Source organism: Sprattus sprattus (assembly GCF_963457725.1).
Source record: "Sprattus sprattus genome assembly, chromosome: 2".
Lineage (NCBI taxonomy): Eukaryota > Metazoa > Chordata > Actinopteri > Clupeiformes > Clupeidae > Sprattus > Sprattus sprattus.
The window spans coordinates 63,180,872-63,288,681 of record NC_137921.1 but is presented as its reverse complement, the minus strand read 5'-3'; the positions used below and the strand labels follow the sequence as shown (position 1 = coordinate 63,288,681).

Below are 107,810 nucleotides of genomic sequence, written 5' to 3'. Positions count from 1 at the left end.
AAGTGGTCTTCATGGAAGAGTTGCAGCCAAAAAGCTCCAGCCCAACAAGGCCAACTGACTGAACTAAGCACGAAAACATAGGAACTGGGGTGCAGAAACATGGCAGAAGGTGCTCTGGACTGATGAGTCAATATTAGAATTATTTGGCTGTAGAAGAAGGCAGTTTGTTCGCCGAAGGGCTGGAGAGAGGTACAATAATGAGTCTGCAGGCAACAGTGAAGCATGGTAGAGGTTCCTTTCCAGTTTGGGGCTGCATTTCTGCATGTGGAGTTGGAGATTTGGTCAGGATGAATAGTGTCCTAAATGCTGTGAAATACAGGCAGATACTAATCCATCATGCAATACCATCAGGGAGGCGTATGATTGGCACCAAATGTATTCTGCAGCAGGAACATAACCCCAAACATACAGCCAATGTCATTAACAACTATCTTCAGCTTAAAGAAGAACAGTGAGTCCTGCAAGTGATGGTATGACCCCCACAGAGCCCTGACCTCTACATCATCGAGTCTGTCTGGGTTTACATGAAGAGACAGGAGAATTTTAGGAAGCCTACATCCACAGAAGATTTGTGGTTAGTTCTCCAAGATGTTTGGAACAATTTACCAGCCGAGTTCCTTCAAAAACTGTGCGCAAGTGTATCTGGAAGAATTGATGCTATTTTGAAGGCAAAGGGTGTTCACACCAAATATTGATTTAATTTAGAATTTTCTTCTGTTCCTTCACTGCATTTTGTTAATTTATGAAGAATTGATGAAAATAAACTGTTAACACTTCCATTTTTGAAAGCATTCTTAGTTTACACCATTTTTTCACACCTGCCTAAAACTTTTGCACAGTACTGTATATAACACATGCTTTCTGGAGAAATGGAACCTTCATTCACAAAAAGTGGGAGAAGTGACCTGATGTCTCGCACAGGCTTCTGTACTGAAGTTTTCTCATGAGTCTTAAGAGGCCGAGACATGCTTTGTAGACTCTGCTTTCTCTTGCTTTGAATACAATCTCTTCTATTCTTGTTGCCCCCTAAGCCAATTATGTAACTTAGTTTTCCAGTTTCAAAGGCTTTCTCTTGTTTAGTGTTTGTTTCTTGAGTGCATTATGTAAAATGCGTCACTTCCTCTTAAATGCAGCCAGTCATGGAATTCATCCCTTTAGCAGAAAATCAAGAGTTGGTGGGAAGGCTGTATGGTGGGCGGTCTGTTGGGGAGCAGAAGCAGTCACACGCGCACACAGTTGATCATATGCTTGCAGTTATCTAATAATAGTCTTCGTTGGATTGTCTTATCTACATTAAGTTATCTTTTCCCCCTTTAAAGGTCATGCTGCAGTTAGAATCCACTTCAAATAATCACTGTATTATATGTGTGGGTAATAGTAAAAAAAAGTGTGTTCTCTGCTTTGTGCTTAGCAACATTTTGTTGATCTCACCCCCCCCCCCCCCCCCACCCCCCAATCCAATTAGCTTCACAAGAGGACAGTTCACACCTTGTACGTTGTCCAACCAAAAAAGAAAGATGTCCTGAAGCTGTTGCTGAAAGCCTTTGTACCAGGCAATTCAAAACGATACATTTCTGCACCTTTCAAGGTACAGTGAGAAGGCAATGTTTTGTACACCGTTTACACATTTTCTAAAGAGATTTGAAAAGTGGACATTTATTCATTTATGTTTCTCTGTCCAACAGCGTGTTTTCCTCAAAGAAGTCTTTGAACTTCATAACTTCATTGACAGAAGCCAGTTAACTCCATCTCTAGGAGGATATCTTATCTACAGTCATGGGAGCTGGTCGACCTTTATTAAGGTAATTCTTTATAAGTGCTCATTGAGTTACGTTCCATCACGATTAATGTTACCCCCACTCCCATAAATAAAATGACATTTGATAATTCCTCCCGAACAAAAAGGGATGGGTGGGAGGGAAACCAACCCTCTGAAGTGTTGTGCATGTATGTCTGAGGGTAATGCTTGGCCACAACAGCAACAGCTCTTCCAGAGCGCATGCACTGCCCAGATGGGGGAGATCATGAGTGGTGGTCCCATGATCCATCATAACCTTGTTAATAGGCTTAACACATGGCCGCATTGTCTGTTTCTATTTAATAATAGTGTTTGGATGGCCTGCTGGAACCCCCAGTAGTGTATGGTGAAATGATTTGCCTGTGTGTGAGATAATCAGTTCCATCTGATGGAAATGACGCGCCTGAAGTGATTTTTGTATTTCTTCAAATGAGTCATCTGACGAGCCTTTTGGTCCTTCCTCCTACCAGTAATGAACGGCTATGATCTAGTCAAAGGCTATTGTTGGTTACCTTGGAGAATCTCGCGCAATTGCAAAACCTAGTCACCTGACTTCATTAGCAAATTAATACATCCCCCCTCCCCACCCACGCAAGCGCGCACACAAGCGCACACACACACAAGCGCGCACACACACACAAGCGCGCACACACACACACACACACACACTCACACACGCGCGCACAAGCGCGCACACACACACAAGCGCGCACACAAGCACGCACACAAGCAAGCAAGCAAGCACGCACGCACAAGCAAGCACGCACACACAAGCACACACACACAAGCACGTACACACACACAGCATTCAGGTATCTTCAACTGAGCTTTAAAAACGGCAGTAGTAGTGTTGTTGATTGGAGGGGTGTTTGTATTTTGGGGGGTTGGGTTAGGTTAGTAGAGGAGGAGACAACGATATTGCTTTTTGTGAACTACATGCAGGTCCTAGTGGTTAGTCGTGTAGTATTCTACTGTAACTGTTGTTTTGTTGGCTGGTGTTTTTGTTTTGTTAAGTGTTGAATGCAATTTAATTTTATTTCATTTTAGTTCCTTCGATTATAGATGCTGTTAAACGTGCCCTTTAGCAGTAGTTTTACCTCATAACAGTGATTTCTGTTGGGGTTTTAAATGATATATTTTTAATTACATTGTATATCTTGCGATATACAGTATATTGTTGAACATCCTATGCCACATGTTCATCGCTAGATGAATGCAGTATATATTGTATATATTGTATTCCCTTTTGATTATCCACATAGTTATAACCATTAGGTTATACATTGGCCTCTCGCATTGAGTTTTTTTTTTTTTTTTTTTTTTTTTTCTTGTCTGTGTTCTCACAAAGAGGCTTTTCTTTGTCCCCCTTTCTGAAGTAGATGGTTTGGAGCACATATTTCTATTTGTTTTTAAATCACAAGTCTGTCTGGCTTTAACCCCAACTTTACTTTTGCCAGCCTTATAATCAGTTGCCTTGAGTGCCCTCAAGATGAGGGGTATACAAGAGCAGTTACAAAAAAAAGAATATGTATATTTTTTCTGTCACACAGGAGATTGACTGCTTTGTCAAGGAGTTCTTGTCAGTGGTTCAGAAATTGCCTTCATGCATAGCAACCTTACAGACCATCTCCCATCAGCCGGTGCCCTCAGGATTTGATGAACTGAAAGAGTTTTGTTCAGTAAACGAAGGCAGATTTCAGCAGCTGCGCTGGTAATTATTCAGGTTTTTTTAATTGTTTTTCTCTCTTTAGGGATAAACAAACTAAAGGGAAGGGTGAGACACGCTATACGCTATAGTATGCTATGCCACTGTGATGCTCATTTTATGATGCCATTAGTTTAAGATGTGCAAGGCATTTCATTTAAAGGATAAGTTAGAATATGAGAATTTGTGTTACATCCCTTAGGGTCAGTTATGGTTCCTCTGGGGAAGGGCTATTTGTTTTACTCTGACTTCTCCTGTCTCTTGCAACTGCCAGTGACCTTGGCTTAGATGAGCTGCTGAGGCATTGCGAATGTGTGGTGGAGAAACTGCGCTACCCTGAGAGTGATCCATGCTACCAGGCCATGGCTGGGACCTCCATCTTTACCCACACGGCATATGACATGTTGCTAAACTACAGCAGGTAGGCAGGCCATTGCTTGTGGTGTGGTGACTTGCTTTCCATGCCTTCTCACCTTGTCTTGCGTACGGATGGAATTCGACCAGCCCTCCTGAATGATATGACTTGTTTTTATAAGCCTTTTGTTGTCCCCCCCCCCCCCCCCCCCCCCCTCACACGCTGCTTTTCTGTGCGAGACAGGATTGAAAACCCCATAAGCATACTTAAGCGGAGTCAATACTCAAACATGTTCTTGCATCATTAAACCCTGCATTTATAAAAGACTTCACCTTTGGCAATTCATATGTAGGTGGAGCAGTAGTGAGGTTTACCATTCACTCTGCTTTCCCCCTCTGATAGAATAACCGCAGCTGTGGAGAAGGTGGAGTTGCTGTGGCAACAGGCCTTTTCCAAGGCCCACCTCCAGCTGAGGGTGCTCCAGCTTCAGAGGGAAGCACAACAGGTAAAGATAATGGACTGGAGGATGCTGCCCTGTCCCCATGGTTATTTTTAGATTCTACTGTGGTCTGCCTTTTTAATTCTAAGAATATCCTGTGCATTTATTTGAATGTTGTAATGTTGGCAGAATATATCTCTGTGGTATCTTGAGCTGCTGTTAAAACAATAATAAATTAATAAAACATTTGAGAGATTTCTCAGAGCTGGAACATCTGCACGCTTCCTGGTGGATCCCTCTGGCAGTTTGACTGCCTGGTGTTGATTTATGCCTCTTTGTACTCTAAGATAACGGAACAGATGGGGGCCTTGCGGAAACAGAAACTTCAGCCATACCGAATTGAAATCGCCAAAGATGGCAGCACGGCAAACTCCCTAAAGTTGGATTTTGAAACATGTATATACACACCTGCCATGGTAAACTCACACAGAGGTCCAGGATTATGTCATCTGTGTTTTGTAACGTGCAGTAGAGTTAATCTTTTGAAATTGTCCTGCTCTGGTCAGTCATTCAGTAATTCGCATCTGCTTGATCGTTTCTTTTTCAGGCTTTAGTTCGCCGTGCTGAAGACGTGATTCACACGTTGCTGGAGATGTTGCCCCATGGGGAGGTGCAGCCTCGGGAGCAGTGGGCGGAGGAGCTGGACCACCTAAAGGAGCGATTTTACTCCACTGTGCAGCTCCCCTACCAAACCCTCAGAGTGGTCTCAGACTTCTACCACTACTATGAAAAGGTATAGGTCGTCTTCACCATTAGTGTATATGGGTCAATTTAATATTTAATAGAAGATGTAACTTATTAGGAAGCACTTGTTTGTGGTGTTATTCACATATTGAAAAGCATCTTATTACAAGACTTGAGTTTTTATTTTGTGTTCCTTAACAGGTTAAGTCCTGGTACAATCTTGTCCTCTGTGAGAACTTCCTCCAGGATCTTCTGTGGGGTGGGAACTGTAAGAGTTTCTCGTCACCGCACCATGCTCAAGAGCCCATTTGTGGGGTACCGATATGGAGACGGGCGGTGTACGAGTTTCTCAGAAAGAACCCCTCCCCAGAAATGTCAGAGGTGGTTCAGTTGGCACACCTGGCTAATGTCATTCCAGAAACAACATTACAACAGTCAGGCAAGCAGCTGTCACATCGGTAAGTTTTGCACGTTAGGCTCTTGGGAGAGGTTCCAGTGTTGTCTCTCAAGCTGCACATATATCAGAGTTGTTTATTGAGCAGGTGGTTGTGTCCAGAGATTTGCAGCATATTGATTGTGTACATATTTGTGTGTTATGGTAATTGGGAATAATAATCTTGATGTTGATTGGCTGTTCGCTACAGGCAGAACACGATTGTGACGAGTCATGGCTTCATGTGAACTTTTCACAAAGATGAAATAAAAGCAGTAGCACTAGATTAATGCATGCAATGATATTACATTGAGGGGGGGAAAAGCCCAGCAAAAACAACTTTCCTGGAACCATTGATGTTTTACAAAACGCATTAAAATAACTTGCTTTCTCCACATCCCCAATGCAGTTGCATGACCTTGAGGAAACTGCTGACCTCCCCTGGAGCAGTGCCACTGAATGACCTTCAGCTAGCCTTACAGTGGCAGTATGAATTTCTTCGAGGCAGCAACAAAGGGTCCGACTGCATTTTAAAAGGTGGAGCATGCAGCCTCTCCTCCGAACCAGCTTTCACGTCTTGCGTGGACTTGGAGCCTACTGCGCCTACTGTTGGAAATGAAGACAATCTGAGACCGTGGGAGTCTGGGAAGGAAGTGGTCCACCACCAGTCTTCCCTGCTCCCACCCAACACCACAGGTGCTTCTTGCGCTCCGGTGTCTGGCAAGCCTCCCTCTCTGAGTTCCTTTGACTCTGGCTTTGATGGGGCTGGAGGCAGCCACCTGGAGAATGGGAATGGGAGGGAAGCACTGGATGGTTTGCTGAGATTGCCTGGTGCCCCAGACCCATCAAGACCGAAGCCCCCACAACCCCAGATCCATGAAGAGAGCATCTCCAGTATTTCTGATTCTGAGGATCACCAGAAACTTGAATTTGGCACATCAGACAGCCCATCACCTGCAAGCATTCAGATCATTCCCAAGATCACACTGGATTCACTGAATTTTGAGATTAAAGTGAAGCGATCGGCCACCCTTCCCAAAAACCCGTGGCTTAGTCTGCCAGTTGAGGATCTTGAGAACTCTTACACGGTCACGATCACGCCAAACAAGCACTCTCGTCTCGGAACCAGTGCCTCAGAACCGTCCCCACGTAGTGACATGTCCAGCGGGTCACGAGATCAGCCCACCCAGACAGAAGTTCCGACCAGCAGGCGGTCCCTTGATGTGAAGTTCAGAGAGATCTCTGCCCTGGACAGTTTTGACTCGGCTGAACTGAGCCCAGTCCGTGGCGTTCTCTCCAGCACCATCACAGAACCCAGTGATCAGCATACCTACATGACTGAGGGTGTCCCCACGCTGCTCTGGGACTCGTACGACTTCCACAACCTCAGACAGGAGACCTGTGATGGGTAATGTTCAAGTTCAAGTGTTTTTATTTGTCACATACAATAAATTGAAGTGAAATGTAAACTGGTATATGCTCCACACTATGCAAAAAATAAATCAAATATATATAAAAAAAAAAAATTTATGAAGATAAAATTTAAGAATGTAAATAAAATCAAATTTAAAAATAACTCAAATAAAAATAAGGTGTTGAATTAAAAATTTGAATTTTAGTGTCTCACTGCCTGTGGATAAAAATGTCTCTTAAGTCTCTCAGTCCTTGAGTGTAGGCTTCGTAATGTGAACAATAAACCCATTTTGCATATACTTCGTTCTAAATTTATAATTTACTCCAAACTTTATTTGTGACCTAGACTGCACCAAAACTACATTTGTCCTATTTTGCAAATCTGACTTATGTATCGTGACTGTGTTTTTTGAAATATATAATCTCATACTGCCTGAAGGTTATCAAACTCGTCTGACGTGTCTCTGAGCGACTGGGCCTTGAGGGAGCAAGAAGGATTAAAAGAAGTGGAAGAGATCCTTGGTCGTGCTGAAGGAATACTAAAGGTTGTGTGCTCTTTCTTTCAGTATTTCTCAGGTTTAGACATAAGAGGCTGTAAATATCATTCAGTATTCCTTAACACCCTTGTGTGTGGCTATTTTACCAAATGTCAGAAGCTGTCTAGCTGTCCTAGTTGTCCAACTGTAAACCAGTTGTATTAGTCTTGACGGTATGAATGAAGACTGTCATTTCACTGTGTTCGGAGCAGGAGGAAGAGAATGTTTTGGCACAGGAGGAGATGTTGGATGGTCTAGTAGAGGCAGAGAGTCCAAACAAGCAGTGGCCATTGTGGGAGAGTGAAGAGCAGTTCAGTGCGGTAGGTCATGCGTGAAGAGGTGGCTTAAATCTGTAACATCACTCATTAAGGATCGTAAACACAGACAAATGGGCCTCTGTTCCCACCATGTGCGTTTGTTTACGGCTTTACCCCAGTTTGAATTTGTAGGGCACTGCTTGCCCTCACAGTAAGGACTGCCAATGATCGTGTTTTTTTTTTTTTTTTTTTTAGCTGGGAATCAAAATGACTGAATCGCTTGTAAAAACTGCACTTCATGGTTTAATTTTTCATGGTTTTCTGTTCCTCTCCAATATTCAGTTCCCTTCATAATTTTAATGAATATGCTGTAATCTTTCCCCAGATGTCATCTTGTGAATTGGTAGAATCTGGAGTCATTGGTTTGGAAAATGACCTTGCCTCTTTGCATGCTGAACAAGATACTTATCAGTCATCCGATGGATCAGAAAGTGAAATGAGAGCGTTCCCCTTCTCAGATGACGGGCAGAGGCTGGTTGGTTCTGATCCGGAAGGTGCTCAGAGTAGCCGACGTGGTCTCCTTCAAGAACTTCAGGGTCTCCATGACCTTGAGGAGCGTATTTTAGAGGAGAATGTGAAGATCCACGAGCTAAGGAAGCATGAAGTTGAAGAGCTCCTGGTGGAAAAGAACCAAGATGGTGATCAGTCGTCGAGATCCAGCACAGATAGAGAAAGGTTCCTGAAAGAGCTGGAGAAGGAGAAAAGGGAAGTTGAGCGAATGGAGCGGAGTCTTCACAAAGAGATGGAAAAGGACCAACACAAGGTGAAGAAATGTTTAAGTAGGGCCCGGAGAGTGGTGACTTGCTCAATCATGGAGCGAACCTGCAAACTGGAAAACTTGGATGACTCTTTGTGTGAAAAAACTAAATCTAACTCCCAGGGCCAAGGCCACAATTGGGAGAAATTGACAGAACCTGGCACTGTGGTGGAGGATTCCAATACAGATGGGTCCCTGCTTTCTATCCAGAGCTCTCCTCAGAACAATGTTCCAAGTGACCCTCAGGATACATGTGAGAATAAAGTGGATCCAGAGGATGAGACTCATCTCTCTAAAGGAAATGGTGTCGACTCTTCCAACTGTTTTGAGCATGCTGATCAAAATGCACCAGAATCTCCTAAAGCTGTACTTGGAAGAGAACCACATCTTGATGGGGACAGTAGTAAAGAGTCTGACAAAGGAGAGGAGTCTGAACTTGTGGATTTCATAGCAATGGAAAATGAAAGCAACGTTCTAGATGAGCTAAAGGGAGGCGAGTCGGAGGTTCCTGATTCAGCGCCTGATATTGATGCATTTGACCCTGGTGGTTCAGCAGAGAGCGCTCCTCTACCAAAGCAAAGAAAAACCTTGTCTGTCGATTACAGTTCAGCGCTCAATAAATCTGAAGAGCAAGTCGATGCAAACGCCTGTGAAGAAGGTCCGAGCTCCCTTCCCTTAGAGCCAACACCAATCAGCACCCCTCCACAGCCAAAAGCGAGAACTTGCCAGCTGTCTCCAAACCATCTAATACATCCAGATGTGATGAAACACAGCAGCAATAACAATAACAACAACCCCACCAGTGAGCATCAAATGGCAGTTTCATGTAATGACACTGAGCCATCCTGTAGAGAGGCCGATGTGCAAGCCAATCCTTTAAATGCCCTTGTCCTGGACCTTGAAAACCATTCCACTGAACAGTCCGAGGATGTGTCTGAACCCAGTTCTCGGGTGGAACACACCGAGGATATAAGAGTGTCATGTGGTCTGGTAGAAGAGGTGACAAGTGAAGATGGAGGTTCTAAAGGCTTCCAGAGCTGTAGTCTTTCCTTTTATCCCATCAGCTCAACTCCTGCCACTCAACTGGTTGACCTTCACACAAGAGAGGTAAGTGTGTGTGTGTGTGTGTGTGTGTCTTTATGCGGTTATTCACGCTTGATTTCACATGAGGCTTTCTCACATACACACAAATGCTCACACAACTGAACCTCAGACATGCCATTACCCCTTTACACATACCACCTCGTCCAAAACCTGCCTTTTTGTTTTGAAAGTCTGATGTTTGGTTATCTGTCTTGCAGATGTCCCATTTTAAAACTCCAATAGTCCTGGACACTGGATCGGGTCTGATGAAGGCTGGATTTTCTGACCAAGATCTGCCTACCACCATTTTTCCAACAGTTATTGGAGTCCCCAAATATGAGGTGATCAAATGAAATGATCAAATGAGTGTTCTACTGACCTTAACAGTGTGAAGCATTAAACAAGCAATGCCCAGTATGTGGGTGAATATTTGATTCTTTGAGTTTTAGGCCATGAAAATGCAAAATATTTTAGTATGTATATGAGGTGTTTTGATCTACAAGACTGTGCTTTTTGTCCACAGGAGGTCATGAATGGTAGGTTTGAGAGGGAAACCTACATCGGCCATGACGCCCAACACATGAGGGGAGTCTTGGCCCTGAAATATCCCATGACGAATGGCATTATTCGCAACTGGGATGATATGGAAATGGTGGGTATGATTTCCCTGGGCTGCTTTGATCTTTTGTATTTCATTTGTAACCTGAATAAATGGGGGGAGAAAGTGACCGGCCTGTTAACACAGATGTGCTAGGCAGATACTTTTGTTTCAAAGAAATGCTCAGGAAATGCATATATTACATTTTCTGTTTTTTTGTGATCCCAGGAAGACCTTGATCTTTTTACTGCTGATGCTATTATGTGATATCTGAGCTGCACAGTGTGCCTTGTAGGGAACTTGTGTCCAGTGTTGGTCAGGAATAAAGCAGAATATCAAGTAGATCAAAGTGATTTTCCAACTTGTTTCGAGTTGGTCCTCTTTTGGTTGCTAGGCCGTTTCCATCAGACAGTTGTTGACAAAAATTGTCTGCTTGACAGTCTTTTGAATGACTACTTGACAGTTTTTTTTTTAATCCTTGCCCTCTGTCTGACCCATGGTGTGTCTAACGTTCTGGAGACTTCAGAGGTCTCCACTGCCTCTACACTTCCTGTGCATCTGTTGCTAGGGGTCTCCCCACCCCCGACACTGTTCCTATGTGCATCTTATACTGGCTTTACTCTTTTAATATTTTCTATGCAGACTAAAAAACTGACTACTCCTTAATATTCTTACAGCCTTTAGTGTTGCGTTTGTCTGAATCGCTGTTCGACTTTAATCAGTTCAATCCACATCACAGCATAGATTGCAGTAAATAGTCCTTGATTAGGCCCAATTTACACACAGGTTTTCGCGATGTCGGCGACATCTTCGCGACAACTGCACGTAGATGTCGGGGCGCATTTACACACACCGCAGGAAGTTTCTCAGTTTGCCTCTGTTGATAGCGATGTTGCCTAGCAACACTGTCTGTAATATGCCTTACAGATGTCGGGTCGCGTTTACACGCACTTTGAAGATGTCGGGGACTCCCGATGGGCTGTCGGGCGAATGGTACGGGGCTGTCGGCTGAAATTCGGCCGACATCGGCACACCGACAGTTAAATTTGCGTTTAGACGCTGAAAAAAGCTGTCGGTGTACAGATGTCGGCTGTGCCGACATCGTGAAAACCTGTGTGTTGCTTTAGTCTGAATCGCTGTTCGACTTTAATCAGTTCAATCCACATCACAGCATAGATTGCAGTAATAGTCCTTGATTAGTTTGTCACATGAGGCACTGAGGTGTTTGTCCCTCACACAGATCTGGAGCCACACATTTCAGCAGCTGAACGTGGACCCTGAGGACCACCCTGTGATGCTGACTGAAGCGGCGCTGAACCCCAAGGAGAACAGGCAGCGCATGGTGGAGCTCATGTTTGAGGCCTTCAGCGTTCCCCTGACCTACGTGGCCATGCAGGCAGTGTTGGCACTGTACGCGGCAGGACGCACCACAGGTGAGCAGAACCAGAACCAGACCCAGACCCGCCAGCAGAGGCCGGGTGCAGAATGGCAGTCCAGTATACTGAGGCTCACATCTGGGTTTCCTTTGCATGTTTGAGCTCAGTGTTTTTTTTTTTTTTTTTTTTATTACTGTGCAGGTGTGGTGTTTGACTCTGGAGATGGGGTGAGCCACAGCGTGCCGGTTTTTGAGGGATATTGCCTTCCCCATGCTGTGCAGCGCTTCACTCTGGCTGGCATAGATGTCACACTGCACCTTAAGAAGGTAGAGGGACCTGGGATGAGGAGAATACTTAGGATGCTGTTTGCAGAATTCCACTATAATCTTCCTTCCAGTCTTAATTGAAGCACATTTGTACAGTATTTTGGAGTCCCCATACAGATGAATAGAAAGTTGCTCCCATAAAATATATATATATATATATATATATTAGTGACCATTATCAACATAAATCACTATGCGTACTTGATATGTAGTACTACTTTAGACTGGTAAGAATACTGTGTGTGTGTGTGTGTGTGTGTGTGTGTCAGTTGCTGCAGGAGCAAGGTGTGTCCATGAGCACGTCTGCAGAGCAAGAGATTGTGAGGGAAATGAAGGAGAGGCACTGCTGCGTTGCTCTGGACTACGAGGTGGAACTGGCACGAGAAGGAGCCTCTAGTTCTCCAGTGTGTTACACCCTGCCAGACGGACAGATTGTGTGTCTGACCAAAGAGAGGTTCAGGTAGTGTTCTCCACACCACAACACCACCATGTCCATTCCTAGCCCCTAACTGTTGTATCGTCTGACTACTGTATTGTGCAATGCACATGGGCAATAACTAATTAGTGCTAATTAATGTCTCATTAACTAATTAAGGTTAATACAAATTGTAAAGCTACATGCTGATGTATTTCAGGTTATTACATGCCCCTTGAAATGACTCATGCAGTCATTCTTAAAGATACCAATGATTGGTGTTGGCTGGAACTGAATTATGATGGGTGGTGGGAAAAAGGTTCAGGAATGTAGGTAGATGCCAAGGGAATGGAGCCATTTTGGCAGTCATGACTGGGGAATAAATGTCTTTCCTGAAACGATTAATAAGGTCTTTGCGTTAAACAAAAGCAAATGTTCTCTAGGTTTTTCTTTTTCCTTTCAAAAGTGGGCTTAGCGGGGTTTAGTAGTGATTAAGCACTGATTTGTAAGTCAGTCTGTGTAAATAGCATTAAAGATTTCTTTTGTTGCAGAGCTCCCGAGATCCTTTTCAAGCCTGAGCTAATTGGACGTGACCACTATGGGATTCATGAAAGTATTTTCAAGTCAATCCTCCATTCTGATATTGACCTACGAAAGAGCTTTGTGGGAAACATTGTTCTGTCAGGTACTTGTATTACATTTTGTTTTCCCTTTTGAAGTCCAATTTCTTTGCACAACCACTTGGTTTGTTTTTTTTTGACTGAAGGTTTTTGCTCGATTATTAACAATTTAGTGCGGCCATTTTTAACACGAGTCAAACTGCAACTTTAATCTCTCCCTGCTTTCCTTTCTGTTGGTAAAGGTGGCAATACCCTGCTGGCAGGCCTACCTGAACGGCTTCAGAGCGAGCTCAAAAAGATGGTCCCCCCTGATCTGGCTGAATGTGTCCGGGTGATGAGCCCAAAGGACCGTGACTTCTCCGTGTGGAGTGGAGGGGCAGTGCTTTCCAACCTGCCCGCCTTCAGCTCTGCCTGGATCAGCCAGGATGAGTATGAGGAGTATGGCCCACAGATCGTCTTCAGGAAATGCTTTTGAAATACCCTCCTATCCCATACTCTTTCAGGTGGGGCTGGTGTGAGCCAGGCCTCCAGAAAGTGCACACACTGTCCTCAGGAACCAGTGCAATATATGAATATATAAAAAAGACGTGCAGGTGCCAAATTCCGATCAGTTGCTGGTTTGTGCGTGCGTGTGCGCATGCTTCGTGTTGTCTGTCTTTTTACGTAATCATTCGTGACCCTGTGGATTGTGCGGATGAACTCCCTGAAATGATACTCCAGAGTTTTATTTCAGGAGGTCCTACAGAATGGACAGTGAAATCCAACAATGATCTAAAGGAACTACAGGGTAAAGAGAACTGGGTTTTTAATTGTTTTTATTTATAACGAGCCATTTGATTTGACACCTGCACTTGAATAGTACATGTTCAAAAGGAACATTAAAACCTTTTCGAGGAGACTCTTTCCTTGAGTCTCAAAATTGTGAGTTTGGTTGTGTCAATCAGGTACTTTTTATCCATGTTTTAATTAAATATTTCTTCGTTATACTGAATATATATATAATATGTAATATGGAAGGATTTAAATATATATTTATATATATATATAGTAACATAATAAGCTATACTTGTTACCTTTTCAGTGTTAACTTGGTTAAAGGTGTTGGTCTTTTTTTTTATGTGTTTTTCCTCTTAATTTTGTTGGCCTTGTATTGAAGTTTAATATTTCATAAGTTGGATATTTGCAAAATCTTCACCGTCCTTACTACAAACGTGACCTGAGGGATATAAGACATGTGGTGATTATTGTGCATTAATGGCTTAGGGCCATGGTTGGTTTGTGTGTGTAATCCTTGATTTTTCTCTTAATGCTGAATACTTAATGAACTTTTTTTCACACATAAGTATGGTTTGCCCTTTTCACATGATTGAGTGCTTTATTTTTGTAAAGCTTTTGACATTTTTCCAGATTTGTTTGAATTTGTTAAATGTAAGTATGTGTCTTCAGTTTAAGCCCAAGCCATTTGCACAATCATGACTGCATACGTTTAAAAATCCCTCAGACTGGCCATCCTTTATCATTAGTTTGCTTAATGAGCATTTACTCCAGCCCAATCTCAAACTTTACCAGCCCTTTTATCCAGCCCTTTTATTTCTACTAAAACTATATTGCGATTAGCACTTAACTTACTCAGTCACTATTTCCTGCATGTTTACCAGTAGGGGTAAGGGCTGCCTTGTCTATGAGCAAAAGGGTTTAAATGTGATGTAACTCGGGTAATGGTGTGCAATCCATTAAGCAATACTTACATTCCTGTGTACAAGGGCCAATTGTTTATGTACCTATTGCAATCAACTGGTTGGTTTGATGCAATGTGAATTTAATCTTTTTTTAATTCAATTTTTTTTATAAGTTTTTTTTTTTTTTTTTTTGTGTGTGTACAACTGACTACTTTCCAAGCAGAACTGTTGCTTCTCCACCTTTTACTGGACACCAAGTTATGTTTGTCATATTGGACATTTTTGCAATAAATAATCATAACTGAAAATGTGCTTGTGTCATTCTTTATATTCTGAACACAATGTCGTTTAATTACTATTTGTACACAAAATCACTTCAAATGAATTTGCATATGAGGTCATACAAACCACATATTTGTTAAATTGTTACTGGAGAGTATAGTTTTAGCTGTCAATGGCCTCTTAACACCAGGTGGTCATGGTTACAAAATATATGAATAATTACAAGGTATCTTGTGAAAGTATTTTTGGTGTATATTTTCAGTTTGTAAGCCAGGTAACTTTTCACTTAAATCATGCATAAAACATAAATCAAAATTGATGGGAGGGTGAAGTAGTGGTCCAACTCCTGCTTATACAGACACAGTTTTAGTGATGTTACAGTAGTCTGCACATTTGTCCTTACATTTACAGGCGCAACAATAGGCTGCCATTCTTGATATTTGCTTTCCCCAGTACAGTCTGAAGCTGCCCTCTACTGGCAACCTATGCTACACCTTGTTCAGCGTTAGAAAGACAAGAAAGGTACGACAGAAGTCGCGGATATGCCATTGCTTTTTAAATATCAGGTTCATTATATGCAAATCTTTTTTTTTTTTTTTTCCACTTTTATGCAACGCTTCAGCCGAGACTTCAAGATGGCCAAGTCTGCTACAGCTACTTTTTTCACAACTTAAGGAAAGGATTAACGATGCACTAGCAGACATTTTTAGTGTCGATACCTTCGAAGCATCCTCTGCGTTTGGATCGACATAAAAATGAGTTTGCAGCACAGCGTAGGCTATGGTTTAGAGACCAGCCTTCCCCTATGTTAATCAGACGTCGCAGTCAGACGTTGCAGTGACGTCAGATAACGAAACAAGCATGGCGGTCCTGCTTGAAACTACTCTTGGGGATATTGTTGTTGATTTATACACAGACGAAAGACCGAAAAGTAATTATAAACATTTCACTATGGGGTTCTATAATAACGACCATATGCGTTACAACACTCAAAACTATACATTTATCGGAGCGACGATGCTCCTTGAATGTTACTGTTGGAAGACCAACTTGGCTGAAAGCTGTAAGCTAACCAGCTAGCTAGTGCACATTTGGTAACGCTATCGTTTAATAACGTTTTAGCTATTTAAATTTGGTAATACAGACTACACTACAAAAAAACAGTGTCTTGCACTGGCAGACCAAAGCATTAAGAGCTTCAACATATTGCTAGCTACTTTCAGCATTGGGTAGCTACATTAAGTTTGCTTCATTCCATGTCGAGTTGCTGATTAATAACGTTAGATTTATTCGGAACATCAATGTTACGCATTTGTAATATTTACTTCATATTTTCAGCGTGTCTGAATTTCTTGAAGTTATGCAAGATCAAGTTCTACAACTTCTGTTTATTCCATAATGTGCAGGTACGAATAAACCTTTAAAAATAATATTTACTGTAATATTTCTGTTTAGTTTGGTTGGACATTATAAGATAAACCATCTGTTTGTTCACCTAACTAGAGAGACTTCATCTCGCAAACTGGAGACCCCACGGGAACGGGTCGTGGAGGAGAGTCCGTTTTCTGGTAACCCCTCTTTCCAGACCAGACATTCATGTAAACTGTGGTGGTCATGGCAATATCAAAATGTACTTTCGTTGATAATGACACACAACATGCGTTCACATATCTCGGTGACCCAAAACTAAAAACGGGTGCAAAATGTTCTGCCACAAGTTGTCCGATCTATTATGTGAAGGAAGATGGAATAGATCTAATTTTGCCATATGTCTGTAATAAGAACCGAGTGCTGAACAATATAGTCAATCAAAGTAATTGTGTAGTCCTAAACTTTCACCTGTTAGCAAGAGTATTGGTGTGACTTGTGAGTTAATGTCCACATCATATTTTCCAGTAAACTCTATGGGGAGCAGGCCCGCTTCTTCGATGCAGAGAAAGTCCCCAGGATTAAACACAAAAAGAAGGGCACCCTATCCATGGTGAACAACGGCAGTGATCAACATGGCTCTCAGGTTCTCTTAAGTCTTAACATCTCAACATAGGGCAAAGAGAAGGGACTTGACACACTGCTGTAATCTTTAAAAAATACTTTTTAAAGCTGAAAGTAGCGAGGATTGTTTTTTTTTTTTTTTGTCATCTTTACTATTTGGATATTTGCTGTCACTTCAAATTCACATTCTTTGAAAGCCATGCTCAAATTCAGTGTTGTGTTTAGGATATTAAATGTCTTTACCCTCTTTTATTTAGTTTCTCATCACCACAGGGGAGACTTTGGATTACCTGGATGGGGTTCACACCGTTTTTGGGGAGGTGACAGAGGGCATGGATGTGCTACAGAAGATCAATGAGACTTTTGTCGACAAAGACTTTGTCCCTTTTCAGGACATCAGGTTAGTCGACATCAAGTTTAACTTATATCTTATCTTATCTTTGCTCACATGGGAAGTAATCGGTTGATTCTTGTTTTAAAATGATAGAAGACGTATGTGAAGGAAAAGCGCAAATGTCATGAAGAAGCATTCATGGTGAATACAGATGACATGCACTGCAGACATGCGTTTCTGCATGATTTGGAATAGTATACAATTTGAGCAACGGCACTGAACCCTCTTTCACTTTTAGGATCAACCACACTGTGATCCTAGAGGATCCTTTTGATGACCCACTCAACCTGCCTGTTCCAGATCGTTCTCCTGAGCCCACTAAAGAACAGTTAGATGTAAGTGTGTTGGTCTTAGTTTCGGTTGTCAATCTTTACTGTCCTCTCAGAGTTATATGCTCTGCTGAGTATTTGTAAAGGACTGATCTGGAGCGCTGCTGGAAAGCAGTTTTGGGAAGCGAAAGCCCTGGTATTGCTGCAGATTGCAGTAGATGTTGTTTTCGTTGTATTTTCCTTTCCCCCCCCCCACATCATGCTTACTTGTATGGAAGATTAACAGTCTCCGTCTCTGACACTAATGGCTTCTCCCTTTGACAGAGTGGTCGTATTGGAGCGGATGAGTCGATAGTCGACAACGAGGGGAGGACCACTGAAGAGATTGATGGAATCCTTCAGGAGAAGGAAGCCAAGACCCAGGCCATACTGCTTGAGATGGTGAGAAGGAGAGACCAGTTTTCGTCTTTGTAGTCTGTGAGATAATAATAATAATAATGCATTTTATTTAATGCGCCTTTCATGACACCCAAGGTCGCTTCACAAACAATCATCTCATTACAATTACAATCATCTCATAGAAATACATAAAAATAAGAAAAATAAGAGAGATGTATGAAGAGAGAATATCTAGTGGACACCAAGTGGACACTAAGTGCAGTAAAACAAAGCTAGTGTGTGGTCATTTGATGCAGTTGTGATTATGTATTAGTTGAGTATGAAAAAAGATGCAGACGTTGATGCTAGTGCTGTACTAATATCAGTGTCAAGGTATCTCACTACATTTAGTCTAAAAAGTGGTTTGGAAATGTTCACTCTGGACCTCTGTGTAATGTTTTATAGGTGGGTGATTTGCCAGATGCAGATGTTAAACCTCCAGAGAATGTGTTGTTTGTCTGCAAACTCAACCCTGTCACCACTGATGAAGATCTGGAGATCATCTTCTCCCGCTTTGGTTCCATAGCAAGGTCTCTGTACAAAACAAATCATTCTGTTATGTGTGGAGTATAGATTGTGTTGCATGTCGAATTTTATGAAACGCCGCGCTGCTTAGCTTAATTTGTGAAGTAGCCGACTGGTTTAAAGACATTCAGTAAAGGATTTGGCAGTGGCAGTGCCCTATTGTGTAAAATGGTTCCTCACAGTAAACATGTTCAGTATATGCAAGCTAGACAGCAGAATGTGGGCAGATCTGTAAGAACATCAGGAAACATTGGCCCATAATGAGACTCAGGCTTCACTGGATTTTGAGGTATTAAAGGTATTAATCATATCAAAAATGACAAACAATTGTGTCACATTGGTGAGCTTGGGAAGTAAGGTTCACAGACAGCAAGGCTACTTTATTTCTAAGCACATGGCTTGGTCTATTTCAATAGGGACTGGCACACATATCTAAGGCTCAAGGATGCTCACTGCTCACAAAAAAAGGGTTTATATCCATCATCCTTACATGGACTTGCCTACCTTTTTAATTTTGTCTTTTTTACATAACAGCTGTGAGATCATCAGAGATTGGAAGACAGGGGAGTCTCTGTGCTATTCTTTCATAGAGTTTGAAAAGGTAAATTCATTACTATGTGCAGTGTCAATATCAATGTAGTAACTCCTCTTGCTTTGTCACCATTTTTGGATTACGCTGGTTTAGGGTTGATTGCATCTTCAGGTTGCAAACTGGACTAAATCGTCAGTTTTTAAAACAAGAATAATTGTTTTCTTTATGTGATGTTTAATGTATCTTTAATTGTGTGTACTCTAGGAGGAGGATTGTGAAAAGGCATACTTTAAAATGGATAATGTGCTTATTGATGACCGGCGGATACATGTGGACTTCAGCCAGTCAGTGGCCAAGATCAAATTTAAAGGCAAAGGTAAAAGCAGATTTCCCTTATACAGACCACTGCACTATGATACCACTGCACTGGTGTTTAATAGGCAAATTTGTGTTGCAGACTCTAGGAGTGACCCCCAAAACGTGTTTTGTGCTTAACTTTGACTTAAAACGTGAATTTAGTTTTGGTTTTGCGTTAGATGTTTTGCTTTGTTGAGAATATTTTTTTTAGGTATCATTTTTACCTCAGGATGTCCGTGTCATCATATATTATTATAGTGTGCATTATTCATTTCAAGGTGGGAAGTACACCAAGGATGACTTCAAAGCCTATGAGAAAGATCAGGACAGCAGGAACAAGCTGGCCCTAAAAGAGAAAGCAAAGCCAAAGCAAGAGTATCCTTCTGACTTGATAAGCTATGTCCTGCATCTGTCATTCAGGTCTGGTGTCACACTCTACACAGACTCGACACAGGCTGGGGTGCCATGTTTTAATGTTGCCATTCCTAAATACTGTTATTTGAAAAACATGTTGTGTGGAGAAGACTTAAGGGAGTGTGTTGTGTTCCATATGGTCAGCTTCCTTTTCCTTCATGCACGTACCTCAGTTCCAGGTATGATCTGCTGCTTGATGAAGATGAAGAAAAGGAAGGTGGAAGCCATCAGGCATTTGACAGGAAACTGAAAGAGAAGAAGCATCACTCCCATCACTCTGATGATGAAGAGGCCAGAAAGCCTAAGAAATCTAAGGTCAGAAAGGAAACGGTCCCTTCTTGTTTGCTGCGTGTTTGCTTGCACCCTGCTTAGGGTTCGAATACGCATAAGCGTTTTTTAAAAAAAACGGGACGATAGAAAATGCATTGATTCCTATGGTACGGCACGCTTTCACGCAAAGCGCGTTGTACCATAGGAATCAACGCATTTTCTAGCGTCCCGTTTAAAAAAAAAACGCTTATGTGTATTCGAACCCTATGTCTGTATTTATGACACTGCAAATAGGAGCTCCCTTTTTAAATCGTATGTTTGCCCAGATCCACGACTTCCTGCCATTACTGATGTACACATTCCCCTCTTTGTGTGCTGCCCCTGGATCTCTCTTGAAATTGGCAAAACATGTTGAACCGCTGCCCAACATCAGATCCTTGGTGGTGTCAATGTTTAATTGGCGATGGTGTTGAAAGTGCAGTACTTTCTTTGGCTGATGATCATTTCTGATTGACTCAGGCAGTGTTCTTCTTCTTCTGCTGATGATAATTTCTGATTGACTCAGGCAGTGTTCTTCTTCTTCTGCTGATGATAATTTCTGATTGACTCAGGCAGTGTTCTTCTTCTTCTTCTTCTGCTGATGATAATTTCTGATTGACTCAGGCAGTGTTCTTCTTCTTCTTCTTCTTCTTCTTCTGCTGATGATAATTTCTGATTGACTCAGGCAGTGTTCTTCTTCTTCTTCTTCTTCTTCTTCTTCTTCTTCTTCTTCTTCTTCTTCTTCTTCTTCTTCTTCCTCTGCTGATGATAATTTCTGATTGACTCAGGCAGTCTTCTTCTTTGTCTTCTTCCTCTGCTAATGATCATTTCTGATTGACTCAGGCAGTGTTCTTCTTCCTCTCCCTTTCAGGAGACTGACGAGAGCAGACGGGAGAAGAAACCAAGTCGTCAGCAGTCACGCTCACGCTCTAGGGACCGGGACAGGGATGGCCACCACAAACACCGGGACAAACACTCCGACAGGCACCGGGATAAGCACCGGCACGAGAGCAGCGACAAGAGCCACACCCGCCGCAACCGCAGCCGTAGTCGAAGCCCCAGGAGGCCCAAGGACAAGGAACGCAGGTGAGGGGGGCGGCCAGTACCTCTCTCCTCTGTTCGAAAATGTGTCTGAGTCCTTGTTGTTTGGCTTTCTATTCCTTCGCTAATCCAAATGTCTGCTTGCCTTTCTCTCAGTCGGTTTGGGTGCCTGACTTTGACAGACCATCAGCTTTAGTCACAACCCTCAGTAGTTTCATTCCAGCTTTGGTAGGTGCTGTCTGAGAAGGCATGAGGACTTCATACAGTGCATACACACAACTGCGTGTTTCACCTGCAAATATAAGTTTTAGCGCTTTAGATCCATCATGTATCAGTCATTCTGAGGAGCTGGCTTCAGTGTAAAAGGGATCATGGTCTCTTGTGTGAGGGTGTTTCCTTGTGGTTGGGGAAGAGTTGTGTTAGTTATATGAGATCAGTTCTCTGTATTGTGGAAAAATTCACACCTTCGAATAGCATACCAACTGAGCTGTGTATCCAAGCATATAATGCATTAAAGTACAGAGATACTGTTTTTTTGCTTGTGTAAGTAAAGCCACCTAGCATTAAAACACACAGTGATTTGTGAAATTCTTCTGAGTACCTGTTATTCAATAAAGCCAACTTCTATTGACATACCACTGATGGTTAACCTAATCGGGTCATATAAGAAGTTTCCATCCTGCTTTTAACCAAGTGACTCCTTACAAAGGTGATATTTCATATATAACATGCCAGTAGTCACAATTTGACCATGGCATTCATTATTAAATTAATTATGGTAACATGTTTTGAAGTAGCTGTGTGTTGTTTCTGTGGCCAGTGGGTGTCACTGAAGGGCCATTTTTCAGCTTGCCTTTGCTCAATCCACCACCGAACATAGTGACATTAGACAACAGGTGCCACCCCACTGCACTAGCATATAAATAGAGCCTATGTGAACTAATGCAAACATTGCATTAAAGCCCAATTTAGCTAAATACAGATATGGAAAAAAGTTAACATAAGTTTGTCATGTACAATTACTAGTATATTTTCATTGTAAATAATTACTGGAGTAAACTTTTTTGTTTAGCAAGTTAAGAACTGAATCTGTAATAAGAAGCACCGTTTGTGTTGGTGCCAAAATACAGTGATGACCATCCTGTCTACTACACTCCATTTTCCTTAGTGGCACATTGCACTAACCTTCACAATGCTATGTCTGAAACTCCACTCACTGCATCATTTTGAAAAATGCTAATAGTTTATGAATAGCATGATGAAGAGACGTATCAAACTGTTGACTCTACACCAGCATCGGCCTTGTAAGGTTCAGGATGATTTAAACAGTAGATGGCGTGTTGAGCCACTTTCAGCCCATAAAATGCAGATTGTTTTATGCAAATGTTGTCAATATTTACACCAGCGTTGTTGTCTCATCACAGTTCAGTCATATAATTTAGTTTATAGCTCAAAAACCGTCTTTTAGGGTGAACTTACACTTTAAAGCAATGATATGCAAAAAAATTGTTCATTTGTGAGATGCTTTTATCAGGCAACTAGTTTCGGTATCGTCTTCAAAATTAATTTTGATGTTATATGTTCATGTGAAGGGACAGATAAGCACGTCATTCCCACCAGCCACACTCTGGCATCATCACTGCCAACGGGGCTGTTGGTAATGCTTGCAAGGTAACTTGATGGCTTTAGACCAAAACGAATTACTGTAGCTTTAACACATTATATGATAAATGACACTCTCACACTATGTCCAGGTTTACTTTCCAGTACTTATACACTGGGGACAAAACTCCTTTAGTTTTCTTGCCCATCAATGGTAATGTCAGACATGTTTGAGTTTCAGTGCAGCGTTCATCTGATGCCCTTATGGTGACAAAAGGCCTGTCATTTCCACTTAACACATGTATTACAATTGAAAATATATGTATGAATAATGCAGTCTACCTGGTTGGTCACCTTCAAGCTTATCATCAAATTTTTGTTTGGGAGAAAAAAAGATCAGTCATGACACCAATGCATTTTTATTTTATTTTTTATTAAAGCATCAAGCTCAGTACAGATATATTTAGCACATCTTGACCAAGCCGAGAGTAGCAAGAGAGTTAGAACAGCAAAGTTTTCCCTTCGACACATCCTGATACCAAATCCTGCCATGGCACCCTTCCTCGCAGGAGAGGAGGCTAGTGTTATCTGCCTTTCCCAGGGATTGCAACAATACCAGGGGAAGGCAGAGAAATAGGAAGAAATAAAAGAAAAACATGATTTGATTATCTAGCCGCTTAACTTCAGAACAAATTCAAAGTTTGGAACACTTGACATCCAAAATAAAAAATACAGACAAAAAAAATCTATGTAATTGGTCCGCAGCAGAAATGCATCCCTTACAAAAATGTATTGTAAAAAAATAGCTTGACTGCAAAAAATATCATTAGTCATCTTGTATATTTAGAAAGTAAACAAAACAAAACACCCCATTATGCTCCAAACCATGTCAACTTGAACTACCCACTTCTCAAACTTGCGCTCCAAAATATGACTTCATCCAGAAAATAAAGGTTTTTCTTGTGTTTGACAGTGCTTATGCTAAATGTCCTCTCTAGTACAATATACGCTCCTATAGAACTATGGCTGCTTCTAAACTATGGCGAATCTGAAGCGTAGCACGATCTGAAGGCAAAGACCTGGCTGGTTGGTCCTCTGGCAAAAAGTTAAATTGAACAAAACCACTCCTCAATCCACAACAGGCCTTACTGGAGGAGACTGTGCCAATTGTCAACATTGCGCAGGTCCTTGCCTAGAGAGGTGTCGCTCCATTGAAGTGGTCCACTTGTAATATCACATTCTTCTTCAGAAACTAAGTCTGTGTCGGTTTCAACAGTGTGCAACTCGCATCCTTTCAGAGTCTTATAGGAGCTTATCCGTGTTCTGTCTCTCTACTTAAAACTCGTTCCTATCCTTATGAAAGAAAAATAAAAAAATATCCCCACAGTGCTGAAAGCAGTTCAGGGCTTTAGTCTCCAACCCAACCTCAACTAAAAACCGGTCTCTTCTCCTGCTCTCAAGTCAGCAAATTTCACCACTCAGTCTGCAATCTCTGGCGGGAGAAGCTTCATGAAGACTACTGACTGGCCAATGGAAAAGAACAGTCCCCTCTTTAAAATGCCTTTCAGCAAAACTGCAATCGAATGACAAAAGCCCACACGGGTTTTTTTCAACACCAACTGAATAGTCACAGATCTGCTTTCAGCACTTTAGGTGGGAATCATCATAAAAAAAAAAAGAAACAAATATTAGGAAGGAGACACCACCTGTTCTCATAAAAAACATTATCAGGATGCCCCAATCCTATCAGCTACAGTTTTTTTCTCCTTTTATGCATTTTTATGTAACTAAACAAGAGGAAGTGAGGGGGGAAAAAGTACTTAGATTTCATTTTTTTCCTTTTCTTTCTCTCTCTCTCTCTTTAACTTTTTTTTGTTTTACTTATACATGAGGAACGAGAAATGCAGCACATACAACTGTCAAGCAATACAGCACTAGTAGTCACATGCACCATTGGAACACAGGATCTTTCCGTGGACGTAAACAAAAGGGCATTGATTGCGAACTCCAAAAAAAGTGCAGAGGAGTCACATTTGGGGGACCAGTTCATGACAGTGGGGCAGGGAGAGAAAAAAAAAACGTCTGTGCACAATAAAATTAATAAAACGGCAGTTTATGCAACAGTTAGGTGTGGAATGATCCGGGATGACCCTGGCATGCTCAGATTGGTTGGAGCCCCATTGTGTGGGTCACCGATTCATGTACGGGAGGGGAAAGAGAGACAGAGAGAGAAAAGAAAAAGTTATAGTAACAGAGAGGGTGAGGGGACAGGACTGGACATACATTGTTTCCGCAAAAGAGAAAGTGCTTTTGCTGGGCTAGCACTGTTCGAAGCAAAAGAGTCTCAATTCATTCGACCCACTCAGTTATGATGGAGAAGGGAGCTGGTCAAGCGTCATTCGACCCACTCAGTTACGATGTAATGGGGAGCTGGTCAAGCGTCATTCGACCCACTCAGTTACGATGGAGAAGGGAGCTGGTCAAGCGTCATTCGACCCACTCACAGTTATGCTGTAGCGGGGAGCTGCACAGCACTGGTCAAGCATCATTTCGTTGTGGTGGGAGCAAGGAGACCACGCACCCCACACTCACACCCCACCTCCTATCAAACAATGACCTCAGTGCTGTTGGCGAGCCCAGGTGTAGACCCCACACCTAAGGTGTCCTCAGTAAATAAACATTCTACAGGAAAGGCCAACTACAACCTTCAACGATCCTTATTTCTCCCAGATCCAGCTTTCAAATGGAACTACATTCAAACTCCAAAAATGTGTTTTTTTGTTTTGTTTTTAAAATTGTAGTGTCCTTGGTTTACATCTACATTCAATTGGGATCAGAAGACACACCCAAACTGAAACCTTACAATATCCTGGATCACTTCAGATTATTGAAGTGGACACCAACACCAGTGAATTAACAGCAAATCGCATAACCAGAGTTGAGGTGAAAACTTAGCCTTGGAAACGGCCATAGGCTTAGTCCAAGTGAAAAATTAAAACGACCATCCAGTCGACCCAATAGTGAGCCATCTGCTGCTACTACTTGCGTAAAGAAGCCTGTGTGCAAGAACAACCAAACCACACACACAAGGGGAGGGTAAATCTATAAAAAAAAAAATATAAAAAAGAAGAAGCCGTCTAAGCTACCCAAACTGTTGCATTGTGTGTGTTATTTTCTCGCACAGCGACTATCAGCTTAAGAGACTTCAAAAGAGTGAGAGAGTAGGATCTAGAAAGATCTAGAGAGCTGTGAGGCACAGGAGGGGCTTGGTGGACCCACACAATGTGCATTAGAGTTCGAGGCCCAATCTCAGCATGCCAGGGTTCAGGCCTAGTGGGCACGGAAGCCTTGTCTGTGGGGGATGAGGGGGGACACCTGCAGGAAGGGGCCGTGGCGGCGGAAGGGAGGACGAAGCCCTCGCCTCCTCCCCCACCGCCCCAAACAGAGCTGCTGTAATTCCTCTACATGCACTTCAAGATCACAGCAAGAGTGAGCTAGGATATCTACACGAACAGGAGAGCTTTCATGCAAGATAGCTAAGTTATAGGTACAAGTAGTAGGCATACGATTCAAACTTGACAGGGGGAAACTAAACCTCTTGGCCTCGGTGCTATTATCCTTATCATGGCCAAGAACCTCAACACAGAATGACAGAAGAACAGAGGAAATAGGAGGAGGAGGAGAAGGACGGACGCCGAGCAATCGCTCTCGGCGTCCGCCTTTCTTTTTACGCTTTTTCTTCATTTCTCTCGTTCAGCTCTGCTGGTTCTGCTGGCGGCTCATGGCGTAACTGTTAAAAACAAAATTGTAATCGTTGAATTGGGCCAACTGGCGATCCAGGCGCTTGTAGCCCTCGAGTTTCTGGGCGGAGGAAAAAACACTGCGACATTTGGAGCTCTGCATCACAGAAAGGAAAGGAAAGAGGGAAAGAAAGAAAGAAAGAAAGCAAATATTAATTAGTTTCATCGGCCATTAGTTAGTAAAGTGACGATACATTTTTACAAGGCGTACCAAAGTGTGCCTATATTAGAGCATACCTGGTTGACAAAAAGCGTGGTCACAAATTTCCCTGGCTTGAAGACATCCACAACCTTGTGGATGAGATCTTCATAGGATGATTGGGAGAGGTTGGTTTCAAAGCTAACGTAGGAGAACTCTGGCTCTGGAGTGATGTGGATCGTCCAGTAAGTTCCCTGTGACATCAAACAAAACAGTCAAAAAAACACATAATCAGATGAGCAATCAAAACAAAGTTCTGCATTAGACAGGAGAACTTCTTCATATCTTCATTATGTGCGTAGTACAGTTAACACGCTCCATTAGACAGGAGAACTTCTTCATATCTTCATTATGTGCGTAGTACAGTTAACACGCTCCATTCGACAGGAGAACTTCTTCATATCTTCATTATGTGCGTAGTACAGTTAACACGCTCCATTAGATAGGAGAACTTCCTCATATCTTCATTATGTGCGTAGTACAGTTAACACGCTCCATTTGACAGGAGAACTTCTTCATATCTTCATTATGTGCGTAGTACAGTTAACACGCCCCATTAGACAGGAGAACTTCTTCATATCTTCGTTATGTGCGTAGTACAGTTAACACGATTGTCCAGAGGTACTTACATCCGTTTTCATGCCATTCATTGAATATCCACAAGGGTTGAACATTGTGGCATCAATCACAGAACCTGGGATCAGGTCACGTATTCCACTCATCTGTAGAAACAAAAAACAAACTCGTCAAACAGCCATTCTGGCATTATGTTATCAAATGGCCGGTCATGACCTGGGTTGAAAAAGGATCCTGCACTCCGTGGCTGCATTTTGAAACACAACAGCATGCAACATCCTGATGCAATATGTCAACTAACCGTTGCATTTCACAAATATCTTAGAAATAGATTACAGCTAAGAACGCAATCTGAATGTGTAGAATAACATCTATCGAGGTGACTAGAGGCTGACTGTAAAAGGCTGTTCTTACACGAGTGACATCATTTGCAGAAACACCGTCTTTCATGTAGAACTGGTCCATCACCGCTGGGTCAAGATCACTCATCAGAACTTCCAGGGTCTGATCGGCATGCTTGTTCTCCCAAAACTCTGGCAGGTCCAGAGTAAAAAGGTACCTGGAGAAGCAAGGTGAGGCAGGAGATGAGTACTGGACAACACAGAGGGCAGCTTCATAATCTGAACCCAGACTGGTTCTTTCATTCGTTTACCACTAATGAATGGAAGGAAGACATGAGCTTACCAGCAGTCAGAATTCAAACGACCCATACAGTAGGCTGCCCCGTCTAAGAGGGAAAAAGAGAACGTTATTACACTTAACACACTACAATTGAAGACAATTATCTGGCCTCGGAACACCTGTCCGTGGATTTGGTAGTCTTACTCGGGAAAATCTGGCTCAGAAAATCCACTTCCTCCTGGAAATTCCGGTGAGGGAACTCCTGATGGCTGGGCTTCATGAAGTTCTTGCGAGAATAGAAGAAATTCTAAGAGGAGCAAAGAAAACATTAAATAATGCAATGTGTCTAGGGTAAGGGTTAGCCTACCTCTGACTACTAAAGACAATGCCAAGAACACCCTCACCAAATGTGTGAAAAACGGTTTCATAACACGTTCATATAATGACTTGCCTGTAGGGCATAATGAGGAATCTAGATCTATGTACGTAAAGTGTAGTGTCGATTGTAATGTTAAGCCAAGTGTTAAGTGGATGTGTTGTTCTCACCTCAATGGCATCAAAGCCACAGTACTCTCTGGCGAGCTCCAGCAGGGGTACCAGCGCTTGTAGTAAGAGGGTGGTACCACATGTCTTCAAAATGAAACGTCTCTTGGAGACAAACATGCTACTCTCACTGGAAAAGAACAAACACGACAGCAAAACTGTTTAAAATGTTTCCTCGTCATGCCTTTAATAAGGTACAACACTATTATCATCACACTGCTTATAAAGATCTACTTAGTTCATAAAATGAGTTCATAAAAGTTAGATAAGGCAGGTCAGGTAACAGCGGCTAATGACCAGGAATATTACTACACTTTGAGTAGTTTCTATTACCCGTCACAGTTACAGTAAAGGTTTCCCTACACATACATCTACTTGCCGTCGGTCATCTGTTCTGGAGTTCTGAGGAACTGAACTCTTGCCGTTAAGAGTTCAAATGCCAAGCTAAAACAGTAGCAGCTACATTGACGGCCCTCCCCGTGTGTTCACAGACAGACTGAGGAAACCTATACGCATCGAAGTTAATTAAAGTGGGAAGCCGGCAATGACATGACGACCAGACCATAATAACTTGCTCAGCCCTCGGCGATCCCTTCGATGGCTCACAGCTACTCAGGCACAGGCTACTCCTAATCAGACAACAGTAAACTGATTAGCGCATCGCACTGCAGGCGGATGGGAATACACACTGGTCTCGGTCTGACCCCAATCACAGGCCGTGGTCATGAACTGGATACCAGGTGACTACTCAGGGTGTGGATGCTGAAGTATGAAGATATGTGTATTACTTAGTAGAGCTAGTTGGCTTCTGGTGAGTATGAGAAGAGTGTGCATCTCTGAAACTCCTGTCCAAAATCCTGATTATAATAATAATAATAATAATAATAACAACAATAACAACAACAACAACAGCAGCAGCAGCAACAACAACAACTAGTATCATAATGGGTAATCGGTTAAGCCTTTAGCATAGTTACATGTTGAATTTATTTTATTTTACCATTGTGAAATAGAATGTCATTACTAAAGCCATACCGTGAAATCTATGTTACATTTTACCCATAAAAGGAAAATCCAGCTGTAGACATACATCCTGAATGTACAGCCCTTTTAATCCTTTTAATCTGAATGATGCAAGTAGGGATTCAGTCTGGCTCTAAGGTGTGACCCACCACAACAGACGGACAATTTGTGTTTGTTATTTAAAATGGAGTAGAACAGCGAGGGCCATTCTCTTGAGCAAAGACACACGCGTCAGCAAAGACAGGCTCACTGCAGAGGGAATAAGAGCCCTGTTCCCATGACAACAGTAGGCAGGGAGAGAGCGAGGCAGAGGGATCAGACGCTCTCCAAGGAGGCTGAGAGGAGGGGAGGGGTGGGGTGCTGGCGAGGGCATTGCTATGGAAAATCCTTCCCTTGCATCCTTGGCTGAGCTCTAGTCTTTTCAGCAAGGTCGCCTGGCGTTCAGACTTTCTCCGTTAGAGTGATGCTAGTGGGTCTGGGTGTGTGAGAAGCAACTCACACATCAGATTGCCTGAACAATGAATCTTCATTAGCCTTATTTCAAAGAATGCACTAATGCTTTCTTGCCCCCTTTGACTTTGGTTTACATTCCAAAACCTTAGGAATTTAAAGTTACAAAACTAGGCAACTAGCCAACTAGGCTAGAGGTCATCAGCAGAAGAATAACCAGACTGTGAACATTTTCGAGTACTGTGGTATGTCTCTAATGTATGAGAGTGGGTCTTTGTGTTTGAGTGTGCACATCTACCTCCTTTAGAATCTAATTTCTGGTCAGGAACATAAGAGTATATCTTGTGTGTATGTAGAAAGTGATATCAGGGGTCAGACAATAGTTAGGGAAGGCTATGTGATGTCGTCTCCACACGCTACTGACTTGCTTCAGGGACAGAGAGGGGGAGACGGCATGCAGCCACTGTGGCGATTCGAGCACACAGCCATCGTAGCATTTCTAGCTCGGAAAAACGTTCAGCCCTGCTTAATCCCTGCGGTCTAATCCTCCGTGAGTAAAAAGGGAAAGGGGCAAAGACAAGGTGAACCCGTAGGCGGCCGAAGACACTCACCTGAGTATATAAGCTTCCTGCTTGTCAGTTTTTGTCACACTAATGATCAAACAGTGCACATTCTCCAGAAGTTTGTCCCACTCAAACCTGCAAAATGTAAGAAGAGAGAAAGAATGAAATTGAGGATGGAAATCATATACGTGATGTAGACATTTTCTTTGAATAAACAAATAATACATTGCTTTTGTATGTAAACACACTGTCACACTTTGATGGCTTTGTGTGAGGTCAAACAACCATCTACTATTACTTCATTAACCCAGTACACCTCATCGTTGAACTTCCTAGCTGTACACACTCATCTATATTGCAGGAGTGTGGGGTGATCTCATTTCTGCTGGTTCTGTAAATAAGGCATTAACACTTGGACTAAATATTTGAATCTAGATGTACAGCCCCAACAGTTTAACCAATGTATGCAACCTTTGCCAAGAGACAACACAGATCTATCTTGAGGGAATGACTTCTCTATCTATCTATGCTTAGACAATGTGATTTTCTCCAAGGCCTGTGAAACAAAGCCAAAGACAGGTGAAGGGACCAAGTCATGTCTTGCTATACAGAGCCATTCTGGCGGTCCGCCACCTGCCATTACAGTTCAAGGACAGCTGCTGAGGGGGAAGCTAGTACTGAGGCCATGTTTGAGGCCTCTCTAAGGGACGCGTGGTTCGCCGTGTTTCACTGCACTGGTTCTCTTGCGCTCTTCAGAGCAAGGCTGGGAGACCAGTCGCTCACGGGTCATGGTGGGAGCATGCTCAATGTGTACAGTAGTAGGGCCAATAGTTTTCCGCGTCAAAAAAAAGCAAATTCCGTGTCACGTTTTTGGTGATTCCGTGTTTTCCACGTCGGGTTTTGGGCGATTTTGATGCACAAAATTATGTTTCCATTTGAAAAGTTGCAATTCTGTTTTCAATGTTCCATTCCGTTTCAGATGGTCCATTCTGCGTATTCCGTCCGTTTTCCGTTTTCACGGAAAACTATTGGCCCTACAGTAGCTCCCATCCACAAAAGCCAGGAGGTAGGTCAGTGTTAGATTATGGTGCATTTTACAACCTCCCTAGCATGACAGATAGCAGTAAAGGAAGAGCAGCTGCCTAGGAAGATCCATTTGCCCACTGAACTCAGTAGCAGATGACATCTAATAGAAACACTACCCATGGGCAGTAAATGAGACGGTTGAATCTGTGACGAATAACAGCAGGTTGAGTGGTGTGTGTTCATCAGTTAAGTCAATAAGCACTGAACTCCCAAAACAATTTCCCAGGGGAAGATACCATAGCTTTCTCAGACAATGTCACATGCTCATATATCCTGTGGACCAAATGTAATTACTTGTGCCCATCCCCCAGAGAAATGGCAATTTCAACCTAATTTAAAAGGAAACTTGGTAGGAAATTAATGTTGTAGAGAATAAACATTCCACTATTAACACAACAAAACATGTAATAGAAAGTTATAACAGTTTCAGTTGATTTCAAATTGATACGGTACAACCCAGGTGGAAACTAGCCAAAGGGATGAGTGAATAGCACAGAGTTCTGTTCCTACACACTTGTGACATATTATGGCTACACTTCCGAGCGGACAACTGTGAAGAGGAGACCAAATCCAGCGTCTCATGTGTCAGAGAGGACACTGACACTGCAGCTATTTCTGGTGGCTGTGGCCTGTGACATCTTTCAAAGGCAAGAATGGATTGAGGTAATGCAAGGATATAGTGTGGTAACAACGGACGTCCACAGCCTTGTGTCTGAGCCTGTCCTGACGCCAGTGTCTGATCAGTTTAACACTAGGAGGTATGGGTGGGGGTGGGGGCATTTGGTGGCATTTTGGTGAAATCAAACACATTGTAAAACAACTTGACCACAAAGTTAAGATACTGTTAGAAAAAAGCTTATGAATTTCACAGACTTAACGGTCAAGAAAGCAATATCCTTGTTGTAATCTGAGGATCAACATGCGAAGTTAATTGTGTAACCACACAACTTGACCGTGGACCGTATAATGAGGTACAATTAACACTTGGGTCATCCCCTGTATTTGTCTACACACTTTTATAATAACAGGAAATACAGTAAGGATGACATGCTTAACACTTCTGTCCCACTGGTGATTCATTTATTCTTCTGCACAAGCCTGCCTTTATGGAAACAATTCCCTGTTTCACAAAAAACTCCCAAAAGGATTACTTTGTTATAGTTTATAAACCTTACTATAGTCAACAGAATATAGCCTAACTAACCAATACATATTCTTACATCCTTCAGATATTCTAAGATGGGACAAAACCCCCTGTGTGGTGACTTTACATAGAACACTACTTCAGATTTGACCAATAATCACAACAGAAAAACCTGCTTTGGGCGTCAAAGAGAGATGGACGAGTGAGATTTGTGAATCAGATGCTCTTGTGGACTTATTTGGACATTGGCTGGTGCCCAACTCCCGTGGTCTACTGACAGTACTTCTCTACGATGGTGCTGGTAAGCTAATACTCCACTACTCTGCCATTCTCTCCCTCTGGATTGAATGGGCTCCTTTTTTTTCTAACCCGTGGCCAAAGCAGTTCAACAGCAGCATAATGATAGCATACAGAAGTTCAAGGAACTTTTAGAAGGTGGTGGGGTAAAACCAAAATCAAGAGATTTGACAACATCTGCCTTCCCCAACCATGTAATATCAAGAAAGTAAAGACAACTCTCAGGGGAGATTGTGAAGACACACCGTGACTGTGATACACTGGCAAATTAAAAAAGACAGTCTTACAACTCAAAACTAGTGTCAAACATATAAAACGTTTTTTTAATTCGTCACCACTGGTTTGTCTTTGAGGTGCGTACTTTCTATGATAAAACCCAAAGTTGCACGCGGTCTCTGACGAAATACTGAGCCAGAGATATTATAGGTGCTCAATTTGTGGTAACGCCCCCAATTGTGCGCGCGAGGTCCTATGCGTCTCCGCCTCCCTCGTACCTCAACATCTGTCTGCAGTCCGCAGACCAACTTGGCAAAGGAACCCAAATGGGATCTAGTCCGAGAGGCTGCAGCCATATACTACTGAGCCGACATGCTCCAAACCAATCAGTGACGTGGGAGGAGAGAGTGTCACGAACATAAAACGTGACACATCCACATGGAAAGTAGTGGCAAATGCGGCCTGCAAGGATTCACTAAAAGCAGGAATAAGTTACTGTATTACTCAAAAGCATGACAGTTACTGGAGTAGGCAGCTTCAATATTTACAATCTTGACAATCAACATATGCGTTTTGACAATACTACGTTGATTTCGTATAAATCGCGTGTTGAACAAACGGCAACTGCCGATTAAGTTATTTTTTAAAGGTAGCAGAAGAGGAACTGGCTAGTCAGATCATTTACAACGTCTGGCTACAAATGAATGAGTAGCCTATTGAATGGATACTGGGGGAACTGTATTGAAGAGGAAAACAAGCATCTATTTCGCAAAGGTCAACCATGCTTAGTGTTTTAATAAACCTGCTGTCGGATCATTGTTCTCTGCAGATGTGATAAATCTTGAGGAAGCATTGCGGCATCTCACTCGGACCTGACTGCGGACTGTCTCGGGCATAGCCACATGCTCAGGCCCACATGCGTCACACGAAAAAGACAAGCAGAAAATTACGGGCAAATGTACACAATGACACCTTTTTATCGTTAAACGATGCCCTTATATTTAAACCTGTACACAGGTTGGATTTCGAGGGTATAACCACAAGATTACGGTCACTGCGATTCAGATAGAAAAACTGCGCAGTCGCTGAGAAATTGTAGAATTAGCGCCAGAGCTAGCACAACGTTAGCATAGTCATTTTAACCTCAGTTAAATAGTGCGCACTAGTCATTTGACTACAACGTAGGGGGCGGTGAAATGTGCATTTGGTGACACTGAAAGAAGCTAATGAATATCTGTCTGAACACTGTAATCACACCAAAAATGAAGACGTTGACAATCAACCAGAAACTGGACGGACTTACGAATCACTCGACTAGGTTAGGCATTTGACATCAACAGTAACGGTACAGTTCATTCATTCGTTGACTGGGCAGTCAAGGACTTTGACTTTACACAAAAGTGGTTTATGTGACCACAAATGCATTACCCATTGTAAATTATTGTTTGTATGAATAATATACGAGGTGATTTATAAGGTCTGACGATTGGCAATTTAATTCAAATTTAAAGAAAAATGAAGAATGGGGGATGGTAACAAGCTCATCTGGTTCCTGCGAGCCGAATACAAGTCACTCACATTGAAAGTCAGGCTAGCTAGCTAACGTTATTCCCTTAGCAGATAGCAAGCTAACACAACTAGTCAACATTGATAACGACTGATCGTTTCGATGACTCTTGTCATAGCACTATCATCGACTAAGCCAATAAGATGTTTAATATCGTACAACATCAACGAGCAGCCAATGTTAGATCATTGACAAATGAGTCCGAATGACAAATTAGTCCTTGCTAATGTAAACTGGAATCCTAGCAAGCTAGCAGTCAAACTTTGAATGACATGTCACATTCATCCCTTCCATTTATGCTACATACAGAGAAACAAACTAACCTTGGAATGGTGCGGAGGTCCCCAGTTCCTTTGGTCTCATCTTGCCGGGAGAACCACACCTCCAAGAGCTTCTCGGTCCCTTCGAAGTAGTGTGCACCGTTCTCTTCCATCGTGAGACAACAGACACCAACAACAGAAATTATACGTTGGTTATTTTCTCAATTTAACAAGTCCTTGCTTGATAGATATAATTTATTGTCTAGGTACAGTCCTTTAGCAATCCAGATGTAGTTTCTTGGTTTTACGGTCTTCCCTTTTACAGAGAATACTGTGAGCGAGTGCTAGCTAATATCGCCGGCCATACTGTGGAAAGCGCAGATTGCAGTGTGCGTGGTGGTTTTATCTTCAGGTCAGATACGTCACCTTCAAGTTGGACGTATCACAATTTAGAGCTCCTCCTTGGTAAATTTGGATTGGTTTTAGAAGCTGTCAATTACACCAAGGTTGCGTAAAGGCATTTGCTCGGAATGGAGTCGTTGGGCGGGCTTCTCCATATGGGCTATTTATAAGTGGATACTACGACGACTATTATAACTAGAGTTCATGGAACGTTTCTAGGGAAACGTAAAACAATTGTAATTCAAATGCATGCTAATTTACGAAGAATTACTGATCCAAATAATTGTGATTGATAACTGAAGTCCATAATAAACTGAAACCATTGAATTCAAGGGAAATAGAAACATTAAAACTGGCAGAAGAATGGTCCCGCGTCCACACAATATTTAATTGAGAAAGAACAGAGTTGTTAAAATAAGTGTGCGCCTGGCATTGTGTTCCAAACTCTGATCCAAACATTTAATACAAATGGTCAAATGATATCAAAGTTGCAAGGAGGGGGGTCATAATTTAAAGTTTGGTCTGAAGTCCTTCCTCGGTTTGTGTCATAAAAAAACAATATTGATGCCCACGTTTTTTTTTTGAAAACATGTATGACTACGCAAGTGCAACAACCGCAACGCGATATGCGGATTGTAGTTTGACCAACACCGTACCTCGGGCTACATTAGCTACCTTTGAGTTGTCAAAACTCTCTTTCCCATACACCCATGCGTGCCAATAAAAAACGTCAACGAGCCAGTGAACATTAAGCGGAGCAGACCAAAATCCCAAACAAGGAAATGGTGGGGGAATAAAACGATCAGATTATTTAATTAATGCATGTAATAATTAATATTTTATTTTATTGTAAATTAAGATATATTTATGGGTTAAAATGGATTACGACTTCAAAACAAAGCTCGCGGCCGATCGAGAGAAGGTGGAAGATCTGTTCGAATATGAAGGTTGCAAAGTGGGTCGAGGCACCTACGGGCACGTTTATAAAGCTAAACGCAAAGACGGGTAAGAGAGATAGAATATGATACTCCTTATCGGATTTAATTACATTTTCAAAAACTATTCGTTTGTAACAGCCTTACAGGTCAAGCAGGGAGTTGTTTGAATCGGCCTGTGCGCTTCCCATGGCTGTTTTTGTTTTCATGTAGGCTACGCACTCTCTCACTCACCCTCACACATCGGTCCTCCCCCAAACAACACTGTGATGTTTATTTTTTGTCAGACGCTTTAGGGACAGGATGCCTAAATGCAGCTCTTTAGGTTGACAGTTGTTGACAAGTGGGCTAACGTTAAGCGCTATCTGTTATGATGAACGACTCATAAGTGTTTAAGCATAATTTGTAAATGCCATTTTTTGTCATGTGGTGGTTAAAATCCCGATGTCCAACTTAAGTCGATGATTAAACTTGATTGAATGAATACCTAAATCCACGTAGATCCTAAAGTTTGTACGTTTTGCTTTTAGTTTTAAGTTTAGCCAGTCATTTCATTGATGAACAAACTTGTGATTGCTTAGTGTTTATTTGTAGGCTTCCTATACCCCTAAAAACTCCAACCAGAAATTGTTTTAATGTGAGTCTTTCATCAGAGGAGAAATCTGTGCCTGAACAGAAGTAATTACTTAACGGTACACATTTGAAGATCTTGAACTTTTTAATCAGAGTTATAATATCAGATCAGTTGTGGTCGGCTGGTCTGCATTAGATAGAAGACTATTAAACTGTCACTTATGGTAAGAGGTGCAAAGTATGCTTACACCATCTCACTCTCCTCTCTCCTGACCTATGATGCACACCAAAACCTGCATTGTATATCCTTAAACTGATGATACTGAATAATACTATATCCTTATACTATCCTTATACTGATGAACGGACTGTTAATACGAAGGAAGTCCTGCAAGGCTCTTTGGAAAAGCAGTCTCAACTCAGCCTGGTGTATAGGGAAGCATCACTTTAGTAAAGTACAGGTGCACATTCAGTTGCATGTGAACCTGCTCCCTGAAGCCATATTGCTGCAAGGCTGAACAGGCCAGACTCGCTTATCTGGCCATATAATGAACTAGCTACCACTGTAAAAACATGCAAGTGAAGAGGTAGGATTTGGGGAAAGCACTTGATTTCCTCCACTCATTTTCTGGTGTTCTTTGCCAAGCTTGCTGTCGGCCTGTGTGATGCTTGGGACTGCAGTAGTTGACATTTTAGTCATTTCATGACACAAGGCCTTGACTAATTTTAAAGATAGATTAGATAAAAAAATGTCTGTAGTCTGTTGTACATGTAGTACTGCTCAAAATATATAATGAGGAATAAATCGTTCAGTAAGTTCACCAGTTCTTCAGTAAGACCAACACACATGAACTCAAATTTGTATACAGTACACACTTTTTTACTCATGTTCTCGGTCTCTCTACTTCCATCAAAATACATGCCTTCACACACTTTTGTTGTCCTACACACAGGGAGGTTTTCTATGTATTAACAGGTGGATTAGGCAATCTGAAAAATAACGGATGGTTTCACTGATTGCAGAATAATCATCATGAGTAGGCCTGATGCCTCACCGTATTTGCCTCATTTTGTATTTCTGCCCTCCCACTCATATACATGCTCTTCACAGACACTGTGAAATCAGAGGTATTTTGTTTGCACGAGAGAATAATCAGATTAAGGGGTGAGTGATTAAACATTGTTTTGTGAGTACAGCGTATCATGCACGAGATGTGCAGTAATTACAAGGACAAAGAGTGCTGTAGTATCAACCTCTTTGGGTAAATATTCATTGCAACTAGTTACTACCAGAACTGAAGTCCATAGTCTCAGTTCTTTCTTTACTACAATTATTCGTATTGTTATTGTTGCTTTTGTTGTTGTTGTTGGTGTTGTTGGTGTTGTTGGTGGTAGTAGTGTGTAATGTGTTCATTATTTGGGTATGTAAAAAATATGTAAATAAGGGTCAGCTGTATACATATCATTTCACACTCAATTTGAATTTGGACCAGCTTGCACTCAGTTTCTGTGTGTCCACAGAAGAAGGGAGCTAACCTGTATACCCAGTCTAACAGGGCTAGTGTCAGTGTCTGGAGCCAGAGTAGAGGACACCCTCTGGGCCCATTGACAGTAACCCCTTAGCTTTGGCTGGATGGATCACAGCCAGAACTTTCTCATTCAGCTCTATTACTGTTATCAAATGTGAAGGCCTGTGACAACTGTAATGACTGTTGGCTTTATAGTTGGTGCTGTCAAGGGTTGTTTCTAAGCAGCAGGTTGTGTCTGGGCACACATATAAACAAGGAGCACACACACATTCTAACCTGTCTGCTTCCAAAATGTAATGGCCTGGTCATGTGTCCAGTAAAGAAGTGAAAGACAAGGCATGTAGATAGATTACTGGACAGATATTGTCACAAGAGTTTGGTGAAGGCAACGTGTAACATTTGAAACATATTTGTCGTGTCTTGGATTTAGCTGTCTGCTGCCTACTGGAGTGCTGATGTTGAGGCTGATGTGGCAGTCTTTCTAGACTGGTGTGCTTTGGCACAGTGCATTAAAAGCTCCAGTCTATGGTTCCAGTTGCTCTAGACTCTAGACACTACTGTGGTTTCCCCTGGGATAGATGTGCCACCACACCACAACAGGGCTCTCAGGTTTTGAAGACAGGCAAGAGTGACATTTCCTCCTGGCAACGCCCCCATTCCGCCCGCCCCGCCCCTGCCGTATGCCCACAGACAACATTGTAGTCAACCTTATGCATTTAAATGTACCTTGACCTCCTGCACACTCATCTCTGTAGTCACTGGCAAGTACAAGTTTTTGACTCTGCTGGTTGACTTCAGTGCCTGCTGTTTGGCCTGATGCCCCTTACTGCTTATGTGCCTTGTCACATCCTGCACACCTTAATGGGCACAGGAGTTCTCTCGGCGGCCGATTGAGGACCAGTAATATGAGCTGGTGCTTCCTACAGTAATAGATGGCCATTTAGAGGTCCATTCACTATTAAAAGAGGTCTTGTAGGTGGCTGCTCCTGGGACTTTTCTCCCTTTTGTTCTAGCCATCTCCTCCACTGTTTCTTCCACCATCTCTTCCACCGTCTCCTCCTCCTCCACCTGCACTGTCTCTCCCTCTTCCACCTGCACTGTCTCTCCCTCTTCCACCTGTACTCTCTCTCCCTCTTCCACCTGCACTCTCTCTCTCCCTCTTCCACCTGCACTCTCTCTCCCTCTTCCACCTGCACTCTCTCTCCCTCTTCCACCTGCACTCTCTCTCCCTCTTCCACCTGCACTGTCTCTCCCTCTTCCACCTGTACTCTCTCTCTCCCTCTTCCACCTGTACTCTCTCTCCCTCTTCCACCTGTACTCTCTCTCCCTCTTCCACCTGTACTCTCTCTCTCCCTCTTCCACCTGTACTCTCTCTCTCCCTCTTCCACCTGTACTCTCTCTCCCTCTTCCACCTGCACTGTCTCTTCCTCTTCCACCATCTCCTTCTCTAATGTGTTTACGACCTTCTCTGGGCCTAATCTGGCCTTTTTGGGCGAAGGACAGGATACTCATTTGTTTTTTACCTGACATCTTTGAAACACAGATGCAATGATTAATGCATCCATGGGCAGGATATTTATAACATGCTAGTATGCCTAATGAGCTCGCGATTCACAACTTCACCAGGCGTGAAGAAGCCTCGGAATCTGAATAGAATGTTCAAGCAAACACATTTATGAAAAATAATGCCCATTACATCATTGAATATTATGGTCTGCCTAATATTCATTCGAATTATAGGCGGCTATATATTTTAATAGGCCTACTCAAATGTATAAAGCCTATTAACGAAGTTCGTTGTCAAAGCTATAGTGAAAAGGCAGGCTGTTGCCTAAAACTGTGTTGGCTACAAACACTCATTAAAACTGAATGCTAATTATCTGGGAAATATTCTCTAACTGCAGTCTAGTTGTCTTTGCTTGTGTCAAACAATTGTGAATTTGTTGTAACATTAAAACAGGAGACGACTTACTCTTTGTAGGAGAGTGATGCTCGGAGCTCCAGTGGTTCCCTCAGGTGAACGAAACTTTCGGAAGATCATTCGTGTGCAATTCCAGGATGCTTTTTTTCATTGTGTTGCCCATTTTTTGATTGGCTGATAAGTGGCACCTCACGGCAAAACTCCAGGGATTCGGGGAGACATGCTTGATTCCTCCATGGTGAAGGCAGCACGACCAGGTCATATTTGCACATTAAATAGCCTAGAGTTTTTTCAGCGTGAGAAATACGATGGATGGCGGGAGTGCGTGACAAAAGACCGAAATGAGTGACTGTCACGCTCAATGCGTGACACTTGAGAGCCCTGCCACAAGCACAATTTAGTGAAACGGACACTTTAAACATGCGACGGCCATCTCACTAGCTCATTATTCAGATGGTATATTCAGTGGTATGTTCACTGTTTTATGAATTTCCTTTGTTTTCTTTCAATTGGACATAGCAATAATGTTGATGATATATTGGGCTTTCAAAGGTGTGCTTAGTGGGGTAGGCTATTGTGTTGTGCTATGCAGAGCACAGGTAGATCAGTAATTAGCATGAACCAAAACCTGTTGTAGTAGCTTCTGATTCCGTCATATTTCAGATAGGTGCAAACATCAGGGTGTCTTCATTGCAGAATAAATGGTAATAGAATACTTCAAATGATGTTATATGCTTTATTATATTATTGTTTATTAATTTACTATATGTAGGCTTATTCATTGTTTGTTCTTTGAAATTAGAATGGACCGGTCAAAACTACAGTTATTTTTGACTTCTATGTTTTCCCTTAGCTTATTTCTCCAGTGGTAAGCTGTTCTGTTTAAAAATCTGTAAATGTCTCCTCGTAATAATGCTGTAGCTTTAATGCATTGCCTGAATTCTTTGTCGTATGACACAGCTGAATTGGGGCCTCCAAAATGTAGTGACCAGGGCCTCCTGCAGTCTAGAGACGGGCCTGGGTGCTCTTATGCAAGATATGGCTAAAAGACCCGCATGTGCTCTGAAAGAAAAGGGGGCTGGGTTGTAGCGAAAGAAAGGAAGAGTGGGAGGGAGTAAGAAAGAGAGAGGAGTTGGGCCAGCAACAACTCAATCAACTTCATGTTCCTGTTTCGGTTTTGTTTCGTAACTTGTCTTTTTCCTAAGAGTCAGTACTGGTCATGTTGAAGTGGTCTGTCTGGCCTGCTGTTCTGGATATTTCATAATCACACACCTCCCCCTCTCCAGTTCATTGTTGTGAGGCTAGAGAAATGCAAAGTATGCCTGTATCTGGGGGAAAGGTTGTCTAACCTTTATTGTGCAAATTACAGAATTTTTCACATCTGGAACTTTTTTTGCGTGCTCTTACGTCTCTTGGTGTTGCACGGCCATAACCAAACCATGTCAGTGCTTTAGTGTACGGTGCAGATCCATACAAGCGATCTGGGCGACGCGATCTGGGCGACCCCATGCATTTCAACGGGAGCCAGCTCCATTGTGACGTAAACCAGCGATCTGAGCGACGCGCCTGATGAAAATTCGAACATGCTCAAACTTATGCAAATGAGGAGCGATATTTCACCGGCAGCGGCCAACATTTCAGAGAAAGAACACGCCCACTCAAAGCAATGGAATTTGATCGCGTCGCTCAGATCGCTTGTATGGATTTGCACCGGTAGCCTTAGACACTACTTGGGCTGTCTGTGGTCCTCAAACACTATTTTGGCCTTCGGTGTCCTCAAACACTACGTGGGCTGTCTGTGTGTCCTCAAACACTACTTGAGCTGTCTTTGTGTCATCAAACACTACTTGGGATGTCTGTGGGTCCTCAAACACTACCTGGGCCGTCTGTGTGTCCTCAAACACTACTTGGACTGTCTTTGTGTCCAAAATCGAAGCATTTTTCCCTCTCAGACAAAGCCTTAAAAAAAAAGGCCCAAGTGAGCGTGTCATAGATGGGCTGTTTGTTTGAGTGGGGGAGCGCACTGGTGGTTGTGTCGGAGCTGAACTGGAGGGCTGGTGGTGTTTGTGCTGAGGTGAAAGGCTGCCCCAAGGGGAAAGGCCACTCCTAGCAACAGCAGTTAACACTGATCGCGTTCAAGAGGAAATAGCTTACAGACGAACCCACCAGGGAGGGGCATCTAGAAGAGGTTTTTTGCTATATCCTCTGTGCACACAGGCCCCTGTTCTCAAACACAGAGCAGGTCTGATCTCATTCTGGTTGTCTGGCTGCTGCACGCTCTCTCTGTCGAGAGTGAAATCGAGTTTCTTATGAGCGGAGTGGTTTCAGGACTGCTATGAGATTAACCTCTGTGTACATCCCAGTCTGAAAAAAGGAACCCTGGGTAGTTCAAGTTAAAGTATCAACTTGAATTAATGACACGGGAGGAGTGCAGTGCAGGAGTGCTTTAAAGATTGCAGTACAGCAACATGTAAAACAACAAGTACGTCTTGAAATTAAATTAATTATTTTGGGTATTTCTTTTCTGTTATTTTTCCCTCTTTGTGCAAATGTTGTTCTCTGTCTCTGTAGCATTTTATATGCAAATAATAATGGACATCTGTTATCAACAGGCAATTTGTTTTGCAAAGCTCACTACTAAAACATGCTGCAATTCCACTTTTTGTCATACGCAGGAACGACGAGAAGGAGTATGCACTGAAGCAAATTGAAGGCACTGGAATATCGATGTCTGCTTGCAGGGAGATAGCGGTAAGTGCCGACAGGCCGGATCCAATCAGAGTTCCTTAGTGAAATATCGTCCAATTAAATTGTGTGGATAGTCGTGTCCGGGCGCATTGGTCTTTCTTCCAATCAGTGCCTCAGAATTGTGCTCTTGATGTGTCATTTAACTTTCATGGGCAATATCTCACATCTTGAAAAATAACGTATTGTTAGGTATAGGTGAATTTCATATATCAGACCAAAGTTCCACATACCAGACCAAATTTCAAATAGACCCCCACTCTCAGTTTGAATAGCATCAGACCAGAGCCATCAGGCTTGGCTCCTGGCCTTTTGTCTATGTTGAGAGCCAACAACAACTTGAACCAAGGAACAACCTTATGTGTTTTCATCAAAGAATTCGCCAAAAAATCTGCAGACTCTTTCAGTATGCACCTTCACTGCAGAGCTGTGCCTTTAGATGCAGAGATAAAATGCTGTGTACACTTGTGGCTTCAGTGTCACTCACCACACATCACACACTACTTTTGGAATCTGTGTTTCTGGCCTGCTGTCAGAACTTCACAGAGCAGGTTCATGTTGACCTGAGATCTGGGTGACTTGTTTGTTTGTTTTGGCACCAGTTGGTTTGTTCCTTGTGTTGACGTAATGCGATAAGGCTCAACATCAAGATGGAGGCATGCTTTTTTCTTGTTGATATCAAAGTTGGGCAGTTCTCCTGTTTACCTGCCACACCGTGTGTTTGTTTATCGGCAGAGTGGAGTATGACACAGTCATAGCCAGGCTTCTATGCCATTCTAAGTAAACAAGCTTAATAACAGGCCAATCAAAGTCACAAGGGAGGGTTGGATCCCGGAGAAGGGCATAGGTCTTATACAGGCAACAGTCTAACTATCTGATAAATGTCTGCCAATGTGTGCCTCTTCACAGTCAGTGATGCCTAGTCTTTATCTGGCTCGTAGGCATGAGGCCCTTGTGACAGAGTATGTCAGTGTTATGTAAGAGTCTATGCTCTGTGTAGCACATACAGCATAGTTAGAAGAATGCTACCCAGGCTGAAAGGTCATTCCTGTTAGGATGCCAAAGAAACCTTAGTGGAAAGTAAACACACAGGCACAGACACTCTTTAACACACACACACACGCGCACACACACACACACACACACACACACACACACACACACACACACACACACACACACACACACACAAAAGAAAACAAACTGTATCTTTTCTGATACAAGGTTGTTTTGTGCAGGTGTATGGTATCATGTTCTTTTTTAACTGCCTGCATTTACAATGAACGTACTGACCAGTGTCCTTGAGGGCATGGTAATAGCAAAACACTAGCTTAGTCTTTGGGTGGCTTTCACACAACCATTTGTATAAGACCTGCAAAGAAGGCTAATGTTGGTTACATTATCATCGTCTTTCATATAGTGCATTGGTGATATTGGCTAATAGCTATAGCAGATCCCATTGGACTGAACCTGGTTTGCATCAACTAACTCGGCATATTTGTTTGTGCTGTTAAACTGCGTTCATTTTGACAAGGTAAGTGAAATACAGATTGAAAACGGTCAGCTTGAAGTGTTGCGTTTGGTGTAATGTGAGTATGGATAAGCTCGAAAGGAAAGACCCTGAGGTATGTCCTCTGCAACATTCTCCAGTGAATCTGGCACAGAGGGGGCTGTGGTCCTCTGCTCCTGCCCGTGATTGGTAGAAGATTCTGGAAAGTGGGAGGAGGTGCAACTGAAAACACACAGAGACATGCACATTTGCAGCCAGCCACACTGGCAATCATATTGCGCGCACTCATTTACAGAGAGCTGGTACGATTAGAGGAAGATCACACTTAAGGTCTGCCAACCTTCACAGGAGATCACTGTGTCAGAGGGACTAAAGCAATGGTGTGCAGAGACGAGGAGCAGAGTTTCCTGTGGTGATCGGCATCACATGTGCTCTGAAAAGCGCTGAGGACTAGGAGTGTCTATTGATCTAGGTAGCACATGCAACTGTCATTGTTTACAGTTTTAAAAAGTGATGTAGTCCTCAGTAACCTTAGGGTTAACACCAATACCTGTGTCATAGAGTAAGACACCAGAAAGAGAGGCACATGCTTTACAACACACACACACACACACACAGACACACACACACACCAGAGAAGGAAAGAGATGGCTGATCACTGCAGTGAAAGTTATCCCTTCGGTGAAGACAGACATAGAGCTGACGTGGGCATTCATAGCTCGGAGGCAAACCACAGGCTTCATCTGGGTCACTGCACAGAATGGAGGAAAACCTCTGTAGAGAAAACACACAGGCAGTGACCTTAGGGGTCAATATGGCTATGGTGCTTTGGTATAGAACACATCTTTGTGTAGCTACATATAGCCTTTGTAGCAAAAAATGATGTTCTAAAATGTTCAAAAGTGTAAACCCTTGGTACAGAGGGGGAAAGAGTTTGATGTGTTATCTAACCATTTCATAAGATGACGGTGAGATTTGAAGTTGGTTTGTTCTGGCCCCTTTCCCATAACCTGCCGCTGTCAAAATGTGTCTTTTCTCTTATTTCCAGGAAGAGTCTAGTAAAAGTCCGACGGCACTAAAATGCGAAGCTTTGGGATTGAGCACAAAACCAAACTCGCACATAAAGTTGGGTTGCGGTCTCTCCGGGGGCAACAGACAGACTTTCAAGTCCTCATGACATTAAACATGAGTCAGCCTTATTACAGATTGATGCTCTTTCCAGTTTGTCCTGATTGTAAACAAACAAGGGTAAGCACTTTTAACTATCTGACGTTAAATCTTTTCAGTCAATATCACCGTACTAGACATGAGTCTTAATTACGGTTTTCTGGGACATTAAGTCTCTTTATTTGGATTCCTACAGACTTGTCAGGAAGGCATACATAACATTCTCTGTGTCAGATGGGAAGATTTCATGGGCAGGAGAGGTGATTATTTTGTAGGTTTGAATGAGAAGTCTGGTTGGTTGAGCATTGTAGAGCTAAGAGGGAAGGCAATGGTGGTGCTGCTCCAATCCAGTGTCCTTCCAGACAGTCTTTGGTCCTTGGATGCGTAAAGCTGTTGTGACATTAGCAAGGCATGCAAACCTGAGACACAAAGAGTATGTACCCTTTCTTCACTGTGACATGCACTCTGAAAACAATTGGCAGCCTGGAATACTCCTCACTTTAAAGGAATTCTGACTGGTTGATATCTGTACCAAGGCTACATTTATTTAGTTGGTGGTGGCAAAAGCCAGGAGAGACCCAGAATCCTTTTTTTCCAGTCCAGTTCCAGAGTGATTGGTGTGTAAAGCCGACTCGTCAAGGTCAGCATATACAGCACCTGGTGATGTCTAAGTAGACAGACAGGTTTGTCGTGTGCCAGCCCTGTTGCAGGAAGCAGAACATAACACAGGTTTGTCTTTTATCATGATGCGGTCTGTGCTTGGTGCCAAGGAGCTCAAATGAGTGTTAATTAGATCTAATCATTTCACTGGGCCACACCTGCTATCTAATCTCACTGATTTTACTGGGCTTCTGGAAACCTCCGGGTATCACTCATTCAGTGCCATGTCATAAAAACAAGGGGTAGCCTAGTGTTCTCAGTGGACTTCGTACCTGTTGACTGATAGAACTTCCCAACTTTATCACTTCTATCTGATGTATCATGAATGATACCGCATACGGCTAATAGTTTTAATGTAACTCTGCTCTTTCAATTGGCTAATGCCTGTTAGCTTAAGAGTTAAAAGCACAGGAGTGGAGGGAATTGAGTGTTGGCTGTTTACTGTAGTGGAGTGGAGCTGTGAAGGCCTCTCATCATTACCCCCGAGTGGAGAAATTCAAACAAAACGCAGCCGACAGTAAAAAAAGGCACCAGCAAAATTAGTTTTGCACCCCCTTGAACGGCTTAGCTTGGCTCAAACAATGGCCTCTTTGTGTTCCTCTACATCCCTGCGTGAGTGAGAGTGAGAGAGAGAGAGAAAGAGAGAAAGAGAGAGTGTCCAAGGGGTTGGAACTTCTGTGGCATGCAGAGCTGACTCCGAAGTCTGGCGGATGCCATGTGTGAGTAGTTTGATGTGACTGATGATGGAGCAAGCCTGCAGCAGTTCCTCCAGCCAGAGAGATGGCTCTTCAGACATTTTGAAAAACAACATTAATGGCTTGTAGAGTCATTTATCATTGGTGGTTATTGGCAAGCTCATTTGCATGACGTCTGTGAAAAGGGGCTTTATGTGGTTCATCCAGGCTTGCCAACAATAAGCTGCAGCGGTTTTTGATGAAGTTTAAGATTGGAGTCAGTGTGTCCTGTTCTTCCTCCATTGCAGTTCATTCCGCATTTGTTTTATATTATTTACCCTCATGTGTCGGTGCAGGTTTTAGTACAAAGAAGTAGTGGTTATGTAAACGTTACTTGCTCTCTTGTAAATACATTGCTTTCTGACACTTTCATTCCTCCTATAGACATTGTTGGTGGCGTCTGTCTGTCTACACCTTTGACAGACCTGATGTGGGAAGGCTTTGTGTAACACAGGCTCGGGGCGGTTGAAGTCTTGAACGCCAGAAAACTCAGTGACATGTTTTAGCCATTAATCCCTCAGGTAAATCCTCAACGATGATTCAGGCTACACACCCACACACCCACACACCCACAAGCATACGGGCACGGGCACGGGCACACAATCACACTGACCCATATGAAGTTTTGTTGCTTCTTGGTGTCAGTAGCTGATAGGCTCACACTGCAGTAGGAGCTAAATGCTTCTATTTGTTAGCTTTGTTTGCTCAGAGTCTGTTGTTGTGCAACGAACCTTGTGGGCATTAGCCTAGCATAACAAGCAGGTCTCAGGGGTTCTGTTGTCCAACCTTTTCCAAACCCTTGCCACTTTCCACTCACAAATCTGCTTAATGCCGAGGAGGAAATGCCATCTCCACCCTTTCTCATCTATCTCATTATCAGTTAATGAGTTGCACTCCCTACCCTTGAGACAATAGTTCTCCCTTGCCTTGCATGACATGGTCTAATGCAGGTGTTTCCAACCGGGGGTCCGCGGCAGTTCACCATTGCATTTTTTTTTAGGGCTGGGCAAGTTAACGCGTTAATCGTGCGTTAATCCATCTGTCATTTAACGCCGACAATTATTTTAACGCGCGTTAACGCAGTTTTTATTATTTATTTTATTATTCTAAAAGTCTGTTGCTTTCAGGCTTTTATTTTGTAAACGTTTGCCGGTGGCTGCTGTGGAACCGGAAAAGGAAATAATTCGCGGTTAAAGACCTGAAACGTGTAGTGGGGTAGGGAGATTTTACATGGTACTACTAATGCGGGTGCAACACACCACAATGGTAATCTCACTTAAACATATCGGGTAAACACATTAGAGTTAGGCTACTAATAGAGACACCACAGTAACGAATAGGCTACATCCATTATCACACGCTCAATAGTAGACTAACTAACATCCATGTTGCCAACTACACATTTTACACATAACATTCACACACGCAAGGCATTCTGGGAAGCACACACACGCCAATGTCGCAAATGCAGGGCTCCCTTTCATTCATTCAACGCTGCTCTACATGCAATGTTAGCCAATCAAAGTTAAAAGAAGACCTAAGTTCACCTTTCTAATAAATCTAATTATATCATATATCTAATAAAGTTCTCAGACCTGATGTCAGATGTTAAAGTTTCGGCAACTGTTGAAATGCAATTCCATGCGATTTTCTGCAAAATAAAGAACGACGTAAACCTTGATCTTTCAGTTTCTTTGTTGTTGTTTGGTAGGCCTACTAAGGCCCAATCTCAATACTTCCCCTTACCCCTTATCTTACCCCTTACCCTTGAAATTGCGCGTTCATGTGAGAGCTAGTGGTGTCTCAATACCCAACTTGATCAAGATTAAGGGGTAAGTTTAAGGGGTGTTTGGCCCTCGTTTTTGAGATGATCGGAGAGCTACCTTGGTCCTCCGAGGTCTATCCCAGAGCACACCGCGAAACCAGCTCGGGAATTTTCAAAAAAACATGGCTGCTTGAAGCGAGGAATATTTTACATGAATAAAGCTATCTACACAACTTTTTATATGTTTATAATGACTCGGTTTGATCTGAAATGTACTACACGAGCGATGCATAGAATTGTCGGTCTTAACTGAAGCTTTCAAACGGTAGTTTTAGGATACATTTAGCGTGTATACCACCACTCCATTGGCTTATATGGTAGCTTGCCAGCTATCATGCTACATACACTACAAGTATTTTTGGCTTATAATTAATTTAAAAATGACGACAGTCTTGTTTTGTGCTCTACACAGTTGTATACATATATATTTGCAACCATGTTCTACATTAGACTTTTTTTTAAATCGCTAGTTTCATAGCTCATACAGTCACGCATGACGTACCCGAAACCTAGTGGCGTCTCATTTTATAGGGGAAAGATCTCAGCCCTTGGCCCTTACACTTGCAAGTGCTAGGGTTAAGACTAAGACAAGATTAAGCAAAAGGGGCAAGGAGAAGAATCGAGATTCGGCCTTAATCTTTTATGAAATTGTATCACAATCTCTACTGCGAATCTAGCACAAGGCAGTGTCTTGAATGAGTTCTCTTTATTTTCCATTTAGGTTACATGGCAATATGGATTCACTGGCGTTTTTTCTTTTCTTCCGCGGGTTGGGTTGGGTTTGGGTAATTATCAGTGCATATTTTTGCGGGCTGGGCGTTCAGATCTCCTCACGGGTTGGGTTGGGGCGGGTGTAAAAAAAACCTGACCGGCGCATCACTAATGGCCAGGGTAGAAGGGTTTCATCGATATAATGCACTGTAACTCCGAGGTAATTGTGGTTACCGAGTTTGCTGTTGGTTGAGTTAATCTGATTGAACTGTCAATCTTGCTCATAGCCTACTGTAGGACTTTATAAGGGAAGAGCTATGTTAGAAAATAAAACAAAATCTTTACAATTATAAATACAGAACTTCCTTCTGTTTGCTGTTTCTGGTTTACGTAAATGTAATCACATTTTTGGTGCTTCACCACACTCTAACATTAATTCAGTGGCAATAAGCTTTAGTTTTGTGTTTGATACAATTGTTTAAATTGAAATTAACACCAATTATTTATTTTATTTAACTGCTACTATATGCAAATGCTGATGTTAAGTGTTTGTTTGCACAACCAATGTAATGGCACTTCAGTTCATATGGCAGTAAATTTAATATATCGCTATACGCTACTTTTTAATTCATTTTTGGAATTTGCGTATAAAAATGCGATTAATCGCGATTAATCAGTGAAATAATGCGATTAATTGCGATTAAAATTTGTAATCGTTGCCCAGCCCTAATTTTTTTATTTGTATAAATTCGCATTGATATTTCAACACATTTCCAGATTACTCTTGAGTATCGTGAAAAATAAAAATATCTATGCATGAGGAGGGGGTGTGGCGGCGGCGGTAAACGTTCTACCCTGATATTTGCTTCCAGCAAACGTACCATCCTTTTAATTAGTTTTGATGGAAGGCACTATGTGACCTCAAGTTCAAAAATGTGTTTTGATGTGTAGGCGGAATATCTCTGCAGGGGGAGGGGGCGTGGCAGCAACGGTTACAAAAACACACGCAAATTATTTTCTAGTCAGAATGGTGGTCCCTGGGACAAAACCAGTTGAAAACCCCTGGTCTACTGTACCTTGCTAGAATAGAAAGTCTTCGTCTCTTATAAGCCTGTGCCAGGCTCCTTCCTAACATACTACGCTGTGAAGAATTTGAGGGTTTTCGTAGATGTATTTTTGGTCAGTTTTGAAGTTCAGTATAGGGCCCATGTGCTGAATAGCCAACTCTGTGTTACCCAATGCAGCTGTGGTAGTTTGAACTGAACAGGTGGACCTTGTTTGTGTAATGTCCCTCTTTTAAGTAACCAGGGGGCAATTGTTTCGGTGCACTTATAATAGATCATTGTGAAAGCCCCATAATTATGAGCCATTGAAATCCAGTGGAGGCATTGTCGTGCTAACCTCTGCTAGCTTCCTCTTACTTTGTCAGTTCCTGTGTGCTGTGGCTGCATTGGTTTATTTAATCTATGCCAGATTGTTGATGAATCCAGTCATTCTTCAGATTCAAGGCCCTGCTCTTGTGTTTTTTTATGTTTTTCTGGAAAAATTCTGCAACTAACAATTGCATTTGTTGAAGCAGCCTGCACCGCCTTACCAGAGGGATCGACCTTTGGGCTCTCAGTGCTCTGGGTGTTATACTTACTCTGCTTCATAATGATTTCCTTTGATTGTAAGTTCAGCATAAACAGCTGTGTGACTCCCTGATGAAAAAAAAAAGCACAGCAAACCCATGAGATTTATGTGTGTGTTCCTGTGTTGTTGCCGATATTAGTTCTGAGTCCGTCCGACCTGGTTTAACAGGCGGCTTGGCAAACGTTGCGCTGCTTGGTCTGTTTGCGACTGCCGATAATAGGATCAGGATGTTTTGGTAGTTCTTTTCTTCCAAGCTCTCACTAAGACGTAGACTGTGGTTGGGGCTGCGGCCAGGTGAGGGTCTGCCCTGCACCAGTGATCTAGGTCTCTCAGGAGGACACTCTCTAATGCTCTGAAATGTTCACCCGTGTCTTGCCACTTTTCCTAGATGTTAGTCACTTACCGTCACTAGTTTAAACTGGCTTCTAGCAGTATATTGTGGGCACAGTCTCTGACGGTGTATGTGCCTAATGAATGAGTAAAGAGTTATGACTTATAGTACTGAACATGGTACTGCAAAACAAATGCCTTAATATCCTCTCCTATAAGAGCTATAGGAGCTGTGGTGAAATCAAGCTTAACATTAGCGCATGCAAACTATTTCTCATGTGGCTTTACCGGCCCACTGGCTGTAAAATCAATGTGTAAGCTTACCGCTGGACCTGGTCAGAGCACAACTCTCAGGTTTTAAAAGGAGCGAGCATCTGGGTTTTGTTTATTCAAGTCTCTTAGACCTACATGAGGGGATGTAATCACGCTCTCTCTTTCTCTTTCTTTTTCTCTCTCCCTCTCTCTTTCTCTCCCTCTCTCTCTCTCTCTCTCTCTCTCTCTCTCTCTCTCTCTCTCTCTCTCTGTAGACCTAGGGTCCCTGCATAGTTTGGTTGTGTTTGATCAGAATACTGCCTGATTATTGTCTGCACTCTGTTGCCATGGACACGGTGATGAGCTCCCATTCAGGAAGGATGGACATCATTTACAATTTAACTACCAGCCAGAGTACCACTGTCAGTTCCACCATATTGTCCGGATGGACAGCATGTTGTGCCTGGAGAGTCATCTCCATAATCATTTTATCTCTGTGAATGAAGTAGCACATGCGTCAACCCATATCTTGTAGATATACAGAGAACATGCTAATGTCTGGGTAAAAATGTGACTATAAGAGCAGAGGTCTTTCTTTGAATGTCCATTTACAAATGCTACCTATAATGTTGTTGGACCAGATAAATTCGGTGCACTGGTAACTAGTTAGTCTTTTCTGGAACCGATTTGTGCCATAAAAAAAAAAGAGTTGTGATATGCCTCTGTGACTGCAGTGAAGAAGCACGAGCAGACTGACCTTCAGATAATGGCTTCGCAGTTGGCCTGACTGGGCAGTAATTCAGTTGTTAACCTGCTCACTCCTTTCATCTGCCTCTCTCTCTCTCTCTCTCTCTCTCTCTCTCTCACTCTCTCTCTCTCTCTCTCACTCTCTCTCTCTCTCCATCATAGGCCTGATCACATTTGGCTACTTGCTGCGGTGTCAGTTTAAGGCAATCAAGCCTGCACATGACCAGTTTGTGTTTGCGATCCACATCCCTTCCCCTAAAACACACACTCACACAAACACACACACACACACACACAAACACACACACACACAAACACACAATTAACCTGCCCGCCCACTCTTCTGCCTCGGTTTTTCTGACACATCAGTACTGTCATCAAAATGTAATGTTCAATGACTCCAAAGCACTGTCATCATTCTATAGAGATCATACAAGTGGCTGTGCTGTTTCCCCATGACAACAGCAATGTCAACAAAATGAAGGGAAGACGAGTGGGTGGAAAAGGCTATGAGCATTAGGGCTCCCCATGGCAGGATTTTCTAAGATGACCAAAAGGCCACATAGACACACATGTACGTTTGCCACCATTTGTCATTTGAGATGTGTGTGGTGTTATGTTATGTGGACAGTGCTTATTCCTCATCTGTGACATAATGCATAACTATTGAACTGGCTTGTCCATTGAACTGGCTTGATTAATTTAGGTTATTCATTTTGGGATGTTAGTTTTGAGACTCCTTAGATCTTCAGCTTGATCTTGGCTAAATTCTTTAGTCTTCATTTGTATTCAGTGTGCCATGATCCCTTGTCATGAGATGCCAAGGGTTAATATGCTGAATCTCTGAGGTTAATGTTGTTTTTGTGCTTTTGTGATTGAGAGGTTGATAGCATTTTTCCACTGAAGGGGCAGAGAGAAACTGAAACGTACGGCTCCAGACGCTTGTGCTGCTCAGTGCCCTCTTTAGTTGGAAAGCACTCTTAAAAGAAGCACTAGCATTCAGGGGGGAGAGGGAGAGAGGGAGAGAGGGAGAGAGAGAGAGAGAGAGAGAGAGAGAGCTGTGAGGATTTGGAAACCAGGCCAGTGCCATGTCTCCTTGCAAACCCAACACTGAAATTGTGACCCATTTTTGGTGCTAAAAAGTAGGACGAGCAGTGACTTGATAGTGATCCTCAGCACACTCCTGCTAGTGGAGCTCAGCAAAGTAAGACAAGTCAAATAAAAGACATAAACATGTCCTTTTGGACTCTGAAGGCAGTTTTCTCTGCTCATTTGAAGCTGTGAACGTTGGGGTAGCTTGTGGAAGATGTTGTTGTGAAAACACTTGTGTCAATGAGAGGGTGTTTCCGGTATATTTTCCAGGCTTGATCAAGCTGATGGGCTGTCAGTCACCCATGATAAAGTCTCGCCAAGAAGTGTTTACGAGGAGATGGTGAGATTATCACTGTCATGTTATGAGTGCAGGGAACAGAAGGGCCATCCATTGATTGTTTTTTTTTTTGCTGGAAGGTCCTGAACTGTGCAAATCCTTATTGCGTGTGTGCCATGATCTTTAATCATCTCCACTCTCTTAGCTAAAGAAGCTAAGCTTTCTTCATTATTTTTCAACCAGACAGGAAAGGAAAGCAATTGCATTTATTAGAAATTCTTTTGGTACCCCAAGGTGACACACCTATATTCTCGGTTCCTGCCTTGTGTGGCTTAGGTCATGAGTCATACAGTGCAGACGGGTGTCCCATGTCTGGTTTTCTTTCCTCCTTCTCTCTCAGTGGGCTTGGTGACAACAACAAGCTGAGTCACCCATGAGTCTTGTCATGGAAAGTTCTTCCCTGGGTGCTAACCACCTCGCTTCCACCGCTGGGAAAAGCAGTGGTGTTCAGCTGTGACCACTCTTAACTGGGGCTTGGGGCCAACACTTTTTTAGGTGTCTGGTTATATGTCAACATTTCTAGGAAAGGTCCATTTGAAAAGATACGAATGTAATCACATTTCTGTCTTGTTTTGTTGTTGTTATTCTTTTTAGTCTCAACTAATTTGGTAATAAGGGATATGCTCTTATATTTTGTAGATGGTTACAATACAATACTACTCAGCCCAATACAGTACTACTCCTCAAAAGAAACCTCCTGGTAAAGAATCCAAATCTCCTTTTCTGAAAATGAGCCATAAATGACTCAACTAATGCAGCGGAACAACACTCCCTTTTTTTTGGAAAATGCACCTTGAACAGGGCTCATACGACCATTGAAATCCTGGAAAAGTCAAATTTTGAAATTACATTTTCCATGCATGAAAAAGTCATGAATTTCAGTCCAATTAAATGAATTACTGGTATGTTATTGTGATCTTCCATGGAGTCTCAATATTTGTGCACAATTCTGAAATGTATGTGCAGTCTGAAACTGTTTCTACTTAAATTAACATAGATTAGTAAGATTGTACATTTCTTACTGGCGATGAAAAATCATCATACTCCTTTCTTGTATTCACGCTTTCATCTGTAATTTTGATGTCTTGACTGTTGAAGTTCTACAGTCCAATGGACATATTGTTGGGCAGATGACACTTGGGCAGCCTAAGTGGCCTAGTTGAGTGTGAAAGTGGGTGGGCCCATCTACTGTCCTGTCCTGTTCTGTGCTGTTCTGCGCTGGGCGTGTGGGAGTCACAGTAAGTGTTGGTACAGTAAGCCCGGGGCTCAGCGGCACAATGCCATGTGCTAGCCATGGGGATTAGACTGCGATTAAACACTAGCCCCAGTAACCCCTCTGTAGCCAGCCCACTCACAGCCCAAATCAAACAAGCCTCTCTGTTAACATTAGTAGCCCATGCCTCCCTATGCCATCAAAGCAGGCAGCGGCTGTGTGTGTGTGTGTGTGTGTGTGTGTGTGTGTGTGTGTGTCTGTGTGTGTGTGTGTGTGTGTGTGTGTGTGTCTGTGTGTGTGTGTCTGTCTGTCTGTCTGTCTGTCTGTCTGTCTGTCTGTCTGTCTGTCTGTCTGTCTGGTGGGAGATATACTTGCCCAATATGCTATGGATGCAGGTCTTCCCAGTTACTGTATCTAATCTTTCAGCACAGGCTCTAACATTACAGTTGTGTGGAAAGGATCAGCCAGCACTGCCGTCCTGAGACAGAGAGAGACCTGAGGTCAGATTGCAGGGAGTAATCACACCAAGTAGACCTCTGAATAATACAGTGCCTAACTCCTACAGTTAACTAAATAGGCCTTGTGTCCCTGACAACTTAAGTCGAACTTGACCTCTTGTCATCTTCCGAAATGTTTTTTTTTTTTTTTTTTCAAGTTTTGTACATGGTGGCAAATTTTCTTAACTGGATGATCGATATCGTATATCCAAGTCACTGGTCAAATATGACCATTCAGAAGGGTGCGCCATCAGCAGCTACAGTTGGTGTTTTCAGTAAATTCCAGCTACTTTCAGTAATACACATGAGGCAGTAGAGTAGAGTATGTAACATTCTTCAAGGACATCAGTTACATTCGGTCAATACAAATTGAAAAGTTCTTGGTAAGCTACACAGTTTTGTTTCTGCCCAAGGGGCCTTGAGTTGAGTGGGTATAAAATAGCACTTAAAAGAGTCAATTTTACTTGAATTACAGGAATTGTAGATATACAATATCTCTTTTGTGAAGAGGAAAATGTGGCCATGACCTGAATACAATTTCAAGTTCAATTCTCAGTACTTTATAATTGTAGTTATACACAGGAAAAGACGTTTAATTCCTTGTGCTATTAGTTGGGGACTTCCACAGCGGCCACACCTTCACTGACTCATGCAAGGACTCGAACCCAGCAACCTAGCCTAAGTATTACAGCAACAAGGTGCACTGCAACCATCGTACCAATTCTGAAACAAAACAACAACAAAGATGCCTTTGTGAGCATTTCACTGTGGTTGCCAAGTGGGCACCTTCCTTCATCAGTGTTAAATTGAATTAGGCCAAGACACCTCCAGAAGGCTTAACAGTGGTGTCTGGTGTCCCAGACCTATCCCCCTTCATACTCACGATAGATGAAGACTCATGTCAATATCAAGGACAACAATGGACCCACCTCAAAAGATTTCACATGCATATCTCAGTGTCTGAATGATGCACTGCCTAATAATCTAAACATCAATCTCATTATACTGTGACACGTCACAGGCTATCCAGGGTACGGGGTGGAAGGGTTAGGGTAATGGTAGGTATTGGATACGAACCCAGGTTAGGGGAAGGGGAAGGGTTGGGGCTTAGGGGTGGCAAATCCCCCCCCCCCCCCACCGAGATTACAGACCTGGATTAGGGTAAGGGAATAAAATAGTATATGTACCCTGGTCACATTAGCACCATAAATACAGGCTCGCTTTTTCATCAGCCTCAGACAACTCCTTAAAAACTCCTTTGAGCGACCGTCCTCAAAAACCAAAAGTAGCTACGGTTTAGCTACAAACCCTCTAACACCCATCTCCACTAGTCTTGTGTGTGCTTGTCAACCTTGTTCCCTTTGCTTCCATCACCAGTTCCACATACTTTAGCTTCTTCCTTTTCAAATGGTTCCTTAATCGCACACATACTTTAGCTTCCTCCTTTCAAATGGTTCCTTAATCGCACACATACTTTAGCGTCGGATCCTTGTACAATGCAGCCCTAACTTGTTGTTGTTGTTTCTTCCTTCTATGTTTGAGGAGCTCTGCATTCCTAAGTGTAGCCAGTCTACTCTTCCCCTCTGCCTCCAGTGCACTAACCCTTCCTCTCTGTTCACCATCTGTTTGTTTTCAATCTTTTGTTGCCACTTTGCTCAAATCAGCCTTTTATATTTCAACCTGTCGTCTTGGCCTTCCCCACCTAGCTTTCTTACTCACTCCATGTCTTTTCATGTAATAATTATACATGACCTCACCCATGCAATTCAATGTACTTTTTTGCTGTACCCTTCAATCCTTCCATAATTCCTTTTAAATCATCATTGATGCAACTTCCTTTCTTGGCTTTTAAAATCCCCTGGCCATATAACCTTTGGTTTCTGTTCACCACATATTTCCTAGTCTGTTGTTCACCAGCTGTGTAATGTCCACCATTCTGTGCTCGCGTGCTGGATTCTCCTTTCACTGTAGCAGGGGAACTGATATCCTGTGGTTTTTGGTGATCAACCTGCCGCTGGACTCCCCAGACTGGCCGTATCCGTGTTCAATCCCTTGTTCGTTGCCTTGTAGTCCAAGCCCCATGTGGTCTGCCTGTCATCACTGCTCCTGCTGGCTCTAGGGTTATTCTGTGAGTTTGTTCTTAAGTGACTTAGTTGGCTCCATCTACCTGGCTGTATTGACCACAGATGCTCTTCCCTCCTGCCAGCTGTCTTTCGTAGGTAGTGTGATATTACTGCAGGGATGAATTGATGACTAAATAAGAAATTAGAATATGGAATTATTTTTATATAACTATGGAATTTAGAGACTCTGCGGTAGTAACTATATGAGTTTCTGCTGGTTGACGTTCGCTTTTGATGTATATTTAAATGAATGATGCACTTACAAACAACGACTGTACTTACAAATCAAGGGGTTATGTAGTATTGTTGAAAATGCTTATGAAAGAAAACTGCAACAGAGAAAATGATTCTTCATCCATACCCATTTATCACCCTAAGGTGCTTCTGCTTCCCACATTCTTTGCAGTGAGTCAGAGCTTTGTCTGCATCACAGTACGTTCACAACAGAACTCACCCCCTCACAGATGTGCTGATGTACACCCCGTACTTGTAGGCCCTGTACTTGAGCTGTTCTATGAAGTAATATTTGCATTGCTAGAATTCAACCAAACCACCACCAGCACACACATGCATCAGACACACACACACACACACACACACACACACACACACACACACACACACACACACACACACACACACACACAATCGTCTGCCATCTGCCATTAGTGAAGTGTCTGTGTGCATGGTGTTATGTTCGCTTCGGATGAAGCTTAACCAGGGTCTTTTCTTATGTAATATATATATATATATATATATTTATATACTGTATATAATCTGTTTGTCTGTAGTGCTGGCAGGAAATGGTATTGGAATGAGAACATTTATGATGTTGGCATGTTAGTGTAAGTATTCCCCAGTGCCTTTTTGCATGTAGAGATATTGTGCTGTAAGAGTACTTTACTTGTCACTTGTTCGGGCCTTTGTTGACGTGTGTGAGTAAGTGGGTTTGTGTGGAAGTTGACAATCTAAGATATGCCCATGGCCCAGTGCATGAGAACCACTTGTCTAGATGAAGTGCACATTAACCTCAGTGATTTTCTTTAAAGAAAGGAGGCCAGGTGGTTTTGTTTATTTCTTTTTGATGTTTACAGTTTTACTCTTTTAGTGTCTACGATTTTAAAAAGTCTTTAAAACATCATGAAAGTCAAGAATTACAGGACCTAAGCATTTTTTCCCACATGCACTTATCTCACATTTAAAGGGTTCTCTGTCCTTAGATTAACCTACGGTAGGTTTATGTTTAACCTACGTGTTTATTCACCCACTTTCTTCTTGACAAAACACACTGTGTGGATAACAAGTATTTTCAGCATTTCTCAAGTCTAGCCTTGTGTTTATTTTTCATCACCAGTTTTTATGTGAAATTACTTTAATTAATATGTGTGTGTGTGTGTGTGTGTGTGTGTGTGTGTGTGTGTTTGCCTGCAGTGGCGGCCCATGGCATAGGCGGCATAGGGCTCCTACACTGTCAGAGTTTGTGTGTGTGGTGTGTGTGTGTGTGTGTGTGTGTGTGTGTGTGTGTGTGTAAAAGCCTGTTTAGGAATCCCTCTCTGATGACCTCTCTCACCTCTTCTCACAGCTCCTGAGAGAGCTGAAGCACACCAATGTGATTGCCCTGCAGAAGGTTTTCCTGTCCCACAGCGATCGTAAAGTGTGGCTCCTCTTTGACTACGCTGAGCACGACCTGTGGGTGAGTGGCAAACGTCTTCTCCTGAAATCTTGTTTCTTTAAAGTTCCCGTTTCTCAAGTGCAGTCTAATCCTGAAAAGGTCCGGAGCGACTACAAACAGCAGCACACCTTATTCCACACAGAAAGTTTACAAATAGTGAGTTTGGTTAGTGTGAAAACATGTAGCCACTCATATAACTTAATACCAGCTAAGTTTAATTAAATAATTTGTATTATTTTATTTTAATTGATTTTATTACGTGTTTGTGTGTTTGTATGGCATATGTTTTTTGTCCAAGTGTCAATGTAATTTTGTAATCAGAGTCAAGTACTAAGCCTGTTTTGACCTTAATCTAATCTTACTGGTTGTAGCACATCATAAAGTTCCACCGTGCCTCGAAGGCAAACAAGAAGCCTATGCAGTTGCCTCGAGGGATGGTGAAGTCCCTCCTTTATCAGATCCTGGATGGCATTCATTACCTCCATGCCAACTGGGTGCTCCACCGAGACCTGGTAGGTCCCGCTGATCAACCTGAGGGCGCAACGGAAAGTTGCTGTTGTTGTTGCTGTTGTTGCTGTGTGTTTTTGTGGTTTGTTTAAAATGCTGAGCTGCTCACAGTCTCAGCAACAGAGGACAGGGAGAAAATGTCTTGTACACACTCACACAGTGGACCCTGGTGGGTGATGACATATAGACACACACACACACACACACACACACACATGCACACACATACACACACAGCCTTTAATAACAGCCTTTAAGAAAAGGGCCGTCTAGATTTTCTGTGTCCTATACACACTGTTGCTATTTCAGCATGAACAATGAAGGAAACATTACATGAAGGCAACATGTTGCCTACTGTCACAACATGTTGCCTACTGTCACTAATTCACTTTATTTATTTTATTAATGAGATTATGCTTCGTAAACAAGCTGAGGGGGGCGAGGGACGTTGATGTCTTCGTGTCTTTTGACTTCAGTGAGGGCGCTCCCTTCGAGGTACAAAGAAATAATCTTGCACCCTTTCCCATGTGGTCCCATTGCACACATCTTAGGAAAAGGGCAGCAAACAAATCAGTTGCATCTATACAACAGCTGAAGGGTTGTGCCGCACACAAAACTGTATTTAATCATAATTCCAAACAAGAGTACATACTTCCCCTTGGGTAGAGAGTGTAATATATGCATTTGTCATATACCTCTCTGTTCGTCTATCTCTTAAATGTGGTGAACTCCATTACTGCACTTAACTTGTTGACCATCAGTAGTGTCTCAACATGATGGTCACACAAAGCAGGTTAAATGTCCCTGATATCACTGGGTTAAGTGAGGAGATAAGATTATGCTAAAAATAACCTGTCCCAGAATCAGAGGAGTAAATCGGTCCTCTGTATCGTACTGTAAAATGCCCTGAACAGCACACCCACTGAAAGGAACAAAGGCCTCGCGAGTCTTTCAGAAGCTCAAGGTTTTTTGTTTTTCTAGGTTAAGAATGTTCTTCGCACTTTGTTCCTTCGGTGTTACAGTTGCTCATATCTGACAAAAACACTTTTGTGAATAACCCCTTGTCAATTGAACTGGAACTTTAAAGGTTCCTCCATAGCAGGATAACAGAAGAACTCTTGACTGATTTTGAGTATGACTGAAGTCTCTGAGCTCCACCTATGGCCTCAGCATTTGTTTCCACAATCCCTGTCTGCTTGTTATTGTTGCACTGGCTGTTTGGAGCAGCACGTTCTACCTCTTATCCAACCCCTTCACCCCCAACTCCCCACCTTCACCTCACCCTCTGGCCCCGGTTCCTGGTCTCTTAGCGTTCCTGTGAGACTCTGTCCTCCACTGTTTTCCCACAGTCCTTTCCTGGAAGTGCTGCCTAGACACCTGCCTTGTATTCTAGTGCATTTTTGTGGAAAAGAACCTAGAGTTAGAATGTGGTTTGAGAAGGAGGTGGTAGATGATAAGGGTCACAAGCCCCACACACACACACACAGGCACAAAATTGTATGCCTCTATGTCAGGGGTGGGCAAACTTTTTGACTCACGGGCCACAATGGGTCCTTAAATTTGACAGAGGGGCCGGGCCAGGAACAGATGTGTTTGTGTGAACTAATATAAATGACATGTAAAAATCATCACATGAAAGGATTTGGCCTTTAACAAGTGGCAAAACATTTATTTGCATGGCCCGCATCTGGCCGCAAGGCAATTTAACTAATTGCACGAACATGAACAATACAAAAACATGGCGTAACGTGACTGATCAAACATCATGAAAACATCTGATGCCTGCGCCCAAACCAATTACCTCACTTGAACTTCTTTATGATTTACATTAACAGGTTAGAGCAACAACGCAGGCTCTGTACGGCATAGAGCTGCAACGATAAGTCGACAAAATTGACGACGTCGATTGTGAAAAATGGTTGAGGTGGATTTTTATAGTTGACGTGTCATTTAATTAAAATATATATATATATATATATATATATATATATATATATATATATATATATATATATATATATATATACAGTGGTGGCCAAAATTATTAGAACACCTTACAGATCTGAGAATATTGACCTTTTTTTTGTCTCCGAAACATTGTTTAATTTCATAATGTAAATGAAACATGCAGATGGTTGTTCTGAGCACAACAAATATCAGATGAAGTGATTCCTACTGTTTTTATCCACTTTTAACTCTAATATTTGGTAAGCCCACCTTTGGCAGCAATTACAGCAGCACATCTCTCTGGCATAGAGTCAATATATTTCTTGAGAACTTCAACACTAATGTTATCCGATGCCTTCTGCAACTCAAGCCAAAGGCTTTCCTTTGAATGTACACTAGATCTGTCCAGTTTATTTTCCAACTCGCCCCAAATTTGCTTGATGGGTTTGAGGTTCGGACTTTGAGGGGGCCGGTCCATAATTTTCAATGTTCCAGAAGATTCCTTCTGCCACAGGTCGTACTGGCAATAGTTACAACAATGTTTAGGGTCCTTGTCCTCTTGGAAAATAAATCCAGGCCCATTAACGCCACTCCCAGAAGGAACTCCATGCCTCACCAGAATGTTATGGTATACTTTCTTATCCATGATGCCATCAATTTCGCCAAAGTCATCTGTTCCTGAGGATTAAATGGCACCCCACACCATAATACTACCCCCTCCTTGTCTAACTGTTGGCTAGAGACACTCATTTTTATATCCCACCCCCTCACTTTGTTAAACATACACTCTTCCCTTGTTGCCAAACTATTCAAACCTGGACTCATCAGTCCCCAACACTTTATACCAATCTTTCTTTGTCCATTTCTTGTTCTTTTGCAAATTTCAGGCGTTTCACTCTATTTTTCTCTTTCAGTAATGTTTCTGTGCTGCTATTCTGCCAAAAAGCTATTTTTCTCACAGGTTCCGACGCACAGTTCTTGGGAACACTATTGAACCATTAGTCATTGTGGTGTTGATCTCGTCACCAATTCTCGTGAAGTCTTTCTTCATTCCTTAAGACTGAGAATTATGAGATGCTTCACTTCACACAGTTTATTTTTTCAGCCTCTCCCATTTCTTGGGAACACTATTGAACCATTAGTCATTGTGGTGTTGATCTCGTCACCAATTCTTGTGAAGTCTTTCTTCAGTCCTTAAGACTGAGAATTCTGAGATGCTTCACTTCACACAGTTTATTTTTTCAGCCTCTCCCATTTCGGTTCTGGTGGCATGGCGGTCTAAAGTGTATTTTACAGTGCTTAGACTGAATGTCAAGTCCTTGGCTATGCGGCGGTAGCTACAGTCAGCATCAAAAAGGGCCTTTATTCGAACCCGTTGCTTACTCATTAGCTCATTCTTCACCTTAGCCATGTTCAAAGAGCAACATTTGCTTTAAGACTGCCTCTAGAGGCTTTGAATCTAAAACAATAGGTGGTGTGGCCTCAGTGACAAAACCCTTATGTTACCAATCACTTAATGCGGAAGATAGGCCTTGTACATTCAAAAGAATCACCGAGCTGTGTCCTAAGACTCTTGCATCACCATCAATTTAACCACGACCACACCTGACAATGATAAAACAAGTAATTTGGCTTCTTCTGTGAAGTAACATGATTGTGTGACATTGACAGTGAAATAGGCCTAGTTTGTTTTTGTACGGAAATTGACCTTAATCTACATATGATAGCTCTATTCTATGGTTTATAGAGCATAATGATGACTTTGTAGGTATTTCATTAGTTTTAAGGGTATTTTAATGGCCAATTCAACAAAAACAACTGAAACCTCTTAAATATGCCTAGTGTTCTAACAATTTTGGCCACCACTGTATATATATATAAAAAATTGGGCCAGACGCGGGCCGTACTTTGCCCATGTCTGCTCTATGTTATAATCGTTTTTCATCCACCAGCAGCTCCCATTTTATTGATAATTCTAAGTAGAAGACTAAGTAGAAGTGTGAGATTCTCAGTGGAAGTAGTTCCGACCATATGTGCACACACACCCTTTAATGTCTAGACGCTTTTTTCTGTTGCTGAACAGCGAATAGACACCCAAAGGGGAAAAGTCTGCAATAGAGCCTGAAATGGCCGGAAATGGTGACACTTTAAGGGAACCGAGTTTATCTCACTCATGCCTGCAAAATGGAGCTTCAGAGAAGCCCACCCAAGATGGAGCATCACCTAACTCTAATTATGACAAACACATAAATGTAGGATACATGAGAAAAATAAAGAATAATGATAGAAAAATAAAGATTCTGATTCATCACTCTTTCAGCTCCCATGACACAGCTGTTGACATTTTTTCCCACGACGCAGGGAATCCGTTTACTGGGCGTTAATCCTTCCCCCATACAGGGAATCCCAGCACTTACAGCGTACCCACTTTGTCCAGAGGAATCTCACCAGGATCATGACTTCTTACATAACCCTGATGCTCCCAGCTGTCACTGGCGAGCAGGAAGTCCCTGTCCCTGCCCCGTGACATAAAGTCAATACACACGTCGTTCATCCACCAACATCTTGCCTACAGAGACCGGCTGTCAGCTCTGGAATGGAGAGATAATGGAAGGGGTTAAAGGCTCTTATGGTGGGTGGTATCTGTATAAATCAGCGCTTTAACTGATAAACAGTTTGGTCGAGGAATGCCAATCTAGCAGTACATTAGCAGTAAGTATATAAAAGCAAAATGCTATGGTATTATAGTATACTTGCACATAAGCACCAGCAAACTCCTTGAGCTGAGGATGCTCATACGGTTAGATATCTATTTCATTTCATGTATTCATTTAGCAGACGCTTTTATCCAAAGCGGCTTACAAGGATGTATACACATTTGACACTGATGGCACACTGCACATCAGGAGCAATTAGGGGTTCAGTGTATTGCTCAAGAACGCTTCGACAGGGAATCGAACTAGCAACCTTCTGATTTCTAAACGACTTCTCTACCTCCTGTACCACCGTCGCCCCGCTCTATACTGAGAGGAACCATGGCACAAGGCAGTCCAGTAATATACTCATGCACAGTACATCCAGTAAAGCCCTCACCCCAGAGCCTGCCAGCCTGAGCCACTGAAATCAGTCACTTTGGATGAGCGCAGGATTGAGATTTCATATGTTCTTGACCTTTTTTGTCTGGTCACACACACACACACATACACACACACACACACACACACACACACACACACACACACACACACACACACACACTTTTGTCTGGTCACACTCATGAGAGCATGCTGTACATGCACTAGATGCTGTGCTGCTGCGGAAATTCCTTGGGAAAGCTTTATGTCCATTCTTGCCCTGTGTGGACCTGTGGAGGAATGGAGCTGGTGTTACAGGGAATGGTTGCTATGTGAGGGGATGTCCATACTGATGGTTAAACCATTCTTTTGACCCCCTAAGAGGCTAAACGCCTTTAATCATAGAAGCGATCTTCTAGCTAGTGAATGGCCCTTTACAAAATGTGGACTCTGTGTTTTCTGTGGCGGCACTATCTGATTCCCAAACAAGGTTAATGCACTGTAGTCCCCCGTTCTCAATGCATTCTTAACACTTCCTGCCATTGTGGATTTGGGCCTGCGTGCGTAAACATCAAATACTGGTGACAGTGCGACGCCTGTTTTGGTTGTCACTGCGCTCGCGGCTTGTTTTGGGAAAATAGAATGCCAGCGTTTTCAATTTGTCTTCACCGCGATCGTAAATCTGTCAGAGGCTTTTAGCCAGAAGGGCCGTGTTTACAACAAGAACCCCTAGGCGAATACGCAGGCGGCTCCCACCCGAACTCAGCCGGCGCTGCTCGAAGAAGCCTGAGACACATTTCTGTGACATTGACGGTACCACGGTTTTTTGGTCTCTGGCGTCTGAACACACAGAGACTGAGACTTTGCCCGCAGTGGCTTACTAGAATGTCGGAACATTTAACCTCATATGACGGCATTTCCCAGATCAGAGCATTTGATCATTCTTTTCAGTGCTGTGTCTCCGTTTCTGCTGATCTCGTACAGTGGGGGGGGGGGGGGGGGGGGGGGACAAAGCTGTTGTGTCAGGTCGCCAAGGTCAGGGCAAAAGGAGATACGTGCGAGAGCGCCGTGTCGAGCGTGGATGCCGAAAGAAAACGGCAGAGCGATAACAATTGATTCGCTGTCTCCTGTTGAGTCACGAGTTGCACTCTAAGCCCCATACCTACTCTGGCTGGTTGGTATGCGGTGGCAGATTGAGCTCCAGTGGAAAAATCAACCCCCACCCTTCTCTCCCTCCATCCCCCTCTCCACCTCTCCTCTCCTCCTCTGCTTCAGAACATGGATCAATTTGCTTGACAGTCACTCACATGTGGGGGGGCTGCTCTGGGTTATTGTGCCTTATTTAATGTACGTGTGTAACACATATACTCGTGTGAGTGTTTGCACTGAATATGTGTGTGTTTGTCCTTCTATACATATGTGAGGCTGTGTGTGTGTGTAAAGTGCACATAAAAGGCAGTGTGTGTGTGTGTGTGTATGTCGTAGGTGCAGCACAGAGCGCATTCCAGCAACTCCTTGGAGGCTTGTTATCTTGCACTGAAAGGGCGAGTGTGCACTTTGTGTGTGTGTGTGTGTGTGTGTTGAGAGAAGGGCTGGAGCCGCTGGAGCAGGCCCTGGTAACAGCCTGTCCCTCTCCTGCCTCCACCAATCCTCTTCTTACATAACTCTCCCATCGCTCTCCGCTCTCCGCTCTCTGCTCTGCCTGATTCTTCCTGCACCACTGCACCCTCACACACACACACACACCCTTCCCCCACCTCCCCTCCCCCTCCTATAACCTTGTTATGTAACGGCCTCTATACCCTCTGTGCGTATGCTGCGTTCTGCGTGTGTGTGTTTATTTGTACAGTCGTATAGGATTGTTGTATTTTATCCATGTGTGCGTGGGTCTTGGTTTGAATCCATGTGTCTTTCTGTGTGTCTGCTGCTGGTGCTGCTGCTGCTGACTTGGCATTTGCAGTCTGAACAAAGTCTGGCAGATTCCCAAATTCTGGGGGAAAAAATTCCTTGAGTGCAGATTCAGTTTTGTGTCTGACATTTGAAACACATGCAAAATACCACCACAGATAGATGGTAGTGTGGAGCGAGGGAGGTGTGGGTGCAGGCAAATCTAAAAGTTGTATTCACTAGACCCTTTCTCACAATACTACATGTTATGACGTGGTGCTCCTGATCTGAAATAGTTTTTTGATTAGATGTGTTGCTATTCTCCTGCACAATTGGTGTCTTACCAGGTGTAGTTTTAATCGTGCTTTTCATTAAACACAAGCATAGTGAGTGTGTACCGTAGGGGAAATCCTTTAGTGCAACATTGCACATCATGCAACATTGTTGAGCGATTTCTTAATTTCTTGTACATCCTCCTGAGAACCAAACCCATACACTTGTGTCCTCTGTAGTTGAAACTTGTTTTCCATGCATACCCTCTTAATCTTTTGAGCTATTCTGCTCATTTTGCTTGGTTCCCAGGAGGATTTCTCTGAATGAATTGTCGTCTGATATTTGATAGTTTCAGCCAAATTTGTGCGATTAGAAAGAGCCCCTTCTTGAAATGAAACACTGGGTCACTGGTCACACTGTGTGTGTGTGTGTGTGTGTGTGTGTGTGTGTGTGTGTGTGTGTGTGTGTGTGTGTGTGTGTGTGTGTGTGTGTGTGTGTGTGTGTGTGTGTGTGTGTGTGTGTGTGTGTGTGTGTGTGTTTATCTTCACCTGCTCCGTTATCATTCTGGTGTTGGTTCTGGTTCAGGTTTCATCTGTCATCATGTCTCTGTCTTGTGAAATTGGCCATTTTCAGCATCCATGTATGGTATACAGTGCCTTAGCCAGTACTTGAGGTGTTCTCTCTCACATCTCATCAGTGTATGGTTCTGCATACCTGGACTAGCAAGGTTCTGTCCATGTTTTCTAAAAAAAAGCACAGTCCAGGGCTCCTACTAGGTCTTTGGGTTTCCATGGTTCCCCTCAGCTTGGTGCACTTTGGTGAAGGGCTCTTTGGCTTTATGGTTTGTGACTGTTTTCAAAATGTAAGGGACCTCTTAGACATACAAAACGAATCGCAGCCTCTGTTTGGAGCATCTATTTATTCGGAATATGTAGCGTTTCAAATTCAACTCGCTGAAACCTTCGGAAAAACTTGAAACTCTTAAGCTTTGTGTTTGACCGAAGAAGAGCAGACTCCTGCCTACCAGTGAGTGGAGTGTATTGAGCATAAAGGCTGTCAGCAAAATAGGATATAGGTCATAACTTAATCATGAGGCGTATAGGGCTGGTGAGAAAGCCCAGACAAAAACCACAGCAAGAGGATGGCTGCGAATGCTGAATTAGTAATGCTGCAACTCCCTCAGGTTAATGCCAGGGTGCTGTCAGGGCTTTGATGGGTTGCGCTCAAAGTCATTGTAGTAGAGTAGTATTTCATGGCCTTGTGTTAGTGGCCTTAAGAAGAACCAAGAGCTTCAAATTTCACTGCTAATGGTGTAGGGATATTCTTTTTTTTCCCTTAATTAAATTCGGTCTGGAGTCTGATAATAAATTAACATCGGCTGGATGATTGTCTTTCTTTTCTCCTACCGTTCTACAGATGTGGCACTTTCTTCTTTCTCACTCTCAAACTAATTTTCACTCTCTCTGACACAAACACACAAACAATCACACATATGCCCACATGTTCACACTCTCAGTCATTTCTCTATGGCTTTGTATGCATGGGGTCTCTTGAGAGCAGTGGCATGATGCTATTTTTCCTTCACTTATAGCATTCCAACATGAAAATTCATCTTAATGATGTAACACCAGTCACGGCCCAATAAGGAGTATCCTCTCACTGTGTTTGTCGACGGCAGCATCTTCTTGGGTGCTTTTGAATAATGGACCGCATTATTAGCCCTGTTCCCATAGCAACAGGCTCATGTTTTCGCCGGCGCAGCGATAGGCCTGTGAAGACGTGTTGGGTTTGCACACGGCAACCCGAGAGAACGTTTTTGCGAACAGAAGGCGACAGGATCAAAACAGATGCTCCATCTTTCCAGCCCTGAGGATAAAAGGTGCAGGCACTTTGTCAGGAGAGGCCCCATTCACTTGCAAATTGTGTTCTCCTCCGCCTGTACATTTCCAGCCTCATCTCTTTCTCCTAGTTGATCATGACAAGTGGAGCGTGTTGTGCACAGGGGGTAAAGGTGGATGTTTGATGCTCCGTGCACAACTGAGGTGAGCGCAAAACCTCCACCCAGAGGTGCTACTCCCTCTAAGACAGCAATCGTTGAATATTTGTTTAAGGAGGACGTTTGTCTTTGTCACATTCTGTTCTGTCAGTGTTGGTGACGTGACGTGGTTTGGCAGGAATCCAGGTTTACCTCATCACCTGTGGATCTTTTCATGTGTTCCATGAGTTACATGACAGCCCAACTAGTCACATTGATGAAAGATCAGAGATATCAAGTGCTTACTTAAAGCAGCAATACGTAGTTCTGTTCCAAAACTAGCTAGCTAACTACCTAAAAGGCATACAAAAACCTTGCAAATGCCACCAACAGCCCAGCTGCCACTGAGAGAAGCTTGCCTAGACACTAACTTGTGTCTTTTGGCAGTATAGCTGTCAATGTCATGCTGTGAAAGCTTTACTTCTATTTTTGCAGGGTATTCCAGCACGTTCTCCAGAACTACATAGGGCATATCCTCGATTGCTAGTGGGAAAGACAAAGGTGTTTATCTGTCCTTCACATGACCATAGGCTATCGAAATGACTTTGAGAATGGTTCCAAAACTAGTTGCCTATAAAACCGTACCTCAAAAAGTGTCAAACGGTTGCATAGTGTTACTGCAAAGGTCATTCTTGAGATGTCACCTTCTGTGTGGTTACATTTAGTTCATTTTTTTATGTTGAAGATTTAGAGAAGAACCACCCTGGTTTGGATTTCAGTAAATTTCCACTGTTGAATCCGCCATTGCTGGACAAATCATTTGTATCAAAACAACAGAAACCGGATAGGAATATTTTGACTATCATAAGGGTTTGTTATTAGAACCAACACACAAAACACCTGATAACAGAGCTGTGTTCTGCTCCAGGTTACGTAGTCCGATGATTTTCAGGACATGTTAGACCACAGCCCAGCTTCCAGTGAAGGTGCTGCAGTACAGGGCTGTCCGCACATTCAGAACCACTCTCCTGATAAACCTCAATGAACTTAGTTTTCATCAGTGGAGCTTTGGGGCAATAGGAGGATAGTTTAATCCAGTGATGAACTAATGTCTCTGTCCTCAAGATTTGATGCCAATCAACATTATGTGTGCTATAAAGTTGAGCAAATTTAGTTGTAGATTAACTTCAGGAGCTTTTGCTTCTGGTTAAGACGATTGTCCCCTGGCATAGAGTTAAGTCCACTTATACAACCAGACAGGACTTGATGTTTCTGAATTATCATGTAAATTATCACATATATGAAATGTATATGAGAACGACTTCCAGGAAAGAATACTTGATTTTCAGCACTACTATATACAGTAGGTTGTATCTACATGTTAATGTACATGTACATGTTGTATCTACATGTTAATGTTTGTCCCTTAATTCCCCTCCCTTCGTATGTATGCCATACACATGTTGCAGAAGTGCTAAAAGTAGAGATTCTTTAACCATGTTCAAACATGGCTTTGGACAACTGGAGACCATGCATTCTGATGTGTCCGGTGATGTGCTTCTAGCTTATCAGGATTACATGCCAAAAATGGACTGATTCGTTAAGGGCCCCTTTAGAATACGCTACTTGGTTCAGCTGGAAGATGAAACCAGTTGTTCAGAAAAATCATAAAAGTTTGTGAGGTGGTCTACTCCGCTTTGAGAGACTCTCCACCTCAACAAAAATAATTCACTTATTTCTTTCTTATTTCTCTGTGTCTGTCTGTAGAAACCTGCTAATATCCTGGTTATGGGAGAAGGACCAGAGAGAGGTCGGGTCAAAATCGGTAAGGAAACACCAGTACCACTTCCAGCCTTCCTCCAGAATAGGGCTAAGACATATCTAGGTCAGTTGTCTACGTGTAGAGACTCTGGCCCAGACACCTCCAGTGACCTCCACTGATAAATACAGCCTAATGACATTGTAAATACTGACCTTACACTGCGCTGCGCTCAGCTCACGATGATAGAGCAGAGTGAAATGATGTGATCATTGCAATGATATATAGCAGTGGTTCTCAAACGTTTCACTGTGATTACCACCTCAGAAAATATTTGGCTTTCCAAGTACCATCATTGTAACTATCATTGACCTTCGGTAGCCTGCGCACGATAGGAACTAAGTGTTATTACCTCACTGTAATGCCTGATCAGGAGAATAAGCATGGCTCAGATAAATAACAAACTTAAATCATAGGGATTTAATTGTTTTAAGGATTTTTAAATATATTTAATGATTAATATCCTAGTCATAAAAAATTGGAAAACCACCAAGAGGGAGCCACGTACCACCAGTGATACACGTACCACAGTTTGAGAACCACTGGTATATATGTATATATGTACCGTAATGTCATATTTGCTAAGTTTTGACTGGACTGTGATCATCCCGACAGGCCTGCTGCTGGTTTCGATGCAGTGACACAACTCTTTCCATTTCAAGTTCATGTTTGCTGGCACGGCATCTCCCTCATATTATTACGTTATTATTGGATATCAATAGTCATGCCTAAACATTATGACCTCGTGATGCGAGCAGCGGTTGGACAGTATTCAACCCTTAATGGCCATCCTTGTAGTCTGACCGTGCTCAGCGCTGGCCGTGGTTGTGTGAGGCTCTCAGTTTAATGAAGGCTGTGCCTGCCCAGGCGCTTTTAACCTTCATCGGGACTGGAGGTCCATGAGCCTGCAGGGAACTGAATGGATACCCCCCCACCCCCCCCCCACCCCCCCCCCCCCCTCCCACCCCCCATTGCGTAACACACAGGACTATTCTGGGATGATGTCACCCGTCTCTCCCATAACATTGGGGGCCTATTTTTACCCCAACCCTCTCCACCCCCAACATACCTTTCCCTGGAGGTGGGGTGTGAGTGTGGTGGTAAACCCACTTAAGCTCCTGGGTTTTCTACGGCCTTAAGTGAATATGATCTAATGCTTAATCCACATGGAACACACCTTTACTAAACGTAACTTAACACTTGTGTTTATGGTACATTTGCCACTCTCCCATAGCTTTTTATTTCAGTAAACGTACGTTCAGTGTGGTACATTCTTCTTTTCACTTCTGAGAAGTGGGTCCTGTTCGGGTTCCTGGACTGTTTTGAATGACTGTGTGGCATAATTATACCAAGCTGGGCACCCTTTCGCACGTAACCCTACACCCACTCTTGGCAGCCTTCCTCCTAGGGTAATAGAATACTAGGCCTTAGCCGCTCAGCTTGGTTTTTGTAGCATTCGGCCCCAGTATTTTTCCTTTCATCTACAGTTATAGTGGCCTGCTCTGTGTAGACAAATGTCATGGTTTGCTTTATGATAATAATGCAAGTGGTTGTGTGTGTGTGTGTGTGTGTGTGTGTGTGTGTGTGTGTGTGTGTGTGCGTATCTGCAGCGGACATGGGCTTTGCTAGGCTCTTCAACTCTCCACTCAAACCACTGGCTGACCTCGACCCAGTTGTGGTGACATTCTGGTACCGGGCTCCAGAACTGCTCTTGGGAGCAAGACATTACACCAAAGCAATTGGTAAGCCGCAGTTCATATTACTCAACACCAGAACCAGCTCCACATGGGCCTGTTTGGGTGATGGTTTTTCTTTCACGTCAGTACAGAAACCACTGATTATACGCGTCTTTGCCTCTGCGGGAGTTTTAATCTGGTCCTCCGAGGCCAGGATTAGTAACAATAGGAAAGGTTGTCAGAAGAACAAGCAGATGTATACTTTTCACAGACCCTTGAAAGCACGCGCAAAGATATGGTTTATGGTTATGGACTTATGTTCAGGCCCTTTTATCAAACCTTTAAGAAAGTAACACCCAAGAAGCTTTCTCTGTTCAGCAGCCATTTCTAGAAGTTCATATCATAACATAATTACTGACTATTCTGTGTAAAGGGTTGTGATCAAAACAGCGGCATCTTTTAGGCAACTTTTGTAGCATCTAGCTAACAGTGAAGCTGGCCTCTGTTCAGAGGACAAAACTCTCCTTGAGTTTGCCTCCTCTCTCCACCCCCTTGTGAGGGGACCACTTACTGAGAAAAAAACAGGAATAGATTGGTTTCTGAGTAGCAGTGTGGACATTGCACAGTGACTGTTTGCGCTCGTTGTTGTTGTGCCCGGCTTGCCATTTGCAGCATGGGCCATGTATGACAGTGGCAGGGTGCCACTTCACTGTGCTGCAGTGAATACCTACACAGTCAGTCAAGAATGTGGTCCGTTCTTTGAACTCACACGTACTGTATGAACCCTAAAGTGAACCTCCTCTCTCCGTAAATCTGGCTGGTAATCTGGTCAGAATTTGCAAATATGCTAGAGAAATGTCTTTCGCTCAAAGCTGCCAAACTGAATGAAATGCTGAGATAAAAACCCAATGGTTGTGTTGTCTAATCACAGCCGGATGTAAAAAGGCACATGTATCATGTCAGCAAAGACGTTAGAATGGCAGATCACCTCCACTGGATTTTTGTCTCTCTGTCACGTCAGACATATGGGCCATCGGTTGCATCTTCGCCGAACTGCTGACGTCGGAGCCCATCTTCCACTGCCGCCAGGAGGACATCAAGACCAGCAACCCCTTCCACCACGACCAGCTGGACCGGATATTCAGCGTTATGGGCTTCCCAGCAGGTCTCTGCGCTGGTTTGAGATACATAGTTTAGAATGGTGGCCTGTTCAAAATCTGTGATTATTATACCGTTGAGGCATAATTGGTAGTTGTAAAATGGTAAAAGGGTATTTACAGTCTAGTGGAAGTGTCTTGTAGACTTTTTATCTGAATATAACACCAGACAGCATTCAAAATGTGGTTTCATCTCTGAAAACCTAGATTCTATTGTTTTTGTTGGTTTTCTCAAATAGTTCTAAAGCTGTTTTACTGTTTGACCACTTTGACGCTATCAAACACAACAGTAACACTTACAAATGGGCAGCAGGTTGATTAAATCACAGATAGTAGGTGGACACTCAGTCGGAGAATGATCAATCAGTAAACAGACTTTATTCTTGCAATGATGCAAGGGAGAGAGGGGAAAAAACATATTAACATAAAAACACTATTTCAAGTACACAGTATCCAAGATGGTAGGACACCAGATCCCCTTACATTCCAACCTAAGTGTTATTAAGAGATATATAGACGCAAAATACAAATGAACATCAGATGAATTGGATTACTGATTATTGTCAATTTTGATCTTGAATCCTGATTTGTAACTCCTTCAAAACCAAGGCATTCAATAATTATTTCAGTCTTGGTCTTCATGCAGGAGATAAAGTGGACGCCAAGTCTGACATTGTTTGTGTCTCTCAGTGAAAGTGTTGTGTTTTTAAATGAGTGTTATGAAATCCACAGATAAAGACTGGGAGGATATACGGAAAATGCCAGAATACCCAACCCTACAGAAAGACTTCAGGAGAACAACGTGAGTGAGCGCCTAATGTCACAGCTAATGTAAAGCACGTACTCCCTGTCTGTCACCTGCCTAATGTCACAGCTAATGTCAAGCACGTACTCCCTGTCTGTGACATCCCTGATGTTACAGCTAATGTAAAGCACGTACTCCCTGTCTGTGACATCCCTGATGTTACAGCTAATGTAAAGCACGTACTCCCTGTCTGTGACATCCCTGATGTTACAGCTAATGTAAAGCACGTAGTCCCTGTCTGTGACATCCCTGATGTTACAGCTAATGTAAAGCACGTTCTCCCTGTCTGTGACATCCCTGATGTTACAGCTAATGTAAAGCACGTAGTCCCTGTCTGTCACCTGCCTAATGTTACAGCTAATGTAAAACACGCTCTCCCTGTCTGTCACCTGCTTCTGGGTTTCTGGAAATGATGCATGGTGATGCTCACTCGAATCCTAACTTCAGATACTTTTCCTTCACAGGTATGCAAATAGCAGCCTCATCAAGTACATGGAGAAGCATAAAGTGAAACCAGACAGCAAAGTTTTTTTGTTGGTATGTCTCTCTTCTCTGTCTCTCTGCTTCGTCTCTCTGCTCTGTCTCTCTGCTCCGTCTCTCTGCTCCGTCTCTCTGCTCTGTCTCCCCTCTCTGTCTCCCCTCTCTGTCTCTCTGCTCTGTCTCTCTGCCCTGTCTCTCTGCCTCATCTCTTCGTCTCTTTGCTCCGTCTCTCTTCTCTGTCTCTCTGCTTCGTCTCTCTGCTCCGTCTCTCTGCTCCGTCTCTCCGTCTCTTTGCTCCATCTCTCTGCTCCGTCTCTCTGCTCCGTCTCTCTGCCTCATCTCTCCGTCTCTTTGCTCCATCTCTCTGCTCCGTCTCTCTGCCCCGTCTCTTTACTCCGTCTCTCTGCTCCGTCTCTCTGCCCCGTCTCTCTGCCCTGTCTCTCTGCCCTGTCTCTCTGCTCTGTCTCTCTGCCTCATCTCTTCGTCTCTTTGCTCCGTCTCTCTTCTCTGTCTCTCTGCTCTGTCTTTCTGCCCTGTCTCCCTGGTCTGTCTCCCCTCTCTGTCTCTCTGCCCTGTCTCTCTGCTCCGTCTCTCTGCTCCGTCTCTCTGCCCTGTCTCTCTGCCCTGTCTCTCTGCTCTGTCTCTCTGCTCTGTCTCTCTGCCTCATCTCTCCGTCTCTTTGCTCCGTCTCTCTGCTCTGTCTTTCTGCCCTGTCTCCCTGGTCTGTCTCCCTGGTCTGTCTCCCCTCTCTGTCTCTCTGCTCCGTCTCTCTGCTCTGTCTCTTTGCCCCGTCTCTCTGCCCCGTCTCCCTGGTCTGTCTCTCTGCTCCGTCTCTCTGCTCTGTCTCTTTGCCCCGTCTCTCTGCCCCGTCTCCCTGGTCTGTCTCCCTGCCCTGTCTCCCTGGTCTGTCTCTCTGCTCCGTCTCTCTGCTCTGTCTCTCTGCTCCGTCTCTCTGCTCCGTCTCTCTGCTCCGTCTCTCTGCCCCGTCTCTTTGCTCCGTCTCTCTGCTCCGTCTCTCTGCCCCGTCTCTTTGCTCCGTCTCTCTGCTCCGTCTCTCTGCCCCGTCTCTTTACTCCGTCTCTCTGCCCTGTCTCTCTGTCTCTCTGTCTCTCTGCTCTGTCTCTCTGCTCCGTCTCTCTGCCCCGTCTCTCTGCTCCGTCTCTCTGCCTCATCTCTCCGTCTCTCTGCTCCGTCTCTCTTCTCCGTCTCTCTGCTCCGTCTCTCTGCCCCGTCTCTCTGCCCCGTCTCTCTGCCCTGTCTCTCTGCCCTGTCTCTCTGTCTCTCTGCTCCGTCTCTCTGCCCCGTCTCTCTGCTCCGTCTCTCTGCCTCATCTCTCCGTCTCTCTGCTCCGTCTCTCTGCTCCGTCTCTCTGCTCCGTCTCTTTGCTCCGTCTCTTTGCTCCGTCTCTCTGCCCCGTCTCTCTGCCCCGTCTCTTTGCCATGCTTTATTTTGCCCAAGAGTTAGGGCTCTCACCAAATATGGAACGTTGATGAGGAATGCAAATGGAAGCCTTCGCGAGCCAAACCCTGGGTACTCTAAGACTCAAATTTAGCCTGGCAGCTTTGCGACAATTGCTTTTTGTTGGCAGTTGGAGACCCAGTTGGTAATTACGCCAACCTTGAATCAAGAAAGGCCTCATAATGACTTGCTGTTCAAATTTTGAATAATCCTATCTTCCAGTTTTGTAGCTCACAATAAGACCCATTGTTATATTCACAACTACAGTTTGCATTAAAATCTCATTGTTGACCTTGTTCGGTGGTTGCACAATTCAGCACAAACGTATCTGATTGTTTTTGACCCCAAATCCAGCTCCAGAAACTGCTGACGATGGACCCCACCAAAAGAATCACCTCTGAACAGTCACTGCAGGACCCCTACTTCCAGGAGGACCCTCTACCCACCACAGAGTAAGATCCGTTTCACTACCTGCCATGAAAACCTGCACCAACCTACTGAACTACATTTCCCAGCACACAAACCCCTCTGCTCCACTCATAACCTGCTTACATTTTCAAATCCGTCTTTGTTTGGGTAACAACGGAGGTCATTGATTGGCATAACTGTAACAGGGTCACTTCTATCACGTGCTCCCAACTGGGTGAAGAATGGGGTTTCACGCTCACGCTCTCTCTTTCTCTCTCTCTCTCTTACGCTCACTTTCTCTCTCTCTCTCTCTCTCTCTCTCTCTCTCTCTCTCTCTCTCAATCTCTCTGGCACTCTTTCCATGCCCTGCTTTCCAGGGGTGCCTGTCTACTTAGTTTCTTGTTATGAAATTGCAGCACTCTACATGCTACTATGTAGTGTGTGGTTTCTGAGGCAGTAGACCTTTAAAACAGCGTTGCCCTATATAACCAATACTATTGCGTCTTGCAGTGTATTCGCTGGATGTCAGATACCCTACCCCAAGAGAGAGTTTCTCAATGAAGACGAACCAGAGGAGAAGACTGAGAAGGTGACACAAACACACACATCTGTATCCACACAGTAGAACAATACAAAAACACACACATCTGTATTCACACAGTAGAACAATACAAAAACACACACATCTGTTTCAACACAGTAGAACAATAAAAAAATACGCACATCTGCATTCACACATTAGAACAATACAAGAGCACACACATCTGTATCAACACAGTAGAACAATACAAACACATATGTATCAGCACATTAGAACAATACAAAAACACACACATCTGTATCAACACAGTATAACAATACAAGAGCACACACATCTGTATCAACACAGTAGAACAATACAAACACACACATCTGTATCCACACAGTAGAACAATACAAGTGCACACACATCTGTATCAGCACATTAGAACAATACACAAACACACACATCTGTATCCACACAGTATAACAATACAAGAGCACACACATCTGTATTCACACAGTAGAACAATACACAAACACACACATCTGTATCCACACAGTACAACAATACAAAAACACACACATCTGTATTCGCACAGTAGAACAATACTAAACACTGCTTCACCAAACACCACAAGCTTCCTTTTCCACATCATGGCAGGACAGAGTTGGGCAGATATATTCCAGTGAGGAGTGAACATACCCTTGAATCTGCCGCTGGCCCTAATTGACAGCACTCTTTGGATGAGCGCGACTAGTCCAGCTGTACTAGTCCTTTCTGGATTGAATCTGATATGGTATTTGAGGGACTGCAGGGGAAACGCATGCTGCATGCTCAGCACAGAGATCCAAAGAATTGGCTTGGGGCCTGGAAGCGACAGCCTCGATGAAGCAATGGAGCCTGTGTCATAGCTTCAGGGAAAGAGGATGGCCAGGTTCTCCCTGACTGACAGTCAAGCACTCTCTCATGGTGTAAGGACTGTCATTATTAAGAGAGGAGTGGCCCAGTAGTGAGCAGGTGTTTGGCACATCATGTCAGAACTGTCAGGAGGCCGAGAGGAGCCTTTGGGGGTTAATGAGTGCGAGTGTGTGTGTGTGTGTGTGTGTGTGTGTGTGTGTGTGTGTGTGTGTGGTGTGCTTGTGAGAGTGTGTGAGTGTGCTTGTGAGAGTATGTGTGTGAGTGTGTGTGTGTTAGGCTGTGTGTAAGTGTTTGTTTTTGTGCTTTTGTGCTTGTGTGAGTGTGTGAGTGTGTGCGTGTGAGTGTGTGATGGTGTGTGTTTGTGCTTGGGTGCTTGTGTGCTTGTGAGAGTGTGTGAGTGTGGGAGTGTGCCAGTGTGCTTGTGTGAGTGTGTGTGTGTCCGTGTGAGTGTGGCTGTATGAAAATTGGAGACTGAGACAGATGAAAAAGATTTGTTTGCAAGTAACCAAATATGTGTGTGTTCATAGGTGTGTGTGTGTGTGTTTGTGAGTGAGCACTAGTAGTGATAGAAGGGGTGTCCATCACCGTCGGCTTACACGAATCCCAACATTCCGATCGCATTAGCAGCTGCTGTCAAGTAGGCAACACCTGATAGCAGCCCGCATTGCAACACAGTCACATTCAAGGCCCTCAGCCAGCCAAGTCTATAGTGGGGGGGGGGGCGACTGGGCCCTCATTGTTTCAGGCAGGCCCCTGGTCCACGTGGGCCAGCCTCGTGAGGTGCCCACACCTCCCAACCACACCGCTAGCCTCACTCACAATGTCACACCGCATCCACACCAAGGTTATGTGGAGGTTCTTTTTGCTTTGGCCTTCACGTGAAGTTATGTTGCAGACCCCGGTCATGCGCTGGGACTGACGGTAGAGAACCTGTGTGCGTTTTGTAATGCGTTTTTAAAATGTGTTTGTCTCTCCCACACCCTTTGTCTCTCCCACAACGGGGATACAAGGGTCATCATATCGTTGTGCTTGCCTAGAGAGTAGGTAACTACTAGAATATCACGCACTTTATGTGTGTGATGTGTGTGTCGAGCCCAAGTGTTTGTGTGTATTTATGGGCGTTTGTAACCCATACAGAACCAGACACAACAGCACCAGCAGACGACGGTGCAGACGCAACAGCAGACGACTGCGCAGCAGGCCCCCTCCCAGCAGAGCTCGGCGCAGACCAACGGCACGGCGGGGGCCACGGGCGCCAACGCTGGCGGGGGCATCCAGCACGGCCAGGACCAGGGACCCCCCAACAAGAAACCTCGCATCGGGCCCTCGGGAGCCTCTTCAGGCACTGGAGTCTTGCAGTCCGAATACCAGGTGAGCGAGATCGGCAAGAACCAGCTGACTTCATTTCAGTTACGTTCACTCACTTCAATTTAGTCAAGTTTATTTCACATTCACTTTGTGTCAGTTGAATCAAATCAAATCAAATCAAATCAAACTTTATTTGTACAGCGCATTTCATACACGAAGGTAACACAATGCGCCTCACAGTAGGAAGGAAAGAAAAAGCGGGGGAGGGGGGTTTATAAATACTTGTAAAGAGACACAGATAGGAAATAAGTAAACGTTACATTAACGTCTGTTACATATTTAGGTGCTTGACTATGAAGTGATTTAAAGACGGGTAAGAAAATCTTGAAATCTATTCTAAAACTAACAGATAGCCAGTGCAGGGAGTTGAAGTTTAATCTTATTTGAGTTGAGTTAATAATTATAAGTAAGTATTCATTTCGAATCACTTTTGTGTTTAGTCTAGTGTTCATTTTAATTGAGTTCATTAATCTTGTACTGTATATAGGCCAAACTAACACTAGTCCAGTCTTGATACACTGATACAGTACTATATTTGACCACAGGTGGTATTTCATAGTGTTACCTGTGTTGCTGTTATCTCCTGTTGGTATCATAGTGTTACATGTGTTGCTGTTACCTCCTGTTGGTATCAATAGAGGCAATTTGTACAGCAGTTAATTGTCTGTGCATTGTAAGAAATGTTTTATACAGTTTGGGGGATAGAATGATCTTAGATGATGATTTCAGATATTGTTAGCACCCCAGTGCTCCCAGTCTGTTAGTTCTAAATCTAACAAACCACAGCAATTATCTTCCTGTCTTTCTGGATCAGCGACATTTGCTGTTTCCCCTAGCAATGGGTAAATGGCAGTGTGCGTGCAAAGTGGGGAGGGTAACTGTGTACACTGTGTTGACATGGGAAGGTGAACTCCCTCACACCAAACTAAGTACCTAATTGTACAGAAACACGCAATGATGTTTTGTTTGAAATCTCTGTATATCGTCTTTCACCACTTATTAGCTTAGAGGGAAGGAGCTGCAGCGATTACAACAGGCATGTGTTCAACTCACAATGAGGCCTACATCAGGTGGATTGTACCCTGCCCCTTTGCGTGCAGATCTGTGAATAAGTCTAATGAGCCGTGTGTGTGTGTGTGTGTTTGTGTGTGTGTGTGTGTGAGTGTGTGTGTGTTTGTGCGTGTGCGTGTGTGTGTGTTTGAGTTGTTCTTGGCTGTGTGTGTGTGTGTGTGTGTGTGTGTGTGTGTGTGTGTGTGTATGGTGTGTGTGGTGTGTGTTTGTGTGTGTGTGTGTGTGTGTGTGTGTGTGTGTGTGTGTGTGTGTGTGTGTGTGTGTGTGTCCAAGCTGCTCCAGGCGAGTGGACTTTAGCCCCTATGGGGTTATGCATACAGTAGGTATGCAGCAGTGGGGGCCGAGCGCGTGGGTGTTGGGTTGGAGTAGGAATCTGTCGGTCCATGCGATCACGCTGGTAAGAGTGACAGGCGACAGCGCTCGGGCCTCGGCCCATGCCACACACACTAACACCCACATGAGCATGATGCTCTGCCTGCCTGCCTGCATGCCTGCCAGCCTTAATCTAAAAGCTATCTATAGCGCTCCACCATCAGAGAATATGATTGGGAGATCAGAAAGGCTCAGGTAGTGCGGCTGCACTCTGTGTGGGAGAGAAAACGCACGAGAGAGACTTAAGCCCCATCTACACCCTCTGTTCGAGGCAGGAGGGTTGCGCCATTATTCCACCTCGCCGTCCTGTAGGAAACATATTAACGTGGGGGGGGGGGGGGGGGGGGGGGAGAGAGGGGTGGTGGCGGCTTGTTGTTCTACTGTTAACATGGCGACGGAGGTAGTCATAGAGCTTAATCCACGTCTGTGTAAAAGGGAGAGCCGAGAGCGTGAAAAAGAGAAAGCTGCCATAAAGGGGGGTTAGCTTAATGGCCATATCCCAGGATCTCTGTTTAAAACAGTCTAAGAGAGGACTCTGATGAGATGTGATGGATAAGATGAAGAACAACTGACTGAAGGACAGGTCAGTAGAGCAGAGCAGCAGCAGAGAGTAGAAGGGGAGAGACAAAGACACTGACTTTAAATAGGTGGAAGGTCATACCTTAAGGAAATATGTGCAAGGCAAGTGAGAGTGAGAGAGACAAACTGTCCAAGGTGAATGCTTAGAGAGAGTGTGTGTGTGTGTGTGTGTGTGTGTGTTTCTGTGTGTGTGTCTGTGTGTCTGTGTCTGTGTCTGTGTGTGTGTGTGTGTGTGTCTGTGTGTGTGTGTGTGTCTGTGTCTGTGTGTGTGTGTGTGTGTGTGTGTGTGTGTGTGTGTGTGTGTGTGTGTGTCTATATTTGGCGTTGGCTGAGGTGGCAGTGTCACCAGCAGCTGTGAGAGCTGCTGAAGTCAGGCCTGAGCCTGTGTATAAATTTCACACTAGCTATCCAGCCAACATAGAGGCCCATCCATGCATAGTCCAGGGTACGGCCACACGCTGCAGCGTCCTACTTTCCCTCTCATTGATCGGGCCCCCATACTCATCTCTCCCACCCCCATAGCTAGCCCAGTTAGGGCTCTCACTACCCTCCCCCTCAGGCTCACACTCAGGACTTCTAGCAGGCTCACCCTGCATTCCTGTTGTTTTAACTCTCCGTCATGCATTTACTCACTCAATCACTCACTCACTCACTTTCTCTCTTTCACTGCTTGTCCCACTCACTGTTTTGACTCTTCCCCCCAGTAGTCTGTGTTATTGGGTCCTCTTGGTCTTTTTTTTAGCTTGTCCTACTTCTGTCTCATCCATTTTATTGGGTTTCTGTGTGTTCTTTTGTGTGATAGTGTTTCATTTATCTGAACATGCTCCGTAAAGAGTACTTCCTGACTGGCCCATACCTAGTCCCGCTTTCCCCCACGCTCCTAAAAGCCCAATAGCAGCTCAACATCGCCCTCGTGTGGGCACAGAGTGCACTTCCCAGGCACCTCTGCCTAAGCCCCTTGCTTGGTTCTGCGTTGAGCATGAATTGCTAGGTGCTTACGCGTTGCGTTGGGGGTGTTGCCAAGCAATTCACTGCCAGAACAATAGGCTTGCGTAAAATGGCGCAAGTCTAGAAAAAGGGGCCGACGCACGCAAGACGTGAAAAGTCGCGCAAGGGTCGCGCAAGGGGCTTGCGCGGCCTCTTGCGCTTACGTTTACGCCTCTGAGCATAAACCAAGCTTAAGCCCCTTTTGGAGAGTCACTCTGGGCTGGTACCAGCCAGTCAGGTTTCCCAGGCTAATGACCCAGGAATGCCCCCCAGGCAGGGATGCTTGTCCTAACATGAGATGCGATGACTCGGGCATGGTCACAGCCACTAAAACCCTGAACACTCACTAAACCTCTTGTGATTACATTTACATTTACATTTATTCATTTAGCAGACGCTTTTATCCAAAGCGACTTACAAGGATGTATACACAGTGTTTACGTAGGTACTGCTGTATTTGTGCTGACATATCACATCTATAGCTATTAGCAGTATTTTACTTTAAATTCATTCTTTGTAAATTAATCTAATACAGTAAATGAATAATTTTTTCACAATTCATCTCGGTGAGATTATTTTGTTGCCATCAACTAACATGGAGATGTTTCTAGTAAACAAAGTCTTGTGATTTGTCTATGTGGCTTTTAACTGTTTATTTTTTATGAATGGTGCTTTTGTTCCTTTACAGCTGACAGCTCTCTTTTCTTGTTTAGTCAAAATGTTCAACTAGTAGGGTCCCTGACGTGTGTCGACATGGCCTGCTGAATCCAGAAATACTCGTTCTGTGAAGATGTCTGTGTTAACACATCTCCCCTTCAACCCCACAGCACTCCACCTCCCGCCTTGGTTACCAAAGCAACGTCCAAGGTCCCGCCCAGTCCCAGAGCACCATGGGATACTCCTCATCATCTCAGCAGAGCTCACAGTATTCACACCAGTCTCATCGCTACTGAGGGGATGGATGGATGGATGGACCCAGGCTGACCCTTTGACCTTTACCCCAGACTCCAACTGACCACTCAGGCACCACTTGTCACTCAAGCCACAACTTTACGTCACACAACTAACCAACACTGCACGTTTATAGTTTAGCCCCTTTGAGGACCCTTCATGCTCACTTCGACTCCACTATTTACTTTAACAGTGTATCACTGTTATACCATGACGCGCTCCCATTCTCTCAAACATATTTTCACTCAGCTCCTCCAGTAGTTTCCTCATAATTTGATGAAGTTGCTTAAGTAATTGGTGGTGGCGTAGTGGCCTGTTTCTCATTAGACCCTAGTACTGATGGAGCACCTCTATAAGTGTGTGTTGTGGTCTAACAGGCCCTTGCAAACCAGAAAGCCTAAGCACACATGCAATCAAACACTCTCAGCAAGATTCTTTCATCCTCATCTGAAAATCTAAGCACTCCAGCCTCTCCCCATCCCCCTACCTCCAGCAGTCAGTCTCCCCTCTCCTGCAGTCGATCCAGCCTAGCTGACCTGCTGTCTCCATTAGACACTCACACACACACTCCTGCAGTCGATCCAGCCGAGCTGACCTGCTGTCTCCATCAGACACTCACACACACACTCCTGCAGTCGATCCAGCCGAGCTGACCTGCTGTCTCCATCAGACACTCACACACACACTCCTGCAGTCGATCCAGCCTAGCTGACCTGCTGTCTCCATCAGACACTCACACACACACTCCTGCAGTCGATCCAGCCTAGCTGACCTGCTGTCTCCTTCACACACTGACACACTCTCCTCCATTTACTCTGCACAGAGTCATTCCAGTGTTACAGCTGGGACTCCTCTGGCCTGGTCCCCTCCAGCACAGACATAAATACGTATAAACATATAACGTATAAACATATACATATAAACATACACACACACACACACACACGCATACACACTCGGTGGGTCTCCACCTGTCTCTGCTTGGGTCCTGATCTCCCTCACCCTCTGAGGGTTCTGCAATATGAAGGCAACTCAACATAGGAACCAAAACAGTTTTGAACCGCTGCAACGCGACAACAGCCCCAGTTCCTCCAAGGGGAACCAAGAAGAGACTAGAATGTGTTCATAGGAGGAGGAGGACTGAGTCAGTTACCAAGTTGGCATCAGTGTACAGGCAGTTGAGAAACGCATACAAAAAGAGACTTCGAACCACAGCACTTATGTTTTAAACAAAAGAACCCATCCTTGAATAGGATGAATGTGCAGCTTGTCACACGTGTACTGTACAGAGCACCTTTTCTATTTGTTGGAAAGACAAAACGAGAGACTTATTTTGCCTGGTTTTGCTCGGTTGAAGTTTACTAGTCTTTCTTGCTTATTTTGTTTTGTTTTGTTTTTGTAGATATTTGACTGATCTGAAAGAAGAAAAAAAAGCCCTTTACAGTGTGCATACTCTGCAGCGCTCCTGACAGACTATGATCTCATCTGTTTGAGACCTATGAACAATGCAACAGGAGAGGAGAGAGAGGTCCTGCGTTTTGCAAAAGAAAAGAGATGAACTATCGGTGAAATCACATTTTACGAGTTCCATTGCAGGACATCAGGCAAAGGCAAACAGTCATTTTTTTGCTGTTGCTATTGCCACACAAAACCAGACAAAAAAAAAGCAAACGTTAAAATATTGCATCACTATCATTCTCATACATCATGCGTCATTTTTTTGGGGAGTGGTCTGGGTTGGTTGAGAATATGCAGCTTCTCCATAGCCTTCGTGTCTTCCAAACCCAAGAGCCCCCAGCTTATCCCCGTCACTCCCAGCCCACCATACCCAGCGTCCTCTCTCCGCACGGCTCACTCTGAGGCTCAAGGAGACGTGCTCTCTCTCACCAGGAAGAAAGATGAATGTAGGAACGAATGAGCTGGCTTTCGCTGTGTCTTCTTCCCCTATTGGTTTGGTTTGGTCTGTTTTATTTATGGCCCGGGGGGGGGGGGGGGGGAAGGGGTGTTGGTGGGTTGGGGCGGGGGGGGTCAGATAGGCTTCGGAACTGGTGAGATGGCATAGAAATGATGGGTCTGCAGGAGTGACAATGGGGTAGGATGGCATGGGGGGGGGGTCAAAGTTCAAAGGTCACTGAATGTGTTAATCTCCTACATACCCCTACATACTTGCTCCCTCAGGCTGATACCTCCTGATGCTTTTGTAAAACGTACACTCTGTTTTTGTTTGTGAATGTTATCTTGCTTTTGCTCAAAGAAGAACAGTCTTGTTTTGTGGTATGACTCAGTCAAAAGGATTGTACTGCTGATCTCCAGCGAGGCTCAAGGGCCACAGAGGGAGGCAGAAGTTCACCACCAACATCAGCACTGTCTCCTTCTCTCATGCTCTCTTTATTTCATGTCTCTCTCTCTCACTCACTCCTTCTCCCCTGCACAAATCCCCGCTGAACTGAGCACTGAATGGATACTTCAGAAGGCAGAGGGATGCCTTTTTTTCCCCTTGTAGTTTTATTCTGTTAGAACTGTCATTTAAAAGAGGACTGTGCTGTAAGTGTTGTCAAGTGTGTTTTAATTATTCTGTTAGTATGAGTCTCACTCTGTCTCACCGGCTCAGAGTGTTTCTTGTGAGAATTAGCCCCTGGCTGCCTGAAACGGCCTCTGTGTCTGCGCCTCTCAACATGATAGTAGCGGTCTGGAGCAAATGGCACTACGATGGAACTAATCGGTCCTCTCAAGTAGCCCACTAGAGGGTGTGAAGATTTCTTAATTTTCTGTTATTATTACTTTTTAATTACGTTGGCCACAGATGACCTCCAAACTCCTACTGGCTTTACTCTGATCATCAACACTGACCTGTTCAAATGATGTTTTGGATTCGTTGCCTCTCATGATTCAAAGGAACCTGACCGCTTTTCTGATGCGGAGGTGTGTGTGTGTGTGTGTATGGGGAACATACAAAACTCACAACACTTAGGCTAGTCTGGCTTCTTAAGCCTATGGTGGAGATTGTCTTTGAGGCTTGCCGGTCAATGCTGTCTAACTCTACTAACTATCTCACCTAGGATGCTCTGGACTAAAGGCAGCTCCTCAGTTGTTAAAACCTCTCCTAGTCTGAAAGTGTGATTACTCATGCAAAACAAACTAGATCCCCATGTATTTCCTTTATGGGACATGTGTTGAGGTGGAAGCCAGACACCAGATAAGCAAAAGGCACTGTTCTCTTGCAGATGTTAATTATCCAACAGTGAAGTTTAAATGTCTTTGCTTACTGTCAAAAAACAAACATTTCTCTGCATCATTTTTTTTTTTGTTTTTTTATTTGTTTGTTTGTTATTTATATCTTCAAGAAAAAGAGGTCAGGTGCATTTGCCAAGTGTCTGAAAAAAACAAACCCTTCTGGAACCAGGGGTGATTTTGGGGACACAAGCCTCCTAGAGAACCAGCAGCTCTTCAGAACACATGTGGTATTTTGTGTGTCTGCTCTGAGATTTTAAAGAGCATGGAGAATCCGATGTAATGCTCAAGGTTTTTTTCCCAGTCTAAGCGAGGTGATCAAAAGTGTTACTCTGTGTGTGGCCCCTCCCTGTTTCCGATGCAGTGGAGATGGGAGTCCCCACACAGGATCTATGCAAACACAAAACAGAAGCAAAACAAATGAGAAAAGCTTTCACTTGTGCCACGCCCTCAGTTTTGTCTTTTGAGAGGCTGGATATCACACATTTCTTATGGCTGAAACAGTCAGAGGTTTTTAAAATGAATGGGAATTCCATCCCGAATTGTAATTTTAAATCATTGAGTAATATGGCTGTTTTTTGTACAGTATACTACGTTACTATGTTTCACAACATCGTAGTTGTATTATATGTGATATATTGTCTAAAGCAAACAAAAAGGTCAAAAAATGCAGAAGCATGTATATTGAGAATATACAATTGTATTTATTGTTTACTCATATAAATAGATATATACATTATTGAATAAGTTTAGATATTTTCTCTGCCTTAACCAGAAGGTGACCTCTATGTACTAAGTATTGTAATTATAATGATAATGTAGTAGCAGCTGATTCCAGCAGGTTTCGGCTTCTGGAACTTTCTTCTGCTATGTTGTGATATATTAGGAGAAGAAGTTTCTGTCTTAGGCTGTCGGCTCCTCAGCTCCTAACGGTATGTTTGTACCTATGCTTCCGTAAGTTCTCTCTGGCCATGTCCATGTCAGCATTCTTCCGTGCTGAACGTCTAGTTCACAGCCCTGTTGTGGAAGAGTTTTTTTTTTTTCTTTCATCAAGACTGAAAAGAAAGCGTCTGCACCTACGCCTGATGCCTTTAGCTTAGCCCATCATCTGAGGCTCTGTGTTTGGCAGCCACCGAGGGGTAGGACCTATTGGACTAGTGACAGGGTTTCCCCTTGGCTCTGTGTGTGTGTGTGTGTGTGTGTGTGTGTGTGTGTGTGTGTGTGTGTGTGTGTGTAGGACCTATTGGACTAGTGGCAGGGTTCCCCCTGGGCTCTGTGTGTGTGTGTGTGTGTAGGACCTATTGGACTATTGGCAGGGTTTCCCCTGGGCTCTCTGTGTGTGTGTGTGTGTGTGTGTGTGTGTGTGTGTGTGTGTTTAGGACCTTTTGGACTAGTGGCAGGGTTCCCCCTGGGCTCCGTGTGTGTGTGTGTGTGTGTGTGTGTGTGTCTGTGTGGGTGTGTGTGTGTGTGTAGGACCTATTGGACTAGTGGCAGGGTTATCCCTTGGCTCCGTGTGTGTGTAGGGCGGGCAGTGGAAGAGCGGTAGGGGAACACTTGGTCCCAGCTCAGTAGTCCTGTTCTGAGGTTCCCAAAGAACACGCGTCCTTATTAGTCAGAAGCTGTGGCCGGGTAGCCAATCACAACACGACTGTCATCAGCTTCAGACTGAACTTCAAAAGCTCAGGGATTGGTTCTCCCCCAAAATCTGTGTTGATTAGTGTGAGTGTTGAACCACGAGGTCCTAATGGCCAGAATATTAAGCTGGCTCAGTGCAGGTGCAGCAGAATTGATTGATTTAGCTCAGTCTAGATTTGTTTTCTCCTCTTACTTGTAATGTCTTTCATTGCCTCTGTATGCAGAACTACTTGAGCTTTTAAAATAAGCTTATCTTCCATTACAGTGTAGATCTCGGTAGACCAGGGTTGGTCTTCTCTCTCTCTTTCTCTCTTTCTCTCTTTCTTTCTTCAGGACTCAAGACAACAGCGTTTCAGTGTTGGACAGTGCCTTTTTGAGTCTGAGTGTTCAAAAGCCTCCAAGTTGCCATCTTGTGTCGTGACATTCAGGATTTAATCTTTTTTTGTCTTGTCATAATTTTTTTTATTTTAACTTCTTCTTTTCTCTTTTATATTTTTGGATCACTTGTTTTTAAACATTTACGGACAGTGGAAGCAAATAACGAGATATTGATGTTGACGTGAATCCCAGTTTCTTCTATTATTGCTGGGTAGAAAAGAAAACAACATGTTAAGAGTTTTTTTTTTCTTTTCCAACTAATTTGTCTCTCTCCTTGTTGATACAGTTTTAACATGCTGTACATAAGAAAACATTTTAAGAATTTTCCATTGAGACGTATTGCTATGATAATTGTCTTTTAATGCACTGTTATTTCTGAATTTAGTGGTAAAAATGAAATGTATTTAATGTTTTTTATGTCTTGTCTAGACACTAAAGATACGGCAGTTATAAGACAGCTCTAAGCCAGACAATTTTAAGCTTTTATATAAATATATATGTATAGATATATAAAGAGTCATGAAAATAGTATAAACACATGTGAATCATAGTGTGCGCCGCACCATTAGGCCAGTTCTTCACATTTCTCCCCTTAAGCAAATTGTTGCATGTGCTTGTCTTTACTCAACCCAAAATGTTAGCACTTCAAATCCATATGTTCCAGGTTGGGCACAGACACTCAGTTGGGGCAAAGACACCTTGCATCAACGGAAACCTGACATTGCCCCAAGCCATTTAGCAGGACATTCCGTTTACCCAGTCTTACTGGACCAGATTGGTGCTATTTCCCCCTTTTTTTTTTTATAACCGGCAATTCTGATTCTGAGAATTTTGTGTTTGTCTCGTCAGGTCCTGTTATGTGATTTGGTCTTCTAAAGTCAATAGACAACAACCATATCGTGTACTTAACATTGCGGTTGTGGGCGAGAATTCCATGGCATCTACCGGCAATATGATTTCGCTCGATTGGCGGTTGAGTGCCCTGAAGAGCAACAAAGCATATCCTCGATGGAAAACTGTATCAGTTTGAGGTGTGTCCAAACCATGTCCCCCCACACCAATCAGATCAAAGGAATGTACTCCGATGCGGTATTCAAGGGACATTCTTCATTCTGCCGTATGTTTCATTGTGACATTAAGTGCCCCTGCCTGTTCTTGGTTTGTGTACATAGCAAAGGGACTTTGCAGAACCGAGTGGCTGTTGACTCGCCCGCCTTCTCTATGTTTCAGTGTCTGAAGATGCACATATGCTCACACACACTCGCTCAACATAGCCAACATGAATTACTGCGTCACCAGAGCAATGTTTAGTAGCTGAGGCCAGAGCTCAGTGCAGGACATCGATATGAAATAATAGTAATAATGATGATAAATAGTATAATAATAAAAACATTTAAACTCTTTTGGCTGCTTTTAGCTATGTTGTCCTAATTTCACTGTACAAATGACTGTTAAATGAGGAACAGGTCATTATTTATTTTATATCCTCTATTGTAATAAACCCCTCCTGCTTCAGATCTTAATGTTTGCATTTCTTTACTCTGTGTGTGTCTGTCTGTCTGAAATAGAGAGTAAAGGAAAGAAAGGTGTGTTTGCGGCTATGTATGAATTGGCGATAGATAGACAGGGAAAGCGAATTAGGGCTTAGCTCACAGGTGGTATGTGTAAAACTTACTACATTTCCAGATGTTCATTTGTCATCTAAAAATACACTTTGATTGGCCTTTTGATACAGTGGCATGTTCAAGCGTAGTCAGGAGGGTTAAGCTAGAATCTAGGAGTCATACTGTATTCAGTAACATTTGGCTTTATAATGTGCACATTGCAAACCAAATGATGACAAAGCGTTTGTTATTCTATGATGAGGAGTGAATACTTGAAATAACAAACTGGGGTTCAGTCTTGCCCTCTGCAGCAGGTTTCACAGCGGGCAGTTGGCCCAGAACTTGTCCTTCAAAGGCAGGTCTCAGTTCGCAGTTTTGATGTTTAACACCTATTGGGTTTGTGGTCTTCTGTAATAAACGCATGAGCGATCTAGTCAGAAGGGCCGTGCAGTGGAGCTGGCCAAGCGAGAGGGGGATGATTAGCTGGGCAGTGCCCAAAGAAAACACAGTGGATCTCAAAAGAGACCTTGTGATGCTCAGAACATCCAAGAGAGAAGAGCATGACCCCGGGTGATTTGGCTTTAGTGCTCTAGTTGCTCAACTCTGGGTCATGGGGTTTAGCTCTTGTGGAACTCCAGCACAGATCAAATGTATCCCTCTAGTGGCGTGTAAATCACCATTGGCACTGCTTGTTTTTGCAGGAAGTATATAAATGTAAATGGAATGAAGGGAGAGACTTAGACAGCGAGACAAAATAGATAGAATCATTCAGAAAGGAGCATCATAATCAGCCTCATATTAAATGAATGCACATCGTCAATGCCTTAGGTCACATTATGTTTAAATCATGTAGATCTCCTTTCTCCCCACACAGGCATCTTCAACATCAATGACCTTCGATGCTAAGTTAGGATGCTGGCCAGGTATGTATCAACTACACAAGGATGTGCGAGTAGAGTTTATGGCGAACTCCGAACATACCGTACGAACACAACAACATAACCAATACATATTGGAATCAGGCATCAGTTTTTCATGAAGACAATGTATTTGCCATTTATAAGTTACCACTGCATACACCACATTCTGCGTCAGGTCTAGCAGGTGCTAGTCAGGGGTTTTTTAAGGGGTACGAGAGGGAGGGTATTGATACTGAAGGACGAACTTCCACAGTGTCATAACACCAACACAGAACGGCTCTTAGCTTACAATAAAACTAGTAGCAATCGATGGGCTGGTGTGCCATCCATGTTCAGAACCCATATTGAACCATATCCTCACCTGTAATCCTCACCTAAAGTTATGACATTAGTTTTAAACTTTCACTGTGAGTCCATTACTTTAATATTTCACTGTGAGTCCATAACCATGTTTGTGTGCATTAAAAAAAAAAAAAACAATTTAGATCAAATTGTCCTGTCCAATTACCTGCACATTTGTAGTCCACTCACTGTTTTGTAGTCCAATACTTTTGCATTGGTCTGTGCACCTTGACCAAATGCCTGGTCCATTGGACTTATTTGGGAAACCGTAAATGTTGACTTAAGTGTGTACAATTGTGTGACACTTCAGTGACACTTTTGCCTAAAAATCATTGTAGTTCCCTCCCTTGGCCACATGGAGTCACTAGTATGAACTTTTAGTCAGGGCTGTGCATTGTGGGAAACGCATGCCTCTTCAAGGATCACAAGGTCCTAATATTATAGGTAGTATCTTACCATTACTTTAAACATCAGCAATCCTTAAATATCCAAAAACCTTTATAATTGTCCAACTTCAGTGTAAGCAGTGGCGAATGTACTTGAGTGCCAAGTAATCATTAGATTAGTGCTTTTAATTAATGCCAGTGGTTACTTGCCAGTGGTTACTTCACCTGAACAAACATAAGCTGTATCAAACCGGTGTCAGATGTATGTAAAAACTTAGCACGCATGAGACAACAGAGAGCCTCAAGCCACTGTTGGAAAACTGCCATCCATCACAGTCCTCCAGGGAATGAACCTGCTGAACTTCTAGGTCCCCAGCTAAGCTGGTGCTGGAATCACTAGCTTTAATTTATGACCTGGGGAAGCATATTAACACAGACGTGATCCCATTCCCACCCTCTCTCTAGAGAATGTTGGCCCCTTGGTGGTGTGGTCCTCCATGGTCGTCTCAAATAGAGTGTCCAGCACTGCTACCCCGAGCCTGACCCCCTCAGCCCAACAACTACAGCTTGCCTAGGTAGTCCTATAGTTTCCCGTTTACAATTATGAAAGTTTTAGAGGCGTATTGTTTCAGTGCATTCGTCAGAGGAGCTGATCTCTCAGCAGATCTGAGTCATCGCTACAGCACGGACCGCATCATCAACAGTACTGCTGATCAGCAAAAAGATCAAGTTGCTTAAGCACCCAAATGAAAAGCTTTCAATAACTTTCATTGAATTTGCATGCATAAATGGCAGTACTATCCTGCTTCTCCTTTGTGCATACACAGACAATAGTTCATTTCATTTATTCCATATCCTCAGGTGTCTACTAAAAGCCCAGCCACAAGGCATTGTGATGGTTGGGGAAAATATGCCTTGTTGTTTCACAGAAGATTATAGGTGGAAAACCCGTGACACCAAGGCACCCTAGAAATACAATATTACAAAAACACAGGCCCTGCATTTAGCACTGCTTCTTATTCCTACTGTATGAGTCTCCTGACCTTATGGGCTTCCCCAACAATACTTAGGCTAACCACAAGCTCTGCCTCTTTCTTCGCACATAATATGAGACTACTAGGGAAATCTACCCTTAGATCAAGCCTATTGTTCTGTGTGAGATTATATAAAGAATAGAGGGCCATATAGTCCCAACCATACTTATCCTAACTTGAACACATGACAGCTGGCCCCCTGGCTAAAACCACAACACTGCAATCTCCAGGATGGCATAAGAACCTCCACAGAAACACCATCTCGCATCACAGGCCTAAGACAAGAGCAGAGTTGAGGCCCGGTTTGGAGCTGACAGAGTAACACCTGTGCTATCAGCCTCGGAGAAGGGTGAACGGTGCAAGCGAAAGCCTTCTGATAAGGGCACGGCCGAAAACAACATCAGTTATGCCTCCGACAACCTAGAGGGCCCGTCTCATGGCAGCAAGGGCTCACACTGAGACTCAAAGTTTCCGACGCTCACACAGGCCTGCTTGTGTGCTCCCAGTGTGTGTGTGTGTGTGTGTGTGTGTGTATCAAGGCAGAGGGAATGGTGACTAAGCAAGGGTCGTAAGTTCAAGGGAAACTTCCCAGACTTAAGTTTAGTCTCTGTTTTCCATGCACATAATATATTTCTTTATCTTTCATATTGTGAGGATTACAGATTTCATGAAAAACATTTCTAGGGTACTTTATTGGTGTGTTTAATCATGTTCTGGCCTCCTACTCTCTACTCAGAGTAGTTTGTTTCAGAAAACTGGGAAAGTGAAAATAATTTATAATGACCATAACGTTATTACAGTACTTCCCACAAAATGCTTGGTGGACTTGGTGCATGGGGATGTTTATGGGTGACTCTGACTGGTCAATTAGTGGTAGTTAGTGTGAATCCTTTAGAGTGGAAATCAATCTGGCAATGGCACAACATCCAGTTTGTTTTAAACGTGTAGCCAAGTGTGGGGTGGGAGTACATTTCTAGGCATCCATTTTAAAATGCACATTACAAAACAGATGAAGACTTCTGTAAGCAGTTGAACACAGTTCACTTTTTCTTTGAGCATTCCATCTGTAATCTCAGACTTAAAGGGAATTCGGCGCTGAGCTTTTGTGGGTCGGCCTGACCGTGCTTTGGAAGCTTTTGGACCAGTGCCTAGATCTCCTAGGGCCTAGGCCATTTGAATATCAGAGTAGCTGACCTGGGAACAGGGAAGCATTGGAACAGTATTCCGATTGGCATATTTAGTGTATTAATGTATTTGGATACTGTAATAATAGTTCCGTCTGACTCCGTCAGTCCCACTGGATCACAGGGCTGTGCTCACTGCTATTTCAGAGGAGCAGCCATGGCTCTGTACAGGCCCACAGGGGAATGGCCGTCTCTGGTGCTTCAAGTGAGAAGCTGCTGAAGGCTTTTATTGGCAGCTGGCCTTCTCCTGCATGTGCTTGTCCTCTGCAAGGTGAAGCAGCTCATCTTCACATAACTGGAGGCCTGTTTTCAGCACACGTCTCCAGAGGAACATGTCCCTTGCAAGCAGTTTATGTTTTGCTGTGTCGAGCTCCTTGGGGACGTTGGGTAACTCTCTCATTTGAGAAGAGCTTAGCATGTGTAACCTGCGTTGTGTTTGCTGGCTATGTAAGGACTGGGACACTCAGGATGGATGAAGATGTTCTTTTATTCCTGCACAATGGGTCATCACATATAAAGCTAATTAGTGTGGGCATTACTTTGGTCCGCCTGCAGCACTTATCTTCTCTTCTGCTCAGGCGTATTATATTAATAACATTATATTCTAATTAATATCTAATTGCATAAACATTCTATCTTGGAGATTATATAGTATGACAATATATCAAAACTAGAATGCGTTTCGTGAACGAACTGCGAGAGTGTGCTTGCTCTGTGACAGAGAGAACAAGTGCCTATGAATTAACATGTATTTACATCTACTCAATCAGTGTAGTGGGGCCTTCTTCCAATATATTTTAGCAAGCAACCAAGCTCAACCATTATATTTTGGCTCCACTGACGTTTAGACATATGAGGGTATCTCAGAGTTTCGTTATACTGACTTACTGAGCTAAGTGAATTGTTGAAATTGCTATCTTGGTAAAAGGAAACATCTCTGCAACAATATTAGAATGAATGCGGTTACATAGCCAGCTTTACTTAAAGTTTATTGTAAGATAGGCCTATATGTTAGACTTAATGCAGTTAGAGTTAGTCTGTAGGTGTAGTATCAAACGTAAGCAACACTTTTACTGTATAGATAGAGAGCACGTGTATCACATTGGTTTATAGTCTGTCAAATTAGTTCTAGTTATTGGTGTTCGTTGCCATACAAAGTTAGTCTTCTCTTATAAGCCTAGGTAGTACATCTGATTAGAGCTAGCAACCATGAATTGCAGATTAAGGGGTCCCCTATCTCAGTGTTCATTTTGGCAGCTATTTTTAGATTCAGTCTTAAGACAAAAATGCATATTAGTTTTAGTCACATTTAGTCATAGTTATCCTTCTTAGTTTCAGTCTAGTTTTCGAAAACTCATTACAATTTAGTCTAGTTTTAGGCACATTTAAAATTCCATATTATAGCCACATTAAACTCATTCCCTTCCCTTCTCAGGCCCAGGGACCTCCTGTGTTGTGTCAACTGCATAGTAGTCTAGCTTGCAGTACTTACATTGTGGATGCAATTAGTCTCCAAGATACAGGTCTCATGCCTACAGCTGAATTCGAATTTGTTTGTAATAAATAATCGAATGTGATGATGAAGTACGGTACGCAGCGTCTTAACTGAAGCTCAACTCAACTTTTACAGCAGCTAGCTTGCCACTAACGCTAACTGAAAACACATCGGAACACAGTGGCTAGCTAGGTAGCTAGCTGCTAATAAGTAACATATATAAGTAACACATCAGCAGTAATGAATCAAGTGTACTGATATTAAATGTACTACTAAATGTACTACTAACATGCCATTCTTAAATTAAAGCCAGTGACATGATGGTTAACGATTAGCGAGTTAACGATGGATACCGACAATTAGCATACCTAGCTAGGTAGCATTACCATTGGATTTCAATGGCAGTTATGCTAGCTCTGGCTATCCAGTCAAAGGAGCCTTGTTTCTGGACACGTATCACTTGACGAGCGATACAGTCATCTGGAAAGTTTAAAATGATACTAAACGAAGGGAAATCTACTGTATGGAGAATTGTCTGCTCAGTAGACAATGCAGATTCTAATTAGGCTGGTGGATATGTCCAATGTAAGAAGTGTGAAGTTTTAATGAAATATGATTGATGCAACTGTCGTTCTCCATAACAACTTGGATTAACCTGGATGGCTGGATGAAGTTTCAGACCGAACGTCAAAGATCTTCAATGGTAAGACTTGTCGGTTGTGCCTCTGTTGGTGTCTCGTAAAACGTGAATTTTATTAAAGCATAGCGTGTGTATTGTGTAGCTATTTCATTCCGAGATTGCAGGGGAGTGAAATGCTCCGCTCTGCTGCTGGTATACAGACAGCCGGAAAGGTTAACAAACGGAATGAAATAGCTACACATTACACACGCTATGCCTTAATAAAACCCACGTTACTCACATACTGGTTAACACTGTTAGAGCGGGTGTATAAACTGTACCTGAAACTGTTGCCACTACATTCGTTTTAATATTTTGCACTCTCTATCTAACCACTTCTGGCATTTAAGAGAGCTTCTCCTATGTCAACTGATCTAATGTCAGTTGGCTAGAGTGCGTGACGTCACAATGGCTCAACCTTCCCCATGTTAGTCAATGAGAGAAAAAGGGGATGAAAAAGAGGGATAAAAAAGGAGTGGCAAAGAGTATCGCCACGAAAAGTCATAGCAACCTGCACCGGATCGGGCCGGACATTTTGGTGTTTGAATGGCGTCTCTAGCTCAAACGGGCGAGGAGGAGTTAGCTGCAAGAAAAACGGGGAGAATAAATAAATAAATAAACTAGAATGCGTTTCGTGAACGAACTGCGAGAGTGTGCTTGCTCTGTGACAGAGAGAACAAGTGCCAATGAATTAACATGTATTTACATCTACTCAATCAGTGTAGTGGGGCCTTCTTCCAATATATTTTAGCAAGCAACCAAGCTCAACCATTATATTTTGGCTCCACTGACGTTTAGACATATGAGGGTATCTTTGTTGTTCTGTTTTTGTTTGTTTGTTTGCTTGTTTATTGTGAAAGGGTCTAGTGTGTTACATTTGGTCATAGCCTAATAGTTCCAGACTCTCGTTATACTGACTTACTGAGCTAAGTGAATTGTTGAAATTGTTATCTTGGTAAAAGGAAACATCTCTGCAACAATATTGGAATGAATGCGGTTACATAGCCAGCTTTACTTAAAGTTTATTGTAAGATAGGCCTATATGTTAGACTTAATGCAGTTCTCTCTCAACAGTGATGTCTGGCTTGTTATATGTTTTATCCATATAAGGAGGGGGCAGCTAAACTCGAAGACTCTCAGAAAATATCTAAAGTGTAGCTCACTAAACTAGAAATATATTGAAATGCCATGAGATGTAGGCCTACCACTAACCATTTCACATTTACAGACATAAACCTATAGACATGACACAAAACATCTTCCAAAGACTTTATTATCTCAGCTGCATTATTCAGTAGCACAAAGTAGTCTATTACATTCATATTTACTTCATGTAACCCTGCCATAGCGATACAACACCTTTTTGACAGCCTATATAGCCTAATTGCAAAATTAAATATATAAATAAATACTACACTGAAATAACGCAAACAAAGTGAATCTACAGTGAGCCAACGCTCGTCCACTGACAGTGTGGAAGAATGACAGCGACGTGAGCCAGGCTCCATTCCAAGATTACGTTACTAGAAATGTCACTTTACATGAGCTTTGTTCATAAGCCATGCAGTCCATAAAATAGGAATACTCTGTGTACTAACAGTATAGTAAGACCGGTCATATGTTCAGAGAGCTTTCTAGCAACCAACAAGTTACAAGTAGGATAAACATATTAGCGAAATCTGCGTTGTCGACAGACCATCGTTTTGACTGGAGTTTTGATGTGCTTGTTAGCACCAAGTGGATTACCTCATCTACAATACATATGGGCTTGGACTCAAATCACTAGTAGGCCTACTTCACGATCTTCTATGGTTACCAGCAGATAAGGTAAATAATAATCGCCATATTTGCTTTAATGTTTTATAGAGTAAGAGGCTATGTGTAGGCTATTAGCGTAGCTAATCAGAAATGTTGTAGATGCCAGAGTTGGCAACTATGGCTCAGATTTAGGTTGTTATCCATCAACATTCATTTTACAACTTACATTAGTTTCGTTGTCATTCGACTCGAAAATCTCTGGCTCAATTTGGCAAAGCACTACTGCTCTCTCCAGGGTAAACATACGTGGACCTCTCGGTGCTGTCATTTTGCCAATCTGGCTGGCTGAGGTAATCGAGTGATTAGAGAAGGCTACAAAGTGGAATACTAAGCAGTTTGTAGCGGGAAAAATTGAGAGTGAAATGTAACAAATTATACTGTATAATTACCAATGTCACAAATAGCTTAGCGGTAATATGAATAGCTTAAATGGGATGGCTACATTAGCCAGCTAGTTAGGAGAATCTCCGCTCTCTTTCTCTTATACCATCCTGTTCTGCAGCGAAGGCACATCACGTAATAACGTTATCATTTCTCAAAATAGTTAAATACAAATATATATATAGCTTTTAAGATAAAAATATGTCCAATAAGGCTTAAAGAATTAAATCAGGTGTGTAGATGAAGTTCAGCAACAGCATTTCTAGTGTTTATATCCATGATTGTATGCTGGTCGTCGCTGGCCGTCAACTGCCGTTACAGGAGAATACAGAGCTTCGCCTTAGTGGGTGACGTCACAATGGCTCAACCTTCCCCATGTAAGTCAATGAGAGAAAAAGGGGATGAAAAAGAGGGATAAAAAAGGAGTGGCAAAGAGTATCGCCACGAAAAGTCATAGCAGCTTGCACCGGATCGGGCCGGACATTTTGGTGTTTGAATGGCGTCTCTAGCTCAATCGGGCGAGGAGTAGTTAGCTGCAAGAAAAACGTACGGAATAAATAAAGAAAACTTGACGATAACAATACTGTGCTTCCCTTCGGGCAAGCACACTAACTAGAATGCGTTTCGTGACGAACTGCGAGAGTGTGCTTGCTCTGTGACAGAGAGAACAAGTGCCTATGAATTAACATGTATTTACATCTACTCAATCAGTGTAGTGGGGCCTTCTTCCAATATATTTTAGCAAGCAACCAAGCTCAACCATTATATTTTGGCTCCACTGACGTTTAGACATATGAGGGTATCTCAGAGTTTCGTTATACTGACTTACTGAGCTAAGTGAATTGTTGAAATTGCTATCTTGGTAAAAGGAAACATCTCTGCAACAATATTAGAATGAATGCGGTTACATAGCCAGCTTTACTTAAAGTTTATTGTAAGATAGGCCTATATGTTAGACTTAATGCAGTTAGAGTTAGTCTGTAGGTGTAGTATCAAACGTAAGCAACACTTTTACTGTATAGATAGAGAGCACGTGTATCACATTGGTTTATAGTCTGTCAAATTAGTTCTAGTTATTGGTGTTCGTTGCCATACAAAGTTAGTCTTCTCTTATAAGCCTAGGTAGTACATCTGATTAGAGCTAGCAACCATGAATTGCAGATTAAGGGGTCCCCTATCTCAGTGTTCATTTTGGCAGCTATTTTTAGATTCAGTCTTAAGACAAAAATGCATATTAGTTTTAGTCACATTTAGTCATAGTTATCCTTCTTAGTTTCAGTCTAGTTTTCGAAAACTCATTACAATTTAGTCTAGTTTTAGGCACATTTAAAATTCCATATTATAGCCACATTAAACTCATTCCCTTCCCTTCTCAGGCCCAGGGACCTCCTGTGTTGTGTCAACTGCATAGTAGTCTAGCTTGCAGTACTTACATTGTGGATGCAATTAGTCTCCAAGATACAGGTCTCATGCCTACAGCTGAATTCGAATTTGTTTGTAATAAATAATCGAATGTGATGATGAAGTACGGTACGCAGCGTCTTAACTGAAGCTCAACTCAACTTTTACAGCAGCTAGCTTGCCGCTAACGCTAACTGAAAACACATAGGAACACAGTGGCTAGCTAGGTAGCTAGCTGCTAATAAGTAGCATATATAAGTAACACATCAGCAGTAATGAATCAAGTGTACTGATATTAAATGTACTACTAAATGTACTACTAACATGCCATTCTTAAATTAAAGCCAGTGACATGATGGTTAACGATTAGCGAGTTAACGATGGATACCGACAATTAGCATACCTAGCTAGGTAGCATTACCATTGGATTTCAATGGCAGTTATGCTAGCTCTGGCTATCCAGTCAAAGGAGCCTTGTTTCTGGACACGTATCACTTGACGAGCGAGGGCAATACAGTCATCTGGAAAGTTTAAAATGATACTAAACGAAGGGAAATCTACTGTATGGAGAATTTTCTGCTCAGTAGACAATGCAGATTCTAATTAGGCTGGTGGATATGTCCAATGTAAGAAGTGTGAAGTTTTAATGAAATATGATTGATGCAACTGTCGTTCTCCATAACAACTTGGATTAACCTGGATGGCTGGATGAAGTTTCAGACCGAACGTCAAAGATCTTCAATGGTAAGACTTGTCGGTTGTGCCTCTGTTGGTGTCTCGTAAAACGTGAATTTTATTAAAGCATAGCGTGTGTATTGTGTAGCTATTTCATTCCGAGATTGCAGGGGAGTGAAATGCTCCGCTCTGCTGCTGGTATACAGACAGCCGGAAAGGTTAACAAACGGAATGAAATAGCTACACATTACACACGCTATGCCTTAATAAAACCCACGTTACTCACATACTGGTTAACACTGTTAGAGCGGGTGTATAAACTGTACCTGAAACTGTTGCCACTACATTCGTTTTAATATTTTGCACTCTCTATCTAACCACTTCTGGCATTTAAGAGAGCTTCTCCTATGTCAACTGATCTAATGTCAGTTGGCTAGAGTGCGTGACGTCACAATGGCTCAACCTTCCCCATGTTAGTCAATGAGAGAAAAGGGGGATGAAAAAGAGGGATAAAAAAGGAGTGGCAAAGAGTATCGCCACGAAAAGTCATAGCAACCTGCACCGGATCGGGCCGGACATTTTGGTGTTTGAATGGCGTCTCTAGCTCAAACGGGCGAGGAGGAGTTAGCTGCAAGAAAAACGGGGAGAATAAATAAACAAATAAATAAAGAAAACTTGACGATAACAATACTGTGCTTCCCTTCGGGCAAGCACACTAACTAGAATGCGTTTCGTGAACGAACTGCGAGAGTGTGCTTGCTCTGTGACAGAGAGAACAAGTGCCTATGAATTAACATGTATTTACATCTACTCAATCAGTGTAGTGGGGCCTTCTTCCAATATATTTTAGCAAGCAACCAAGCTCAACCATTATATTTTGGCTCCACTGACGTTTAGACATATGAGGGTATCTCAGAGTTTCGTTATACTGACTTACTGAGCTAAGTGAATTGTTGAAATTGCTATCTTGGTAAAAGGAAACATCTCTGCAACAATATTAGAATGAATGCGGTTACATAGCCAGCTTTACTTAAAGTTTATTGTAAGATAGGCCTATATGTTAGACTTAATGCAGTTAGAGTTAGTCTGTAGGTGTAGTATCAAACGTAAGCAACACTTTTACTGTATAGATAGAGAGCACGTGTATCACATTGGTTTATAGTCTGTCCAATTAGTTCTAGTTATTGGTGTTCGTTGCCATACAAAGTTAGTCTTCTCTTATAAGCCTAGGTAGTACATCTGATTAGAGCTAGCAACCATGAATTGCAGATTAAGGGGTCCCCTATGTCAGTGTTCATTTTGGCAGCTATTTTTAGATTCAGTCTTAAGACAAAAATGCATATTAGTTTTAGTCACATTTAGTCATAGTTATCCTTCTTAGTTTCAGTCTAGTTTTCGAAAACTCATTACAATTTAGTCTAGTTTTAGGCACATTTAAAATTCCATATTATAGCCACATTAAACTCATTCCCTTCCCTTCTCAGGCCCAGGGACCTCCTGTGTTGTGTCAACTGCATAGTAGTCTAGCTTGCAGTACTTACATTGTGGATGCAATTAGTCTCCAAGATACAGATCTCATGCCTACAGCTGAATTCGAATTTGTTTGTAATAAATAATCGAATGTGATGATGAAGTACGGTACGCAGCGTCTTAACTGAAGCTCAACTCAACTATAACAGCAGCTAGCTTGCCGCTAACTGAAAACACATCGGAACACAGTGGCTAGCTAGGTAGCTAGCTGCTAATAAGTAACATATATAAGTAACACATCAGCAGTAATGAATCAAGTGTACTGATATTAAATGTACTACTAAATGTACTACTAACATGCCATTCTTAAATTAAAGCCAGTGACATGATGGTTAACCATTAACGAGTTAACGATGGATACCGACAATTAGCATACCTAGCTAGGTAGCATTACCATTGGATTTCAATGGCAGTTATGCTAGCTCTGGCTATCCAGTCAAAGGAGCCTTGTTTCTGGACACGTATCACTTGACGAGCGAGGGCAATACAGTAATCTGGAAAGTTTAAAATGATACTAAACGAAGGGAAATCTACTGTATGGAGAATTTTCTGCTCAGTAGACAATGCAGATTCTAATTAGGCTGGTGGATATGTCCAATGTAAGAAGTGTGAAGTTTTAATGAAATATGATTGATGCAACTGTCGTTCTCCATAACAACTTGGATTAACCTGGATGGCTGGATGAAGTTTCAGACCGAACGTCAAAGATCTTCAATGGTAAGACTTGTCGGTTGTGCCTCTGTTGGTGTCTCGTAAAACGTGAATTTTATTGAAGCATAGCGTGTGTATTGTGTAGCTATTTCATTCCGAGATTGCAGGGGAGTGAAATGCTCCGCTCTGCTGCTGGTATACAGACAGCCGGAAAGGTTAACAAACGGAATGAAATAGCTACACATTACACACGCTATGCCTTAATAAAACCCACGTTACTCACATACTGGTTAACACTGTTAGAGCGGGTGTATAAACTGTACCTGAAACTGTTGCCACTACATTCGTTTTAATATTTTGCACTCTCTATCTAACCACTTCTGGCATTTAAGAGAGCTTCTCCTATGTCAACTGATCTAATGTCAGTTGGCTAGAGTGCGTGACGTCACAATGGCTCAACCTTCCCCATGTTAGTCAATGAGAGAAAAAGGGGATGAAAAAGAGGGATAAAAAAGGAGTGGCAAAGAGTATCGCCACGAAAAGTCATAGCAACCTGCACCGGATCGGGACGGACATTTTGGTGTTTGAATGGCGTCTCTAGCTCAAACGGGCGAGGAGGAGTTAGCTGCAAGAAAAACGGGGAGAATAAATAAATAAATAAAGAAAACTTGACGATAACAATACTGTGCTTCCCTTCGGGCAAGCACACTAACTAGAATGCGTTTCGTGAACGAACTGCGAGAGTGTGCTTGCTCTGTGACAGAGAGAACAAGTGCCAATGAATTAACATGTATTTACATCTACTCAATCAGTGTAGTGGGGCCTTCTTCCAATATATTTTAGCAAGCAACCAAGCTCAACCATTATATTTTGGCTCCACTGACGTTTAGACATATGAGGGTATCTTTGTTGTTCTGTTTTTGTTTGTTTGTTTGCTTGTTTATTGTGAAAGGGTCTAGTGTGTTACATTTGGTCATAGCCTAATAGTTCCAGAGTCTCGTTATACTGACTTACTGAGCTAAGTGAATTGTTGAAATTGTTATCTTGGTAAAAGGAAACATCTCTGCAACAATATTGGAATGAATGCGGTTACATAGCCAGCTTTACTTAAAGTTTATTGTAAGATAGGCCTATATGTTAGACTTAATGCAGTTAGAGTTAGACTGTAGGTCTAGTATCAAACGTAAGCAACACTTTTACTGTATAGCTAGAGAGCACGTGTATCACATTGGTTTATAGTCTGTCAAATTAGTTCTAGTTATTGGTGTTCGTTGGCATAAAAAGTTAGTCTACTCTTATAAGCCTATAGTACATCTGATTAGAGCTAGCAACCATGAAAAACCTCTTCTGAAACTAAGAAGGATAACTATGACTAAATGTGACTAAAACTAATATGCATTTTTGTCTTAAGACTGAATCTAAAATAGCTGCCAAAATTAATACATCTCAGTGTTCATTTTGGCAGCTATTTTAGATTCAGCAGCTATTTTAGATTCAGTGCATATTAGTTTTAGTCACATTTAGTCATAGTTATCCTTCTTAGTTTCAGTCTAGTTTTCGAAAACTGAGCACACTACAACAGCTACGCTGTGTGTACATCCTCAAACGTTTTTCAGTTAACCTAATGATTCAAGGTCTCTCATGAATCATTACTCCCAGGACACGGGTTAATGTTAACTCACGCTATCGGTCACAACAAGTTACTTGGGATATGATACCTCATAGTTAGCTAACGTTAGCTAGCTAAACGTTTACAGAGGCTAACGTGAAGCTTCAATCAAAAATTATTAGCTAGCTTTCCAAGCTAGCTGACACAACCTAAACACTCGACTGCCCCTTTGAAGTCAACTTAACGTTGGCTAATATATTCTAATAACTAGTTATCATTGACAGTTACAAGCTAATTTACCAAACTCCTTTCTGTCCTAAATTGAGCAGTTGCTGGTGTGAGCTACAATATGGGAGCTAGCAAAGCCATTTCTAGCTCTACTTCACAATACTGCTGCCTAGTGTAATAAGTTAACGTAAAACATAAATGTTTATAAAGTATCAGACATAAACAGGATACAACACACCAGTTACCAATTGATATTATGTGTTTATATATACCGAAAATGTCAGTAAATCCAGATGATGATTATGCTGCTGCTGCTGTTGGTCCCGTCGCAGGTCCCGTCGAAAACCCTGGAGTCGCGACCCTGTCAGTTGTTTCCATGTGAAATCAATGGAATGCTTCACTTTTTGGCGCCGTATTGACAACTGTCTGTCACTCGCACACTGTGCTTGTAAATTATTTTTCAAGTTTGCACGTACCTATTTATGCGAGTGAAATACTCGCACTGTAGAGCCCTGGAAGGTGTCTCTTAATATTCCTACAGTTGAATGGAGAACGACTGATAGAGCGGGTGACGTCACAATGGCTCAACCTTCCCCATGTTAGTCAATGAGAGAAAAGGGGGATGAAAAAATGGAATAAAAAAGGAGTGACAAGGAGTACCGCCACGAAAAGTCATAGCAGCTTGCACCGGATCGGGCCGGACGTTTTGGTGTTTGAATGGCGTCTCTAGCTCAATCGGGCGAGGAGTAGTTAGCTGCAAGAAAAACGTACGGAATAAATAAAGAAATAAAGAAATAAAGAAAACTTGACGATAACAATACTGTGCTTCCCTTCGGGCAAGCACACTAACTAGAATGCGTTTCGTGAACGAACTGCGAGAGTGTGCTTGCTCTGTGACAGAGAGAACAAGTGCCTATGAATTAACATGTATTTACATCTACTCAATCAGTGTAGTGGGGCCTTCTTCCAATATATTTTAGCAAGCAACCAAGCTCAACCATTATATTTTGGCTCCACTGACGTTTAGACATATGAGGGTATCTCAGAGTTTCGTTATACTGACTTACTGAGCTAAGTGAATTGTTGAAATTGCTATCTTGGTAAAAGGAAACATCTCTGCAACAATATTAGAATGAATGCGGTTACATAGCCAGCTTTACTTAAAGTTTATTGTAAGATAGGCCTATATGTTAGACTTAATGCAGTTAGAGTTAGTCTGTAGGTGTAGTATCAAACGTAAGCAACACTTTTACTGTATAGATAGAGAGCACGTGTATCACATTGGTTTATAGTCTGTCAAATTAGTTCTAGTTATTGGTGTTCGTTGCCATACAAAGTTAGTCTTCTCTTATAAGCCTAGGTAGTACATCTGATTAGAGCTAGCAACCATGAATTGCAGATTAAGGGGTCCCCTATCTCAGTGTTCATTTTGGCAGCTATTTTTAGATTCAGTCTTAAGACAAAAATGCATATTAGTTTTAGTCACATTTAGTCATAGTTATCCTTCTTAGTTTCAGTCTAGTTTTCGAAAACTCATTACAATTTAGTCTAGTTTTAGGCACATTTAAAATTCCATATTATAGCCACATTAAACTCATTCCCTTCCCTTCTCAGGCCCAGGGACCTCCTGTGTTGTGTCAACTGCATAGTAGTCTAGCTTGCAGTACTTACATTGTGGATGCAATTAGTCTCCAAGATACAGGTCTCATGCCTACAGCTGAATTCGAATTTGTTTGTAATAAATAATCGAATGTGATGATGAAGTACGGTACGCAGCGTCTTAACTGAAGCTCAACTCAACTTTTACAGCAGCTAGCTTGCCACTAACGCTAACTGAAAACACATCGGAACACAGTGGCTAGCTAGGTAGCTAGCTGCTAATAAGTAACATATATAAGTAACACATCAGCAGTAATGAATCAAGTGTACTGATATTAAATGTACTACTAAATGTACTACTAACATGCCATTCTTAAATTAAAGCCAGTGACATGATGGTTAACGATTAGCGAGTTAACGATGGATACCGACAATTAGCATACCTAGCTAGGTAGCATTACCATTGGATTTCAATGGCAGTTATGCTAGCTCTGGCTATCCAGTCAAAGGAGCCTTGTTTCTGGACACGTATCACTTGACGAGCGATACAGTCATCTGGAAAGTTTAAAATGATACTAAACGAAGGGAAATCTACTGTTTTGAGAATTGTCTGCTCAGTAGACAATGCAGATTCTAATTAGGCTGGTGGATATGTCCAATGTAAGAAGTGTGAAGTTTTAATGAAATATGATTGATGCAACTGTCGTTCTCCATAACAACTTGGATTAACCTGGATGGCTGGATGAAGTTTCAGACCGAACGTCAAAGATCTTCAATGGTAAGACTTGTCGGTTGTGCCTCTGTTGGTGTCTCGTAAAACGTGAATTTTATTAAAGCATAGCGTGTGTATTGTGTAGCTATTTCATTCCGAGATTGCAGGGGAGTGAAATGCTCCGCTCTGCTGCTGGTATACAGACAGCCGGAAAGGTTAACAAACGGAATGAAATAGCTACACATTACACACGCTATGCCTTAATAAAACCCACGTTACTCACATACTGGTTAACACTGTTAGAGCGGGTGTATAAACTGTACCTGAAACTGTTGCCACTACATTCGTTTTAATATTTTGCACTCTCTATCTAACCACTTCT

General features: G+C 42.9%; 4 protein-coding genes across 4 annotated transcripts; 3 read left to right on the top strand and 1 right to left on the bottom strand.

The window, feature by feature from the left end:
• Positions 1 to 9,504: 9,504 nt before the first annotated feature.
• LOC308361297 (actin CyI, cytoplasmic) lies at positions 9,505 to 13,493 on the top strand. The gene is made up of 8 exons (XM_080833593.1): positions 9,505 to 9,604; positions 9,799 to 9,921; positions 10,104 to 10,232; positions 11,419 to 11,611; positions 11,756 to 11,880; positions 12,150 to 12,340; positions 12,847 to 12,980; positions 13,158 to 13,493. The coding sequence occupies exons 2-8, from the start codon at positions 9,799 to 9,801 to the stop codon at positions 13,388 to 13,390; spliced, it is 1,128 nt and encodes a 375-aa protein (XP_080689719.1). The 5' UTR covers positions 9,505 to 9,604; the 3' UTR covers positions 13,391 to 13,493.
• Positions 13,494 to 15,731: 2,238 nt separating this feature from the next.
• ppil4 (peptidylprolyl isomerase (cyclophilin)-like 4) lies at positions 15,732 to 21,761 on the top strand. The gene is made up of 13 exons (XM_080833718.1): positions 15,732 to 15,807; positions 16,215 to 16,282; positions 16,380 to 16,444; positions 16,773 to 16,890; positions 17,126 to 17,268; positions 17,501 to 17,597; positions 17,856 to 17,972; positions 18,375 to 18,499; positions 19,029 to 19,095; positions 19,291 to 19,402; positions 19,662 to 19,758; positions 19,971 to 20,112; positions 20,978 to 21,761. Exons 1-13 carry the CDS (start codon positions 15,738 to 15,740, stop codon positions 21,194 to 21,196), a joined length of 1,440 nt encoding a protein of 479 aa, XP_080689844.1. The 5' UTR covers positions 15,732 to 15,737; the 3' UTR covers positions 21,197 to 21,761.
• Positions 21,762 to 23,163: 1,402 nt separating this feature from the next.
• Positions 23,164 to 35,454, bottom strand: amd1 (adenosylmethionine decarboxylase 1). The gene is made up of 9 exons (XM_080831921.1): positions 35,158 to 35,454; positions 30,573 to 30,659; positions 28,492 to 28,618; positions 28,150 to 28,252; positions 28,009 to 28,051; positions 27,739 to 27,883; positions 27,378 to 27,470; positions 26,787 to 26,942; positions 23,164 to 26,646 (listed from the first exon to the last, which is right to left on the bottom strand). The coding sequence occupies exons 1-9, from the start codon at positions 35,265 to 35,267 to the stop codon at positions 26,503 to 26,505; spliced, it is 1,008 nt and encodes a 335-aa protein (XP_080688047.1). The 5' UTR covers positions 35,268 to 35,454; the 3' UTR covers positions 23,164 to 26,502.
• Positions 35,455 to 36,364: 910 nt separating this feature from the next.
• On the top strand, positions 36,365 to 85,830 carry cdk19 (cyclin dependent kinase 19). Its single transcript, XM_080860550.1, has 13 exons — positions 36,365 to 36,501; positions 43,130 to 43,205; positions 59,612 to 59,722; positions 60,073 to 60,213; positions 71,132 to 71,189; positions 72,794 to 72,925; positions 73,881 to 74,024; positions 74,749 to 74,818; positions 75,286 to 75,358; positions 77,114 to 77,211; positions 77,678 to 77,756; positions 79,746 to 79,979; positions 83,813 to 85,830. Exons 1-13 carry the CDS (start codon positions 36,374 to 36,376, stop codon positions 83,936 to 83,938), a joined length of 1,470 nt encoding a protein of 489 aa, XP_080716676.1. The 5' UTR covers positions 36,365 to 36,373; the 3' UTR covers positions 83,939 to 85,830.
• The last annotated feature ends 21,980 nt before the right edge of the window (positions 85,831 to 107,810 follow it).

Bases quoted from the DNA above. Each gene is read 5' to 3' on its own strand.
- LOC308361297 (XM_080833593.1), top strand. From the start codon at position 9,799: ATGTCCCATTTTAAAACTCCAATAGTCCTGGACACTGGATCGGGTCTG. The intron at 10,233-11,418 runs GTGGGTATGATT...TCCCTCACACAG, and splicing joins ACTGGGATGATATGGAAATG to ATCTGGAGCCACACATTTCA. The intron at 11,612-11,755 runs GTGAGCAGAACC...ATTACTGTGCAG, and splicing joins CGCGGCAGGACGCACCACAG to GTGTGGTGTTTGACTCTGGA.
- ppil4 (XM_080833718.1), top strand. From the start codon at position 15,738: ATGGCGGTCCTGCTTGAAACTACTCTTGGGGATATTGTTGTTGATTTA. The intron at 16,445-16,772 runs GTAACCCCTCTT...CATATTTTCCAG, and splicing joins GGAGGAGAGTCCGTTTTCTG to TAAACTCTATGGGGAGCAGG. The intron at 19,403-19,661 runs GTAAAAGCAGAT...ATTCATTTCAAG, and splicing joins GATCAAATTTAAAGGCAAAG to GTGGGAAGTACACCAAGGAT.
- amd1 (XM_080831921.1), bottom strand. From the start codon at position 35,267: ATGGAAGAGAACGGTGCACACTACTTCGAAGGGACCGAGAAGCTCTTG. The intron at 28,253-28,491 runs GTGAGAACAACA...TGCTCCTCTTAG, and splicing joins GTGGCTTTGATGCCATTGAG to AATTTCTTCTATTCTCGCAA. The intron at 27,471-27,738 runs GTAAGAACAGCC...TTGTTTCTACAG, and splicing joins CTGCAAATGATGTCACTCGT to ATGAGTGGAATACGTGACCT.
- cdk19 (XM_080860550.1), top strand. From the start codon at position 36,374: ATGGATTACGACTTCAAAACAAAGCTCGCGGCCGATCGAGAGAAGGTG. The intron at 36,502-43,129 runs GTAAGAGAGATA...TGTCATACGCAG, and splicing joins AAAGCTAAACGCAAAGACGG to GAACGACGAGAAGGAGTATG. The intron at 60,214-71,131 runs GTAGGTCCCGCT...GTCTGTCTGTAG, and splicing joins GGGTGCTCCACCGAGACCTG to AAACCTGCTAATATCCTGGT.